This window comes from Euleptes europaea, chromosome 1 (genome assembly GCF_029931775.1).
Source record: "Euleptes europaea isolate rEulEur1 chromosome 1, rEulEur1.hap1, whole genome shotgun sequence".
Lineage (NCBI taxonomy): Eukaryota > Metazoa > Chordata > Lepidosauria > Squamata > Sphaerodactylidae > Euleptes > Euleptes europaea.
Window position 1 is genome coordinate 148345083 of NC_079312.1, and position 126304 is coordinate 148471386.

Below are 126304 nucleotides of genomic sequence, written 5' to 3' on the forward strand. Positions count from 1 at the left end.
TCTCTCATGAGCAATTTTCTTGGCTGGATTCTTCTCTGTTCCATTTTTCTGCCTTGGTTTTAACTTCTCTTGTTGAGGGTTCAAACCTGAAACCCATTTGTTTTATCTGCCCTAGGGGCTGACTCTAACAATCTAATAACCCATAGCTTTCTGAATTTTTATTTCAGTATGAGAAGTTCCCTTCATTCTTAGAACGAGCACTGGGCTCTTTCTGTCTAGATGAGGTTTGACCTCAGCATCTCTGGTATCCATTGGAATGGGAATTCTAGCCCAGAATGTGAATATTCAGTTTTGGAGGAATAAACACTAATGTGAGAAACTAACTCCTTTCTTACTACCCAGTTTGAGTCCAGGCCTCCAGACACCAAATGGCCCAAGAGGGACTGAAAGATACTGAAATTGCAACAGCATGGCACGTTGTGAGGATAAAATGAAATACATGAGATTTGTATTCCCCTCAGTAACTTGGAGGAACAGCAAGATCAAAATGTAGCAAGTATAACTTTCACATGTGCACATGATGAGTGGAAGAATGCACATCAGTTTTCTGGCAGCAAGTGAACTGCTGGGAAGACATATGTGAAAACACACTTAAGGCACATGATCAAAAATATTACTGGCTGAGGGGCTTTTTTTGGAACTAGGCTTAGTTGAAGTCAGCATGGCTTACTGAGGGGAAAACAGACTGAAACGAATGCAGATGAGTGATCATTTAGCACTCCTCAAAACTTGGACGTGGATTTTTCATCCCTTCAGTACTTGCCGGGATTATAACTCACACTGGCCCTTGTGAGAAGTAGCTGATTCTCCTTGTTCTGAATGTCCTTGATAGGTAGTGTTTGGAATAGATTTTTTTCTTGGGCAGAATTCTTCAACATGGATGCCTTGACACAGGAGAGGGAGCAGAGCCTGTTCTTTTCCCAAGGCTTTCCTACAACTACTGCTTTCCTCATTCTGAAGTGACCTTTCTAGACCTGCCCATCCCCCTGTGGCAATTCAATCTACCCATGTGGCAGGAGTAGCTGTGCCTTTTATTAGACACTCAGAATTGCTGGACACCCTGTGACCTTTTGATTCAGCCAGAAAAAAAGGTGGGAGGAGAAGCTACTTATTCCACAGTCAAGAGCAAGGAGGGATTCTCCCCCCCCCCCACACACACACCTAATTTCTGCTATGGGAATAGGGAGATCAGTTAATTGCTTACTACCATTCTTGTATGTTTAGAGAACTTTCTTCCAACTATCTCGACATTTTCCTTTTACTTCCCAGAAGAATATTTAGTTGCTTCTGGGAAAGTTCCATGCCCTCTGTGATCCACCTTTTTCTGCCCCCTTGATTCCATAAGCAGGTCTCTTTGCTCAAAGTTGCTCCTTCTGCAAGCCGCCTCAAGCACTGACAGATGCTTCAGGGGTCAGAATGTAGAACGAAGACTAGAGACATCTGTGTTCAATTCCCCTCACTCATGTCAGGGCCAGTCTCTCACTCTCAGCCTAACCTACCTCAGAGGATTGGTAGAATAAAAATGTGGGGGGAGAACCTTGTCTTTTACCCTGAACTCCTTGGGGAAAGGGGGGTATAGAAGATGGTTGTTAGCCATCCTTCTGTTATAAGAGAGTCCAAAGAAACTAGCCCAGCAGAATTTTTTTTTAAAGTGACTTAATTTTTGCCTGGCTGTCCTGTTGACCTTATCGAACTGTACATGAACACAAGTAGTGAACCACTAGGTGGCACCTTGCAACGAACAACTAGGGAGATTTAGACCATTTTCACAAATGATACCAGATTGAAAGGCTGAGAAGTCCTGGATTGGATTTCCTTATCATTTTAAAATTAGTAAATGGTGTGGGGGGGGGGGCGGCGTGGGTGGTGGTGGTGGATTCAGATCAGGGCTGTGGTACTGTGGAGGGGGTGTTTTCCTGACCTTGCATGCTCACCCCCCCCCCCTTCTGGCTGCTATTTGCCTTATTGGGAAAAAAATCTGCAAGTTTAAACACACAGTTTTTAGTTGCTTCCACTTGTAACAGTAGGAGGAAGAAAGCTATCATGATGCAGGCTCTGGCTGGCTGCGAAGCAGCATTTGCCCATAGGAAACAGTCTCCAAATCTGAAACTCTCCCAAGTCTCATTGACAATCTCCCTGCCCTTTGCAGCTGCTATAAAAAGCCTCCCCTTTGCCATTTGGAATTATATTCTGCTAACACAGCAGCAAGTTCAGGACTGTTCTCCGTCTTAAAATGGCGCAAGCCTACTATATAATAAACACAATCTTATCTTTGCTGGGGCAGAAAATGTTCTGATGTTAGGGTTGCCAACCTCCAGGTACTAGCTGGAGATCTCCTGCTATTACAACTGATCTCCAGGTGACAGAGATCAGTTCACCTGGAGAAAATGGCCGCTTTGGCAATTGGACTCTATGACATTGAGGTCCCTCCCCAAACCCCGCCCTCCTCAGGCTCTGCCCAAAAAACCTCCTGCCAGCAGCGAAGGGGGACCTGGCAATCCTATCTGACATTGCCCCTGCAGCTGTAGAAAGCTGCCATTTTGAGAGTGTTCTCTTCTGCAAGAAATATCTCTCCTCTGCTCTGAGGAACAGTCAGCCCTCTAATCATACCGGCTACTACAGTAGCAAGCAACTGCATATTCCTACTTCATGCAATAAGCAGGGCTACAAGGATACATTCGTTTGGCAAGCCAGTAATGACAAGAAGGAAATATTAGGTCTAGCCAGACTCCCTCTCTGTGCATAATTCTATAGCTAAGCTGTAGAACACATAATAACTCATCTAAGGAAAGCAAGAATGGTGCTTAGACTGCACAAATAGAACCTAACTAGATAGCAGGAGCAACTAATAATGCAGTTAGAAATTCCAGGACCACATGAAATCTGCTCTACAGTGTAGGCCAGGGGTGTCAAAGATGTGGCCCATGGGCTGGATGCGGCTCGCCAGGGGCTTTTTTTCCGGCCCACAGAGCCAAGGCAGCCAGCCACAGCTCCCCCTCCCTTTCTCGGCTTCCCGGGGCCACAGTGGCCCTGTTTTCCCCATTCAGCAACCCTCCCCCATCCCTTTCTGGGCTTCCCGAGGTTACAGCGGCTCGCAAGCCCAACCAGCAACCCTCCCCCATCCCTCTTCCTTTCTCTCCCTCATACCTTTCTCTCTTTCTCCCTTTATTTCTTTCTTTCTCTCCCTCTCTCTCTCTCTTTCTCCTTGTCTTTCTGGACTGGGGGAGGGCTGCGGGCTCACCAGCCAAGGCAGCCACCACTCCCCAATCCAGATCTGGGCTGGCGAGTCTGCAGCGGGATCATCATCCAAGGCAGTCACACCCACCCCAGTTTAAAACTTTTAAAAATTTAATGGCAGAGACCAGAGATACAAACTTTATAGAAGACACAGCAAAGCCAATCAATTATATTATTTTTTATTTTATTTTTTAGTTAAATTACAAACATGCTTAAAACAATAACACTCTTATAGTATTTTCTATTTAACAGTGTTATTGTCTTAAGCATGTTTGTATTTTAAGTAAACAATAATATCATTAATTGGCTTTCCCTGTGTCTTCTATATCTCTGGTACCTGGCATTAAATTTTATGGTACAAACTGCCCGGCCCAACCAAGTAACATTTATGCCATATCTGTCCTTCATAGCAAATGAGTTCAATACCCCTGGTGTAGGAGGGTCAATGTGTGTGTGTGTGTGGGGAGATTGTAATACAGGTGCACAAATCTAACCAAATCTGCTCCTATTAGTAAATGCAGCTCTCCAGTTTCCAGTTTTAGTTATAATCCTATGTACATTTGCCTTGGCATAAACTCCTTCAAAAATATTTGGATTTATGTCCAGATAAAACTTAACAGGATCAGGCTGCAATTCTTTACTCAGTTAATTGGAAGAGGACCTCAATGGAGTCAGTAGGATTTACTTTTAAGTAAACATACAATAAAGGAAGCCATAGCCCTCAATTTGCAAGACCTGAGCAAGGCTGTCAAAGATAGGACATTTTGGAGGACACTGATTCATAGGGTCGCCATGAGTCAGAAGCGACTTGATGGCACTTAACACACACACACAAACCTACAAAAGACAGGGCTGTGTGGCAACACCAGACTTGACTGGCTGAAGCAAGGCATGTGGGAGTCTTCTCTCTATCCCAAAATCTATTCCAACAGCCAGTCATTTTATGTGTCCTAGCCCAACCATGGAGTATGCTTGTGTCATTTGCCAGAGCCACCTTTTCCTTGGTTTATACATCTTCAGGCATATCAAGTAGCCCTGGGTTGGCAGGGTCAGCAGCTTTGAAAGGTAACTATAAATAGCAGACAGAGTTGGCAGTTCAGACTAGCACAGTATAACTCTTGCTCACCTTTGCTGTTTAAGTCACAGCACAGTTCCTCAACATCCCCCCTACACTCCAGTTCTTCTGGGGGGGATTCAGTGAGGAAATGCTGCTCTGTCTGCTTCCCTAGAATACTTGTGTAAGAAGGTAACATGGAAGTGAAGCTGTGTATGAGTGAGTGAGAGAGATATATTCTAGAATGCAATGCACAAAGAAACTCTGAACCCAGCTTTCCTTGGGCAAAGTTAAGAGAAGCAAAGAAATGCTTACTACTAAACCAGAATGGTAGAGGAGTTGATGAAACAGAAGGAAGGGCTCCTTTAGCTTGGCTCAGTTCAGTTTCTTTACAGTCATTTGACCAGCAAATATCAGTACAAAATTACAATTTTAAAACCCCAACTGTGGATCTCCGTATCTTACTGGCTACATAATAACAATAACAATAAATTTTATTTGCAGTTATATAGCCAGTTTTTTACCTGTTTTATCTGGCATACTAACAGAACTTTGCCACTGAATAAGAGATAAAAGCATCTTCTAATAAAGATTTAACTATCAAATCATCCGAATGGCCCTCTAGAATGGAAATTCTGGGAACTGCACCTCTCTCATGGTGCATTACAATATGATGAACAGCACCTGCCAAAAATCCCTCTTTTAGAAAATGTTGATTTCAGGAATACATATAAACATGCCACACAATCTAGATGTCATAAACCAAATTCCTATAAGTTTTTAAGAAAATCTGTGTGATCTCTCCTCTTCAAATATTTTGCAGTTAAAGTCAGCCTTTCTTCCTTCAAGTTCTTTGGTATAATGAGTTATTTTATTTTTAAAATTTGATTTGATTTCTATCCCTCCCTCCTCCCCCGCTGCAGCGGGGATTGGGGAGGCTAATAACATTTAACATATATGATTAAAATCCAATAAATATATAAATACATAAAATTAACATTAGATTAAAATAAATATAATATAATTCTAAAAACCTCAAGATGGCACATAATCATTTCCCCCTGGGTGGGGGGATACCCAGTCGATGCCAGCACTAGGCTGGTAATAGCATTGCCGGGCGGGGGGCGGGGGAGGTGACACATCCAGTGACTCTCAACAGCTTCCACAGGAGACCACAATCAATATCCCAGGAGGAACACAGGCAGGTGAATAGGATGGCCAGCTGATGTCATAACCTGTCATTGTAGTTGTCAATGGCATTTCATCTGAATGGAGAGAGGTGATGTCATAACCCGTCAATGTAGTTGACAATGGCATGTCATCTGAAAGGAGAGAGGTGTCCAGTGGGGTGCCACAGGGTTCAGCTGTAGGCCCAGTACTTTTCAATATTTTTATAAATGAACTGGATGAGGGTGTGGAGGGACTACTCATTAAATGTGCAGATGACACAAATTGGGAGGAGCAGTGAACGCACCAGAAGATATAGAATTCAACGAGATCTGAACACACTGGGAAAGTGGGCGGATGTGAACAGGGTGCAATTCAACAAAAAAAAATGCCGAGTTCTACATCTGGGTAACAGAAATGAGGGACATGCATACTGAATGGGGGATACACTTCTGGGCAGCAGTGTGTGTGAACAAGATCTTGGGGTACGGGTGGACCGTAAGTTGAATATGAGCAGCCAGTGTGATGCAGCGATTAAAAAAGCTAGTGCAATCTTGGGGTGCATCAACTGAGGCATAACATCCAAATCGCAAGATGTCATACTTCCGCTATATACTGCATTGGTCAGGCGGCACCTGGAGTATTGTGTACAGTTCTGGAGGTTTCACTTCAAAAAGGATGTGGACAGGATCAAGCGGGTGCAGAGGAGAGAGACAAGGATGATCAGGGGCCTGGAGACCAAGCCCTATGAGGAAAGGCTGAGGGACTTGGGAATGTTTAGTCTAGAGAACAGGAGGTTGAGGGGGGACATGATTGCTTTCTTAAAGTATTTGAAGGGCTGTCACTTAGAGGAGGGCAGGGAATAGTTCCTGTTGGCAGCAGAGGATAGGACTTGCAATAATGGGTTTAAATTGCAGATGGAAAGGTACCAGCTGGATATTAGGGGAAAATTTTTTTACAGTAAGAGTTGTTTGACAGTGGAATCAGCTGCCTAGGGAGGTGGTGAGCTCCCCCTCACTGGACAAGCACTTGTCAGGGATGCTGATCCTGCATTGAGCAGGGGGTTGGACTAGATGGCCTGTATGGCCTCTTCCAATTCTATGATTCTATACCCTCAACCATAGGCCTGGCAGAACATCTTGGTCTTACAGGCCCTGCAGAACTGAGCTAGGTCCTGTAGTGTCCCGGTCTATCTAAACAGAGAGTTCCACCAGGCCAGAGCCACAACCAAGAAGGCTCTGGCCCTGGTCGAGGACAGCTGGATACTCTTTGGGCCAGGGATTACCAGTTTGTTGTCACCTGTGGAACAGAGAGTTCTCTAGGAGGAATAGTGGGAGAGGCGGTCTCGTAAATACGAGGGTCCCAGACCCTATTCACTTGTCTGTGTTCCTTGTAAATATGAGGGTTGCAAGCTTTAAAGGTAAGCACCAGCACCTTGAACTTGATGCAGTACTCAATGTGGAGCCAATGCAGCTGATGGAGCACTGGTACAGCTGCTGCAGCTGCTGGACCTGTGCAGCTGTATTTTGACCAACTGTAATCTCTAGAGCAGTCTCAAGATTGTTTTATTGTTATTCACTGTTTAGGTATCAGGCTCCAACTCCCAAGGGACAGAGTCCATGGGTGCTGCACCCTCCAGCACACTTTCTCAGTAGGCTGCAGACAAAGCCTCAATCCTTGGGGGAGGAGGTGGATTTTGTCTCACCCTGGCCCCTCTCTTCTCTTCTGACCGAAAGAAAGGGAAGTAACAACAGTGATTTCCACAAGGAGAGGCACTTTCAGGCATCTACTGACATGCCCTCTGGCTTGTGAAAGCATATGCCACGATCCATTTGTTAGTCTTATACCATGAGACTCAGTTCTGTCTGCAGCAGACTGTCATGACTACCCCTTAGGACAGGATCTTTGGTTTCCTTGCCATACGACATATCCCTCTTAATAGAATTTCTGTCGTAAGAAAAGTCTTATATCTCAAGACAATCAAACAAAGTGGACAGATTCTTGTTATTGGTTCTGCAGTTGACTACAAGTCTGTAACTCACTGTTTCCGATAGGTAAGAATTCCTCAAGCGGGACGGTTGTAAGTCCACCGATAAATCAAATTTTGTTGGCAATCATTTATTTCTGAAGCCTTCTTTTTTAGAAGGTTGTATACGTTACAACGCTGTGAGGTAAGGTAAGCCAATACCATCGTCCAGCACAGGGGACTGAGGCTGAAAAGCACGAGATTGGACTTGGGAGTCCTTTGCTCACCAATCATGAGACATTGCAGCTTTCCGTGCATGACGATACAAACGCGACTCAAAAGTTCTTCAGCCGCACAGTGGCGCGCGCACGGCCGTTGGTGTTCTACACAAGCGAGAGCTCTAGTGGACCCGACCGTTTCTCTGTGAGGTTTTCAGCGCTGAGGCGGTGGCGCGAGCTCGGACTGTGTGTGGTGACCGAACGCCCCGCGCCCCTCCGGCTTGCGTCCCGCGGGGAATCCCTCCCACCGGCCCGCCCCAGGGGCCTGTCCTCCGGGCTTCCGAACGGATCCTCAGAGGAGACAGGATCGCTTTACAAACCACACGTCCCAAGATGCACTGCGGGCCCAGGCGATCGTCTTAACGGCCAACGGCAAAGGAGAAAACGAGAGGACTCGGCCTTGCGTCTCTATGACCGGAAGCACCGTTTCCCCAGCCCTTGGCGGCGCACGGGTGCCGGGTCACGTCAAGTGCGGGCAAGGCGCTGGGCGCGCTGTTTGTGGAAGGGCACCGGGCGGGGGGCGGGGCTACCCAGAATGCACTCTGAGAAGAAGCAAGACCCGGAAGGAAATTTGTCCGCTGTCTCTGCAGCTCGCGACCTGCCGAGAGAGGAAGCGGCGAAGGGTCTCACAGGCGCGGGGCAAGGTTGGCGCCGATAATTGTCAGGTGAGAGCTGGGACTGACTTATTATAAGGGACTTAAAGCGAGAGAGAGAGAGAGAGAGAGAGAGAGAAATCACGTTCCTGGAACCGCGCAATGCAATATACTTAAGAAAAATTAAAATAACAAGCTAGCAGCTGCAAAAATCAGTGGAACCCAATGTGTCGTCTTTGCAGAACAAGGCTAGATACCTCGCCCCCGGCATGCATGCTAGCAGCGGCACACCACAGGTATATCTCTTCTTAGGTGTAAATTGGGGGGGATGTACACTGAGGGAGGCGATCCCTTCCCCCAGGATTTGGCCCAGGCTTGCAAGACTCAAGACTGAGTTACCATGGCAGCTGAAGCACAGGGCTGCCCTACCTTCCTGTTGTATCATATTACAATTTCCATGATTCTTTGGGGCTTTGTTCCTGTTTGCTAGTATGTATTTGTGTGTTTATTAAGAATTTATACACTGCCTTAAAAGACCTGCGCCTATGGCCCACGCTAAGTAGCTTAGTCCTTAACCCTGGCTGGCTCCACCCACTTTCAGTGTAGTGCAACAGTCAAATTGCCTGGCCTCAGTTGGGCCCCACATACTTGCTTGGCTCCAATTTACATTTGGGGGAAAAGTGAGTCTCTATTGTTATTTTACTTTTCAGTTATATTATCATTACATTGTCTTTTGGAAATGGAACACTGGGGAAGTGTTTCCTTGTTGAAATAGCTTTGCTTGCTTGCTTGCTACTTCTGTTGCTTTTTGCTGGGTGTGGGATGGGTCTGTGTATCCTTGATTGAGAAGTTATTTTTGTCATGGTAGGGGGGGGGGCTCTTTCATCCATGCCTAAGCTCTTCTTTAATAGTTACCACCTCATCATTTAGAAATGAAATGAAAATTGAAAGAAGAGGACAATTCCTAAAATGGCAGCCTGGGTGCTGCCTCTCTGAAGCAATGAGAAAGCCCATCTGCAGGAACATATTAGCAAACAGGAACATGTGCATATTAGTGATTTGTAAACTGGGGGATATACACATAACAATCCAATTTTAAAAAAATCAAGTTATGAACGTATCTGATTGGATATGTACGTCAAATGAAAAGCAAAGCTCAAATTCTTATTTATATGTGTGTTTTCTCATAATGGAAGGGATAATCACATATCTGATATGGAACTAATAAGTAATGCAAGTGAAGAGGTGCCCCAGAGACCTTCATAGACAAGCATGAAATTAAGCTGAAATATATAACTGAAGAATCACATCCACAGCATATCATTCATCATTCTTGCGCTAAAATTAACATGAACGGTTTTCAGGGCCTTTGGGATTTTTTTCTTAAACAGCGTAAAATATATGATGTAAGTTACTGACTTTTGATCTTTTAAATATAATATTCCAATAAAAATAACTTCTACACAAGGCTTTGAATTTGTTTTACTAGAGCATTAGAACCACTTTTTAAATATGAGCTGTTTCAGTTCAAGTGCTTGTAGCTATGGTAGATAACATGGGGTATATTTAACACTGAAGATGTCAAAATAAATATGCTAAATCAGATCAAAGGGTGATAGAAAACTTTCCAATGCTCATTTTTCCAGCAAACCCGCATCAGTGATGGATGTTATACTGTCTGGATGATATCTGTACTTTATATTCATTGCTGGAAGCGTGTGCAGTTGTGTGTATAAAGTGCCGTAAAGTTGCAGCCAACTTATGGCGACACCATAAAGAGACTAACAGGTGGTTTGCCATTGGCTTCCTCTGCATAGTAACCCTGGAATTCGTTAGTGGTCTTCCATCCAAATATTAACCAGGGCTGACCCTGAACACAGAGCTGCCATCAGTTTCATTGGAATCAATAGAATTGATTTCCTGGTAAACACAGGATCAGTCAGTGTTTGCTTTTTATTGTGTTATTATTGCAAACATTTGCACTGCTATTAGCTGTCAAGGATTTTTCCACATAAAGCAATGGACTAGCATAAATTAAAAATGGGAAGTATTTCGAACTTAGTGGGAGAGCATTTGCATTTACTTAGACACTGCCTCTGATGTGGCAGTGCTATGCTTAATCAAGCTCAAAGTATGGTTAACAAAGCTTAAGGAAACAGAATTCCATAATAAATTACAGCAATAAATAAAGGTTCTCTGTTATTTAATCAGGGTTATTCATGGTTCTTGTGTCAAACAGCACTTCCAGAGATAAATTGTTTCCACACATGGAGTGTGATTTTTCTCACACCCTGCAGCTCAAAATGCCCTCTGAAATGCTGCTCCTGACCCCACAATCAACATTTTGGGCTGCAGTTTATTGTAATGCTTGTGGATGTGTAAAGAGGAAGGAATCGAGAACTGCCTGATGTAGCTCACTGTTTTTGTTGGATCATCTCTGCTAGTGCCCTGTACCTTTGGTTCATTCAGTAACCCTTCTGCTATGACCTTTCTGCAACAAAGCTCTCTAGGCTTTGTGTAAATAAAGTTTGTGTTGCTTGCTATCACCCACAAGTGTAATGACTTCCCCTTTGCTTTCTCCGCAGCAATAATGGTTTCTGCAAAACAGCTAGCAGACTTTGGCTATAAAGCTTTTTCCAGTTCAATGATTCTCCTTACGCTGTATGGTGGCTACCTCTGTAGCGTCAGAACATACCGTTATTTTCAGCGCAAGAGTCTCCTGAAGCAACTGGAACAGGAGCAGGGACATGCAGAAGCCATCAAGGACTGAATATTGTCTGTATGTGACTTGTTGGATTCTTATCAGATTGCTGTTGCAGACACTCCTATCAGGAAGCAAAACTGCAGGAATCTCTGCCACAAATGGGCATTCTAGGCTGTGATATGAAAAAAGATAAACACATCTATATGATGATGCATTCAAACATTGTGTGCACAGCTTCTCTCGTTTCTGTAAATAGATGCTGATTATAAAAGATGTGTTCACAGAATGGTTTCATCGGTACTTTCACAGCCTGTTGATTTGGAAGATGGAAGACTACAGTAGGAATAGTAATTATTCCTCCTGGATGCCTCTGGCAGTGGTCAGCAGTAGCTTTTCAGGGAAGCATTTATATCTCCTCTGCTGTAATATGCTTAATTCCTACCTGTTTTAAAATAGTAAATTTGAAACATGTTTCAAGGAAAAATGTACGTATGAGTTTTCATCTGTGCAGCTTCTACAGCATCCTTCTGGTACCTTTTTCAAGCTACATAAATACAGACAAATATCTTTCAAAAGCCAAACCAAATACTTTGAGAACATAAAGTTGCCTCATTTAGGTGGGTATAGTGGCTGGACATACCTCATAGACCTTTTAAATCCAGTTAATCAAACTATGCTCAGTAAAGATGACTACTCTTCCATTTTGAGTAAGCAATGGACAAAAAGATTTTGCAAGAAAAATATTAAAATTGTTTTTAGAGGGGGCCAGAATGATCTCATCACATCCTACTGTGTAGAAACTCTTTGAAGATCATATGACAGTTGAAGTGGATATCAGCTTGGCTCTGGGGAAGAATCACATATTGGCAAGGGGGCTCTACTAATTATCTCACCAAAAGGAGTGATACATCTTTCTGTTCACAAACAGAGGCTATGTAATTTATTTAAGGGAGTTCCCCATACAGCTAGGGCAATGAGAAACTACAAGACAATCCAAGCTGCTAGAGCAGGGGTGGGGAACGTCAGGCCCGGGGGGCGTTTTAAGGCCCGCGGAATCATTTGGTCTGGCCCTTCGTGGGTCCTGGCAGATCTCTCAGAAGGATCTAAGACTGGTGATCCACCCCCTCCCGTGGACAGAAATAGCCTCTGTTCAAGGCAGATGTGAGTTTGTTTTGCCGAGAAAAGGAACATTTTGCCCCCTTTGCAGAAGAGTCGTTAGCTATGGAGCTGCTAGGACCGCCCAAGAAACTAATTTTTAAGTTGATAATTTTGTATGGCCTGCGAATGATGTTATAAATATCTAAATGGCCCTTGGCAGAAAAAAGGTTCCCCACCCGTGCTAGAGTTGCCTCTTGAGTGAATGTCTATGGTATTTATTGCTCCTACTAAATCATTCCAGATTAAACCGCCTGGAATTGTTCATCTTTCGCTGCCACTCAAGCCTGAGCTGATGAATTGGCCAGAAATGTGATAATTACAATAATGGCCAACCATCAACAAACAAAGATTTCATAACCTTTAGCAGTTGTATAGAGGAATGCTGCCTTATAGCACTGTTACATGGCAAGCAGCATCTGGTAAAACTCCCTTTTTTACAGAATCAAAGGAACAATACACAATGCTGAAAGGTCAGACATCCAGTCCCATTTATAATGGCTTTGACTGGATGTTACTGCTTCTGTTTAAGTTTATGTTTTTGTTTGACATGACAAGATGCCACCTGCTAAGTGAGATGTTATGGTAAATGCATAGCCAATGCATATTTTTTCCTGCAATATGTAGAATTTGCCTTGTGTCATGATACAGTATTCCTAACCATCAGAGAGGTAATGAGATGCTCAAACATGTTATATAGTAGGCAAGAATGAGATATATGGTAAACACAGTTTTAGCATTCTGCTCCATTTGCCTCTAAGCCTTGTGAACATCCCTCTATAAGTATTACTATCTTTCTTTTAGAGGGCCATCAGTTTACTTTTAAACTTTAAAAGGGTGCTCTTATTACCCCTTAACCTCTGTAAAACTACTGACAATAAAGATATATTGTCGAAGGCTTTCAATAAAAAAAGAACCAATAAAGATATACATACATATCTTCAAGATGCAGGAACATAAGCTTTATTAAATGTAGCTCAAACAAGAAGCAAAAAGTATCTTGGGATATTTTCTACAAAAAAGAGAATGTCTTTTAAAAAATTTGCTTGTGCTATAGCTCTTGCAGAAATGGAAATGCAAGAAAAATACCCCAGTAGCCACTTGTGCTAAGTCAAAGTTATTGTATCTCCAGTTGTGTTTCCACTTGTAAGAACATAAGAAAAGCCATGCTGGATCAGACCAAGGCTCATCATATCCAGTAGTCTGTTCACACAGTGGCCAACCAGGTGCCTCGACCAAGCCCACAAACAAGATGACTGCAGCACCTAATATAATAGGCATGCTCCTTTGATACGATAGAGAATAGGTATGCATCATGACTAGTATTCATTTTGACTTGAAGCCATGGATAGCCTTATCCTCCATGAACATGTCCACTCCCCTCTTAAAGCCTTTCAAGTTGGCAGCCATCACCACATCCTGGGGCAGGGAGTTCCCCAATTTAACTATGCAAGGTATGCGCAATGTCTGGGTGCTATATGGAGAAAAAAGTGCTGTGTTGTTCAAGATCTTGCACCCATGGAACTGCTGTAAGTTAACTTCTGTTTGCACATAAATGTAAGCCACTATCTAGCTGTGTTATTTCCATCATAGGTTGTTTCTGTATCAAAACACCACAAACAGGAAAACGGACCAAGGGCCAAACTAGACGCGACAGCGGCCACAGAACCAACCTGTGGCCAATAATACCATTTTAGAGGAAAATGTAGCAATTTTAAAATTGCCCTGAGAACCTGCTTCTGATTGCCTGTTGCTGCTGCACTGTGGGCCAAATCTTGTTCCCCCCTCTGTGCTTGTTTTGGTATTTTAAAAGATGCAGAAGGAGAAACATGATCTCTTGCTGCTGCTGGCAGCCATTTTAAATGGCTAAATTTTCTTCTAAAATGGCATCTGTGGTCACAGATTGGCTCTGTGGCTGCCATCACATCTAGTTTGCCCCTAAACAAGACAATACATGAGGTTCAGAAAAGTGGAGCGCTGTAATCACCTCCTGAATAAGTTCAGAGATGTGCAGCTGTTTAAATTAGACTTAGACCCAGAATGATTTGATGGCACTGTAATAGTGCCATAAAAGAGTAGCAGGCATCTTTGAGCCCAATTTTTGAGTTTTAGTACTTTCTCTGAGTAAGATGAGAACACACCTAAATTGTGTTCATAAAAGATCTTAGAAAACATAAGCTGACTGCTAACTGTTGAATTATAGGCATAGGATAAAACTCTTAACGACATGTGATGGCAATTCTTATTTGATCTGAGGGAGTCACACAGAGAAGGATGAGGTTTAAGTCCTGGAGCTATTTGTGAGAACCAGCATCTTGTGTGTGTGTGTGTGTGTGTACACATGCACATTGTCCATGGTGGAATAAGACCTTAGCTGGGTCTAGCTCAGCAGTAGTGCCTTCTGAACCACCACCAACGTACTACTCACTCTGCAGAGTCCATATTGTAAGCCCATCATACATCACCACAATGGCAATGATAACCAGGTTAACAAAATACAGCTGAAAGTGCAGAATGCAGATGAGTTTGTAAAGTAACATTCCCAAAACATGTTCTTTAAGCATTTTTTTAATCATAGAGTAAACAGTAGTATAAAAGAATAACTCAAATTTTCAAAGTCCTGGTTACTATTGCTGTCTTCCATCTCCCCTGAAGTACCTTACAGTAAAAAAGGGAGCGGGACACACACAAAGCCCTCATGTACCAACCTCTCCATCCCAGCAGCATCTCACTGAAGCAGGTGCAGGACACAAATTTCAGAAATTATGTGTGATTTTACAATTTGTCTCTATGGAAAAGTCAAAAAAGGATTCCAGATCATCCATGCCTGCTACCCCAGCACACAGATCTATAAACTCTTTCTGTAGCTCCAATGTGCCTTCAAATCCATAGGATTTGTAGGGAAAGCTGGTGATTTTAGACAATGACAGGGAAGACTTTGTGGGTGCTACTTTTTTTAAAGTAACAACTGCAAACTTGGTCCAGTTCCTACCCCAAAACAAGCAGGCATAACTTTCTTAGCACATCACAGCCCAAAGATTATTAGTGACTTCTTGAGTTCATCTGGCTCTATCGCAACCACCTGCTTGCCATGTGTAGCTGCATAACAGCCTAGGCTTGACAGGGCAACTTTTGCGCCCATTGCTGGTAAATTAGACTAGATCACACTGTCAAAAGATTACAGAGTGCATTCAAGCAGCAGACAGAACCTGCTGGAGACCAAAGCCTTCATATGCCCACTCCAAACATATCCCCTCAAAACTTGAGTTGATCTAAAAAACAGAACAGCCTGTCATGCACACACATATGCACACTTCAACAAATAATATTTAAGGTGAGATACTATTAAATACAAAATGACTTATTTTCTTTAAAAAGGGAAACTGGAAATAAGTTTTGCACTAAAAATCAGTTTGATCCCTTCTGTGCAAAATTGGCTGTGCCTGTGCCAGTTTTAGGTTTGCTGGAAAAGTTGGGGATGAAGGGGCAGCTTGATTAAAGACTTCTTTTTAATGTACAGTTCAGAGTATCTAGGAATTTGAACACAAGTCTTTGTTTTCTGGAGGCTTCCCCTGCCCCCCAGCCTTATTCCTTGCCAGCCTATTGGCCACTAGTTATGTGACCATTAATCCGATTGGCGCCATTGCTTGAAGTGCTATGGATTCCTTTTCTACTGTTTGACGTTGCATCTTCCTCATCAGAGCTACTCTCCATGTCACTGCGATCATCTTTCGACACCTGAAAGAAAGAAGCAGAGTAAATTCAGAGCAAATATAATAATTAATTATCCCTTCAGTATCAGGCTCGGTTTGGCATATACTGTAATTTGTCATTCAATAGGATCACTTTTCACATCACATGTGAACCAAATACAAACTAGTACTTACAGTGAATTCTTAACACAGAGTAGCAGGAGGCAAGGCCAACCCAATTAGTATAATTATCTCCTGGGGGTGGGGGAAAGTCTGCTTTTGGGGGAGCTGGGAGGCTCTCACCTGGGATGTGGGTGCAATTTATTGACACCTTGATTTAAACCACCCCACTAAACTCAGGGTGAAAGGGAAGTTTGCTTTTATTATGCATTTCCTGTAGGAACAGTAAGTAAGTAAATGTATTTGTATGTGGCCATAGGCTTTTACAAAACATTGCAAACAAATATAACACATTATAATGCTGTAGGAATAGAAGGGCATCCATCTAGGTTTAATGTCAGGATTGAGCTTATGATCTGAAAGACTGTGGGAAGAGGGTAAGTGGCTGGTGGAATGGACTTGCCTATTAAATGACCTTCCAGCGAGTCCCTACAAAGCATGATCTTCACTGACTCCTCTCTTTCATCATCCTGCAAGTCTACTCTTTAGTGATGACAAGAGAACTACAAACGCCCTCTGCAAGTTATCTTAGATCCAGCGAATCACCACTGGGGCACACCTGCCTGTATCCTTTAAGGAGGAGGTCTGATGGGTTAGAACCATGGCACTGACCCTCTTTTCCTCCTCTTGGCTGCAGAATAAGGGGATCTCTTGCTTCTATGGACAAATTATGGTGGTTGAAACCTGGGTGCTACCAAGCCTCAACTAGCTGGGGCTGTTCTCTAGCTTGGTCAAATCTGATCTCCCTCTGCCCTAGGGAATTTAAGGTACAAAATGAACAGATAGCCCTGTCCCATCTATTCACTCCTTCCCCACTCCCTTTTTCATAATTAAGTACTGCCACACCAACTCTGCCCATTAGAAGACAGAAAGTACTGAGAACACATCCCCCTTCAATAAGAACACAGCTTTCCAAGAAAGAGGCAGATAGATTTAGAAAGCTATTCATTCTAATGAGTACCAACTTAAACAAATAAGTTTTTTCCTCTAGAAACAGCACATGATCATAGGAGGAACCTCTGATTTAAGTCCCTATAACTCAGCACATTTATATGGCCAGAATCAGCACCAAATCAAATCACCCCCTTCAGTTATATGTCAGCCATATTCACTAACTCCATGCAAGCACATATCAAAATAGAAATCATATTGTGACACAGAAAAGTATTTTGGCCACATTATAGTATTACATTACTATGGAACAGTTTCGGTTCCTAGGTGACATAATGAAAGGCAGGTCTTCAAATACCACTTCTAAAGCAAGATGGATGAAAACAGAGTTTCACTTACCTGTAACTGTTGTTCATCTGGTGGATCTTCTATGCAGTAACACATTGGGACTGTGCAGGCGCAGGCCAGCCACGGATAAGATTTGTCAGCTTCTAGCAAAATCGAAAGTGAGAGTGCTCCCCCTCCCCTTGGGGCATGCAGCCTTCCCGCCCAACGGTCACATGACCCAGGGGGAGGGAGCACTCTCCCCTCCAGTTCTCCAACCTGCTGCCACAGAACCAATAACCACATGATTGCAGAGAGGTCCCACAGCGGGGAAGGAGGGAGGGATGTGTTACTGCATAGAAGATCCACCAGATGAACAACAGTTACAGGTAAGTGAAACTCTGTTTTCATCTGCGTGGCTTCTATGCAGTCCCACACTGGGAGAGTAGCAAGCTCGGTTCCCCGGATGGTGGGTGTGGGACAGTCACCGAACCCATGACTGCAAGACGGCACGTCCCACTACTGCCTCTCTAGAAGAATCCACGTCGATGATGTCGCTGCTCAACAGATGTCTCGGAGGTCAATTTTAGACGAACAGGCGACGGAGGCAGCGTAAGCCCTTGTGGAGTGCGCCTTTATCATGTCTGGGCAGTCCACATGTGCTCTCTCATAAGACAGTCTAATGGCTGAGGCAATCCACCTGGACAGGGTGTGCTGGGAAGCTCGGTGCCCCCTACAGCGGTCACTACAGCAATAACATATTAATGTTTTCCCTGCAAACAAGGTTCTTTGTAATAGAGCCCCCTCCATATCGGAAGAAGGGGTCGGCAATGTCACGGGTAAGACGAGACCTTGTATGGGAAAGAAAGCTTGGGTTTCAACACCACTTGATCAGCGTGAAACTTAGTAAACAGTGAAAACGGCAAGAGCCGAGGTGGCCGAGGTGATTGTGACCAGACAGGCAGTCTCAAGGATAGCAAAGAGAGGCCCCCGGTGGCCAAAGGCTCAAACGGTGTTTCATGAGTTGGGACAACATGAAGGGAAAGCCCCACTGAGGAACAGGTGGAGATACCCGGGGATAGAGGTTGATTATGTCCCCGTACAAAAACGTCTGTGAGTCTGGGTGTGAAAAAACACAGAAAGAGAGTCCAACTCAGCGTGAAGGGCCGAACAGTATTCGAGGGATTGGACAGTCCAGCATCGTTAAACATACGAGGTAGTCAAAAATTGACGACAGGAGAGAAGCAGCTCTGGACAAACCATTGTCAGCAGCCCACAGGGAAAAACGTTTCGCTCGGCATCAAGAAAATTGCCGTTCCCTCAGGCAAAGGAGGCAAACTTTGTGGCAATAAGTCTTCACATTTTGGTGCCACAAGAATGACATTGATTGAAAAGCGGAGCCTTCTTAAGACTCCATTCAGTAATAACAGTAGAAGAGAAGCTATAGACACGTTCTCTCTCCGTGGGGGCAGAAAGAGAACTGGAGGGGAGAGTGCTCCCTCCCCCTGGGTCATGTGACTGCTGGACGGGAAGGCTGCATGCCCCGAGGGGAGGGGGAGCACTCTCACTTTCGATTTTGCTAGAAGCTGACAAATCTTATCCGTGGCTGGCCTGCGCAGTCCCAATGTGGGACTGCATAGAAGCCACGCAGATGAACAATATATATGGTGATATTTATTGAAATGCTGTTTTGCTGTACAGTGTATGCAAGGTTTTGGGTTGTACAGAACTCTAGTAAATCAAGAATAATTCTGTGTAACTGCAAATTTGTATGTACCTATAGCAACAAGATTTAATAAATGTCACTCTCCATTCTCCGTTCACAAGATTTACCACTAGGTGGCAATCTATTACTGCAGGTGTAAGAAAAGGAATCAAGTGTTACAGGCAAACCAGACTGGCATGCTCAAGTCTTAAAAGTGCTATCTACTGACATATCCCCTTAGTACATATGACACCTGCCAAGGGCAGGTCCTACACTTGTGAGCAAGCAACTAACAGAACTGCTTTACATAACTTACCTGCTATTTTCTCTGTTGCAAGCACGCGCAGGGTGTGCTCAGACTAACCTTACCCCTGATTACTCCTCACCAAGCATCTGGACTTTGAACAGCCCTAACATGGCACACAGAAAGAAGAGTAGGATAACTGCCAGTGGCAAGTTAATGATTGTTAGGGCCAACTGCAGTTGCCTTTCAGTATTGCAAAGATCCTGCTTTTGCCTGGGATTTTCTGGATTATATTCACTTTCAAGATCATAAAACCAAATGGGAGGAATTATGAATTAACAAACCATATTCTACTGTAAAACGATTTGTGATTACGCTTTCCCTAATACAGACACTAAGAATGCCTCTTGTAAACCTCCCAGGTTGCAAGGTATTTCAACTGGTAACTGGTGCTGGTTTTAATCTTCAACAGTCAATAGTCTAGATCCATCTCTCTCAGAGAATGCCCACAGACATCCTGTCAATCCTTTTACATCATCACAGCAGCCTTAGTTTCAGGCTTCTAATCTGTGTCAGGATTTGCAGCAGGATTCTTATTGGTGGCAATCGACCCGATGTAACACCCTCCCAAGAGAAACCTGCCAATGGCAAAGGCACTTTGATTTCAGCAAGTGTTGACATGACTGGGTTCTTAAATTATGTGCTGTTTTATTCGGCAGATTTTTGAAGCATTTTATGTATTCTGAAATGAACAGGAGTCTTGTGGCACCTTAAAAATGAAAACATCTTTATTCCAAAAAAAGCTTTCATGGACTAGGACCCTCTTTCTTCAGATATTAAGCTATTTAACACCTGTAATGGGTAGGGATAACCTTGTCAGATCTCGGAAGCTAAGCAGGGTCAACCCTGGCTTTGGCCGGGAAGAGTGGGGCAACAAATAGAAATAATAAATAAATATTTGGATGTGAGACCTACAAGGAATACCAAGGTCATAGTGCAGAGGCAGGAAATGGCAAATCACTTCTGTTAGTCTCTTGCCTTGAAAATCCTACGGGGTCGTCATAAATCAGCTGTGACTTGACAGCAACAAAATGAAAAATGGGTGGGGAGTTATACTAACTAATTATTTGGCATCCTCACTAATGACTATTCTCTACAATAATACATTATAATTTTACATAATTAAATTTCATTCTGTACTTCCTGATTCCCTTGACCCAATTTTTTAAATAAAATAACTGCCAAGAGAAGATTCAGCATCTGATGAAGTGGGTTCTAGTTAACAATGCTGGAATAAAATGTTATTTTATTTAATTATGTATTGGCCACCTTTCAACCTTGCGGAACTCATGATGGCTTACAATGTAAATAAAACAATTATATAATATAAAATTGTTTTATTTACATTGTCAATTTAGTCTTTAAGGTGCCACAAGGCTCCTGATTATTTTGGCTGCAAGACTAACACAATCTACCCCTCTGAAATTAGGTACTGTGAAGACCTTTGACTTTCTTGCAAGCAGCTTTCAGATTACAGGTTTCTTTATCAATTTTGCTGGCTAAAGAGTGGCTTGAGGCAAAACAGTTTTCAGAACTTCACCATTCAAGCTAAGATAGAAAGACACAGAGAGTCCCCCCCCCCAAAGCATCAACAGCGGAGACTGCACTTACATACAAAAAGTAGAAGAGATCCCGCTTCAATCTGGCAGAGAAAAGGGAGTGAGAGAATGGAGAATACAGAGAGTCCTTCCCTGACTAGGTCACCTGATTAAGACAGAAAAGCAAGAAGAGGAGAGATGCAGACCTCCTGCAAGACATCCCTACTTGAAAGTCTGCTACAAACATTCAGCAGACACAGGAATTAAAACACGAGTATTAATTAAATTACAAGTCTGAAACAAAGGACAGGAAAAGATACCCCAAATGCAAAGTAGGAAAGAAATTAGGATTACCTGAAAAAGCAGAAAAGTACCCATCTACTCCTCCCGAACAAGTGCTATGTTGAAAACTAAACATATGAAAAGTTGGATCCCATACAGGATTTCTGCTAATTGAAGGGAGGAGTGTCACCTAACCCCCAGGAGTAGCACTGGGGGGGGGGCACTTAAGTTGCAGCAGGAGGGCAAAGGCTAACTGTGGAGCTAAACTGACAGAAATCCTTTGGTGGTGGAAAGTGCTGTCAAGTCACAGCCAGCTTATGACAACCCTGTAGGGTTTCAAGGTGAGACATTCAGAGATAGTTTGCCAGTGCCTGCCTCTGCATAGCAATCCTGTATTTCCTTGGTGGACTCCCATCCAAATACTAACTAGGGCCTACCCTGTTTAGCTTCTGAGATCTGATGAGATCCTGGGCTATCCTGTGCTATACAGGTCAGGGAAGAAATCCTTTATCCAGTGGAAATGTTTGGTGGGTTCAAAACCAAAACTCCTACAGAACTGTTTGTGGAAACTTGTGTTTACAAAAAAATAATAAAAAAATCTTAATTATTTACATTTCGTTCTTTTTTTATAAACACATGTTTTCACAAACAGTGCTGCATGAACAGGTGACCCTTGCTTATTTCCTACATTAGACTTTCCTTCTCCTCCCACCAAACCTTCCACACAGAAAACAGCATGCTCCATGAGGCTAAGCAAACATTCTACTTTGAGGCTTGAAGACTTTTACTACTAACTAGGAATATTTTTTTCTTCATCCATTTCCCTTAGGGGTGGGGAACAAACAAAAAACAGCAGTCCAGTGCTCTTAATGGAGTAGGCTTCCAAAGTTTCTCAAGTGAGCAATTTCCATGTATGCAAAAACAGACTGCAAGATTTAACAATATCTAGGCTCAGTGGTACTGCAGAGACAGGCCAAAAACAATCAAAGCTAGGTTCTTTAGGTCTTTTGGTGCTTGGATAAAGAGTTCTAGCAGGAGCTAACCATTTCACCCAGATCAATTCAGTTTCTAGAGTTACATTTATAGTATTTAGCAGACTGAACTTCCCTAGAGTAGCAGACTGGAGAAAATTGCCTGCTCAAAGAACATATGCACGTCTTGTCTAATTAGATGATTACAACACAGCATCAATCTTCATTCCAGGATATCCTTGCCAAGAACCTGCAAACATTTGTTTTTAAAAATATGTACACTCCACCAATGTAGCATGGTGCTTCAGTTCCCATTAACCAGGACAATGTGTACTCTGCAACAATAGATTGTGGCAGTCTGAAAATCGCTCCTTTCCAATTTACTTCTGGCTGACCTTAAATCTATGGAAGAATCCATGGAAAGGTATCTCGAGTATAATTTCCAAGAAGAGAACAGGCTTCCAGTGCTTTCTGTAGTCTTACATAGCACTGCACACCTCCCATGGTTGGTAGAAGACGTTCTGAACAACTGATTTGGGTCATTTTTACTGGTGACATGCCTCTACCCTTTAGCACATAGTTTTGTTTTGGTAAGCATAGCTTCTTGGTAACTTGTTCACCCCAGCTTGTAGCCAGGAAATGGTTATCTGGTAGGCCTGTAAAGCTGTATACTGGTCCCATGTGCTGATTGGTCTTAGCTGTACATTCATGTTTCTGGCACTCAGGGCTGTGAGAAAGACATCTGGGCAGACTAGGTACATACAGAAAGCCTGGATCAGGTTCAAGAAGTAAAGTGGGAATGGACACAGCTTCTAGCAGTCAGTGGGTGGGCTTTCAATACTCTGAAGAGTCATATCACTCTCCTCATCGAGCCGGCAAGTTACTTCACTTCCTGTGCCTTTCATTTTCAACTTCCCTCCTATCCAAGTCTTTCCAAGAATGTCTAAATTACGAGTGGGGGATTTGCAAGGACTTGTGGGGGGCATCTCATTTTCCCCCATATCACTTTCCACACTATTTCCTCTTTCCTCTTGGCAGCCCCACACCCTGCTTTCTCCTCCATCCAGTTAACCTACCTTTTATTTGCCCCTGAATCTTCAGCTATATTTATTAACTTCATTTATGCCCCACCTTTCTCTCCAGTGGGGACCCAAAGCAATTTACATCATTTTCCTTTCCTCCATTTTATCCTCAGAACATCCCTGAAAGACAGGTTAGGCTGGGAGTGGGGGACTGGCCCCACATCCCTCAGTAAGCTTCCATGGTAGAATGGGGATTCAAACCTGGGTCTCCCAAATCCTAATCTAAATCTCTAACCACTACATCACAGTGTTTTGTGCAGTGGCCACTGCTGAATTGTAGTGAGCAGCCACACCTGCCAGTGGTTGCTGCAAGGCCTCAATCTGATGAGTCCTCCCTTGAAGACCAAAGCAAGCCTGGAAATGGCCCTGCCCTCTCCCTCTTGCTGACAGAAACCAAGACTTTAAGGCTGGCAATATTCTTATGATTGCCTAGCAACCCCCACAATGTCCACTGTAGATTAAGCTACAGGTGCTGCTTCTATTATTGGGGGGGGGGAGGAATTTTAACCCCAAATGGGTTGTTTGTTTTTAAAATTTTAGAATTTTCTACAAGTTTGTAGAAAGATTTGTTTTGTCTGTTCATAGCTTCAATCTCCAGACTTAAGTGTCCACAGATGGGGCTCCATTGAGAATTAGATATACTGATGTGAAATCCTTAATTTTGGAACCCAAATAAATTATGCACTTAACTTGATTTATGCAACTTACTGTCGGGGGTAGAACCTGATTTTTATTTGGTGTAAAAAAGGTACATAGCCATGACAAGGAAACTGTAATTAAAGTCACAAATCACTATCAGAAGCCCTCCCTTCTTCAGAACTAGTGGCATTAGTGAACCTATTCAGAAGATAAAAAGGCATGGCAGAGAGCCCTTAGTGATTAAGAAAAAAGCAAATTCTAACGAGCCAGTCATACCTTTCCTCGTGCCAGGGCCTTGTAGGCAACACGGAGGATGAAATAAGACCAGATGACATGTAGAACTTGTAAGATTACAAGAAGCCCATTGAACAGCCACCATGATGGGTAAGGGCCAATCAGCTCCCAGCTTTCAAACAGTGTTGTATTAAGTATCCTGCAAGACAAAGAAGGCAGCTTGTTACATTAACTGCTCTGGTTATCTCTCACAAGTCCCAGCTCTCACTGGGAACAAAACTGACTGTTAACATGGAAAGCATTTTAAGCTAGTCTTTCACAGCATGCTGATGTCTCCAATCTTAGAGATTCCAACATGTGAGCAGGCATTCCTGAAATGGCAGGGGCTTCTTACTAACACTGTCCCCTTCCCTCTACACAGTTTTTATATACCATGGTTGAGCCAAGGGATGGAATGCTCACCAATTCATCCTCTTTCTAAATTACATACAAATGGTACACCTTCTCTATTACACAGTCGCAAGTGCTGGAGAAGGGGTATTCCTTTTTTTAACCTTCCCCCATCATGCAGCCATCATTTGAACCAGGATTACACAAAGCTGCAATTTAACTTAAAAATAAAACTTCAGAAAGATCTGATCACAGACCTCCCAGCCTCCCATCCAGTTCATCCCTTCCTAATTCTATCCATATAGCCATGATTTCAGTGGATAGTTGGTAGAATCTGAAGTTATTCCACATGACCCACAGCTCATTCAAGTTGGCAACATATGATCTGTGGTCATTTCTCCAACAACGTGACATTTTAAAAGACTCCACTGTCTGTCCAAGTTCCAGTTTTGTTATAGGGTTACTGTATTTTCTGAGCAGTTTTGCTTTCAGTTGTTCTAAAGAGTTTCAATTCAGAGTTAATTTTAAAAGGACAATTTTAGATATGGGCAAGTTCATCAAGAAGCACCATTTATATAGGTTGGACTAAGAAATTTAAGGCTTGTAAAAATGTCAACAACAACAATAATTTTCAAGTCTTTGCTTTTTTCTGCCAGTAATTTAGTATTATCAGCACATCTCAAATTGTGAATGTTCCTCCCCGCAATTTTCACTCCACCTTCATCTAAATCTAATCCAGCTTTCCTTATGGTATTGTCTGCGTACAGATTGATGAGACAGGGAGATAAAATACATCTAACTTGTCTAACACCTTTGCCAATTGGAAACCATTCCGTTTTTCCATATTCTGTCCTAACAGTTGCTTCTTATCCAGAGTTCATGTTGTGCATCAAAACAATCTGATGTTGTTGAACACCCATTTGCTTTAACAGAAGCTACCACATCATAAAACTGGCTCCTGGAGCAATCATCAGAGCTTCGTTGTGGAGTGGTGCCTAGGGGCCTAAGAATCCAACACCAACTAGGAACACCTGTTTTTTTTCCCATTCTAACCTGAGATTTTTTAATAGCTATGTTGCAGGGAAGGCCCCAAGAAATGTAAGTTCTCCTTGTACAATGCAAATATCACAGCAGCAACAGCATGAATACCAAGGTAATATTAACTATGTTAACTATTTTTAGGGCGTTCTAACATGCCCACAGAAAGCCAGCGTTGTGTAGTGTTTAAGGTGTCAGACTTGGACATGGGAAACTCATGCCATGGAAGCTTGTTGGGTGACCTTGGACCAGTCACACACTCTCAGCCCTGACCCTGGCTACTATTGGGATGGGAGACCTCTAAGGAATGCCAGGGTGATGTGGAGGCAGGCAAACCATCTCTGAATGTCTCTTGCATTGAAAACCCTATGGGGTCGCCTTCAGTCAGCTATGACTTTATGGCAAAAAAAAAAAAAAAGCACACATGCAAACACTCCCCTGCTGATCTGTGGGATGCTGCTTGTCGTTTGGGCTCATGGTATATGCATCTTCAGTGAATCATGACATCCAAGACTGGGGACACAGAAACAGCAGAAAATGGTGCAGGCAGTAATAGTGACTGGGAAGAATGGAGAAAGAGACAAAACAGATGGGGGTGGGGAAGACCCAACCTAAAAACAAAGTTGGGTACCCAAAGGTTGGGCAGAAAAGAACTCAATTAAACTATGATCTGAAATATATTTATTATAAAGCACTATGCCTATATTAAAAACAAGCCCATATGGCAACAAATACAAGGTTGATAATAAAAAACCACATGCCAAACGTGTTTCGGCCACCAGACCTTCATCAGTGGTCTAGTAAAACATATTATGCACACATACACATAAATCAACAGATAAAATGATTTTGTAACAGCCCTGGTATGTATTTTGAGATGTCTCACAAAAAATCAAGAATAAAAATATATGTTAAAAACAGTTTGACTATACCAATTTTTTTCTTCAAAAAGAAGGATTTAAGGCTACTTACATTCCAAATGCACTCTGTGCCTATGATATCACATTGTTATTAAAATATGTATTGAACTGTAAAAGCACATATCCATGGAGTGCAGTCTAAATATTTCTTTCTGTAAAAAAAAAAAGCCAAATAGAACTATTGGAATAACAAAAGCCAATGCATATTAACAAACCAAGGCCTAATCATAGAAATTCCTTATAATCTACATACCAGGACTGGGCTGACCTTAAATTCAAAGTGTGCATAACATTATCAACCAAACAGACGGTACTATCTGATGATCCAAACCTCCTTTAAATAGTATAAGTGGAATAATGTAATCCCCATGACTCAGCAGGGTGCGAGGAGAGGCAAGGGGAAAAAAAAGAGATAAAGTGTGTTTGTGGGAGAAAGGAAAGCTCCTTTGTCCTTTAGCTGGAAAATTTTCAGATACAGCAATGCAACCAAACGTTACCAAATATAATACAGAAAACAAAAATTACTGCAGAAAAAGCCAATCAATTTCTTCATTCAGACCCTTTGGTGCAAGAGTTCCCAAAGTATAGATCCAAAATGTTTCTCTTTTCTTAAAAAGTCTCAGCTGTTGAGAAGACGAAGTTGGCACTTGTTCAAAAACCCAGAAGCAGAGGTCCTTGCCAGTATGAACAAAGGTGGTAAAGTGTTGTACTAGCGGTGTCATCAGCTTATTAGTTCTAATGCAGCCCCTATGTTCACAAATTCGCATCTTGACTGGTCTTGCGGACATACCTACATACATCAAATTGCATGAACATTGTACTACATATATTACATGAACATTGTACTACATATATTATACCACCGGAATTACAGTTGGCAAAACCATTGATATGAAAAGTTCTGTCACTAGTTGAATTATGAAAGGTCTTTCTTTCAATAGAAAGAGGACAAACAGAGCCTTAACATCCTTCTTTTTGAAGAAAAAAATGGTATAGTCAAAAACGGAGCCTTGGCTACTTACTGTGAGGGCTCCTTCTCTTCTGATGCGAAGAGCCGGAACTTAGTTCCAAACTTGTCTAGCTGGATGGACAGGAGTAACAACCATAACATTAAGAACAAACAGGGTAACCCCATGAACACTAACATTACTTGTATTTGAACCTGAATGGAACAGAGGATATCTGGGTTTTCCGGTTCTTCAGCATAGCTTCACTATGATATACTTGCGTCTGTCGATTTGCATGTAGGACCCATCTTCACCCGGGTGGGCAAGGTGCCCTTCGCCTCAGAAGAGAAGGAGCCCTCACGGTAAGTAGCCAAGGCTCCGTTCTCCTCTGAGGCAAGGGCACCTTGAGCTGTGGGACCTATAAGAGCTCCCATAAGGGTGGGTTATGCACTTTCGTTGACTACGTGCTGCAAGACCCTTCTGCCGAAGGCTGCTTGCACTGACGACCAGGAATTTATCTTGTAATGCCTGATAAATGTTGACACCTTTCCTTTTTCCTTTCCTTTCCTTTTATCCCTTAGAAGCTCCTTGATCAATTGATCTTGAGCAGCATATATCTAGTGTTGGAGGGATATAAGGACTGAAACAAATCTTGCCACTGACAATGTAGCCTTGGGGTCCCTATCACTTAGTAAAAAAGGCATTATGTCAGTCACAGAGGCATTGGATTTGTATATTAAAAGGGGGGAAATATAGTGCGATCGAAGTTCCTCGTAAAAGCGGCATTCCAAAAGGGCATGGGCTAATGAGTCAATAGAGCCAGAAGAGCAAGGGCAGATCCTGTCAGAGTATGGTATATTCAGAATTCTGCCCTGCATTACCATAGAAGGGTTAGCATTCAATCTAGCCAAGCAAAAAGTCCTACAGAGACGAGGAGTTGTTAAATAATATGTAAAGGCAGGCAGACCACGTGGAGGGGGTATTCCGAAGAACTGGGATGAACAGACACGACGAGCACGAAAAGTAGTGCTGTTATAATCAAGCTCTTTAATGCGCTTTTTAATTTTGGCAAAAGCTTCAGTTTTCCCAAGATCTGATAACATATCCTGCGAGAAGCCCAACAATGCCAGTTTCTCATCTAAGATTTTTTGCCATGAGGATTTAAAAGGGTCATGCTTCAGAGAAGCTAGGAACCTTTCAGTGCTAAAGCACAGTTTAAGGTGTAGTTTAAAGGCGGCCAACCATGCCCTAGCTTCAAGTGACATTTGGCCAAACTCGGAATGAAGAGTAACGCCAGCAACACATCGAGGGGCATTTAGAAGTTTTCGTAAGAACTGAAGCAGTGGACGATCTATAGATTCATTGATGACTGTAATCCAGATGGCAACACCAAAGAGGATAATTGGGGTAATTTTCAGGTTAAAAACCTGAATAGCCCCTGGAATATATTTGCCACCTTTGGTGTGAAAAAAATTGACAATAGCACCAACCCCAGGTTTAATTTTGTTGGACACTGCTTTTTGATGGGCATTCCAATTTAGGTTACGGGAAAAAAGAATGCCAAGGTAAACAAACTCCTTGACTTGGTCAACCTCAAAGCCATCTTTGAGGGCCATGTGTCTCTGACTCCCCTTCCCCTGTTTCGTATCCTCCCGTTTCGTATCCTCTATCTCTGTTCCTTTGAACTCGTAAAAGCAGTTCACACCTCCCATGCCTTCCTCGGCCCCGGCGCCTCATCTGCCTTTCCCAGGTGCCGCTCTTGCCCTCCCCTGCTGCGCTTCCTGCATGCACTCCCTCGGGCCGAATATGGCCTTGGGGATCTGATAGTCCTAACAGTCTCTCTGGGACCCGTTTGATGTTTTGTATTACACCAATCTATCTTGTAACTTCCCACGACAGAAGTGCCCTGTAGTAGATATATTCTGTAACCCCGATAAGCTAGCTCACTTGCAACTTTGAACCCGTGTCTGTCTTGTACTATCTGAAGCCTTCAATAAATCCTTTGTTTCTGCATCCAAGTCTGAGCAAGTGATTTTGCGAAGTTAGCACAGTTAGGTTGGGACTCTCACAACCCAGCAAAAAAGAGGCAATTTTCTCCTCTTAGTGAAGATCATAATCTTAGATTTATGATGGTTTATTTTAAGACCTTCCCTAGAGCAGTACTCAGAAAAAGTTTGCAAAGATCTTTTCAAACCAATTCTTGTGCGGGACAGGAGAACTGCATCGTCAGCATAGAGTAGAATCGGGGTGGGATGACTTGCAAGCTTTGGGGGGTGGCAAAACTCTGAGAAATTGGTTGCCATATCATTCAGGTATAGGTTAAACAAGAGAGGAGCAAGGAGGCAACCTTGTCTAACTCCCTTGACCAGTTCAAAGGGCTCGGTTAGTTCTCCTTGGTTGATAAATGTTGACACAGTTGACCAAATGGCGGCCCGACAGATCTCATCGACCGGGGCTTATTTGTCGAAGGCCGCTGTCGTGGAGGTGCTACGCAGTGAATGGGCTGTGATGCCTTCTGGTACTGGAACCTTGCATGCCTTGTAGGCCTCTGCTATGCTACGCTTTAAGGTGTAGCTGATGGACCCCGCAGACATTCAATGTCCCTTGTTAGGATTAGCGATGTTCACAAACAGGAAGTCCGTCTTTCTGAAGTCTGCTGTTCTGTTTATAAAGATTTGAATGGCCCTGCGCAAGTCCAGAGAATGCCAGGTTCTCTCCTTGGAACAGGAAGGATTGGGGCAGAAGGATGGTAAGATTATTTCTTGAGGCCAATGAAAGGCCGAATTAACCTTCGGGAGGAAGGTGGGATCAGGTCTCAGGATGACCTTGTCTTGATGAAAAATGCAGAGGCCTTTCCGGATGGATAAGGCCCTCAGCTCTGAGATCCAATGTGCCGAGGTGATAGCCACTAAAAACAGAACCTTAAATCTCAGCATCTTTAGTGATGTGGTTCTAAGAGGCTCAAAAGGATGCTCTGCAAGGGCGTTAAGTACCAAGTTGACATTCCATGTAGGGAACCTATGCATGGTAGGGGGTCTAATTTGGGTGACCCCCTTGAGGAAGGTGACGATGTGTCGATGTCTGGACGTGGTGACTCCTCCTGTAGTTGGAATGACTGTGGTAATCGCTGCAATCTGGCGTCTCACAGTGGAAGCTGAAAGATTTAGGCGCACGCCCTCCTGTAGGAACTCCAGGATGTTATTGACTCCCGGAGTTAAGGGGTCCACTTTCTTTCTGCGGGCCCATCTAACGAACGCCTTCCAAGACATGTTGTAGAGGCGGCGTGTTGCAGGTCTGCGTGCTTCCAAGATGGTGGTTACAACCTCCTTGGAATACCCCTGATCAAGGAGATTCAACCTTTCAAGTGCCACACGATCAAACAAAACCATTGAGGGTCTGGATGTACTAGTGGACCCTGTCGCAGGATGCCCCGAGCTGAAGGTACCCGCCAAGGGTCCTGGATCGCCATTTGACGGAGTGTTGTGAACCAAGGTCTTCGGGGCCAAAAGGGAGCCACGAGAACGTTGGCCCTCTCCTGCTGGATCTTGCAGAGGACCTTGGGGAGTACGGGTAGGGGCGGGAACACATAAAGTAACTCCTTCGGCCATGGACTTAGGAGAGAGTCTGTTGCCTCTGCCCTTTGGTGGAAGAAACTCAAAAAGAATCTTGGCAGTCTGTAGTTGTCGGCTGAGGCGAACAAATCTACTGCCGGAGTACCAAATCTTTGCACTATGAGCTGAAAGGAGTCTGGATCTAAGGACCACTCTCCTTCGTCCATGTACTGGTGGCTCAGCCAGTGTGCCTGCACGTTTAAGGAACCCTTTATGTGCTCTGCCCGAATGGATCTGAGGTTGGCTTGAGCCCATGTGAATATCTGAACAGATTCTCGATGGAGACCTGAGGACCTTGTGCCCCCCTGCTTGTTCAGATGGGCTTTTGTTGTTGTGTTGTCGGTCCTCACGAGGACGTGCTGTGAAGTGACGTGGAGAAATTGAGTAGCACAAGCCTCACCGCTCTACACGTCACTTCACAATCAGCACGTGACGGTGACCAGGATCTTCGTAAAGACCCGTGGGGCGGAAGCCAGGCCAAAGGGGAGGGCCCTGAATTGGTAATGGTCGTGGCCATATGCGAACCTGAGAAACTTCCTGTGTGTGGGATGGATGGGGACATGTAGGTAAGCTTCCGTGAGGTCCACTGCTGTCATGAATGTTGATGGTCAGAGGGACTCCACAATTGAGCATAACGTTTCCATGCAGAAATGCCTGCTCACCATCCTTCTGTTTACATGCTTTAAGTCGAGGATGGCCGTCCAGTCCCCGTTTCTTTTGGGGACCGTAAAGAATATTGAATAGATTCCCATTCTCCTTTTGGGAGTGGGAACCGGCTCTATGGCCCTGATGTATAATTGGTGTTGAATTGCCTTGATTGTCCTGGTGCGCTTCTCTGACTTGAGAGAAACTGGGGAGGAGAGGAAACGATCCTTTGGTGGGAAGGAAAACTCCAGGAGGTAACCCCTCGATATTATTTGGGACACCCAGTTGTCTAGATTGGAGAGGACCCATCTGGAATGGAACTGTTGTAGCCTTCCCCCCACCCCCAACGAGTTGGCGTCACTGGGAGTTATTCTTGGGGAACTTGTCACCTTTCTCTGGGCTGGGCTGTTGACCATGCCTGTGATACTTTCCCCCTTTACGAAAGGACCTGTTTTGACTCCAGGAACCCTTTTTGTAATCCATTCTGTACCTAGGAGAGACCCTGGAGGAGCAAAAGGAGGGGTAGGCTTGACGGTTGTCACTTCTAACCTGCCTTGGCATTATGTGCTTTTTATCCCTGGTTGCCACCAGAATCCTATACAATTTTTCTCCAAACAGTCTGTCTTCCCGAATGGGGTAGGCCGTGAGAATGGCTTTTGATCCGAAGTCAGCCTGCCAGGCCCTTAACCAAATGGCCCTTCTGATGGAGGTGATGGAGGCGATAGACCATGCTGCAAGGGCCATGGAATCTAATGAGGCATCTGCCATCAGCGTAATCACACTGAGTACCCTCTTGAGCCCCCCTGTCAGCCTGCGATTTTCAGGAGGGGCAAGCTGGATAAGCTTCTTCCAGAGATAGGAAGCCCTGGCAAATATAGATATGGTGGCACTGGATTGGATAGGCATGGCTGCAGACTCGTGAGCCTTCCTGGCCAAGGAGTCTGATTTCCTATCCAGTTGGTCACGGTGAGAACCCACCCCATCCTCAAGGACAAGACCCGGATTCTGGAGATCTGCTATAGGGGCATCTACTAGATGAATCTTTACCATGCTCATCGCGTGAGGGACCAGATTGTAATACTTCCTGACATTTGGAGTAATCTGTTTACTGGAAGAAGGATTTTCCCACTCTTCCTTGACTACCCTCATAAAGAATTCCGGAAAGGGCACCAGGTTATTTTGGACTTTCTTTCTAGGAAAGCATTCCTTAACCCCTTGATTATACTTAGGTTTTGGTTCCTCAGAGGATTATTGATCCTCATTTAAATCCAGACCTCTGGTCTTGGTGGAATTGAAGGATTGTGAGGCAGAGGTGGATGGGGACCCACAGGGACCCAACCATGGGAAGGGGGGCAGGCACATTTGGTAGGCTTGAAAGGCCTGCCATTGTCTCTGTAGGACTACATTAACAAGATCATTCGCCTGCTCACTGGTTAGAAAACGCCCACCCGCTGCTTCTAGAGGGGGGGTACGTTACCACCTCCCGGAGGGAGACCTTGAACCGCTGTTGGGAGTGGGAGCCATGATGTTGCTAGGGACCGCATCTGAGGTTGGCAGTGAGAGGCGGCGGATTTCCCCCCGGCTTTCGCTCCTGCGCTGCTCTTGAATCCGCTCGAGGCCTGAGGTGAAGAGGGGAGGTTTTCCCCCCAGCTTTCGAGCCTGCGTCGATCTTGGGGCTGCGCTTTTGTTTTCGGAGGCTGGCAAGAATTGGAGCAGCTTTTCGCGCCTTTTTGGTTTGGGGCTGCACCGCTGCCGCCGCTTCCTCGCCGCTCTGGTGGGAACCTGGTGAGGCTTCTTTCCCCAAGGATCCGACCCCGCAGTCGTTGGGGGAAATGTTGTCCCTCTGAGCGGATTGGACTAGCCCTGACCGAAAATCTTCCCCAGACAGAAGGTCATCCTCCCTCTCCAAAATGGTGTCCACCATGTTGCCTATACCCCCAAGCCCCGTAGGAAGAGGAACATAGGAGAAGGTATGGGTAGGAGACTAGGTGGACACAACCAGTCGGGAAGGGTACACGAACAGCCACAGGACGACAAAGACAAATAGGAAAGGAAGGAGAAAAAGATCTATTCTAGCCTAAGACACAGAGCTGTGTCTAAACACTGCTCTCCCCTCAGAGGCAGGACTAGAACTGAGTTCTGGTAGGCTGGTTTCCTGCCAAGGGAGACAAGAAGTTCAGATTGGTCCTGCCTCCCCAGGCGGAGCAAGGATAACCACCCACAGCTCAAAGTGCCCTTGCCTCAGAGGAGAACTGTTTTTAACGTATATTTTTATTCTTGATTTTTTTGAGACATCTGAAAATACATACCTGGGCTGTTACAAAATCATTTTATCTGTTGATTTATGTGTATACTGCACAATATGTTTTACTAGACCACTGATGAAGGCCTGGGGGCCGAAACGCATTTGGCATGTGGTTTTAGATTTTCAACCTTGTATTTGTTGCCACATGGGTCTTGTTTTTAATATAAGCATGAGCGCTTTATAATAAATATATTTCATAGTTTAATTTCTTTTCCACCCAACCTTTGGGTACCTAACTTTTTTTTTAGGTTGGGTCTTCCCTCCCCCTCTGTTTTGTCCAGTTGTTTTTAGGGGATTTCAGTTCTATTGCCATTATGGTACAAAGAGATGTTAATGTATTAATAAGACTGGAAAAAGAGCCAGACGTTCATAAGACTTTCTGGAGAGGCTGTGTAAGCATGAAGTGGCCCACCTGCTAAAGAAAAACTATCCAGAGGCCACTTTATGGTGTTTTCCCTTAGGACACTATCACCTACACATCAGAAGGAGGTATCAATGGCAACACTCCTCCAGTGAGAATGAACCGAGGCTGGGTATGGTTTTCAAAAACAAGAAAACAAAAAAGAACAGCAACAAATACCCATCCATCTGAACATTAGTTCCAGCAGGGCAAATAGGATCACCATCAGGAAAACATGTAGCCAACACGTAGCCAACAATTTATTCAAGAGAATGAATCTTGTATATGTGTGTAAGCTTTTCACATTAAAAAAACAGCGATGTCCACTGTAAACAAGAAGCAACTACTGCAATAAGATCCAAGCGCAATATACCCCAAATTCTGGGAAAGTAGGATTGACACCAAGAATGGAGATTAATGAGAATGCTGTACTTCTCTTTACATTTGATACAGGAAGGAGTTTGCACCTGATTGTTGAATCTGGAATTCCAAAATGAAACTGACCAGTCTACTATACTGCCATCTGCTTGCTAACTTCCCTAAAGCAAATAAAACACACACTGCAAGGGAAACATAGAAATAGCCTTACAGCCCCGTCTACCAGAGAGAAAGAATCAGTTGTGCAGTATCATTCACCATTATGAGTGCGGAGAAGCAGGAGACACCCCTTCCATAAAACACACATTACAATGGCACCGAATGACACTGAAGAGATCAGCCATCTAACTTAGGGTCAACTTCAGCTATTTTGTCACTGTACGCAAATTATGAACATGGCAACACCAGAGCATGGAGCTCTCAACATCTCCTCACTTGTACTACCATCCCTGACCCATTAATGGATGTCGACTTATCATGCTCCGCCAATGACTCCCATCACTGAGGACCTCTATGGAATGTAGCTACTAAATTATAGAAACTTCACTTCGGGCTCTGGACAAAATGGACTCCAGTAAGGAACTCTCTCACCCTCAGTAAGGAAACCTTCAGATACTTACCAGACAGGATAAATCCCCAAACGAGTAACAATAAAGATGGCGCTAAACAGTATGAAGGCAGAATCACATAGTCGCTGATACTTGGCATAATTGGCCAGTTTTGCTGCCTAGGAAAAGTGGGAAGCATTAGAAAAACTCCTGCTGTCAAGCAAAATAAATTCCATCACTTAGAAAACAGAATATTAAATGCAACATTATTCTTATATCTAGTGCATCTGTAATAACTATGAGTTATACAAAGAATGAACTAAAGAAAAGACACAAGACTTGCTCTCAAGTTCATGGTCTAAGTGACTTACAGTGCATTCCTAAGGAGAGTTACTCCATTCTAAGCCCATTCATTTCAATAGGCTTAGACTGGAGTAGCACTCCTTAGGAGTGCACTTTTAGACATGCAAAGCAAGGGGAATAGAGCACATAGAGGAAGGAAATCAGTATAAAAACGCCAGAGTGAAAGTGGTGTGTATGCTGAATACATATTTAAGCACATCATGAGAAGATGGGATCAGCAAGGAAAAAAGGATGTGGTTTTGTATACCAAGCCTGATTGGGAGGGGGGGGTTCTGGAAAATGAAGGCTGGGGGGGGATGTAAAATTGTTTATTTTATGATTAACAGCCAGCGTTACATGTGATTGTATTATTTGTCATAATTGTCTCTCAAGAAATAGTTTGAGCCTTGAACGTAATTAAGACTGAAGATACTTATTTAAATGAAACTACTCATCCGACTCAATGGCCTCAAGCAGTATCACACCAACAAAATTAAAAACAGCCCTAATAACCTGACTCGGACTCACTTATTTATTCATATTATTACATCTTGGGAGAAATTTGCAACACCCAAAGTGGCCTTGTGTTCAACACCTGCTAGGAACACTCTTGTTTCTCTCCAATAGGTATATTGCCTTCCCTTGAAGAAGCGGCAAAATCCATGATTTGCTTATATCAGAATAAAAAACACATTCTAAAAGACTATGTTCCAAGACTGAAGATACATGGTAGACAGGATTCTTTTATGTACAAAATACAAGGTCAAGTAAAACATTGGAAAAGGAAGGGACAGCATGGCATGTTTTAGGGTCCTCATGGGGAAAAAACCCTGAAGGACACACACAAAATGCTTGCAGAAATAAACAACTGCAGAGCAGAACTCGTTGCCAGGTAAGAGTTTGCACTTCTCCAAGCTAGTGACAATACCTCTACAGGAAGCCTGCCTGACACTTTAACAACCCATGTTACTTGGAGTGTTTGGAAAGAATCCTTTCTCAGTGTATGAGTGGAATCAGATTATTCTATAATACTTGAGTAGCATTCAAAATGTTTGTGTAGGGGAGGGGGGGAGGTCTACTGAAAGCAACAGCTCAAACCTGAGAACTTAGTTACTGTGATGGAGGCACCCATCTTTAACTCTATACACCATCATACCAACCCAAAGGCATTTGTTTTCTCTCTTACGAAGATTGCACAAAATGTACCAATGAAAGTTATTCGGATACAAATGAGAATAGTGATGAAAATTCATTAGAACGAATATGGCAGCAAAACCAAATGGAAGCAGACATACTCACTTCTAACCAGAAATCTGCTGCATCATGAAGGCACAGGACCAGGGTTCCTACCCGTACCATGTTGTTAATGTAAGAGAAGCTAATAAGTCCAATTGTAGCCACATGATGGACAAACATTATTAGGAAATCCTGAAAGAAGACACAGCAGCATGAGGAGGCTATGGAGACCAAGGTCATCATGTTACATACCACCCAGCATAATGTAGATTTCAGAAATATTTAGTAAGCACCTGTGAACCTTTTTCAGCATGAAGTTGGTAACTTTGAAACCATAAGAGTTTTTGTTACTGAATGGTGGCTAGGCCATCTCTTTACAGTGAATTAAAACTGATGCATCAATAACATTCCTGGGAACCTATGCTTTTTCTTCCTAATGGGAAAGTTTCTAATCCTCAACAGCAGAAGAGAAAGTGCTGACAATGTGGACACAAACTCTAATAAGTGTTCAGAGAGAAAAGGGAGAGGGGAGGTTGAATTGCCAAGAAATGGGAGGATAAATTTTGCAATTCACTCCTCTAGGTCCCAGTCCTTGCAATCCTATTTCAATGAGGTTATGTGGACATTAATCCCATTCTCTACTACTTCAATACCAAATAGAATAGAAAAATAAAAATCTTGAATTCTACACAAGAAAAGCTACAATCCCTACCCTTAATATGTAAACATAGGTTGCTTACACAGAGGTTTTCCAAATCACAGCAAGTTTTCCAAATAAAAGTGGGTTTTATTGGAGCACCCCCACAAAAATCATCCCCTAATCATTCACTTTCTGTGTTTCCCCCAACTTCCCTGCACTCTTTCTAAAACCTAGTTTGGTAAGGTAATTTTTGGAAAGATCACAAAGTGTGTTTATATGCCACATGGAGAGGAAGGTGCATATTTTGCATGCCCCTCCCACAATGGTATCATCCCCCCTTCTACATTTCCTTCTGAAACTGGAAGGTTTTTTCCAGGCTTTTAAAATAAACAACAAGTAACTGACATATTGCTATATAATGTTATAACTATTTGTTCCTCTGAATCACCTGTCATTTAAAAACTGAAAGTAATCTCTAGCCCCTTTTGTTGCAGACACATGTCTTCCTCCCCCTGATATCTGTGTATGTGTAAACTGCCATCAAGTAGCAGCTGATTTATGGCGACCCTGTACGGTTTTCAAGGCAAGAGATTAACAAAAGTGGTTTGCCATTGCCTTCCTCTGCATGGCGACCCTGGTATTGGTGGTCTCTCATCCAAATACTAACCAAGACCAACCCTGCTTGGCTTCTGAGATATGATGAGATCAGGCTAGCCTGGGCCATCCAGATTATGGCCCCTTATATCTACCATTTATTAAATCAGTTAGTTGTAATACTAATAGAAGGCCTTCTCTCCTTTTCCAAGGCATTCTATGGATAACAACATTTATCTACTCCTTCTGTGGCAGAGCCAGGAATCTTTCCTCCCTGCTTGGAAATTCAACCTCTAGATAATTTCTTCACTCTAATTTCCCACTGCCAACCTTCTATGAGGATTATAGCTTCTACCGCCTTTGAATGAATTGAGATAGTTGAACATGAGGATGCAGCATGAAGATACTGTTGTTTTAACATGTTACTTTCCATCTCTAAGCAATTCACGCTGTGATCTAGAATCTTTCTACATGAGACAACTGTGCAAGCAAGAAGGGAGACCTAGCTCATGCCATCCATTTGTTGCAAAAAAAAAGGGGGTGTTGATTGATTGAGTGGAGACTTGCCATACCAGCGTATGGGCATAGAGCTTGATGCATAATAAATATTGTATGCAAAGGAGGGTAAAGGCACAAGAACAAACCCCTTCCTGTGCCTTGCTGTCATAGAACAACAACTAGGAACAGAACCAGAGGTAGCTTTAAAGCAAGGGTGGGGAACGTCAGGCCCGTATAAGACACGTGAAATCATTTGGTCTGGCAGATCTCTAGCTCAGAAGGATGCTGCCCTGCCTGAATCTCTTGGGCCCAGCTGGGGACAGCAGAGCTCAAAAGCAAGTCGCTCTATGTGGCAGACACTCAAAGCCGTCTCCGGTCGGGCCTCTTGGCTAAATGTTTGACCAAATATAGCAGGCTAATTTTTAAGTTGATAATTTTGTATGGCCCGCGAATGCTGTTATAAATATCCAAATGGCCCTTGGCAGAAAAAAGGTTCCCCGCCCCTGCTTTAAAGGATGTACTGCAAGTCACTGAAGATTTTCAGTCACCTTCAACAAGTTTGACAAGTTTCGTAATTAAATTGATACAGCTCCACTATACTGCAAGAAAAGTTTTGACTAAATACATCTGATGATTATCAATATCCCATCCTGTCTTTTACTTTCCAAGAGCAGATGACTCTTCTGTCTGCCACAGAAAGAGCCAAACAGCCGCACAGGGCTTCAAAACTTTCTTGTCTTTCCTCATGGGTGGGGATTTTAATGCAATATTGGGTAGTAACAACAATAGGTTGGGTAAGGTTATGAATTGGAATGATGAGAACTTTATCCCGGCCCCTTTCTTGCTTTCAAGACAATCAAAAGATCAGATCATTAATAAGGCCAGGCAGTAGTTGGTGGACTTATGCTCTAGTCTTAACCTTAATATTTTAAATGGTTCTAGCCAATTTGACCCTCAAGGGGAATATACCTGTGTTTCCCCTCGTGGATGCAGTGTTGTGGATTGTATTATTATCTCAAAGGAGCTGAAGGATTTCATCATTAACTTTACAATAGGTGATTGAACAGAAAGTGACCACCTACCAATCCTACTGTTCTTTAAGCTCAGTTATGATCTAGAAAGTCCTTGTTCATCCCGTTTGGATAATCTGTACTATCACAACCTTAAAAGGATTAAACGGACATCAGACTGCCAGACTCAAATTAATCAATGGCTGTCCAGCAATAGTGCTTCCCAGCTAAATTTTAAGCTATCTGGCGCAAAGAGCATGACAGAGGCTAACTTATAATTCCATCATCACAAGTTTGGAGGCCTTCTCACAACCCTTTAGAGTTAACTTCAAGAAAGATAAGATGCCCCCTTGGTTTGATAAAGAATGCTTTAACGCAAAAAAGGAACTACGTTTATTGTTCTGCCAAATCCGCTCTGGATCATGTACCTGGCCCATCTCCAGATACTATGAACTGAGGAAGAAATGTCAAGTCCTTCTAACTCAAAAGAAACACACCTACTCCTCAGAGAAATGGTCCCAACTTCACGTTGCATTTAAAAGCAAAAACAATAAAGAGTTCCATGATATCCAGGCCAGATCATCAATTTAGTGGAAATTCCCATTTTTCAATATCAGCCCAGAAATGGGTGTCGCACTATACTACTCTTTTCAACGACCCTCTTTTCGTTGGCTTTGATAGAAAATCACTAGATTGCCTAGATATGCCTGATTGGCCACCTGTCTCCTCAAAAGAAATATGTGATCTCATAACTAGCCTTAAATTAAAAAAAAAAAGCCCCGGGCCCCAACGGTATACCTGCAAAACTTATCAAGAATAATATTGATTGGTGGGCGGATCCCCTTGCTCGACTATTCACGTTAATAGATAAACATGGGGTCCTCCCAGATTCTTGGTTAAATTCTATTAAAATTCCGATTTTTAAAAAAGGTAACCCGACAGTGCCTGAGAATTACCGACCAATAAGTTTACTCTCCATATTAGGGAAACTGTATTCTAAACATCTGCAATTAAAGCTATCTGAGTGGATGAGCACTCAAAATCTTCCAGGGAAAGAACAAATCGGATTTGGGGTGAATCGTGCGACCTTAGACCACTGTATCACACTGTCTTTCCTGGCTGAAAAATACCTTCACTTTTCCAAAGGGAAGCTATACGCCGCCTTCATAGATCTTCGGGGCGCTTTTGATTCTATCAATAGGCCTGCCCTTTGCGAGAAATTGCAAAAATTGCTTGTAGATCGATGCCTTTTATGGCTATTGTGTAAACTATATCTTTCAAACACCTGTCAGGTTAGAGTGGATAATAAAGGTTCACTGACTAAAAAGATTCCGGTGACTAAAGGAGTGAAGCAAGGCTGTATTTTAGCACCTGCCCTGTTTAATTTATTTCTCGCTGACCTCCCCTCTCGTATGTCTAGTCTGGAAAATCATGCTCTGAAACTGAATTCTTATCATGTTCCCATCCTGTTGTATGTGGATGATGCAGTGGTGCTTTCCTGTACTAGAGTAGGTATGAAATGTTCTTTGTTAGCTTTTGCATCTTACTGCGACAAAATTTTTTCTAAACATCAATTATACCAAAACTAAAATTTTAGTTTTTTCCTGATCATGGAAACGGGCGGTTTGGAGAATCGGACATAGGGAAATCGAACAAGTTAAATCATTTAGATATTTGGGGATGCTTTTTTCTCATAACCTGAACTGGTCTATCCATAAGGAATGTTCCCTTGTCTCAACCAAGAGCAAGTTGTCAGCTATTTTCCAGTTTTTCCACCAAAAAGGAAACCAATTTGTACCAGCGGCAATAAGAATTCTCCAGGCCACAATCATTCCACACTTATTGTATGGCATCCCTGTGTGGATCCAAGCTTTCAACAACGGGGTAGAACGGACAAATTTGACTTTTCTGCGGCGCATACTGGGTATACCCAACTCAGTTGGATACCTTACACTTTGCACAGAGTTGGCCCCCCACCTTATTGAATCCTGAGCCTGGATCTCTACCATTAAGTTCTGGCTGCGCCTACATTTTCGAGCTCCCCTAAACAGCCTCATAACCGGTTTGGTTGCGGACCCTTATGTATCCAAATGGTCCCAATTTATAGTAAAAATCAGATTTTTTGGTATTGATATAGAGGCATTGGCAAACTCCGGGGAAGCTTATATTCTTCGGATGATTACAGGGAGAATTTGGGACATGGAATTGCAGAAAATAAATGTTGGAGCGAATAAGATCTGCTCACCTATCTTTTTTGGCCTTTCTCCTCCTAAAAGAACAATGGCCGAATATTTCTCTAATTTAGTCCATCCCTCCCTACGCAGAGCCTTTATGTTGCCCAGATTAAATACATTTCCACCAGCCATAGTTTCTGGTAGATACAGGGGTATTCCTCAGAACAAAAGACTATGTAGCTGTCAGTTGAAAGAACCAGAATCAGTAGAACATATTCTCCTATATTGTCCCTTGTACTATAAACAACGCCTAGAACTAATTAACCCTCACCTTATGTCCTTAAAAGATTTAGCATATGATGGTACCAAATTTTTATTAGCGGATAGGATTCCTGCTGTTTCCGAACAGGTGGCAGAGTTTCTGGCGAGTGTTATTAAAAATAAGAGGGTAAGGGAATAAATAAACAATAAAACCAACTGAGGCAATACAGACACTGGGAAATAATACATAAAAGGGTATTGGTATTAGCTGTGCTGTGCGATAGGTCCTGGTTCTCATTTGTCATTTGGGAGAATGTATTATTACAGCATTTAAAACTGAAGAGTTTTAAATTGATGGTTAAGTTTTGGCCATATTGTTGTAAGTGTGACTCTTTTGAGCAAGTATGTTTTATGTATTCCTGTTACTATTATCACTATTATCATGCCAATAAAGGTGACTGAAACTATATGCCAGAGGATCTATTGCATGAAGACTAAGCCAGCATCAGCCAAGCATAGCTGGAAGACATTATCCCAAGACAAAGTGATTATTATCTCAAAGCCTTTTCCCTAGACTTAGCAGCAAGTGTTCCCCTGACTTGAGGGAAACATTGCTGCAGCTGACTCAACTGAGTCAGACTGACAGACAGGACTACTTAAGGGGCTGTAGTTTTATTTATTTATTTTTACTCAGCTCTATGAGCTAGATCAGGAACAACGTGGCATTTGCCAAAGGGTTTATCAGCATATATAATTTTCTTTGGGAAAAATGTGTTAATGCGTCAAACCAAAAATGCGTAAGTGGTGTTTGCGCTTTTGTATACCTCACCTACAGTGTAAAACAGAGCCAGTCTAGTGCTAGATTAGGGAGACCTAGGTTTAAATAAACCTCACGGGGTGACCCAGGGCCAGTCACTCGCTCAGCTTCAGAGTTATTGTGAAAATGAGAGGGGAGGAGATCCACTATGAACACTACCATTATGTCACCCTTCTGCCAAGGAGTTAAACAAAGATATCTGAACTGTTGCTTTGATCATCATAACCTGAAGATAAAAGTATAGCTTAACTACAAATATATTCATCGTGGAGTGTCACATAATGAAGTGGTTACACAGGTTATCCTAAAGTGAAAGAATGAACAAATCAGTGCTCCTCAACAAGACCATACAACAATGTGAATGAACTGGTTTTGCCTCACTGACTTGCTATACTCCTATTTTCAAGTAGATGAATTCTTACTAGCTTTTTTTTAACCAGAGGTGGGGGGGAAATCTGTTTATGGATTTCCTCCTTCTCTTCCTGTCCATAATGAATGTACATCCAGATAATAATGTAACACCTATGTGGGGTGGGTTTCACCCAATATATATCACCAGAAATACTGGTTGCTTCTGCAATCTCCCCACTTATTAGGATCCAAGACTACTTCTGAATATTCCTAGTGAGACCAAAGGAATTTTGAGCCAAACAGTTAGGAATGGGCAGAGCAATGCTGAAGGGGAGGAGGACCAGCTCAGGAGCCAGTGTGACCCCTGGGCCGGCGTAAGTGCCAGTTGTGCCAGCTGAACTAGCACTAACGCCGGTGGTAGGGTCACTTACACCAGCTCCGGGGAGCAGTGCAGCAGCAAAAGGCTTGGGCGTCACCACAGCATTTCCCTTGCACAAGTGCTCACGCAACCGCCGAAGGGAGCATCCCCTTTCACCCTGGAAACACCCCCTTTAGCCGGTGCGAACTTGTGCCAGCAAAAAGGAGGAGTTTCTATGGAGGAGTTTCACAGGGTTTTTCAAAGATAGCATTTTAACTTGTTTTTTCAGGTTGGCAAGCCGCTCAGAAGGGAGCACAGCTACGCCATCCCCTGGCCCAACCCAACAACCCCCCCTCAGAATTGCACTGAAAATCTCCCCCTCCTCTTTCTCAAAGGAAAAACAGATGCATACAAAATAAACTAAGGTTAATTCTTCAGTACAGAGTCACATCCTAGCTGTAGAAAGCAGGCTGAAAGCATCAACTCAGTGCTAGCACATAAGGTAATATTTTAAACTTAACATCCAAGATCCATTTCTGGGAGTCAGGAGTGCTTCCAGTGATTAGTCCTATCAAATAGGATGAAGTTAACTCCTCTGCTACAGCCTATCAGAAGGGTGGTTTGGTTGCAGAATGGATTTATGTTTGCTGAGTGTGCCACTGCTAAAGCCAGCCAGTTTAAAAATGACACAATTTTTGTGTCAGCCAGTTTAAAAATGACACAATGACACAACAAGACTCATATTGTTTTAGGAGAAATCTCTGTTCTCCAACTAAAACAAGGATCTCTTTTCTTCAGTGGCCTCTCTTGGGTGCGGAACTTGTCAAATGTAAATTTGTTTTGAAAAGCTTTTTACTCCGCTGCACTAATTACATTTTGGAAGACATGACAGCCTATAATATTTCAGAACTACATTAACTTACACATGTACACAGAATATCAATTTTTTCCTACCAGAATATGAGAACGAGCCTTGGATACTCACTGTGAAGGCTCCTTCTGCTCTGGAATACGGAGGTCATCTGTAAAGTGGGTGTTTCCGTTCCTCTTGCTTCTGGGAGGCAGGACTAAAAACTTTAACTTCCTGTCTCTGGGGAAACGCCCCCTCATTTCCAGTTTGAAACTTTCCGAGCTATAGGGCACAAGAACACTCAGATTCCGCCCCCTTATTTTTTTTTTTTTTTTTTTTGGAACAGGAAGGTGTAAATAGAAAGAACAACAGTAACTGTGAGAAGAAGCAACAAGTGTTAGTAACAGCAACTCAATTAAGAGCCGTGGCTCCGTTGTGGATAAGGCAGCATTTTGCTAGATCCCCAAACGAACTAGCTAATCCTGAACAAATGCTAAATTCCTGAGAGGTGGGCCAGATGACCTCCGTATTCCAGAGCAGAAGGAGCCTTCACAGTGAGTATCCAAGGCTTGTTCTCGCTCTGGAAGAGGAGGTCATCTGTAAAGTGGGACTTACAAGAGCTGTCCCTGGCCCGGGTGGGTTAAGAATTTTGCAGAACGCTCTGGAGGACTCTGCGGCCAAAGGCCGCATCCGCAGAAGCGAACAGATTCAATTTATAATGACGGACAAAGGTGGAGACGGAAGACCAGGTCGCCGCCTTGCAGATTTCCTCTAGGGAAGCCTGTCGGTGGAGGGCAGCTGTGGTAGCAGCACTCCTGACAGAATGGGCCATGATGCCTTGTGGCACGACCAACTTGCTGGAGCTATAGGCCTGGGAAATGCAAGATCTGATGGTGCGGCTTATTGCCATGCGAGACATGGGCTTGCCTTTATTCGGGGCTGACAAATTGATAAACAAGGCTTCAGAGGTCCTGATGCCCTTGGTGCGTGAGATGTAGATCTTGAGAGCCCTCCTGAGGTCTAAAGTGTGCCATTCTCTTTCCTTGGGATGCTGTGGGTTGGGGCAGAAGGAGGGGAGCACTAATTCCTGGTCCCTATGGAATTTGGTGTTAACCTTAGGGAGGGAGGACGGGTCTGGGTGGAGGACTACCTTATCCCTGTGAAAGGTACATAGCTCTGGTCTGACCGAAAGGGCCCCCAACTCTGAGACCCTTCGAGCCGAGGTAACGGCCGTTAGGAACAAAACCTTCATTCTCAGGTGTCTTAGGTCGGTAGAGCGTAAAGGTTCGAAAGATGCCTTGGTGAGGGCGGATAAAACTGTATGGAGACTCCATGTGGGGAATCTGTGGGCCACTGCTGGGGAGGAAAGACTGACCCCTCTAAGAAAGGCCTTTATATGAGGATGTTTAATTATCTGGAAGCCTGAGATCTTTGGGACCAAGGTGGATATTGCGGCAAGTTGTCAGCGAAGGGTGGCTGGCTTGAGACCCTTGAGTCGTCCATCCTGGAGAAAGGACAGCAGGTGAGAAACTCGAGGTTTTAACGGGTTCACGCGTCTATGTGGACGCCCAAGTGAAGCAGATGTTGGGAAGGGGAAAGATGACTCTTTTCCTTGTTTGTCAGGAAACCTTGGACTTCCAAAAGTTCCATGACTATCCTGGTGTGGTTGAGGCACAGATCCCTTGATGACGCACAGATCAGGATGTTGTCTAAGTAGGAGTGCAGTCGAATCCTTCTGCTGTGCCCGGGCTATCAAGGTAACAAGCACCTTGTGAAGACCCGGGGGGCAGATGACAGGCCGAAGGGGAGAGCCCGGAACTGGAAGTGTCTGTGTTGGAAGCGGAAACGGAGAAATTTTTGATGGAGGGGATGGATCATGACGTGCAGGTAGGCTTCCTTTAAGTCGATGGATGTGAGGAAGTCCTGTGGTCGTAGAGCCTCTGTGATTGAACGCAGTTTCCATCCTGAAGCGTCTTCTGAGGATGTGTCTGTTGAGGAACTTGAGATCGAGGATAGCCCTCCAATCTCTGTTTCTCTTTGGCACTGTAAAGAAATAGGAGTAGGCTCCCGATGAGTGCTCCTGTGGATTGACTGCTTCGATGGCTTGGATATCGAGTAGATGGCGGATGGCTTCTGCTGTTCTGAACTGCTTTTCTTTGTTTAAGGGGCGAGTTGATGCTACCAGACGGTCTGGGGGAGTGGAAACCAGTTCCAGCTGGTAGCCCTGATGGATGATGTTGAATACCCAGGCATCTGGATGGGAGGTTTTCCACCGGTGGTGGAATTGAGTCAGCCTGCCCCCCACAGGCTGGATGGGAGCGTCATTGTTTTGCTGGATGGAAGGATTTGTCGTTTCTTTCTCCCTGGAAGTTGGTAAAGCGAGAGGGTTTGGAAAAACGGCCCCCCCTCCGAAAGGAACCCCTGGAGGAGCTCCAATGACTTCTTCTTTGTTCTGGTCTGTACCGGGATAGGGTGTGGGAGGTGCAAAAGGAACCCTGGGAGGAAAAGCTTTTTTGTTCTTTACTGAAGACCTTGGGTAAGGCATTCTTCTTATCCTTGGTTTCAACCAATATCTCTTCCAGCTTTTCCCCGAAAAGCTTCTTTCCCTGAAAGGGGAACCCCATTAAAACTGTTTTGGATCTGTGCTGTACTTGCCAGGGGCGGATCCATAGCACTCTTCTGGCTGCCGCCGTGGTCGCCATGGCTCTAGCCGCGAAGGTCATCGTATCTAGGGAGGAGTCTGCTAGAAAGGACACGGCTTTTAGAATTCTAGAGGCCCCCTCCAAGGCGTTCCTGTCATCCTCTGGAATAAGTTGACCCAGTTTTCTGGTCCAGACTATTGCCGCACGAGCGACAAGGGCTGAAGTGATGGAAGCTTGGATAGCCCAGGCTGCTGCATCGTGGGACTTTTCGCAGGCCAAGTCGGCTTTGCGGTCAACGGGATCCCTAATGAGGCCCTGGCCCTCCTCTGTGACTAGGTCAGAGGTATGGAGAGCAGTGACTGCGGGTTCCACTAGGGGGACCTTGAATATATCAGCAGAGCTATTGGCTATGTTATAAAGCTTCTTAACTACTGCTGGAGGTTGGCGGGAAGCCAGGGGTTTATCCCACTCTGCGTTAATAAGGATTAAAAAATAATCAGGGACAGGGGCGACACGTGGGGTAGCGTGGTGCATATGGAAGAACTCTTTGGTCCCTAACTGCTTTTCTTGAGGCTGGGAGTCAGGGGCTGCATTTAAGTCAAGGGCTGCTAGGGTCTTGGAAAGTAGTGATTGATAGTCATCGGGACTAAATAACCGGAGTTGCTTTTTCTCTGGAGCGAGGTCCTCTCCTTCGGAGGAGAACTCGCCTTCTTCCCTCTCATCATCAGAGGAGGCACGGGAAAAGGTGACCGTGGTGATGACTGGCTTGGTCGGAGGGGCTTTAAGGGCTGCCTTGGTAGGCCACTGGCTCCCTCCCTCCCTTTGGGGTGGTTGGGAACTGGGGCCGTCCCCCGGGTCGCTAAGTTCTGAGGATTCATGGACTGAGGAGGTAGGGGAAGCGAGCTGCACCGCCCTGATGCCTTCTGCAAAGGCCTCCTTAATTAGTGCCGAGAGTTCCGCCTTAAGAGACAGCAGTCCCATCGCTTCTATGGCGGCTAGGGGAGGGGGCGCGTTACCCTCCGAGGATGGAGTCGGCGCCTTACCAGCTGGAGGGTTCTCCGAGGTTGTGGCTTGTGGCGCGGCTGTAGCCGTCTGGTTTTCTGTCCCCGTCGCCGCGGGCGGGAGCCTGCGCGGCGCGGCTGCGGCAAGAGAGTGGGGAACAGAAGTTGTGCGAGCCCTTTTGTTACCTTTAACATGGGCCGCGTCGGTTCCTTTCCTTTTAATGGAACCGTCTCCCCGCTTCTTCTTGCTCTTCCCCTTAGAACCACCGGAGTGGCTGCCAGGGGTTTTTAGTTGGGCTTGTGGGGCTGGAACAAGCAAGCCGGGGTCCAAATCTTCCTGCGCGATAAAGGCGTCAGGAGGGGCGTCCGCCATTTTGATTTGGCGGGAAAGCCAAAACCTGGCTAAAAAAGGCCTATACTGTGCAGCAGGAGGACAGAAAGAGAAATAGTATAGATTAGAAAATAGACCTGAGAGAAGAGAAAGCAAGAAATGTTACAAAACTAGCCTTCTAAGAAGAGTTAGTAGAGAGCTGCTGATAAAGCCTGCTCTCCCAAAGCGAGGCAGGAAAGAACTGGAAATGAGGGGGCGTTTCCCCAGAGACAGGAAGTTAAAGTTTTTAGTCCTGCCTCCCAGAAGCAAGAGGAACGGAAACACCCACTTTACAGATGACCTCCTCTTCCAGAGCGAGAAGTAACTGAGAGGACTGAAGAACAACTTCCAGGCCCAGGCTGGAATTTATTGGTCAGTTAGCAAACAGATGCAATCTATTAGTTCTTAAAGTAAAAACTAAATTTATTAACCTTAAGACTTGCCCTCCCTCATCATTCTGTTAATCTTAGGTGCCCACTACTGTTGCCAGCCTCCCCCCTTTCATGTGCACACTCCTCACTCCCAGCCTGAATGTATGTATGAATGCATGTACTGTGTGTTAACACCATAAACAAGTCCCATGAGGCAAGCACAGAGCATGGATAGCAATGTTTTGTGTCCCAAGATGGATCTTGTAGCAATTAACACAGCAAAGGACCTTGCAACAGCAACCACAGTAAATACTTCTAAGGAAGCCTTTTGGGGAGAAATCAGAGAATGCCAACAGGACAAAATCAATTAAGACATGTCAGGCTAAAAAACAAAGATGCCTCTGCCTGTATCATCTTTTACATGATATGCATTCGCTGACCATTAACGCAATTTGGACGTTATGCGCCCTGTGACAGCCTGGAACCCCTGATTCAAATCCTCTCATTGTCCTCAAAGTTCCTGTCAAATATATAACTCAGCTTCATATATCCAGTTTTGTAATCCTGAATTATAATTCAACCAAAAACTTCCATTCTTATTGTCGTTTAGTCAGTTCTATAGTTTTCTCCTAATAAGTTGCCCAACTCTCAAGAATTCCTTTATCGTAATCTTTCTTTTCCTGAAAAGAACCCATTTTTTCCTAAGGACCAAAAACAGTATAACTAGCCTGGCTTTAGAGCCAGTAACTGGAGTCTGATCCTGGCTACAAACTGAACTGCAACAGAGGCTCCAAGCACACACTGGATCCCTTCTTTTTAAAAAAATCTGATTTCTACGCAGACCGGAGCCTTGTTTACTCACCGTGACAGCTCCTTCTGTTCTGGGCTGAAGGGCATCTTGTCATTCGTAGGTATTACCATCATGTGCCCAGGGAGGCAGGACTAAAAAATGTTCTTCAGCTTCCTGTCTCCCTGGGCGGGAAACCCAGTTTTCGGACGCAACAAGCTAAAGGAGACAGGTAAGTGTACACAACCACAGGCAACAACAATGCGCTTATAGAAAAAACATGAACTCCTACGAACAATAACATATAAAGAATAACAGGTAAAGGATCCCAATTTGGGGCAGGAAAGATGGCGGACATACGGAGTAACCTCTACCACCTTTCCAATTTGCATCAACTCCCATCTCTAATCACTCTGCCTAATGTAGGCAGCTAAGTCTTGGATTTGAATGGGCGGGCAAGATGCCCTTCAGCCCAGAACAGAAGGAGCCGTCACGGTGAGTAAACAAGGCTCCGTTCTCGTTCTGGGTGAAGGGCATCTTGTCATTCGTGGGCTATCCAAGAGCTAGAATAAACGGGTGGGATCTAGGACTTATCCAAGACGTGCTGCAGAACCCTTCTACCGAAGGCTGCGTCAGCAGAGGCCATGGAGTTGATCTTATAATGTTTTATGAATGTAGAGGCTGTAGACCAAGTGGCCGCCCTACATATTTCGTCCAGAGAAGCTTGCCTATCAAAGGCCGCTGAAGTGACTGCACTGCGCACCGAGTGTGCGGTGATGCCCATTGGAGGTGGAATTTTGCTGGCCCTATACGCTTCAGTAATGCACTGTCTCACTGCGCAATTGATAGCGGAGCTAAACATTTTCTCTCCCTTGGATGGGTTAGCTAAGGAGATAAATAACGCGTCTGAGCGTCTAAAGGAAGCTGCAATTGAGACACACCTTTAGTAACCTTCTTAGATCTAAATGGTGCCACTCTTTTTCTTTGGGGTGAACCGAATTATGGCAGAATGAAGGTAAGTGTTCCTGTGAACAGTGAAAAATGGAATTCACTTTGGGAACGAAGGTGGGGTCTGGTCTAAGAACCACTTTGTCTCTGTGACCTTCACGCGCGGATAGGGCCCTAAGCTCGGTAACTCGACGGGCAGAGGTTACCGCCATGAGGAAGATGGTCTTCATCCTCAGTATCCGTAGGGGAATTTCCTTGATGGGTTCGAAAGGAGGTCGTGTCAATGCTATGAGTACCACATTGAGGCGCCATGTGGGAAAACGGTGAACTACTGGAGGTTTAGTTTGAACCACTCCCTTTAGGAAAGTTAGGATGTGAGGATGTCTGGACAGAGGTAGGCCATCGGTGAAGGACAACATGGTAGACATAGCCGTCACCTGTCTGCGAAGAGTGGAGGCCTTAAGACCTTGTTCCACTCCATCATGAAGGAACTCTAGAATTTTGGGGATCCCTGGAAAGAGTGGGTCAACGTGTTTACGCCTACACCACAGTACAAAGGCTCTCCATGAGGTGTTATAAATCCTTCTGGTTGAAGGTTTTCTGGCTTCTATCATGGTGTCCACCACCACTGAACTGTATCCCTCCTCTAAGAGAGACTTCCGCTCAATTTCCATGCGGTTAAGTGAAGCCATTGAGGATCTGGGTGAAACAGGGGACCCTGATGTAGTAGGTCTGGAATGACTGGGAGCTCCCAAGGTGTCTGCACTGATAACTCTCTTAGGCTGGGGAACCAGGGCCTCCTCGGCCACAGAGGAGCAATGAGAATGACGGTTGCTTCCTCCTTCCTGATCTTTCTTACCACTCTCGGGAGAATGGGAATGGGGGGGAATGCAAAGAGTACTTCTTTTAGCCATGGGGACATGAGGGCGTCCATGTCCTCTGCCTCTGGGTGGAAATATCACGTGAAGAATCGTGGGAGGAGGTGATTGTTCGCCGAAGCAAACAAGTCCACCTTGGGCTGACAGAACCTCTCCACGATCCGGTTGAAAACCGACCTGTTGAGGGACCATTCACCCTTATCTAGGACTTGCCGACTCAACCAGTCGGCTTGGAGATTGAGAACTCTGCTGACATGTTCCGCAGAGAGAGACAGCAGATTTGATTCCGCCCAGGATAGGATGATCTCCGCCTCCCGATGGAGCCTGGAGGACCTCGACCCCCCCTGCTTGTTGAGATAAGCTTTGGCTGATATATTGTCTGTGCGAATTAGAATGTGTTTGTGTCGAAGGTGTTTGAAGTGTTTTAGAGCCAATCGGATCGCTCTTAGTTCTAGGTGGTTTATATGAAACTTCTTTTCTCCTACAGACCAGAGTCCCTACGCTATGAGGTTCTGACAGGTTGCTCCCCACCCTTCTAGACTGGCATCTGTATAGACCTGTATCTGATCTTCTATGACAAAATGCATTCCCTTGTTGAGGTTGCTGCTCTTGCACCACCAAAGAGAGTGTCGGAAGGTTGGAGGAAGAGGGATAGATTTGTCCCTGCTCTGGGTGATGAGGGCCTGATACGGTTGTAACAGCCTCTGAAGTGGCCTCGAGTGGAACCTGGCCCATGGTACCGAGCTGAGGCAGGCTACCATTTTTCCCAGTAATTTGGCTAGGGACATGATTCTGTAGTTGTTGGAGTTGATCGTGGTTTGTACCATAGACTGTATTTTGGAAATCTTGTCTTGGGGAAGTATCACTAGATTCTTGTGAGCATCTAGGATAACTCCCAGGTGTTCCAATCTCTGGGAAGGTGTCAGGTTGCTCTTCTCCATATTCACGAGAAAGCCGTGGGTGGTGAGAATCTGAACTACTCTGTTGGTGTGTAAGAGGGCCTCCTCTCTGGACTTCGAGCAGATAAGAATGTCGTCCAGATAAGGAAATACCGTTATTCTCTCCTGGCGAAGCAGCGTCACCAGGATCTTGGTGAAGACGTGGGGAGAGGATGCCAGGCTGAAGGGGAGTGCCCTGAACTGGTAGTGCTTTTTGGCATAAAAAAACCTGAGAAATCTCCGGTGTGTGTGGTCTATGGGGACATGGAGGTATGCCTCCTTCAGATCTAAGGAAGTGAGGAACTGACCTATTCGCAGGGCTTCCAGAATGGACTGGATGTCAGATACCGACCTGTTGTTCAGCCTGGCCAGGTGGCTGGTCTCAAGGTCACGATGTTGCTCTCGGTTCCAATGTTTTGTATTACCAGTGTTTTATCTCTATGCCAATATTGTGTCTTACGCTAACCCTTCCCTATGAACGGGACCCTGGGAACCAGGAACAAGGGGGGGGGGGTTTGCCCTGGCAACCAAGAGCCTTCTGAAAGCTTGCTTTTAGTTATATTTCCTACACCCTCAGCATTTCCTCATTAGTGCCATTGCTTATTCCCAAGTCACTTTCTGCTTGCCACTGTGCCTATTTTCTCAATAAACAACTTTCTATGGAAAACCTGCCTAGGAGTTCATTTGTGGGATCTAGCTGGTGACCCAGAGCTGACACTGGAGAGTTTCCATGTGGAACTTTCTGTATCTGACCATCTTGTTTAAATGTTTCAGGTCTAAGATAGCCCTCCAGTCCCCATTTTTCTTGGGGACTGTAAAGAGATGGAATATACCCCGCTGCCTAGTTTGGATTGGGGAACTGGTTCTTTGGCCTGTATTTGATGCAGGTGTAATATGGCCTCTAGAGTTCGCTGGTGTTTTTCTTTGCGTATTGACCTTGGGGAATTTACAAACTTGTCTTTGGGGAGAGAGGTGAACTCTATGAGGTATCCTGAGGTTATGACCTGAGATACCCAGGCGTCTGTGAGGACCTTTCCCAAATTGGGTGAAATTGTAGAAGCCTGCCCCCCACCTCTGGTGACCTGGCGTCACTGTCTTGGGGCTTTGGAGATCTTGTCTCCCTTGTTGTTTGAGAACTGCTGTTGTCCCTGAGGGGGAAGAAAAAACCTGCTTCCTCCTCTACAAAAGGAACCCCTATTATTATTACTCCAGGCACCCCTACGGTGATCTGGTCTAAAAGGGGCAAGAGTGTGGGAGGATCTGAAGTTGGGGAAGGAAGATTCTGTTAAGTCCCTCTGAGACTTCACGGTTGTCCCCAGTGTAGAGTTGTATTATTTTCCTGAGCCACACTATAGAAGCTCTGGCCATGATAGAAGTTGCTGCAGAGGCTTGGATGGCCAAGGCAGAGGCCTCATTGACTTTTTTGGAAAGGATCTCCGCTTTCCTATCAAGCGGATCTCTGATTGACCCCATCCCATCCTCAAAAGGTAGGTCTGGGGAGTGAACTGCTGCTATAGGAGCGTCTATGAGGGGAAGTTGGAACAGAGACATGGCCTGGGGGGACCATAGTATAGAGGCTCTTTGTGTTAGAAGGGAATTGCCTATTGGCTAGAGGCTTATCTAACTCGGCTTGGACCTGGTTCTCAAAGAATTCTAGAAAGGGAATTTCCCAGATACGTGGTTTTGTACTTGGGAAAAATTCTTTGGCCCCCTTTTTTCTGGGTTTAGGTACAGACTCTGCCACGGGATCTGGGTCCTCGTTGAGGTCCAGGGCTATTAGAGCCTTGCTTAACAAACCCTGGAAGTCCTCGGCCGAGAATAGGCGGGGTGCATTTCCTCTAATAGGACTGGGTTGTCTTTGTCAGAATCAAACTCCCCTTCCTCTCTGCTTTTCGTCTCTGAAACTACGGATAAGCATTCTTCTAGAGTTTGAAGGAGTTGTGCTTCTAACGCTGCCTTAGTGCACCAATGGGAACCGGGGCATCCCTCCTGTTCCCCCTGTCCCTGTTGTGGAGGGGGGAGAGTAGCATGGGCAGAATTCGAATCAGTGCCCTGTATGAGAGGAGCGATGGAGTCTCTAAAGGCAGTCATCATCTGAGATTGCTTGTCTAACACCCAGTTAAATAAATCAAGCATTTCCCGCCGCATCACAGGAGCCTCAGGCTCCGTCCGCAATACATTACCCCCCAGTTGAGGATCAGTTTCGGTTGGGATGCCTTCCTTCAGGGGGCTCCTTGGGGCTGGAGAGTCTGTGGAGACCGCCTCACGCATTTCGCTGCGTTTCGGGCCATTTTGCAATGGCTCATTGAGCGCGCCTTTTTTGGTGCGGTTGGCCCCTCTGAGGCGAGGGCCGCGGAACCTCCGCTACGGCCGCTGGCATTGTCCTTGTGACGTCACCCTGTCGAGGCGACGAGGGCTAGGTCATGATCTTCCTCGGACAGGAGGTCCGAGTCAGAGTCTCTACTGCCGTCCGCCATCTTGCCCAGCGGGGCAAAGTGGGGGCAGAAAGTGAAAGTAAGGCGGAGAGAGTTTAGAGGAAAAGGGGAAAGACGTTTGCGGCCGAGGCCAGCAAACGGCAAAAGTGAAGGGGAAAAATAGACAGACATAAGTAAGGAGAAAGCCAAACATAAACGGAGCACACACGAGGAAAAAAATTTTCAATTAAGTTGGAGTTCTATAACGAAGCTGCCACCCTAACCAAGGCAGGACGGAAACTGGGCTTCCCGCCCAGGGAGACAGGAAGCTGAAGAAATTTTTTTAGTCCTGCCTCCCTGGGCACGTGATGGTAATACCCACGAATAACAAGATGCCCTTCACCCAGAACGAGAACAGGAGAGGAATACATCTGCTCTCCATCTTGATCTATCTCCCTTTAGAGCTGGAACTTGACTCCTCTCTGCTATTTAGGCCCTCACATCTGGAAAACTGGACACGTCTGTCCCCAAAGATTACACTTCTTTTTTGTACTATTCTCAATTTTCCAACATGAAGAAGACAAAGACGAAGAAGAGTTGGTTTTTATATGCTGACTTTTTCTACCACTAAAGGAAGACTCAAAACTGGCTTACAATCACCTTCCCTTTCCCTCCCTTCAACAGACACCCTGTGAGATAGGTGGGGCTGAGAGTGTGACTAGCCCATGGTCACCCATCTGGCTTAATGTGGAGGAGTGGGGAATCAAACCCGGCTCTCCAGATCAGAGTCCACCGCTCCAAACCTACTCCAAACTTACTCCTTTAGCTCAACAAGTAGCTCCTGCTCCAAACTGAAGTGGCTTGGATTTTTTCTTGTTGCTGTTATATTGTTAGGAGAAGGAATGCAGTATTTGTCTGTACTTTGATTTGCTATTTGCAATTATTTCCTTAGGATAAGCTCTCTCCTCCCCAGCTATTGTACCAATTCCTCAATAAACTCCATGTTACTTTTAAAATCAAGTCTCTGTCATCCTTTTCCTACTGAAAACCTGCTACCCTCAGCCACCTCTTTAGATAAAAGATCCCAGCACAAACACACAAGTTAATTCTGAACACATGTTCATGTAGATAATTCACAGTGGGTAGCCGTGTTAGTCTGTTTGCAGTAGTCAAAAAGGGCAAGAGTCCAGTAGCAACTTAAAGACTAACAAAAATATTTTCTGGTAGGGTATGAGCTTTCGTGAGCCACAGCTGTGGCTCACGAGCCACTGAAGAAGTGAGCTGTGGCTCACGAAAGCTCATACCCTACCAGAAAATATTTTTGTTAGTCTTTAAGGTGCTACTGGACTCTTGCCCTTTTTGACTACATGTTCATGTGTTTGTGGGGGTGTGGTAACACTACTAGTCCTTGAACTCTAGGAACTTTATCCTTGCCCTCTGAAGACCAAATGACAAGTGCAGTTCATATGTGGGGAGGGGGGACAACCAAAGGTTAACAAGACAGTGATGACAAGGTTGGCTTCTTCCCAAGACCAAACAGTACAATTTTATTCAAAGTTTTCCAAGTCTTATATACCTAGATATCTTCAAGTAGGCATGACCTCACTGGCTGCCAGTGATCAAGGGAGGAACAAGCAATTCTTCTTTTCTCAAAGTGAGAACTCTCTTAATATACAGCTATCACTCAGCAAGATCACACTATTGAGGCATCCAAATCACAATTTATTGAGTATCTCTGTTTGCTGAAGACTATCCAAACAGATACCTAAAGACGCTATCATAAAACATGTCAACTATCAGGATTAAGTATCAGACTCAAACACTAGCAGAACATACAGCAAAACTACACTGAAGATTGAACTACACAACTATGGAGCTTATCTGCTTCGACAGGATTTGGAGCTGATTCAACATATGGCCCTCACAATACAGCACTGTGCCAAATTCACATGCAGACTAGATCCATGACTACAATGAAATTCAAATGGAAGCAACAGCTGGTTCAGCACACCCTCAACATGAAATGTTCAGGCTCAGAGGAAATATCTTTTTTGGCAAAAGATAAAAACAAACCAAAAAAAACCAGGCTTCCAGTTAAGCCTCAACATGCCCAGCCAAGAAATCTACCACACACCCTTCCTTCCTTAGGGCCAAATTATACATTTTTCAAATTATTATTACTTACTTTCCCCACAGCTTTTTAAAAGGACTGCAGGGGACCAACAGAATTATGACTAGAGCAGGGGAGGAGGGGCTTCTGCCTCCACCATTTGCTGTTTCCCTAAGATAAAATAGTCTCCCACCAAGAGGATACACGCAAATGCATTTCAAGATCCACTCATTGACTGTGTGGCTTAAATAGATTTCCAAAAATGTGCAAATACTAATTCAAGATACAAATCAGTCATTTTATTGCTAAGCACCGATTGCTTCGTTGCACTGAAAAGCAAAGGGAATGAACACAAGGCTTCTGCTCTTACCTTTCGCCTAACATCCGTAAACTGCGAAAACATAAGTGACCAGTAAAAAGCCAACTGTATGATATAATAGTAATAAAGGCCAGAAGTTAGGGGCTGAAAAACAAGAAAAAACTTGATTAACAGGGTTATCCAGCTTCTCCAAGCAGTTCTAAGAAATTCTTTCTTCCCCCTTATAGAACAGAAAATTATGGATTTAATTTTTGAATACTGATATTTATATAAAAACAGTTCCCAACAATCATCAAGAGAAACAGAAACCAAGGCAAATCGAAACAGAAATGGGGATGTTGTCGAAGGCTTTCACAGTCAGAGTTCATCAGTTCTTGTAGGTTATCCGGGTTGTGTGACCGTGGTGTTGGTATTTTCTTTCCTGACGTTTCGCCCACAGCTGTGGCAGGCATCTTCAGACACTGAAGAGACACTGTCCTTCAGTGTTACTCCTCTGAAGATGCCTTCCACAGCTGTGGGCGAAACGTCAGGAAAGAAAATACCAAGACCACGGTCACACAACCCGGATAACCTACAAGAACCGAGAAAGGGGATGGTTTAGTTCCCAGTATGGGCAGGTGTCAGGAGCAAGCCAGGGGGATGCGGTAGTGCGATTGTGCTGCTCCCAGGTGCTGTTGTGATGTTCTGTTCAAGGCCAATCTGTGCCCTGTGTTTAGTCTTCACAAATTCCCATACTGTGGGAATTGCCAAGTGCTCCTTCCTGTCTCTGGGAGGGGGGTTGTCTAGGTTACCAGTTATCTCCTGTTGCTTTTCCATATATGCTCTGCAACTTGCCTTTGCCCCTTACTAGTGTCCTTTTGAATATGGCTTCTGAAACTTGTTGATTCTAACCAAATAAAACTGCTTTCGTGGACTTGCCGTCTGCTGGAATCTGTTTATGGTTTTGCCGCAGGGCTAGAGCTTTCATTAGGACACTAGTCCTCCTTACTTATTGGAGGGTTCGCCTGGACACTCGTCTCCTTGGCTTGGGGCGCAGGACGAGCTCCCCGAGGACCCCGGCTTACTGCATGCCGTCTTGGAGGAGACACTGCGAACTGACGCGGAGGCCACCCGGCTGCTTGGCCTGGTGATTGATCAGTGGCATCACCTGGCAGCGACGACCCCCTGGAGGACCCAGGACGCTGATCCACATGCCCGGGATGACCTTTTGGGACTGGATACTTTGCTGGAGACCCGGTTCGCGCAAGAGGACTTTACTCTGTTAACTCGGTTATTGGCTGAGCTTACGCTCCGCGGGGCGCAACAGGAGTCGGCGGCCCCAGTCCAGGGGCTCGGTTTCCCAATGGCGGGGGCTCGGGAGGGAGACGTTCCGCAAACTGTTCCGGATCCCACCTTATGCCACCGGGAAGCACAGAGCATTGCCGCCCGGACTGTTCTGACCCTCATGGACTTACCGCCAACCACGGCAACGGCAGCTGATGTCGAGAAGGTACTGAACCCTGAGTTTGGTCCTTCCTCTGCGGATCTTGCTCAACAGGTCCAACCGCTGTTGGACCAACACAAGGAGATCCTAATGCTCATGGAACAAGCGGCCAAACCAATTGTGAGGGCCGCCGCGGCCGCCAAACTTGAGGCTGACCGCACACTCACTGACCATAGGCGGGCGGAGAAACAACTGTTGGCAGATGCGGCCGCTGCTCGGGCGCTGGCGACGGCAGGACCGGGAGTGCGGTCGAAGGTTTGCGGGGGATTGGATTGGTCTCTCCCCTCATGGTTTTTAGGCTCCCTGGAACCTGGCCTGCCCCAGGAAGTAGTGTGCAGGCAGCGGCTCACCTTTGCTCCTGATGTCCCAGAATATGAGGAGGAGGACTTGTATGCAGAGGAGGGCGACTGGAATACTAATTACCGAGCCAGCCAAGCCCAACGGGACGGGGGGGGGGGGGCTGAGGAGGAGATCCATGCCTTAAGGTTTCAAAACCAAGAGCTTTTGGATCGTATGGCCCGTATGCAGGACCAAATCGACGTGTTGATGCGTGAATACGGTCCCTGGCAGAGAGCTCAAGTGGCACCTGCGCCGGCACCGGTCCCAGGCCAGCAACCCCCCACCAGCAGCCTCCAGCGCAGCCAGTGCCACAGCAACCTCCGGGACAAGCGCCGCTGGGGCAGCCAGGACAACAACCCCCCGGCCAGCAGCCTCCGCCACAGCCGGTTCCAGGACAGCCTCCGGCACCTCCACCAGTGGCACCGGTGGTGCAGTGAAAGCAACCCCGATTGCGTGCAACATTTGATGGCTCCGCGGATGCATTGCCCTGTTTTCTTCACCAAGTGGACAGTTACATGAGAGAACAAGGGCATACCTTTCCCACGAAAGACTGTCGAGTAAGGTTCGTTTCCTCACTTCTAGTTGGAAAGGCTGCAGAATGGATGGTGCTCCAGTTTGATACCCGGACCCACTCCATACGGTCGCTTAATGAATTCATGCAAGCTTTGAGAAGGCGTTTTGAGGACCCGTTTCAAGGGGAGAAGGCCAAAGCGGCCCTCCTACAACTCCGTCAAGGATCCTCCTCAGTCCGAGAGTTTGCGGATGAGTTCCAAAGACTCGCTAATAAAATAGTGGACTGGACTGAAGCCACCCGGGCGCAATACTTCAGAGCAGCGTTGCATCCTGAGATTCTAAACTGGGCATACATGCAGCGAGACCCAGCCACATTGGAAGAGTGGATTTTACTGGCGGAAGAAGTAGAAAGCCGCCGCCAGTTTATTTCTCTTGCCCGACGGCAAGCCAGGGAGGGGGAAAGCCAGAAAAACCCTCCCAAACCTGCCGCTCCTCAGGCCCCGCAGAGGCCGGCTCTACCTCCACCAGACCGAGCGTTACGGTTTCAAAGGGGAGCCTGCCTCATTTGCGGTGATTTACGTTTGTGTATTGACTTTCGAAAACTCAATGCTGCTACCCAAACAAATGCTTATCCCATCCCCCTCATTTCTGATCTCTTGGGACAGTTGAAGGAGGGACACATTTTCACCAAATTGGACTTAGTTGAAGCTTTATTACAGAGTCAGAATCCGGGAGGGGGATGAATCTCTGACTGCCTTTTCCAGTTGCTTTGGAATGTTCGAATTTATGGTGATGCTTTTGGATTAAAAGGGGTCCCGGGGGTCTTCATGCAACTCATTAATGAGATCCTCCATAATCTACTGTTCAAAGGAGTGGTGGTCTATTTAGATGATATTCTCATTTACTCTAAAACCATGGATGAGCAGAACTCAAAAGTAAGCTCCCCCCACCCCCGGGCAGAGTTTGGAGAATTCGGACGGGGAAAATGTGCATCTGGAGAGCTGCAAATCCAAGGCAAAACCTCCCGTGCAAAAATGGCCTTGCTTTTTACATGCCGACTTTCTCTACCACTAAAGGGAGACTCAAATTGCCTTATAATCCCCTTCCCATACCCTCCCACAACAGACGCCCTGTGAGGCAGGTGGGGCTGAGAGAGCTCTAACAGAGCTGTAACTTGCCCAAGGTCAGCCAGCTGGCTTCGTGTATAGGGGTGGGGAAACTAACCAGGTTCACCAGATTAGCCTCCGCTTCTCACATGGAGGAGTGGGGAATCAAACCCGGTTCTCTAGATCAGAGTCCCCGCTCCAACCGCCACTCTTAACCACTACATTTGTAAGGCGCAGGCACTTGCCGCGGACTCCAGCCTCTTTATTCCCCATTAACTCGCCTGTGCGTGCGGAGAGGGCAAGGGAGGCCGGGGCGTGGGCGAGGCTGCGTCTGCCGAGGGAAGGCCGAGCCCCAGCCGCAGAGTGAAGGGGGAAGGTCCGGGCTCGGGAGGAGGATGCTTTTCAGGAGAGCCCCCTCGCGCCGCCTCCTCCCCCGCACACGCGGGGAATTTGTTCATATTTTTTTCAAACTATAGTCCGGCCCCCAACAGTGTCTGAGGGACAGTGAACTGCCCCCCTGTTTAAAAAGTTTGAGGACCCCTGGTCTAGGGAATCATCCCATCCTATCATCCCTGCTGCTTTGGAAGCTTCCTTCATGGTAATGGATAGTACTGTACCTAAAATACCAATTTCAAAGTACTGGAAGCTTCTACACCATTAGATTCTAATCCAAAGACTTCCATCACCTCCCATCACAAAGTGACAAATCCATGGTAGGGGGACATGTTCAATAATGTGCCATTTGCTCTGAAAATTTCCTAGCCCTACAAATCTTTCTTTCAATATGGACACACAGCCATACTCCAACCAACATGTGGTTTCTGTACTTTATAAGTAGTGCAACATACACACAAGCACATTTACGTTCAGAATGCCCTATTTATTTTGATAGTGGTAGCTCCTCCATGGCCAGGGAGCTGTTCTCCATCAAGGTGAATCGGTAAGCCCTTAAAAATGTACCTCGTGTACTGCTTGGGCAAACTACTGTATTAGGACCAAAATTATTATGAAAAATCTGGAGGACTTCAGAAAACAGCACAATGCATTATATAGTATCCCCACCATTCATAACAAGGTGTCTTCATATAGCGCCACACAAGCATGTATCAGTAAACACAACACATACCTGAAAAGGGTAGTTGTGCCAGCACTGTCGTGTATCCCAAAACCAGGGTGACTACAGTGGGGAGGGAAACAAAGAATAATCTTTTGTTTGTGGTTCTTTCTGAGCACTCCATCTTTCCCTTCCTTAGTAGTGAGACTTCAAAGAGGATTCATTTTACTTTCTTGGTAAATGCCAATGTGGAAGATTCACAAAAATGAAAGTCTGCTTTCTCTCATCCACAGGGAGAAAGTGATTCAGCAAGGTATGTGCAGCATAATTTTTTTTAAAAAACAACAACACTATCCTAAGATAAGGATCAGTGGCTTTCCCAAGAAAGAGAGCTCTGTCCAGTTCAGGGATCAGAAAGAGTTTGACCTGAAGCATCTCCGTGAAGAAGCATGTTATAAAGGCTCCCTTTCTCCATGTAATCACATCCTTGCAGAACAGGAATTGGGAACCCAGTTATGAGTGTCAGAAAAGTACCAATGGGCCAAATGTTCTCTCATCTTAATCCAGCATATTCAATGAGATGAGCAATGAAAGTATACTCACCGACCAAAGAAATCTGAGTCCATAGGAAAATATAATAATATAAAATGTAAACCTCCACCTGAAAATGAAAAAAGACAAAAATAAATGAATCACATACAAATCTTGATGTGCAATACAGCAAAAGCTAACTCGAAACAGAACCTAATCTAGCACCCCCACATACAGAATTTCCACTCTGAGATCCACAGACCTTTGTGTACAGCATGCTACCCAACGGCATGCTCTTTGATTCAGTTTTCACTAAAATGAGTGCATTTCAGAGACTTCACACAATACCCCAGATCTATGAAGTATCCCTAAACAGTGGCTACAAAATATACAATCATGCTAGCCACAGGTTAGAGAAAAGGGCAAATGCATGCATCATGGCAACTCTGAAGACTAACAGACACATACAGGAATACGAAGTCTAGCAGATCGACATAAAAAGATACCCTACTGTACATCAACACAATCTAGAGCGGATGCAGGTCAAATGAGACTCCCACTCACCTAAGGAAAGTATCTTGGGGAAGAAGCCATTGGGGAAGAGAAGTAGAAGCCATAGAAGTAGCAGGCAGGAAGGCAAAGATTCTCAAATACTATAGTGATACAGGCCATGCATAAAAGGGTAAGAAAATAAATTTAAGTGGGACTGAAAAGGAACATGAGTTCAGGAAATATTTATGTAAGTGCTATAGAAAATAATTTCAAAAATAACTTTATAAATATTAAAGGCCTGCAAATAAATAAGACAGTTGCCCCAATAGCTCACTAGCACTGATGAGCAACTCAGGGTGGTAACAAATAGGAGAGGGCTTGGGACACAACCAGAAGAGCCGGGGAACACATCATGCCTCCTTACAAACTTTTCATTGTAGAATAAAACTATTGGGCTACACCACCATGGTTGAAGAGCTGTTCCAACAAAAACTAAACATCCTAATTGTTCTATTGAGAATAGAAATGAAATAAAATTTAATAATGGAACACAAAAAGTAATAAGAGCATGTTTTAATTAACCAATTTTATTCAAAAATTATTGTAACGTCTTTACCTAAAGATGCTTTCTTTGAAAATAAAGCATGAGAGAAACTATAAAAACCTAACTCCAAACAAACCTACATGCTCTCACAGAATTTCGTAAGGATGGATGGTTTATCTTCATTTCTCCGACGACGAAACCAGCGCTGGATTTTTCGGACATCCCAATCTAGCTGTTTTGACAAACCCTCTAACCTTCTTGCATCCGGACACTAGGAGGAGATCAAACAGATGTAAAGAAATCTCTTATATTCCCTAGCAACCTTCCAAAACATACTCTGCTAATTCCTACCCAGTTATCATAATCCTTTGAAATTCTACAGACAGCATCATGCTTGGAAACATAACACTGGCTAAACCTTCAGTTTAAGAAACAAAAAGCTTAGCACAAATCTACATAGAGTTCACACATATTCTTCCAAGACTTTTGTTCACGTATATCTATTTGAACACTCATACAGACCGAGGATATATCATCACCTTCTACTTCCTTTGTAGTTTTCCCAATAGAAATACAGGAGGATCCTCTTCAATAAGATTACTTACTGCTGTGGTCCCCCCAAAAGTAATTTATATAAATAAATAAAAAACTGCCTTGTACAGAATAAGACCATTGAGCTACCTAGCTCAGTAACACCTATTATGAGTGGCAGTGAGTCTCCAAGGCCCTAAACAAAGGTCTTTGCTAGCCCTACTATCTGATAAATTTTGACTTGACATGTGAGGGTGTGAAACTGGGCCTTCCTACATGCCAAGTTTATGACCAACACTGAATTATGGTTTTTCTACATTTATGTATTGGTAACAAACTCTGTAGTTTTTACAGTGCAACTCCCACAGCTGTGAAGGCATGTCACAATTCTGGTTTTAAAGTAGCTTGCCCATCCGCTGTGGGAGCTGAAGTAGTATGTAGGAAAATCCCAATGGGAGCCGATACTGCACTAGCAAAAGCAACTGTTTGGGATTGTTGCCAAATTCATTACACATAGGTTTAATACAAGGTAATATAATATAATATAATATAATATAATATAATATAATATAATATAATATAATATAATATAATATAATATAAAATATAATATGCACAACATTAGGAAAATTATTAGCCAAAACCAATAAAAGGCACTGAGGAGACCTGAGCCTCCAACTATAGGCCAGAATCTGGCAGCAATCCCAAATACAAAACTACTCTTTCAGTGCAACCCCTCCAGGACAGGCTGATTCCTCCAGCAGCTTCATCACTATCAGCACCTCAGCCTTGTCTTCACTTAATATTGGCCCTCACGCATCCCATTACATTCTCCAGGCATCTGTTAAGGACTTCCACAAACCCACCCACCTCAGCTGTAAAGGAGAAATAGACCTGGGTGTTATCCAGATATTGGAAAGCATCTCACTCAAAGCCCTGGATTATCTCTCTCAGCAGTTTTATGTACAAAATATTAAAAATATGAGGGACAAGACAAATCTCTGCAGGAGCAGCAGCCCCCACCCCTGGAATCAGGTAAAGTTAAGAACAGAACTACTGGAGCACAGCGCCTCTTACGCCCATCCTAGCCAGCCTCACCAGAAGGATGCTTTGGTTTTTGGTACTGAAAGCCACCAAGTACTGAATCAACAAGGACACATTCCCTTTCACCCTTCCTGTAAACATTAGTAGGGGCAACCAAAACCATCTCCATCTCAAGGCCAGGCCTGAATCCAGACTGAAATGGGTATGGGAAATGAGTCTTCACTACCCAACCAAGCACCAGCTGGTAGTTATTTAGGTGATTGGGATCCAGAAATGCCTCTTCAGAACACAACAATGAAAACAACAGAGAAGGTAACACACAGTAAGGCACACAAGGGAAAACAATGATGGTCTAAAAGGAATTCCACAGCAAAAAAAGAAGAAGAAGAAGAAGCCTAAAGGCAATCAGAGCGCCTCAAGTCCTGCACGTACAAAGGAGGCAGGAAAAGAACTGAAGAGGTACTTCTCTCTTCGGGGGCAGGAATAAAATGACCTCATATCTTGCCTACAGAGATTCTGGGAGAAAAAGTACCCAAACATCAGGATGTCCTCTCCTCAAATGAGAAGGCCCTTTTCTCAGGTTACAACTCACCTTTACAGTAAGAGTTGGTCAACACTGGAATCAGCTACCAAGGGAGGTGGTGAGCCCTCCCTCACTGGCAGTCTTTAAGCAGAGGCTGGACAAGCACTTGTCAGGGATAATCTAGGCCAGGGGTGTCAAACATAAGGCCCGAAGGCCAGATCTGGCCCCTTGAGAGCTCTTATCTAGCCCGTGAGCCAGCCACCACCACCCCGCCTCACTCTCAATCTGGGCTGGCAAGGCATGGCCCGGCCAAGTGACATTTATGTCATATATGGCCCTCGTAACAATTGAGTTCGACACCCCTGCTCCAGGCTGATGCTGCATGAAGCAGGGGATTGGACTAGATGGCCTATATGGCCCCTTCCAACTCTATGATTCTATCTCACCTTAGGAGACCGGGTACCCAAAGCAAGTCCTCCAAAATTATCCTTTGGGATGGGACTAGGCAGTTCTATCTTCAAAAGCTTTTACACTTATATAGACTCTTACTTAAGTACGAAACTGAATCAGAACAAGTTAAAACATGCATGATTAAATGGATGCAGAATTTTAAGAAAGAGATTACAATGCAACAATGGGAAAACCTCTGGACAAGATCAATAAAATTTATAGCCAGTAACAATTTGAGAGAGAACTGGTATAAACAGTTTTATAGTATATGACTCGAATGGACATAAAAAGGTGAACAAAAAGGCAGATAGTCATTGTTGGAAGTATAAAGAAATCGACAGGACTTATTTTCATATTTGGTGGTCTTGCAAAAAAGTTAAGAAATTTTGGATAGGAATCCATCAAGAAATACAGAAGGTGTTAAAATTTAGTTTTCCTCTAAACCCAGAGACTATGTTATTGGCTATTAGCACCTAAAGAACTGGACAAAAATTATAGAGACCCGTTTAGTCACAGTACAACAGCAGCCAGAATGGTTCTGGCTTCAATGTGGAAGCAAGAAGAAATCCCCGATATAGAATGATGGAGAGAGAAAATGGCTGAATATGCAGTGATGGCAAAGCTGATGCAGTTGCTGAGCAGAAGACCCGAGGGGGGAGTTTCAGAAGAAATGGAAATTACATTATGATTATGCTCTACTTTAATTTTTGATATTGTGCAGTAGGTTAATTTGAATGTAAACAATAGCTATTGGTAGAGTAGGTAATAATAACGAAGGGTAGACTATATAGGAGGTCTATAAGAAGCAGGAATTAGCAATGAGAAAGTTGATTAATTTTATATGTATTGTCAATGGCTATAAAATAATCAAAGATTCAATAACTAGTCATGCAAATATGTAAGCCTTCGGTTTAAAGGAAATGAATCTTTCATAACGGTGTTTTTCAAGAATATGTTATAGCTCAGTTTTTATTAAGGCGGTTAATATACGGTTCCCCTTGGAAGGCTTGATACACTGTATGTATGGGTTTGTAAGCATGTTGTGTTTTGAATCTTTTTTCTTTCAATAAAATTTTATGGGGGGAAAGCTTTTACATTCACAGCTAACAGGATCATAGGATTTAATTCACTTGTTTTGTTGTTGTGATATCCACAGTTAAGTTAAATTACACCATCTCAATAAGACTAAAGAAGAACTTCACTATTAGGTATTTTGCCTTGGAAACCTGCACATACTGCCCCACTTGTACATCAATTAATAGGCTTCTTCTGAGCCCTGTGAAACTTCTCCAATATGTGGGCGCTGCCTGTGATTGAACAGACTGGATCCCAACTGTTTTGTTTGAGTAATGAGCTGCTGGGATTAATGCCACAGTGAATTATGTACTGCAACAGAAGGCAAGGACAAAACCCCAGCTTCCTGCGAGTACCAGTGGGAGGCACCCCTTCCTCCTTCAGCAGTTCTTATATTGCTAGAGCACGAAACTACTGGTTAACAAGCCACAACAGAAAAGAACTCATAAAGATCTGGAACCAACTGAATTTCTCTCTCCAGACAGGAAGTGTAAACATTTGTTAAGCCATCAGCCAAAGCTTAACTATGTGCAAATCATTTGCAGAAAATACATCAAGGTCCTTAACTGAACAAGACACACCCAGCAGAGAATACTGCAGTGTTCCTTAATTAGCAGCCATAATACCATCCTTTAAATAGGGAGGGGAAAGAATGTCCTTCACATCTCTGGGCCGAAGGAATAATCACAAGTCAATGTTTCATTCTTACTTATGGAGAAGTGTGCATCCTTGACAAAAGACATGTCCAAGAACAGTATTCCCAACCAGGGAGGACTGACTGCCAATAAACAAGAGATATAGCACTGCTGCATCCTGACCTGGATAGCCCCAGACTAGCCTGATCTCCTCAGATTTCAGAAGCTAAGTAGGGTCAGCCCTGGCTACTATATGGAAGGGAGACTTCCAAGGAATACCAGGGTTTTTGATGCGGAGGCATGCAATGGCAAACCACCTCTGAAGCCTTGAAAACCCTATGGGGTTTGCCATAAGTCAGCTGTGACTTGATAGCAAAAAAGAAGAACAACACTGTTGCAGCATTATATGCCCAAATGGCACAACAGCCAAGGCTGTTAATTTTATAATGAGAGAGTTGAACTTACAACATCTGACAAACCACATATCTGCCTTACAGATGTCTTTGATAGAAGGGTTGTTGCTGGATGACACTGACATAGCTGTACTTCTGAATATATCAAAATGTTCACTGGAGCCTTTTCCCTCTGTGCTTCAAGAGGATACTTCAAGTGGGGACCTATGAAACTCGCAGGGGGGGGAATCTCATCCCTTGCTGAGCCCACTGAGGAAGCCACCCCCACAGGCCCGATCAGGTGGGCGGCCTGCCCCACACACACACACACACACACACACACACACACACACACACACACACCCGCCACAGGCTGGATCAGGCAATCCTGCCACAACCCCTCCCCACAAGCCAGATCAAGCAGGCCTGAGCAGCTGCCAGCATCCCTACCGGTCCAGAGCAACTGCCTCTGGGCCGGCAGGGTCGGAAGCAGCTGCCAAAGATAGGTGCATTCTCTGTGCATGCTCAGAGAATGCTCTACTTAATTGGGGGGGGGGATTTAAGCCCCTGCTTGTTTTTTACTTTTTGGATTTTTCTGCAGACCCTAGGGATCCCCACAGTCTTCAGAAAAACCTGTTGGGGGGGAGGGGGTCAGTGTGCCCTCATCTGCAGATTAAGGTATCCGCAGGCAGGGGGCACAATTGGGAATTAGGTATATAGATAATATGCCTTCCCAGAACTACCTGCTGAGGGATACCTCGGGAGATCTCCTTCTCACGTCTCAAATGGAGAATGTGACTTCCTGTAAATGGTAGTCCTATATATGCAGATGTGTAGGGCCCTATACAAGTAATAAAAGGTAAAGGTTCCCTGTGCAAGCACCGGGTCATTCCTGACCTATGGGGTGACGTCACATCTCAACGTTTACTAGGTAAACTGTTTATGGGGTGGTTTGCCAGTGCCTTCCCGTTATCTTCCCTTTACCCCCAGCAAGCTGGATACTCATTTTACTGACCTCGGAAGGATGGAAGGCTAAGGCAACCTTGAGCCGGCTACCTGAAACCAACTTCTGTTGAGATTGAGCTCAGGTCATGAGCAGAGCTTGGACTGCAGTACTGCAGCTTACCACTCTGCGCCACGGGGCTCCTCCTATACAAGTACCAGGACTTTTTTTTCCCTGACTGTTCCCTTGGAACAGGAGGAAAGATTGAGTTCTTGAAAGTACCATGTCCTTATAGATAGTACACAGGTCCTAATGAAAATAGTCTGCTAGACTGTCACCTAGCAGAGGTGACAGAGTCATGAGAAAGGTCCATATCTTAAAAGGAACCTCACACAGATACTTGAAGGCAGCTTGAAGAACAACACATTGCCTCCAGGAGGGGATGTGATATACCATGGGAAATTTTAACAAGGAAGAAACCAGTTTCACATCAGTGTGCAATGACAGAATATCAGGCTGATTACAATATGCATTGAACCTTTGCATCCTTTACAAGCATTCTTTACAGCAACCCTCCCACCTTCTCACTGCAATATAAGGACTCAGATCTCCATTTGTACTCGTGTCTGATGAAGGGAGTTTTGACTCTCAAAAGCTTATAACCTGAAAAGCTTGTTGGTCTCTAAGGTGCTACTGGACTTGAATCTAAATGTATCTACTGGCAGTGGAACCATCACCAAATCCACAGTTTGTGCAATTTGATCGGGCTACAGGTATGTGGTGGGGATCTTGCATAGAGAGCTTCACTAGGCCAAAGAACCATGGCCTCCTTGGCTACTGTGCAGACACACAGATTGGAACTTGTCTCCAAGCTCATCATCAGGATGACCTCAGAGATAAGAAGAACTAGTGGAAATGGCATATAGAAACCCAAGAAGCAAAGGGGCTGCCACAGCATCAATTTGCTCTACCTCTGAATACTCAAATTGATTAAAGAACCTTATCAGGTTCTGAGAGATGGCCAAAAGGTCCACTGGCAGCAGTTGAGTTGAGCTTCTTGGGCCACCACCTCTTAGAGCAGTGGTTCCCAACCTTTTTTTGACCAGGGACCACTAGGACTTTTTTGTTCGGTGCAGGGACCCCAAGGTTCAAAATAAACATTCCGAGAATTTGAAAATAAACTTTAATCATAACTGTTAGTTAAACATTAAACTTAGAATAATATTTGAATATATATATATATATTTATAATAGAGAACTTTTAATTGAAAATATTAATTTATTATGGGTTTAGAACTTTGTTTTGCGGACCTTAATTTAGTTCTCGTGGACCCCTGGGGGTCCATGGACCCCTGGTTGGGAACCAGTGTCTTAGAGTGACTGAGGGTGGGAAAGTGCAGATCTTTAGCTTACATTTTGTTGTGATGTCAAACTGTCATCATCAAGTCTTTATTGCAATAGCAAAAAAAAACCTATAGCAATAATACAGAATAAGGTGGAAATTCCACCAAAATAAAATCAATAACATTAAAAAAATAGTAACATAATTTAACATAGGTTAAAAAAATTAAACATTCCCCATAAAATATTAAAATGCAAATACAAATTCATAATTAAAATATAATTGGAAGGAAAGATCATACAATCCAGAGACAAATAAAAGATGACAAATGACCCAGAGTAGAGCAATTATGGGTCAGATATATTACAGTCAGCATGTCCCATCATCTTTTTATGCTTCATGATGGCAGCAGCAAATCTTGCCACTTGAGAAGTAATGTATTTGTCTCTGTCTTTCAATAATATGACTAATTTCTTTTGATCTGACCTTCCTGGGAAATGGGATATGGTCTGCAAAAATCGGTTACGCTCATCCTCATATCTTGGACATTGAAATGTGATGTGGGATAGATCCTCAATAGACTTTTGATCACAGGAGCATAATCTTTTCCTATATGGGATCCCACTGAAACGGCCTTCCAAGACTGCGAGTGGCAGAATATCTAAGCATGCTCTGGTGAAGGCCTTTCTATGCTTGCAGTTCCTTAAACTGGTGAAATACTCTGGAAGAATCAGAGGAGAGAGAGATAGCTGTCTATAAAGTACTGATGTTCTCAAATTGCCTACAAGACTTATATCAGTTTGAACACTCTGATCTAACAATCTTTTGTTTTATGAGTAGTTTGGCTGCATAGAATCCGAGGGTCCTCAAATATTCTACTGAGAAGCCACACCAATCTCAACACAGAACTACGCCATGAGTTGTTCTTCCTCTCTGCATACGCCAAGGTCAAAAGGCCTGGAGATGTACAAAAGATGATCTTCAGCCAGTAATTAATGGTTGTTTTATTAACTAGGGTTGTTATTGAGGGTAGAGTTAATTCTAATCTAGCCATAGCTGAAGGTGTTGAAGTTGGGACCACTAACAACCGGCATGCAAAATTGTTTTGAGAAGTTTCTAAAGATTGGAGATTTCCAAGATCCCAAACCGATGCTCCATATAGAAGTTGGGGCAGACATTTCATTTTATAAATTTCTGTAGTTGGAGAGATCAGACAGCCTCCTCTTCTATAAAATCTATGATCAAGGACAGCTTTTTCAAGGTTATGCTTAGCATAGTCAATGAGCTGTCCAAGAGCCTGAGTGATGAAACATCACCCCTAAATATTTAAAGCTAGACACCTGTTCTAAGGGTTTCTCATCTATTGTCCATTTATAATAATGCGGTCTTCTACCAAAAACCATAATCTTAGTTTCATCATAATTAACATGGAGTAGATTTTCTTTACAGTAGGAACTGAAATGTCTCAACAGCCTTCTAAGGCCAATTTGGGTATGGGAAATTAGCAGTGTGTCATCTGCATAGAGCAAAATTGAAATGGCATTCCCACCTACTTTGACTGGAAAGAAATGAGGACCTAACAGGAATTTTACCATATCATTTATGTATAGGTTAAAAAGCAGTGGGGCCAAAATACAGTACTGGCGGATCCCTTTTGTGGTTTTAACTGAGCCAGACAATTGGCCAAGGACACCTAGTCTGATCTTTAAACTGGTGTCTGTATAAAGAAGGCCTTTTACCGTATATACTCGCGTATAAGCCGAGTTTTTCAGCCCAAAAAAAGGGCTGAAAAAAGCCAACTCGGCTTATATGCGGGTCAATACGGTAGGGTAGGGGAGGAGGGAGGAGGGAAACTTACCATTGCAGCCATCCTTCGCTGCCGGCCCGCTCGCCTTCCCGCGGCCTGGGAGCGACCAGCGGGGCCTGCCTGAGAGCAGGCAGGCCTCGCAGCCGCCCCCCCACACACCCCCGCCCCCCCCGCCGCCGGCCCACTCGCCTGGGAGCGGCCAGCAGGGCCTGCCTGAGAGCAGGCAGGCCTCGCCGCCGCCCCCGCCGCCTCCCCGCTCGCCTTCCTGCGGCCTGGGAGCGGCCAGCGGGTCCTGCCTGGGAGCAGGCAGGCCTCGCCGCCGCCCCCGCCGCCGGCCCGCTCGCCTGGGAGCGGCCTGGGAGCGGCCAGCGGGGCCTGCCTGCTCCCAGGCAGGCCTCGCCGCCGCCCCCCCCCCCGCCGCCGGCGGCCCGCTCGCCTGGGAGCAGCCAGGGTTGTAACTTTCTCGGGGATGGGCCGCAGCACCCCATGTCCCACGATATAGCCTAGATATTTGAGTTCTCGGAAACCCAGGTGACTTTTCGAGGGGTTGGCCCGAAGGCCAGCAGCGTGGAGGGCACGGCAAACCGTATCTAGGTGGTGGAGGTGTGACTCCCAGTCAGGGCTGAAAACGATGATATCGTCAATATAAGCCATCGCAAAGCCCTGGCACTGGGCTAGGGCTTGGTCCACCACCCGCTGGAACGTCGCGGCTGCTCCGTGCAATCCAAAGGGCATCATTGTAAACTGGTAGAGTCCCGAGGAGGTGGCAAACGCAGTTTTCTCCTTGTCTTCAGTTCTCATGGGGATCTGCCAGTATCCTTTTGTGAGGTCCAAGGCCGACAGGTATTGAGCCGCCCCTAGCTGATCAATCAGAAGGTCTGCTCGAGGCATGGGATAGGCATCAAAAGCGGCTATTTGGTTTAGCGCCCTATAATCCACACAAAAGCGGACACTCCCGTCCGGTTTTGGTACTAAGACTATTGGGCTGCGCCAGGCGCTCTTAGAGGGTTCGATCACGCCCAGTTGTAACATCTTGGTTACTTCTCGTTCTACTTCCTCCCACCGCCGCCTGGGGACTGGTCGCCACACAGACCGAGCCACAGCGTCAGGTGGGGTCCGAACAGCGTGTGAGACCCCTTCAATTCGCCCCGGCGTCGAGGAGAACGTTGGGGGTAGTCGTTGCAACATCTGTTGTAATTGTTGCCTCTGACAGGGGTCTAAGGATGCGTCCATCTGGGGTTCTTCCGATCCCTTCACGGCCTTGCCCCACGGGAGGTCACCGTCGGCCAGATCCAACGGTTCTTCCCCTAACTGACAGTCGCCCCGTCCGGGCACCGGGGTTATCCATTCCTTCAGGTCATTAATATGGAGCCGCTTCCGTTGTCGGGAGCGAGTGCCACATTGGATCTCGTACGAGCAGGGGCCCAAGACCCGTCTCACTTTGTAGGGACCCTTCCATAGCTCTTTCTCCCCCGGACCAAATGCACGCCCCCTTACCAATACTTGGGCCCCCATTTCTAACTGCCGACGTTGGGTACCCTGGTCATATTGCTCCTTCTGACGTGCCTGGGCCAGGGCCATATTCTGTGAGGCTATGGCTTGGGCGGTCTCCATCCTTTCCCTTAACTGCCGGACATATTCTTGAGTCCCTAGCCCCTGAGACTCCTCTAGGTCCCTCCCAGTGACCTGCCCTTCTACTACCTGCAGGATGCCCCGGGGTTTGCGACCGTATAGCAGCTCAAAAGGGGCGTACCCTGTCGAGGCTTGGGGGGTCTCTCTAATGGCGAACAGTACTGGGTCGATGTATAAATCCCACTGGTGGGGTCGGTCTCCGGCCAACTTACGGAGTATGTTCTTTATTGTTTGATTCAGGCGCTCTACGAGCCCGTCGGTTTGGGGATGCGCAATGGCTGCAAATATTTGGCGGATGCCTAACGTTTTACATAAGGCCTTAGTGATAGAGGCGGTAAAAGACGAGCCTCTATCGGATACGATCTCTCGGGGTAGCCCTACGTGGGCGAATAAATGGATCAAGGCCCGGCAGACCCCTGGGGCCTGTAAAGTGCGCAACGGAATTGCTTCCGGGTACCGGGTGGCGTAGTCAATTATGACCAACAAGTAGCGGAACCCCCTGGGTGTGCGTGGGAGAGGCCCCACAAAATCCATGGCGATCCGATCAAAAGGTGCCTGGATGATGGCCAACGGTTGGAGGGGGCCCCGAGGTGGGGGCCGTCCATCCCATTTTTGACATCGTAAGCAAGTCCGACAGAGTTGCTTTACATCTTTTGAAATTGCTGGCCAGAAACACCTCTGTTGTAAGCGCGCTAGGGTGTTTTTCACCCCTTGGTGTCCTGCCCAGGAGTGGTCATGACTCAACTCCAAGAACTGTTGCCTATACCTTTGGGGAATCAAGAGTTGGAGGACCTCCGAACTCCCGTTCCGAGGAACGCGGTACCACAGACCCCGTATTTGCTGTATCTGGGGCCACCTATTGGCTCGTCTCTCATCTACCACCCGTCCGTCACTTACCGCCACCATGTCTCGCAGCTTGGCCAAGGAGGGGTCCGTTACTTGAGCCTGCTGGAACTCGGGGTCGAGTTCCCACTCCGCCGCAGTATCCTGTCTGTTGGGTTCCCCGGCCGGTGCCATCGCGGGGTCCGTGGTCGTAGATGTTCCGGGTTGTTCCCCGTCATCCGCTTCGATCACCCATCCTTCCTCCGTGGTGAATCTCCGGCGAATCTCCCCCAACAGGGCCCCGAAGAACGGGGCATCCCGTCCGATAAGCATGGGGTACGGTAGGTGGTCTACCTTGGCGACATCCATCTCGTAGGACTGGCCGTTCCACGTTACCTGGATGCGGACGACGTCGTATTGCTCCACATGCTGATGGAAACATGACACAGTTGCTGTCCGGATCCTTGGCAGTCGTGTTGGTGCTAGTGCGGTCTTGATCATGGAGACCGACGACCCGCTATCGACCAGGGCCCGGAGTCGGCGTCCTCCCAGCTGAAGAGATACTAGTAGGGCCGCAGGGCGCGTTTGGGGTGCTTCGGCATGCATTGCCTCTTCCCACCCCAAATCGCACTCCATCATTGGGCAGTCTCGACGGTAATGACCCCACTGTCCACACGTGAAGCAGGGCCCCATTGCCCTGCTCTCTGGGCTTTTACCCTCTTCCTTGGGTTGTGGCCGACTTCCTTCTGCGTTGGGATGTCCCAGGGTTGGTAGTGGGACTGGAGGATTCCATCGGGGCCTTGTCCTGACCAAGGAAGGGATTCGAGGCGTCAGTCGGGCCCTTCCACCCCTCGGGTGATTCTCAGGACCCCTGCTTCACCACCCCGTCTTACTATTCTCGCGAGGGGGTTCTCGGTACTCCACGGCCAACACATTTTCAAGTAAAGCCATGGCTGTTTGCAAGGTCTCGGGTTTGTTGCAAAGCAGCCACTCCCGGGCCTTAGGCGGCACGACGGCCAGCAACTGCTCTAACACTACCTGATCCGCTACTTCCTCGCTCTCAGTCGTTTTGGGTCGTAACCATCGATAGGCCGTATCTTTCAGCGAGGTCACGAAGGCCCGTGGGGGTTCCCCCTTTTTCCACCGCATCGTACAGAATCGGTGACGATATGTCTCGGGTGAGATCGCGTACCATTCCAAAATGGCTGCCTTTAAGCGATCATACCGCTTACTGTCTTCCTTGGGAAGTGCTTTGAGGGCGGCTTGGGCGGGCCCTGTGAGGTATGGCCCTATGAAGATGGACCACTTCTCCTTCGGCCAACCGGAGGCTTCGGCGGTTCGCTCAAAGGCCTCGAGGTATCCGTCAACATCGTCATCAGGCCCCAGCTTCGTCAACTGTACCAAAGGACCCTTGGCTGCCCCGGCCCCTGTGTCGGTACCTGTGGTTGAGTTGGCGCTCCCTGTGGTTTCCAAGGCTTGGCGCATCTCCCGGAACATAGCTGCTTGGGACTCCTGATGCTGCAGTGTCATTTCTCTGACCAATCGTTGTTGGGCCTCTTGCTGGCGCTGTAGGAGGTCTTGCATCATGCGCCCATGATGTTCCGTCAACCAGCGGCCTAACGAGGGGAGATCCCCCATGGTCCCTGGAGCTCCTTCGGCGGGCTCCATGGTGACCTCTCCCGTACTGCCAGTTGCCACCGTTAACACGGGTGGCCGGAGAATTGGGTTAGGCGGGCGCCAGCCGGGGGCTGTTGGCAAGCGGGGTGGGGGCTTGGCTAGGTCCGCCCCCCTGCCCGCATTCTCCACCACGTTGTCACGCCTCCCTGGCGCCGCCGTCGCCTTCGGGGTCTCTGCCCTGGAGGGGGGTCTGACCGGAGGAGCCTCCTCGGCCTCAGACCAGTCCGAGGGGGAATCAGAACTTGTCTCCCCCTCGGAAGCAGCCAGGTTGCTCCAGGTCAGCTCAGCCCTTGCCACCTATAGCTGCTGCTCCTCCCTGGCCCAGGCTCCTCTCTGGCCTTATATCCCCTCCAGGCCAGAGAGGCCCCGCCCCTCCCTCCCTCAAGGCCCGCCCCCGAATTCCCAAATAAGGGCTGACACCGGGCCACGTGGCCGGCCTTAACGCGGGGAGCCGGTGTGCGCTTTCCGGCCCTGCCCGCGCCCTCCCGCGGCTCAGCTGTTGAGCGGGCCGGGCTGTAGGTGCGCGGGCCGGCGCCGCCGCGGCCGGGCAGCTCGGGCCGTCCTTTCCCGTGGGCCCCAGGGAGGCAGCCAGGGCGGAGGTCCGGCCGTCGGCGGGGCGGGCCGCTTTGCCTGCGGGTCTCCCCCCACCCCCGGTGAGTGTGAACTCTTCTCCCGGGGGGGGAGACCTGGAACGGCCCGGGCGATGCTGGGAGGGGCTCGCCCCGGGACAACCTATGATCTATATTTATATTACTTAATTTTCTCCATAAATGATATCTTGAGATGGAATTGAATGTGACATTAAGATCGATGAATGCCACATATAATTGCTTAATGATCCATTTAAGTATTTATTAATAAGATGTTGTAGCAGAAGACAGTGATCCAGGGTAGAATGTCCCTGCCTAAAACCAATTTGCTCTTGTGCTAACAAGTTATTTTCAAATACCCATGTCTCCAGTTTCAATAGGAGTCTTGCATAGTGCTTTCCTATCACATCTACAAGGCTTATTGGTCTATAGTTCGCTGGGTTGGTACGCTCCTTATAAATTGGGACCACAATAGAAGAGGTCCATTCTTGAGGGAACCTACCAGACCTGTCTATATGAGTGAACAGGGTGGCTAAAACAGGTACCCACCAATCCTGAAAAGCCTTAAGCAAATCAGGGGGGATGAAGTTTTCACCTGGGGCTTTATTACTTTTCATCCTAGAAATTAGGGATTTTATTTCACTAACAGATACAGGGGGCCACTCAGGTGAGTTGTTTAATGGGCATCACAGGGCATTTAACTACACTATCCTCACAGGTTTTTATCATTAAATAATTTAGAAAAGTGTTCTTCCCATTGGTCTTTAGATATGTAGGAATCTAACTCATGGTGCACCCTCCCTTCTGAAACTGCAAGTATGCGCCAGAACCTTGTCATATCTTTCTGAGTTAAAGCCAAGGCAAGCTCTTGGCAAGATTCTTGTATTGAGGCAAGTTTTTTCTCTCTGAGTAGACGTTTATATTTATTACAGAGCTCAAAAAAAGATTTGGGTAAGCCGTTTGTTTGTTTTTGCTTATATACCCTAATTTAACGTCTGAGCCGTTTTTTTCATATTTGAGCATTCTTTATCAAACCAGTTGTTCTTAAATTGCCCTCCTCCATTTGATATTCTACCGCTCTTAATCAGGAAAGGTCTAAGTGATTCAACTAACTCTCCATACAGTGTCAGGGCAGTCTCTATATCTTTTGCTACAAGCAATTTTTCCCTTATCTCAAAGAGTGGCCCATTGTCCAGCACCTGTTGTAATTCATTTTGAAGAATATACATCCATCTCAAACGGGTATTACCTGTAATTTCAATATGAGGTATTGTTGCCCACAATTCCACAGAGCTTCAGATACAGAAATACAAAATATAAGTGGTTGGTGATCGCTTTCTGGAAGCAACCCTACTTCAAAGTGTAATATATTATTACAAAGAGATGGTGATACTAATATATAATCGATCACACTTGCACCCTTATGGTTGTAATAAGTGCATTCTCCAAGTTTATCTCCTTCAAAGTTGCCATTTAATATTGCAAAGCCAAGCTTGTAGATCATTTGGCTGAAGATTATCCCATGTTTATTAACTAAGGAGTCTTTTGTATTCCTCCTGCCATTATAAAGATCATCATCACAGATATTTCCCCATACCTTTAAGTTACCTTTCCCAATGTGAACATTAAAGTCTCCTAACAATATTATTTGTGCCATGGGATACTTCAAGTTCTAGATGTAATTTTCCAAGTCAGGGCAACAGTTTTCACAGCAAAAGGATGAGGAATGGGGAGGACATTCACTATCAAAATGACCTGATCTTTGAAAGTCAAAAGACAAGCCATTGCTAAAGATTATAAGGAGGGAAGCAATTCTACCCCCACACTTCACTGACGTGGAGATCAAACATGCCAGCCCCCCACTAGGGCGTCCTTTAGTAGTTGGGGGGGGGGATGTTATACAGTAATGGTAACAGCAACCACTGCAGTGCTCTTGAATGTATCCCAACACAGTATTTACCTAGGAGATTGTTTCTTGTAAGTGTGTGAGGAACTTCAAGCCAGCTGTATTGAAGAACTTTCTGGTCTGATGACAGGGACTCTCCTCATGAGGATTTATGAAGACTCGGGGGTTGAATACATTGAGACAATGTCAATATATATCTCTTTCAGCTGAACATGTAACTATATTCATCCATATAAATGAACTGGCTGCAAAATCTTAATAGCTTATCCCTAGATGAAAGGATTTCAGAAGGGGGCCATCCAGTACATTGGCATTACCACTGCAACCTTCAACTGGGCACAGACCAAGACTATGTGAAAACCCGGAACAGGAAGCACTTCAGCTAGAAAAAGAACCTGAGGAATTTCGAACTGTACAATCAGAATGTGAAAGGAAGCTTCTGTCAAGTCATCCCTGGTGATGCGGGGAAAGGCAAGTTCCGGTCACAGCAGCAATGAAGGAACTCTAAGAAGTAACCCACAAATATAGTGTCCAAACCCCAGCAGATCACAAACACATACAGCCAAGCACATCAAACACAACTGTAGCCACCATGTGACATCAGTTCCGCAGATAACAACCTCCAGCTCTACAGGCCACTCTGGAAAAATATCTGGTAGCTTAGGAATGATTGAGAACAAGCTTATCATCTTTTGGGACCACTACACCAGAGGGCAGTATGGCCACTGGGATATCTACTAACATAACTTGAATCAAAACCACTACTAGGACACTACCACTCTTTCAGCATTCAAAATTTGAGAAGCAGGGGCGGGGAGGGTACCATTCTTTCTTGATCTCCTACACAACATAATCTGGACAGGAAAACATTTGATTGCAATCTTTTTCCTCTACAGAATATCTTCCTAGCCTCTGTACTTACTTATGTTTAAAATTTGTATGCCACCCTTTCTACCCAATTAGGGCCACCAAAGTGGCATACATTTATAAGCTTCACAGAGGAGCTCCTTGAGGAGTTATCTGTGTCCTAGTTTGAGGGTTCTTCTCTGGGGGATCCAAGAGTTGATGCACTCTCATAGTCTTGGTAATTAATTAAATGGAGAACAGCTTCTTAAGGAAACAGACACTGCACAGGTCTTGGTTTGGATTCACTGGAGAGTTTCTGTGGAACAAAGGATTTCCATTTGCAGAGCGCTTTCCTTACCTTCCCCTCTTCTTGGATGCCCAAAACACCCCCCGAAATGCTGCTACTTTTCCCTGCCTGAGAAAAAACATCCTGAACCTCCAATTCAGCTGCCTTGGTGAGCCAGGATGATTTTGCTGCCAGTAACCAGGTAATGTGGTTACTGGTGTAAGTGACTCTGCCTCATCTGCTGTATCAAAGCTGGGAAGTACTCAAGCCTTCCCTCTCCCCCACAGGAAGGACCTCAGGTTGTGATGGGAGTGGGTTCAAGCTCACCCTGCTCCTCCTCCTCTCATCAGCTGGCTCCATGGAAAGAAGACACAACGATGACATCCTCCTCCTCTGGGATGAGGGGGCTTAAATAACTCCCTGCAGCCCCCCAAACCTGGTCCTGAGGCATGGGTCAGTCTTGTCAGAACTCCTTCATGGAAGCCACAGGTTTCCACCTTGTTGCAGGATTCCCCATTCTCAATGAAATGGTGAAAGGCTCTTCTACTCTCGCTGCTCATTCTTCCGATGCTGCCTTGGTGGGCCACAGCATGGCTCAGCCACCATCATTCCAGGGGGGTGAGAGGTCCCACTGAACAGTTGAGCAGCCACCCAGTCAAGGCCAAAGGCACCCACCAGCTATGCCTCTGGTCACTGTCCATGCTAGCCATGTATGGACTGTGCAACCACCATTCTTGAATTGCATAGGCTCCTTAAAGATTAGAAAGGGCTGCGTCTAAAGCAAATTGCCCTCTGGAGTGTGAAGCCTGGTCTTCTGGTGCTCTAGAGACCAACTATGAAATGCTACAACCACTCCTTGACCCCAGGGGGCCTGAAAGGACCGTTTCTTTGCCCTATGATGGGGTAGTCACATTTGGGGGAGACACAAATTAACTTATTGTTTTGTGATAGTGGTGACTACCTTGCACTAGCTTGAGCTGGTTGTTCCCCTCCTCCCTGGTCACTCTGACTCTACTGTTGGTTTCACATAAAAACTGGCTGCTGCAGTGCCTTGGGAGAGCTCTTCAACCTTGGAGCCAATAGTAAATATTGCAGGTTATTAAGGTCCCACTCTGGGATTCCACTGCTTTTCTGACACCAACCATCTGGGTGTACATAGCACTCCTGTGAAAGCTTCTTCACTGAGAAATTTAAACGTTTTGTAAGAATACAGCCTCACAGCCATCACCTCAACCAAGACACAAATGTAAAAAAGGGTTATATTTTAAACTCCGTATGAAGAAAAGGAGGAAGAGGAGAAGGCCAGTAGAAAAAGGCAGAAAAATGGCAGGGATACATCCTTAGGAAAAGCATGAGGAAGAAAACGGAGGTAAAAAGCTGGTTTAGGAGCATCATGCAGCATCATTTCCCCATTTTTTCTGGACAAAAACCATGATTTTGAGAAAAACTGAAATATATGCAATACTTACTTTCTCATCAAACCTAATCTCATTTTTCTGATTTAGCATATAACATTTTATTAATTGGCATATTTATGGAATTTAAAATAAATGCCTTCATTTTCTATAAGCACATATATGTAATATTCAACTGAGAGACAGCAGCAAACTGCTGTGCCCTATGCACATTTTACTTATTCCATAAGGAAAACAAATGTTTCATTCAAGTTTTTTTCAGTGCTCCACAAAATTTCCATGGGGGAAAAGTCTTCAGGCTTTCATTATATCCCTTTTTTCTTGAACAAAACTTTATCTTAAACAGCTCTACATTCATTCACAGAAAAAATATTTCATAAGAATTTTTTTCCAGTGCTCTCCAAAGTTTCCCGATTTTCCCATCTGAAAATATGAAAAAGTCCTCCAAGGGAAAAAAAAGTTTCCCAGGCATTCACATCTCTAAAATCTGATTAAAGATCTCTTTTTGATTACCTGCAACTGTGCCAGGAAAACCTGATTTGATGTTAGGCTCCAAGAACACTAGGTTTCCCTGAAGATACTTCCAGAACTACTCCTGCACTTGCAAATTGAATATCAATCCTTTATCTCCCAAAGCAAATTGGGTCAACAAAGTGAAACAGGAATACTATTTTGATGCAGTCTCTGACCGACATACTAAAATTAATAATAAGGGGCGATGAGTATACAAAAGAACTAACAATGTAGCCCCTATAGACAGGACCTATCCAGTCAATATTAAAAACAAAAACAAATTAATTTTCTTGCATGTACGCCAGCTTCTGCTTAGTCTAGAAAAAAAAATACTGCCAAAGCCCAGTTGCCAGTTTTGCTGCAGGCTGTTTTTATGTTAAATGTTTGCACTTGTTACATTCTATAGTAGTGTTCTGAAGAGCTTAGAGTTAAATCAGCCCAGCAACAACAGCAAACAAATGGCTTAAGCGAGTTTTAAAAAATTTCAGGGGGGAAAAGGGGGGGGGAATGGAAGACAGAAGAAAGTGACACTATCAGTGATTCCCAACAGAACCGTTTCCTGGATTCAGGCATTTCTCCTGTGTAAGCCCTAGAGAGGATTACAATCAAATCAAGGGAACATGAATACATACAATTAAAAGACGCTATTTTTACCCAGAGTAATAAGCTCATTTCTCCTGGACTATAGAGGACCAATGCCCTGACCCGGATAGCCCTGGTTAGCTAGATCTAATCAGATCATGGAAGCTAAGCAGGGTCAGCGCTGATTAGTATTTGGATGGGAGACCACCAAGGAATACCATGGTCACTATGCAGAGGCAGGCAATGGCAAACCACCTCTGAACATCTCCTGGCATGAAAGCCCTACAGGGTTGCCATCAGTTAGCTGCTACTTGTTGGCTAATAATATAATAAAATAAAACAAAGGACCAATGGGAAGGAGGGAGGACTGACTTTCAAAGAAAATCTGAAGCATTACTTACCTTTGTGATAGACGTAAATACCTTTTCTAGAATTGCATTGGGTTGAGCTCTGCGAGGCTCGTTGTCTTGAACACCCAAATGAATGGCACATGGTTTGGCAATAAATCTGGTAAACAACAAACATCAAAGAAAGCATAAAAATCTAGAACATAAAAGTGTACCATATCTTGAACACACACAAGATGAGGAGTCTGGGACCTTTTAATTTAGAAAAAAATGGCTTGGGAGGGACACGCTAGAAGTTTACAAAATTATGTATGGAGCGGATAGAGGCAGCTGGAAGCAGAAGCATGTTTGAGTTCTCATTAATAGGTGGAATTTCTTTTAAACTTTTAATGGAAGCTTCGAGGGCAGGAAGTAAAACAGAGTTGCACTTACCTATAACTGCTGTTCATCGAGTGGTCTTCTATTCAGGCACACATGGGAACTGAGCTTGCGCAGGCCAGCCGCGGAAATTTTTTAGCAAGCTTCTAGCGAGGTATAGATCTTTTAGATCGCTTATCCCCCCTCCCCTCGCTCCGTGTCCGAGCCTAACTCTTGGGCTCTTCCCGCCCAAATGGACCCATGATGAGGGGGAGGGGAGCGCTTCTCCTCTTGCCACTGTGGAAAAGTCTGATTAGGAGAATCTAACAGCCCACAGTGGGGATAGGAGGGAAGGATGTGTGCCTGAACAGAAGGCCACTCGATGAACAGCAGTTACAGGTAAGTGCAATTCTGTTTTCATCTTTGTGGCTTCTGTGCAGTCCCACATGGGAAGAATAGCAAGCTCACTTACCAAGGTGGTGGGTGTAAGGCTGGTCAAGGCACTGCTAACAGCAACACCACTCTTACCACAGATGACTCGGCTGCTGTCTCCACGTCCATTGTCTGACGATCGTAGATGCATTTGACCAGGTGGCAGCTCTACAGACCTCTCTGATGTCATCATGGGCTCCAAAAGCTGCAGAGGATGCCTGAGCTCTGGTGGAGTGTGCCCCGACTGAGAGTGGACAATCCCTTCCAGTGGCCAAATAAGCCATTTTTATGGCATTTACCACCCACCTGGACAGTCACTGAGTTGACACACCGTACCCTGATTTACTCCCCTAAAACAAATAAAGAGATTCCTATATTTTCTAAAGTCTTTAATTCTATTTAAATAAAAAAGGAGGGCTCTCTTAACATCCAATGTGTGCCAAGCCCTTTCCTCGCCCGATTGAGGAGTGGGGGGAAACACCGGCAGGATGAGGTCTTGTCGCAAGTGAAATTTCAAGACCACCTTTGGAAGAAACTCCATGCTATGTCTTAAAACTACCCTGTTTTCATGAAAACAGAGGAATGGCAGGTCGTGCCTCAGTGCCCTGAGTTCACTAACCCTGCAAGATGAGGTTATAGTCACTATGAAAGCTGTTTTGGCTGAGAGAGTAGCCAGACTGCAGGATGCCATGGGCTCAAAGGGTCTACCCATCAGGCCTCTCAGAACCACATGTAGGGTCCACTGCGGGACAGGGGGCCTGACCGGGGGATATAGGTTGTTCAACCCCTTCAGGAATTTTTTACAGTGTGTACGGGGAAAAAAGGGAAACATGACCTATTCCCCTGTGAAAAGCTGAGATGGCAGCCATGTGGACTTTCACAGAAGAATTAGCTTGCCCTTCCTGCTTCAGGAATAACAAATACTGAAAAAGATCTGGGAGTGGAGAAAGCTCAGGACACAAGTTCCTTCCCTTCGCCAACCGGGTAAACCTGTTTAATTTGGAGTTATAAGACTTTCTTGTGCAGGGTTTGCAAGAGGCCAAAAGGACCTCTGCTACTTCCCAAGGCCACTGGTCTAAGGGCTCACTAACCACACTGTCAGATGCAGTGCTTGCACATCGTGATTAATGTGACCTATCGAAAGCAGGTCTGCTTGGCAGGAGAGGTGGATGAACCACCCCCTCGCCAATGCCCATAGTACTGGGAACCAAGGTCTGACTGGCCAATACGGGACTATGAGTATAGCTGAAGCACCTTCTCCCTTTAATTTCCCCACCACCTTGTTGAGGAGGGGGAAAGGAGGGAAGGCATATATCCTGAGGCCCTGCCAGCACAGCTGAAATGTGTCCATGAGAGAATACTCATCTCTTCCTGCCCGAGAGCAGAAAGCCTAGCATTTCCTGTTGTGTGAGGTAGAAAAAAGGTCAATCTGTCGCCAACCCCAAGTTTGGAATACTGGCCGAAGGTACTCCTCGAGGGACCATTCGTGCTGCCTTGAAAATTCCCTACTAAGGCGTTCACCTCTACATTGGTGCTTCCCGCGATATGTATGGCTCTGAGGGAGACTTTGTGTCCGATCACCCATTCCCATATGGCTGTAGATTCCTGGCAGAGGGCTGAAGACCCCATGCCCCTTGCTTGTTTATATAAAACTTTGCGGATGTGTTGTCAGTGGCCACCAATATCTTCTTCCCCGACACGAGCCCTGCAAAAGAGGCAAGGGCATATTTGATGGCACGGAACTCTAAGAGGTTAATATGCAGAGTCGCCTCATGTGCAGACCAAAAACTATTAACCATCTCCCCCACACAATGCGCCCCCCACTCTGTGAGGGACGTATCTGAAAAAGTTGAATATCATGAGTTTGGACACTGAAAGGGATGCCCTCCCTGAGGTTGGCTTCTACACCCCACCAAGCCAAGGAACGAAGGACCTCCCTTGGCATGGAGAGTCTTTTGTACTGGGGGTCCACGTTAAGAGTAAACTTTCACAGAAACCAAGTTTGCAGAGGTCTCATGCGAAGCGTAGCATGAGCCACCACTGATATTGTTGAGGCCATCAAACCCAGCAGCTTTTGGATCCTAAATGCCTGCTGGTGCCTACATCTAGAGAAAGAGTCCACCAACAGCCTAATGGAGGTGTGTCTGAATACTGGGAGGAAGGCTCTTCCTACCGAGGCATCTAACTCCGCCCCAATAAAATAAATCCTTTGAGTGGGCTCTAAATCTAGATTTTTGGTGGTTAATGACTAGCCCCAGGGATGTCAAGGTGTGCACCACTTTCCCCACTGCATCTGTAAGGGACTGAGGGAAATCCCCTACCAGAAGCCAATCATCCAGATATGGGAATATAGTGCAGCCCTGCTCAGCTAAGTATGCCACGACCACTGTCATGCACTTAGTGAAGACCCTTGGTGCTGTGGCTAATCCAAATGGGAGTACTGTGTACTGGTAAAACTTCCCATCCCATTGAAACCTCAGGTTCTTCCTGCAAGCCAGCTGGATGGCTACGAGGAAGTAAGCGTCTTTCAGATTAAGCACCCAAAACCAGATTCCCCAATTAAGCAGGGGCAGTATCTCTTGCAGTGACAGCATACGAAAAGAGCGTACTCTGAGATGCTTGTTGAGTTGCCTCAGATCAAGAATTGGTCTTTTTCCTCCATCTTTTTTGTCTATCAGGAAATACCTAGAGTAAAACCCTGAAGTGAGATAGATGGGAGAAGCTCAGTAACTGCCCCCTTCTCCAATAGCTGGCGGACCTCCTGGCAAAGGAGGCTATGACTAGGGGGTGACAACCTGGTTGGAGGGCCACAGGGCGGGAATGAACGAAACTCCAGATAATATCCAAACTTTATTAACTACAACACCCAAGAATCCGAAGTAACAGAACACCAGTTTCCCTAAAAAAAACAGACAATCTGTCAAGAAACTGTAACACAGGAACCTGGGTACCTGAACTAATAAGGAGGCAGGCTTTTTCCCCATGGACATGTCAGGGCGAGACTGAGCCCCCTTCCTACCTCTGGACTTATTCTGGAATCATTTATCTAGGGTAAAAAGGCCTAGATTGGCCTTGTTGCTGATAGTTATAGGGCTGGTACCTAGACTGTCTACCCGAGTAGGGTGGTAGTCCTTGTCTAGGGTAGTACCTCTGTTTGAAGCCTGGTTGGAACCCCTGCTGGGTGACTCCAAGGTACCTGGCATTGACCCTATTCTTTCTCATTTTATCCAAGGTCTCATCTGTCTGCTCATGAAAGAGACCTTGTTTGTCAAATGGCATGTCTTCAACCTTGGCCTTAGCATCTGGTGCCAAGTTCGAAGAACGCAACCAAGAATGGTGCCTTAGTGCAATGGCAGAGGTGATGGATCTACTCGCCACGTCCGCTACATGTCAAGCGGCATTAAGCTGGTGTCTCCCCAGCTTGTAGCCTTCACCTTGTAAGGCCTTTCCTACAGACTTTTTTCCTCGAGGAGGAGGTCAATTAACTGTTGAAAACCTTCCCATAAAAACATCTGATATCTGCCCATCATGGCAGAAAAGCTGGCCACTCTTAGGGCTAAAGCCCCTGAAGAGTATAGCTTTCTTCCTAGGGTATCAAGTTTCCTCCCCTCCTTGTCAGAAGGGGAGGACTGAGAACTAGACTTGTTTTTGGAGGCACATGCCTCTGTGACCAAAAGATTTGCCGGGGGTGGTGATACAAAATCTCTGCCCCCGGCTGTTTTACCCGATACAAATTTTCAATGTTCTTTATGCCGAAGCCAGCATAGCCCAGATAGTCTGGACGATATCCAGTAACCCTTTCACCATGGGAAGATGAACTGGGGAAGATTCAGCAGCAGGCAGCATAGAGGACATCCATAATCGGGTCAACAAGTTTAGGCTCCGCCACCCCCACTTCAACCCCCAGAGATCTCGCTATGTGGATCATCTGGTCATTATACAATTTAAGATCTTCCATGGGGGAAACTGGGGAGGGGTCCCCAACAGTGTCATCAGGAGAGGGCATCAAGGTAAATTCAGAGTCTCTGAGTCCATGTCCTTCTCACCCTCACCCTCCCAATCAGATGGGTACTCTGTGCAGCTGAGGTAGAAGGTCTGGGCAAAGCCTCACGAGTCCCATAATGGTGCGAGGCTTTGGCTGAAGGAGACCACTGCCCCCAATCATAGCCGGTTCAAGGTTGTTGGGGCAACAGGACCAATAATGATGGTGGTGGCCCCACTGGCCATAAGGCATGATACTCGACTGGTCACCCGATCCTGGATCCACGTCCCGCACCGGGATGTCAAGATCTCCATCCTCCAATGAAGAAAAACAGATCATCTCCATCTGCTGCCACTGATCATGCTTCGGTGGTGATCTAGATAGCGCTCGGCTCCAGTGCGGAGGAGAGGCAGGTACCACAACTTTAGCAGTGTCGCCTCCATGGCTCGAGGGCAGCTTTTCGCCTTTATCGTTCTTCGGCGCTGACTTATCCTTCGGCGGCGATAATGTTTGGTGTTTTTCTTGGCTTTTTTGCCAGATGGCCAGACGTTGCCCATTTATTGGAGGGCTTGTCTTGAGACGGGTCCAGCTGTTGCAGCTGAATTAAAGCCACCAACGGAGCCCTCAATTTAGTAGGTTGGACAGATTTATCCAACACCTTTAGGGTCTTTTCCCATAAGGAAGCTTTAAGAGGGCAGCTTGTTCCTGCCGGGCTTTGGGCGTGAATAGGCCGCATTCCTTGAGGCGGAAATGTGGCCTTTGCCAAGGCAAAAAAGGCAGTTCTCATGCTCATTGCTCTGAGCCATCTGAGCAAACGAAGCATTTCTTGAGAAGGACCATGATCGCCCAAAAGCTCTCTTAAAAGGTTGTTTTGAAGAAATAATTCACCTCACCAAATTCCCTCACGGAGAATTCACGAAGCTCACCAATCCAAATCCTTACTCCATGGCGGCAGAGAAAGAACTGAGGGAGGAGCGCTCCCCTTCCCCATGTGTCCATTTGGACGGGAAGAGCCATTAGGCTCAGACACAAAGTGAGGGGAGGGCGGATAAGCACTCTTAAAGATATATACCTCGCTAGAAACTTGCTAAAAAAATCTCTGCGGCCGGCCTGCACAAGCGCAGTTCCCATACGGGACTGCACAGAAGCCATGAACATAAACAATTTTGTTTCAGGATTCATTTTTAATTACTGCACGTGTAAGTCTTCCTGTACAGACAAGTACATCTGAGCAGAATTTTTGGCATTTGCAGAATGAATTTGAGCTGGATCCGATTTTTTAAAATCTACTTTCTCATCCACAGCACTATGAGAAGGAATTTACAAGTGTTGATTTCAGCAAATTTCATAATCTCTCACTTCCAATAAAAAGTTTCAATTGAACTATTCAAAACCCATCATGTAATCCTTAGACAGCAATGTTACAGGCTGTCTGGTAATATTCCCTCCCACTATATATGAGACACTTGGAAAGTATATGCGTATCATTTCAATAAGCTTACTGATGTAGGTCAACTTTTTAGAACTACAGTGTTGCATACTCTCTCCTTCCACTAAACAGTACCTCTGTGTGTGCAACAGAGGAAGAAAAAATACATCTTTGAAAATAATCCTATTGCCCAGTGCAAGAGTTCAAAGCACAGTTCTTCAGGAAATGGAGTTAGAGCCAATTCCCAGTAAATGATTTTATGAGAAGAACCTGAAGGCTAGTTCAAATTTTGCTTTTCTCCCTTTCTTTGCCCACAGATTCATCATTGCTTGGGGAAAAAAACAAGCCAACATTTAGATAGCATATGTCCTGTAAGTTCCATGAACACAGATCAGGAGTTTACAGAGTTTCATGCAAGACATGACCCATGTTAAAATGCAGGTAATCATGCATATTGGCCCATTCCTGTGCAGCATTCACCCGGGCTAGTGTTAGTGCTATGTGTGAATGAGCCAATGCATATGGTAAATGCAATTAGACATGACAGAATAAAGTGCACAAAACTTTTACATGGGGTAAACACTTTACAGGAAGAAAACTGATTCACATGAAATATGGTATTGGAGTTTTACAGATACCATGGACTGCCAAAAAGACAAATAAGAGGGTTCTAGATCAAGCCTGAATTCTCCCTAGAATCTAAAATGACTAAAGTGAGGCTATCATACTTTGATCACATCATGAGAAGACAAGACTCACTGGAAATGACAATAATGCTAGAAAAGGTTTAAGGCAATAAAAAAAGAGGAAGACCAACTCAAGATGGATTGACTCAATGAAGGAAGCTACGGCCTGCAGTTACAAGACCTGAGTAAGGCTGTTAATGATAGTATGTTTTGGAGATCTTCAGTTCATAGGGTTGCCATAAATCAGATGCAACCTAATGGCATATAACACACACACTTTGCCTGCAGCTTGTATCACATCTCTTTTGGCCCTAAGGATTCAGGCTCCATAATTAAATTCCATGTCAGAAAGATAACTAACGAGGTAGCCCAAAGCAAGCATACGAGTCTTGCAGGAGTTGCATCCCAACATTCTACACAATGACTGGAACATGTCCTCCTTCAATCACCCAGTGCAGCATACATAACAATTTGCTTTTCTATCAGAGTTACCTCACTTTGGGATGAAAAACTCGCCTTATACGCGAGTTCAGGGGCTCTTCCCTCTCCCCCCCTAGATGGCACTGGGGTCGGGGTGGGTCGGGAGGGCCCAGGAAGCCGGTGGGAGGGCGACCTGGGGCAGGGGCAAGACCATCCCTGCGCTCTAAAATGGCGACCGCCATTTTAGAGCGCAGCATTGCCGGTAAAGGGAATTTCTTATTGACCCTCGGCTTATACGCGGGTCAATAAGACATTCCCTTTTCTGGTCTCAAATTTGGGGGGTTGGCTTATACCCGAGTATATACGGTATATCAAAAATTGCTGATTTGTTTATACTATTAGAAACATATAGACAGATAATTATGAAATTATTGTGAGGAAGAGGAACGTCATTAAAATATTCCCAAAATGGGTCTCTTTTATGGCCTGCTGCCATTATAGGTTTTCTCCTCCAGGAAGAGAATATTGTGATAAACGGAGCCTTGGCTTACCTGTGAGGGCTCCTTCTTTCTCTGAGGGAAGAGGACATCTGATCAGCGGGTGTTTCCTTTTCCTATGCTCAGGGAGAGGCAGGATATTAAACCTTTTGCTGCCTGCCCTCTGCTGGAAACGCCCTGAACTGTCAATTCGAGGACTTCCATAGCAGTGAAGAGACAGGAAGCACATAACACATAATACAATAACATAACGCGTAATGCAGAAAAAACATGCAAGAATAATTGGTTGTAAATACGTAACAGTAGGTAACGTAACATGAAAAAACAGTGATTGTTAGAACCGTGGGTAATAACACCCGGGACAGAGTGGATGGTTACTGCACTTTGAAGTTAGCACATCGTGATCCTTTTCTTAATTTTCTTCACCCTGGGTGGGCAAGATGTCCTCTTCCCTCAGAGAAAGAAGGAGCCCTCACAGGTAAGCCAAGGCTCCGTTCTCTTCTCTGAGGATCAGAGGACATCTGATCAGCGGGATTTTCAAAAGCTGTGACATCTGGGTGGGATTAAGGATCCTTCGCTACTTGCTGCAGGACTTTTCTCCCGAAGGCCACATCCGCAGAGGCATAGGTGTTGATTTTGTAATGCCTGACAAATGTGGAGGGGCTTGACCAAGTGGCTGCTCTGCAGATTTCTTCCACTGATGCTTGCGCATCAAAGGCCGCTGAAGTCACTGCACTACGCACCGAGTGCGCTGTAATCCCCTGCGGAGAGGACATCCCAGAATGTTTGTAGGAGAGCTGAATGCATTGTTAGAGACACTTGCTAATGGTTGGGTTAGACATCTTGGATCCCTTGTTGGGTGGAGAAATTGACACAAAAAGGGCCTCCGAGCGTCTGAAGGGCTTAGTACGTTTAAGATAAATTCGGAGTGCCCTCCTCAGATCCAAGGTGTGCCAGTTCTTTTCTCTTGGATGAGTCGGATTGGGGCAAAAAGATGGCAGGATTAGCTCTTGTTGCCTGTGAAAACCGGAGTTCACCTTCGGTATGAAAGTTGGGTCCGGCCTAAGGACCACTTTGTCTGCGTGGAATACGCAAAGGCTGTCCCTGGAAGAAAGGGCACCCAACTCCGAAACTCGTCTCGCTGAGGTGACTGCGATGAGAAAAAGAACCTTCATACGCAGGAAGGTTAAGGCGACCTCTCTTAAAGGTTCGAACGGTGGTTTAGTCAGGGCGTTTAGAACTAAGTTCAGACGCCAGGTAGGGAACCTGTGTACAGTAGGCGGAGATATGTAGGAAACCCCTTTTAGGAAGGTGGTGACGTGAGGGTGTCGAGTCGTGGGGTAGCCATCTAGATGGGTGATTACAGTGGCTATGGCCGCGACCTGTCTGCGAAGAGTGGACGCCTTTTGTTTAAGGTCCAAACTATCTTGTAGAAAGCGAAGAAGGTCTGCTGTTGATATGGTTAGGGGATCCATTCGCTTTCTAGCACACCAGCGGACAAACATCTTCCAGGTAAAGTTGTATATGCGTTTTGTTGACAATTTTCTGGCTTCTAACATGGTGGTCACTACCTGTTCTGAGTATCCCCAGCTCAGCATCCGCTGCCTTTCAAGTCCCAAGTGGTCAGTTTTAACCACGCCGGGTCCGGGTGCAAAATGGGGCCTTGTTGAAGAAGATCCCTGGGTACTGGGAACCAAGGGCGGCGAGGCCAGTGAGGCGCAATCAGGATGACGTGGGCCTGCTCTGTTCGAATCTTCCGGATAACCTTGGGGAGTATCGGGAGGGGCGGGAAGGCATATAGTGTCTCCCTTGGCCAAGGAGTTTCTAAGGCATCAACGCCCTCCGCCTCTGGGTGATTGTACCTGGAGAAGAATCTCTGTAGTTGTCGGTTCTTCGATGAGGCTAACAGATCCACTGACGGACGACCGAACCTCGCATGGATGAGGTGAAAGATTTCCCTTTTTATAGTCCATTCTCCTTCGTCCACCGTCTGTCTGCTCAGCCAGTCTGCTTGCAAGTTTAGGACACCTTTTATGTGTTCCACCCTTATTGAGGCGAGATGTTTTTCCGCCCAGTTGAGGATGAGTAGGGCCTCTGCGTGGAGGGAGGAGGAACGAGACCCTCCTTGCCTGTTTATATACGCCTTCGCAGACACGTTGTCCGTCCTGATGAGGATGTGTCTGTTCTCTATCATTGGCTGGAACTGAAGAAGATCTTTGTGGATGGCCCTCAACTCTAGTTTGTTGATATGGAGACGAGTCTCCGACGTTGTCCACTGACCCTGCGCTATGTGATGCTGTATAGTTGCTCCCCAGCCTTCTAAGCTCGCGTCCGTAAAAATCTGAATCGCAGAGTCTTGTATGTACGAGAGTCCCTTGGTCAGGTTTTCCCGGCGTATCCACCACTTGAGGCTGCTCCTGACTTGTTGGGACAGAACAATGCGAGGGTTTCTCTTTTGGGAGATCTGTATCTGGTAAGGTTTCAGGAACCATTGAAGAGACCTCATGTGTAGATGAGTCCATGGTACCAGACCTATGCAGGACACCATAAGTCCTTGAAGACTTACTAGAGAAGAGAGACCTGTCGTTCTCGCCATCATGGTGGTTTTGGCTAGGGTTATCAGTTTGGAGATCTTGTCCTGAGGAAGGAACAGTTTGTTCTGCGAAGTGTTGATGATGGCTCCCAGATGGTGTATTGATTGAACAGGCGTAGTTAGACTCTTTGACATGTTCACCAAGAAGCCGTGGTGGATCAAGGTCTGAACAACTTGGTCTGTGTGGAGGCGGGAAAGTTGTTCCGAAGGGGCGCTTACTAAGATGTCGTCTAAGTAGGGGAAAATATGAATTCCCTGCTCTCTTAGGATTGCCACGATGGATACCAGGACTTTGGTGAAGACCCTTGGCGCAGATGTAAGGCCGAAGGGGAGGGCCCTGAACTGAAGGTGTAGTTGACCATAGGTAAAGCGTAGGTATCTGTGATGGGATGGGTGTATCGGGATGTGAAGATACTCCTCCGCCAGGTCGATAGATGTGAGGTACGCCCGAGGTTGTAGAGCCTCCACAATGGAGCGGAGTGTCTCCATCCGGAAGTGTTTTTTGCAGACAAAGCGGTTGACATACTTCAGATCCAGTATTGCCCTCCAATCTCCATTTCTTTTGGGCACTGTAAAGAAAAAGGAGTACACCCCTTCTCGCCGCTCTGAGGTTGGGACGTGTTCTATTGCCTGAATCTCTAAGAGGTGTTGGATGGCTGCCTGGGTCCGAAGGGCTTTGTCTGGTCTTCGAGAGATTGGAGATATAACGTAACGATTTGGAGGGGGTCTTAGAAATTCGATGCTGTAGCCTTGGCGAATTAGTTGTTGCACCCAGGCATCTGTGTGAGGAGAGGCCCAGATGTTTGCAAAATAAATAAGCCTGCCCCCTACTGGAACTGCTGAAGAGTCATTGCTTGTTTTGTTTGTCACCGAATCGGGGTGACTTCTCTGCACCTTGGTTTTGGAAGTTAGATCCCTTTCCGAATCTTGAATTTCTCCTGAAGGATCCTCGGCCTGAACTCCAGCCGCCTCTTCGTCCATCAGATCTGGGGCGGGCCAAGAAGTGGGAGGACCGAAAGGGCCGAAAGGAATGTGAAAATGATGGTTTTCCATCTTTCTTGAGGTACTTAGGTAATGCCTTCTTTTTGTCTTTTGTCTCTATGAGGATGTCATCTAGTTTGGGTCCGAAGAGACGACCTCCCTCAAAGGGGTATCCCAGAAGTATGGATTTTGACCCTGCGTCAGCCGACCAGGATCTAATCCAGGCTGCCCTTTGCCGCCGAGGATACTGCCAAAGATTTTGCTATGAAGGACATAGAGTCCAGGGTAGCATCGGCCATGAAGTTGGAGGCTTTTAGGAGCCTGTTTAGGCCATCCAGCACTCTCTTGTTTTCCTGTGGAAGCAAGTCAATAATCTTCCTAATCCACATTATACTAGCTCTTGCCACCAGGGCTGCTGTGGCTGATGCCTGGATAGACAGAGCTGCAGTCTCATGCGCCTTTTTTGTGGCATAATCAATTTTCCTGTCCAGGGGGTCTTTTATGCTACCTGCCCCGTCCTCTGATATTAAGCCCGAGGACTGTCACGGGGGCTTCTGTCTGTCACGGGGGCTTCTACCAGGGGTACTTGTAATAAGGTCATGGCTCTGGGTTCCAGGGTGTACAACTTTTTTATTGAAGCTGGCACCTGCTTAGTTGACATGGGTTTTTGCCACTCTGCCTTAATTAAGTCCTCAAAATAATCAGGGAAAGGAACTGAAAGTGGTTTAGACTGTAATCTGGCAAAAAATTCCTTAGAGCCCCTGAATTTAGTCTTGCTCTTAATAATTTCAGTGTCCTCATCTTCATGGAGGTCAAGGGCTGCCATGACTTTACATAAGAAGGACTGGTAGTCTTCCCCCTTGAATAAACGTGGGTGGAGATCTTGGCCCTGGGCCCCCCCTTCCTGCTCCTCCTCTGAGGAGAACTGCCCTTCTTCTCTCTCCTCATCCTCGGAAGAGAGATGCTGTTGAGCTGTCTTGGAAATGTGGGGTGGGGCTGCCTTTTTGGCTGCCTTCGTTGGCCAGGCAGAGCTGGAACCTTGGGCTGTTTGGGCTGAAGGCTCTGAACGCACAGAGCCTCTAGATGGGGAGGATGCCCTTGAACTTGATGGCCCTCTGGAAGACGATTCCCCAAGAAGAGCAAATTCCTCTCTTAAAGCCCTTCTCATTGACTCCAGCATCCCCTGTTCACTGCCCCCCCCCCGCCATTAAAAGGGGAAGGGAGGTTTGTACATTACCGCCTGCACTGCACGTAGCCGATTCTCCCTTGGAGCTGGCAATACGGGCGGCCTCTGCACTCTCACCCTCGTCACCCATCAGGGACGAACGGGGAGGCTCTGCGGTTGTTTTCTCGGCGCGCGTCTTTTTCGCGCCTTTTTCTCCGTCGTCCTCAGCCGGCTTCCTCTTTGATCTGGCCGCCGCGGCGGAAGTCTCCTGGCGCCGCTTGACCTTCCCTCCGCAGCTTTCTGCTGGCTTGTGCCGGCAGGAGGGAAGGAGCTGCCTCGTCTCCTGAGAGGAGTTCCTCCCCAGACTGCTCTGGTGACGCCGCCATTTTCCTCCGAGAGGGAAAATATGGAGGCGCAGGAGGGAGGGGGGAAACGGAGCACAAAAGGACAAAGGGCGGCCACGGGAGGAAGGGAACACGACAAACGGAGGGAGACAGTTGTTAGGAGACAGAATATAGGAAGGTAAGGTTGGAAAGAGTAGATTAAAGGAGTAATTTGCCAAGCCTAGCTACGGAGCTCGCTCCAACGCTGCTTCTCCCTCTGAGGCAGGAGGAGAATTGACAGTTCAGGGCGTTTCCAGCAGAGGGCAGGCAGCAAAAGGTTTAATATCCTGCCTCTCCCTGAGCATAGGAAAAGGAAACACCCGCTGATCAGATGTCCTCTGATCCTCAGAGAAGAGAACATCAGCCTATACACACGAATTTCAAAGGGGCTATATATCCTAGCCCTGGCTCTGGAGAGGCTGGCCTTCCTTTTACCAGAAGGAAGGAGGGAGGAGGAGAGATGCAGTTGGTGGGCCTAGGCTGGAGCAGGTGGCAGGAAAAACAGGTCAAGGAGGAGAAACAGGCTGGTGGAAAGCTGGAAAAGGGGAACCAAGGACTGGAGCACAGAACTTCAGGGATTCCTGCTGCAGGACTGAAGTTCCAGGTAGACTTTGTTTGGACAGTGTCAGGCGAGCCCTGGGAAGAAGGGCCTGGAACCAGTGAACTCTTATTGATTCCTTACAGGGGTCTCGCCCTGAGAGAATATAAAGCCAGTGCTCCACCAACTGCACTGGCTCCAGCAGGAGTACTGGATCAGGTTCAAGGTACTGGTTTTGACCTTTAAAGCCTTACATGGCCTGGGACCTTTGAAGCCTTACATGGCCTGGGACTTTTGTATCTTCGGAACCACCTCTCCTGGTATACTCCCAAAGATCTCTCCAATCATCTGATCACAATCTACTGGTGGTCCCTGGCTCTAAGAGTGTGCAGCTGTCCTCTACGAGAGCCAGGCCTGGCGCCAGTCTGGTGGAATGCTCTGTCTGGTGACATCAGGATCTTAAAGAGTTTCACAAGACCTGCAGGACAGAGCTATCCACCAGGTCTATGGTTAAGGACTGCTGTGAATGTCATCTTGCTGGCCTCCCTATCCCCCCTCCTTTTATGTTATACTAGCTGAGAGGTAACCTGCCGCCTATCTCTGGCAACATGAGGATAATTTAGGTGCCATCTACAGTTTTAAGTTTTAACTGGGTTCTTATTGTTTTTAAATGTAGAATTTATGGTTAATTTTATTTTCAGTTACATTGATGTATTTTAAATAAGCCTGGCTTCTGCCGGGTTATAAATTGCAAAAATAAATAAACTTCAGCTGCACCATCTCTAAATAAGGCCTATCTTGTCTTCAATATGTACTGCATCCACTTCTTTTTTTCAATGCTCCATAATTGGTTTGATGAGTTTTATAATTTTATTACAATGTAATCATGTGATTCTAAGTCATAATCTCGGAGACATGATAGCACAACTAGTGGGAGCCATGCAGCTGGAGTCAGCTCCAACCAAATCACATATTTTACAGAACGGCAATGCCGAGAACAGACTTTCTGAATCTGGAAACATGAAAGACAGCCTAGTCTGAAAAATTCAATACTGGGACATGCCTTAGTACTTTTTTTGCTGCTTTCCAAATTAGGGGACACAAATGAATGAGATAAGGCATGTGAACCATGAAAAAAAATCTGTATTTTTTGGACCTGGATATCAGGGAGCCGAAAAATATCAGTATTCCAGGTTATTCAACTCCCAAATACCAGTTTGGTATTCAGATCCTCTTCCCCCCCCCCACCCCAGTATTCTGATATGATTCAGCTTCATTGTTCCCTATAGGCAATCTTTCTGGGGGGCTGGAGGCGTTGTTTAAGCAAATGGCACAAACAGAGCAGCTTTTGGAGCCCGACCACTAATTAACCCCAACTTTCAAGTGAATTGGGCCAAGAGGTCCAATTTTAAGGGCCCCTGAACAAGGTGTCCCCAGCCATCCTCCACTGTTTCCTGGGAGGGGGAGAGAATTCCATGTTTTCTCCAAAGCAAAAAAATTGGCAGAAAGTAAAGCAGCCACCATCCAAAAGCCTCCCAACAGAACCAATGCAGAACCAGATGATCTCAGTAGAACCACGGGGAAATGCAGCAAGTCTAACACAAAGTTAAACTAGGGAATCCAAGCCAAACTTAAAGTAGAGAATGAAAGCCAAGCTGATTTAACAAGGAGGGATGAATGACAGGATTGCCCATTAGGATCAATAGGAGATGCTGGAATGTGCGCTGGATATAATGGGAGCCAGGAATACCAACTGACTTGGATGAGCTCCATTGAACTAAATTATCATGTTTTTTTGCCACCAAGTCACAGCCAACTAATGGCAACCCCGTAAGGTTTTCAAGTCATGAAACACTCAGAGGTGGTTTGCCTCTGCATAGCAACCCTGGTATTCCTTAGTGGTCTACCATCCAAAGAGTGTCCAGGGCTGACCCTGCTTAGATTCCGAGATAGGGGTAGCCTGAGTTACCCAGATCAGGGCTGAAATACATTACATGTCAGGGGCAAGCCAGGAGGATGGTATGCGGTAGTGTGATTGTGCTGCTCCCAAGTGCTGTTGTGCTGTTCTGTCCAAGGCCAGTCCGTGCCCCGTGTTTAGTCTTCATAGATTCCCATACTGTGGGAATTGCCAAGTGCTCCTTCCTGCCTCTGGGAGGGGGGTTGCCTAGGTGCACTACTTCACTACTTCAGAGCAGCATTGCATCCTGAGATTCTAAACTGGGCATACATGCAGCGAGACACAGCCACATTGGAAGAGTGGATTTTAATGGTGGAAGAAGTGGAAAGCCGCCGCCAGTTTATTTCTCTTGCCCGACGGCAGGCCAGGGAGGGGGGAAGTCAGAAAAACCCTCCCAAACCTGCCACTCCTCAAGCCCCGCGGAAGCCGGCTCTACCTCCACCAGACCTAGCATTGCGGTTTCAAAGGGCAGCCTGCCTCGTTTGTGGGGCCATGGGTCACTTCACTGCCACTTGTCCGTCATGTCCCGGGGCTGCCGAGTCCCACTCCCCAGCCAGATGGGACTCCTCACAGGAGAGGACGCGCCCGGGGGAGAGGCACCGCAGCCGAACAGAGCATCCCTCCAAGACGAAAAGCGCCCCCAGCTCTACACGCCGGAGAAGTGACGGTGGACCTTTCGCCAGCGGACCCGTCAGGGTCCAGGATTACAATTGCTACTCCTGGGGAGAGTAGCCCTGCATCTTCAGAGGAGAGCGACCATTGGAACTCCCCAGCCCTTAACTTGGAGTCTCCTCTCGACCAGCCAAAAAATGGACTGAGTCTGCCGTAGAGGGAGCGATACCGCAGACCTCCGCAGGTGTTCCTGCGAAATCCAAGGCTCCTGTCATGGTGAGTGAAGTAGAAGAGACTGTGTATGTAGATGTGATATTACGACATTATAGAAAAGGCCCTCAATTACATGTTAAAGCCTTAATAGACTCAGGGTGTGCCCGCTCGTTAATTAACGAAACCACCTTTAAGGCGCTCCAAGGGAAGTCAGTCCCTTTACCGACACCTGTTCACTTTGCTCAAATGGATGGCAGTGATTTGGGGGGGGGCGAGTCGATCGTCTCACTCACGGAGTGGCAATGGGAATTGGCCACCATTGGGAACAAATCAACTCAAAACATTGCATTTGCTACGGAGACAGTTTTGGTGGGCGGGCATGCGATCAGATGTGGACTCCTTCATCCGCAGCTGCCCCATATGTGCAGCGGCCAAACGATCACAGGGCAAATCGCCCGGACTTTTACAGCCGTTAGAGACTCCTTCGAAACCGTGGGAAGTGACTGCAATGGACTTCATGACGGACCTACCCCCTAGTGGGGAAAAGACAGTTCTTTGGGTAATTACTGATCTGTTTTCGAAACAGGTGCATCTTGTACCCTGCGCAGATATCCCTTCCCCCCCGAAATGGCCCGTCTCTTGGTGTCACATGTCTTCCGTCTACATTCCTTCCCGCGCAAGATAGTGATGGACAGGGGGTCAACTTTCGTGGCCAAATTCTGGAAGGCTTTTCTCAAACTGGTTGGAGTAGAACAAGGACTGTCTAGTGCCTTCCATCCCCAAACGGACGGTCAGACTGAAATGGTAAATGCGATGTTGGAATGCTATTTATGCTGTTACGTTAATTACCATCAAGATGATTGGGTAGACCTGTTGCCTTTTGCTGAATATGCTTATAACTATGCGGTTCACCAGTCCACAGGATTCAGCCCTTTCCAGGTTGTCCATGGTAAAGAGTTTGGCCCCGCCGGTCATATTGATGTTTCTGAGGAGGGGGTGGGAGCGGATGTGGCCGGATGGGTGCGTTCTATTCAAACAACCTGGCCATGGCTGGTTAAAAATCTAGAGCGGGCCAAACGGCATTACAAGGTTCAGGCTGACAAACATCGCTCCCCCAGTATGGAATGCAAAGTGGGGGATCTTGTCTATTTGTCCACCAAGAACCTACGATCCACCCGCCCATGTGATAAGCTCAGTGCCAAGTATGTAGGTCCGTTCCCCATTTCCCGGATTATTAATCCAGTGGCTGTGGAACTCTCCTTGCCCATGTCCCTACGAAGAATCCATCCTGTGTTCCATGTCAGTCTTTTAAAACCGTTTGTTCCTTCCCAAAAATGGCATCCTGAACCACAACCTAAAGTGCCTGAAATGGGGGGGGGGGAGAGAGGAGCATTTTGAAGTGGCTAAAATACTGGATTCTCGCATTTGCTACGGTGCCCTTGAGTACCTGATCCGATGGAAGCATTTTGGTCCCGCCCAGGATGAATGGGTGCACGCCAGTGATGTCTCCGCCCCCCGCTTAGTACAAGAATTTAATGCAGCCTACCCTCACAAACCCACGGTGGGAGGATGAGGGGGGGTCTTTAGGGGGGCAGAATGTCAGGAGCAACCCAGGAGGATGGTATGCGGTAGTGCGATTGTGCTGCTCCCAGGTGCTGTTGTGCTGTTCTGTCCAAGGCCAGTCTGTGCCCCGTGTTTAGTCTTCATAGATTCCCATACTGTGGGAATCGCCAAGTGCTCCTTCCTGCCTCTGGGAGGGGGGTTGCCTAGGTTACCAGTTATCTCCTTTTGCTTTTCCATATATGCTGTGCACCTTGCCTTTGCCCCGTACTAGTGTCCTTTTGAATATGGCTTCTGAAACCTGTCAATTCTAACCAATAAAACTGCTTTCGTGGATTTGCCGTCTGCTGAAATCTGTTTATGGGTTCGCCACAGGGCTAGAGCTTACATTACATCACTCAAAAAGTTGAAATGAAAATGTACAATGCATTTACAGTGAGGGTGTCTGGGCCCAGACAGACTGCTCTGGGACTGGAGTAATAGCTCCAATAGCGGAATGATGGCCCTGAGAGTAGGAGACATTTTCTGCGACTAGAATGACTGGCCCCAGAGTGGAATGACGGTCCCTGGAACCAAATAATCTGCTCTGGACATTCCAATCCTAGAGCAGTTTATCGGGTTCCAGGGACCATCATTCCATTCTGAGGGCCGTCCTTCCAGTCCCAGAAAAATTCTGCTACTTTCAGAGCCACCAGGAAAAAGAGTCAGAAACTAACTTCAGAGAACAACTGTTTGAAACTTAACAATTGCTGATCTTAATGAGAAAAAAACTGGCTTCATATATGACTAAAGCAGTATTGTAAATGAATATTGTTATTGAATATTTAATATATTCATAGCAATAGCATGAGTACTCTAGGTGCTTGTGGGTATATTTATAATTACAAATCTCCAGTGAAACGTGGTTTCCTAGGTTCTCAATAATTAGGTCAGTGCACAGATAAAGTGTTCTTTGCCCCCAGCTTTCAAATACTCAATAGGAAAGCCTCTCCTTAACAAGGGATGAGCAGAGTGTGGTCCTGGTTTAGCAGATGTGAGCTCTGACCTGCCAGCTCAGACTGCACACTATCTCTACCATCTTAATAAAGTGAAGCTGTATTAATCTGGTAGCCAAGAAATTGAAGGGATGGGGTGGGACAAAGACAATCTCTACAACCTCTGCATGGCAGTGTTATTTACTAACCCTGAGCTGCCTTGAGGACCCATTTTGAGTTAGAAATGCATGATACTCATCTGAGAAAAATAAACAGCTTCCATTTCCTAATTGGAGAGACAAGTAGAATTTCATCAGTCTTATAGTCACAAGCTTGCTGGGGGTAAAGGGAAGATGACTGGGGAAGGCACTGGCAAACCACCCCATAAACAAAGTCTGCCTAGGAAACGTCGGGATGCGACATCACCCCATGGGTCAGGAATGACCCGGTGCTTGCACAGGGGACCTTTACCTTTTTTTATATTCACAAACAAAAATAATAAAATATTTCTAAAAAATTCAACAAGACTTAAGTTTAAGCAAGCCTTTCTTGATCAGGACTGAGCATGGCTCTTTCAAGATAAAAGCTGATCTCACCAGTCTCTCAAAGTTTCAAAGTAACAATGGCAAAACTGAAAGTGAGAACCCTACAAAAAATACCCACTGCCATCTTCCCAGATTCAAAGAACTAAAGTTAATTACCTGTCTGAAATCTATACATTGAATATTTGTTCTCCAGATACACATATACATAAATGAAATTAGCATGCTACATTAATAAGTCAGAAATATACCCACTTCCTCATAAAGTAAGACAGCAAATGGGAATAGATCATAGATCGGGAAGAAAGGAAAAACAATAACAGCTGTAGAAACATATACAACTGTAGAACTATATGGCTCAAATTCTTAGTCATCACTCCCAGGGCTAAGTTACAGCACAGAACTCAGGCCGCGTTCCTTCCCAAGGATTAGTGCAAGGAAAGAGGTAATTGAGAGGTTTTAGTACACAAATATGAATGTTTATGCATGAAAATCAAAGAAGCCAAGAGACTTCTAAACAGGAAAAAGTTGCCTCTCTCTCCCAAATGCATAAGGAGAATTTCACAACTGAGATGCCAAAGTATCCTTCCTAGCAGTTTGATGACAAAATACAAAAACAGAAAACAATGTGTAGAGTTGACTCACTACAAGTGTGGAAGCAAGTAAGAATGCAGAAATCTGTTTTAAAATTAAAATCAGATGTATTACTGGTTTCTGCTAAAAGCTGCAGTATACCAAGTCAGACCATTGGTCCAGCCAGCCCAGCAGTCTACTCTGAACAGCAATAGGCCTGAAGATCTTATCCACCAATCATTCTGTGTGCTCCTACCAAGGATCCTTTGATCTACAGTTGTCAGCCCCTAGACTTGGGAGCCTTTGGCATGTAAAACATGTGTTCTGCCACTAAATTATACCTTACTCCTTAATATGGAAAAATTGTTACCTGAAAAAGTGAATACACGTGCGTAAAATCACACTAGTCCTTTTAACAGCAAATACATACCAACAACAATAAGCTCAAATCCTATGTTATGAACTGACCCAAATTTGTTCACATTTTGTGGAAGAAATTTCCATCACCAGAAAATGTACATGATGTACAGTATTTCAGATTGTATAAAAATGATTTATTTACTGATAAAAACTGGTTAAAGTTACAAAATTAGGAGTCATTTTCTGTATTCAATAACTTAAGTAAGAGTGACGCTAACAGCACTAAAGATAAGTTTAATTCTTTCCAGTTGAAAGAATCATTTTCTTTTTAATAACCCTGTTCATATAAGATAAGGGTGGGGAACCTTTTTTCCGCCAAGGGCCATTTGGATATTTATAACATCATTCACAGGCCATACAAAATTATCAACTTAAAAATCAGCCGACCAAGCCCCAAGAAGGCAGCTGCCCCAGATGACCCCCCAGCGCAGGCAGGCAGGCATCCAACCAGTGGTGGGTTCGCCAACCTAGTGGCCCAGGATGGTCTGTTGCACCAGCTGGGTGTAGCCGTCCAGCCGCACGCATGAGTTGCTCCTGCTCCACATGGTCGGGGCAGGATTCTACAGCCGGCTCCTGCTATCTCCACCTGAAGGAATGAAATGAGGACACACTGGCTAAGAAGCCCCCCCCCCCATGCATTCTGGCCCTACCCCCTTTAACCCCTCCATTGTTGCCACTTCCGCTCCCAGCCCTCTTGTAGTACAGAGGGAATACGTTTCTCCGTGACCCGGGTAGGAAAGGGTTAACAGTTTCTTGGGCGGTTCTAGCAGCTCCATAGCTAATGACTCTTCTGCAAGGGGGGAAAAGGTTCCTTTTCTCGGCAAAACAAACTCATATCTGCCTTGAATAGAGGCTATTCCTGTCCGCAAGAGGGGGCGGATCACCAGTCTTAGATCCTTCTGAGCTAGCGATCTGCCAGGACCCACGAAGGGCCAGACCAAATGATTTCGCGGGCCTTAAATGGCCCCCAGGCCTGACGCTCCCCACCCCTGATATAAGGTCTTGTAAGCAAAGGAATTACCTTATCCTGGTGGGACTGGACTTTGCAGCTGATCCTGACCTGCATAGCCCAGGCTAGCCTAATCTTGTCAGTTCAGACGCTAAACAGGTTCAACCCTGACAAGAATTTGGAAGGGAGACCTCTCAGGAATTCCGGAGTCGTCACACAGAGGCAGGCAATGGCAAATCACCTCTGAAAGTCTCACCATGTCAGATGGGACATGACACCGGTTGTTGTTGTTTTTTAAAGTAGAAAACAGAAGGTGGCTACCAGGCTCGACTGCTATTTGTGGATACCGGGTAATGCTATATGCAGTAAATTACAGCATCAATAAATAAACAGTTTCAGAAGAGTGGTTTAAAAACTACTTGGGAACATCTTGGGAACAAAGATGAAACCCACTTTCACCAAACCACTACAAATACTTGTTTATATAGCAGTTTTGAAGAGGTCAGATACAAACATATAAAGCTACTTGTACTGAGGCAGACCACCAGTTCTCATAGCTCAGTATGGATTACTGATAGGCGGCAAAAGGTTTTTCCCAGCATGAAGTCCGCACTAACTGAAGGACTAGTGAGAACTGCAGTTTTTGCAAGAAGTTTAACAATAGTGGTACCATAAAGAAGGTAACTTCTCTCTCTAAGGACCCCCTGCATCACCCTCCTGCACTTACATCTTTGCACTACCAGTTTTCAATGATACCCCAATGTAACTCCTCACTGGCAAAAAAAAACTCCTCCTAAATTAAAAACTTACTGCATCAAAGGAAAAAGACTTAACCCAGCATTTGCCAATGCTGCACTAGTTTTCTACTTGCAGGGAGATTTTTCTTAAGCACCGAAGGAACGTGAGAAAATGCAATTGCACCACCTGCAGTCTAAAACAGTAAAGTCCATTTCCCAGCATGTATGAACTGTATCGTAAAAGACGGGGCTGCACATTAATTAATCCAGATCAAGCGCCATTATATAAAAAAAGTAATTTAGGGTCTTTTCCTTGCATTTCGTTCTGCTGTGGATCGCCTATGAACTTAAAACATGATACATGCTTCCAGAAAACCAAGCCCCACTGGCTTCGAAGACAACCTGATCGAGCTAAGCGGGACTCCCTCCCAAAAGCAAGAGCGCAGAGGATGGCAGTCCAGGGAGCGAATCCGAAGAGTTAGGATTCCATAATACCAATACCAAACCTCAAGCAAAAGCCACCCAGATTGGCCTCCTGCAGGGCCAGCGGGGATGGCCAATGGCAAAGCTGCTCTCTGCCGAGCGGCTGGGGCTGACTTGAAAGCCGTGGCGCCAGGCCCAGCACTTGCCCGGGAGTAAAAGCCCTGCGGGACTCAGGAGACCCGAGCAGGCCAGGATCGCAGCCACCTCCGGCGGAGGGTGAAACCAGCACTCCCCGCGCGTGGACCCCACCCCACCCCACCCCACCCACCGCGTCAGGCGGAAGTGCGCTTTGAACACCCCCCCCTTCCGCCGTAACCTGGCGGGGCGAGGTCCGCCCGGCCGCAGTCGCGCCCCTCAGTACCTCTCCAAGACCTGCCGCAAGGCCAGCAGGCCGAGCGCCCACGGGATGGCGCCCAGAACGTGGCCGGCGCGGGGGTGCCCTTCTCCGTCGCCGGCACCGTCCCGCTCCAGATCGGCCCAAGTCACGTTGGCGGGGAGCCAGAACCGCTCGTTCCAGATCCAGCCCCAAAGCAGAGCGCCCGCCGTGACGGCCGCCGCCGCCGCCATCTTCCGACCTCCCCCCGCGCCCGACCGGGCCGCCGCTCTCTCCGGCCTCCACACCAGAGGCTAAGTAGCAGCCGCCGCTGCCGCCGGGAAAAGGGGGCGGGGAAAGCTGGCGGGAGGGCGAGGCCTAGCTAGGCCACGCCCGTCGGTGCGGAGAGGACACGCCCACGAACCTTTGCTTCTTGGTTTCTTCGGGAACCGTTAGGAGCCGTACGCATGCGCTCTCCCGGCGGCGGCTGGTTTCCCATCTCTCCAGAAGAGCGTGGCTACGTCACGGGCCCGTGGAGGAGGCGGGGGAGAAAGGTGCGCAGCAGGAGGTTGAAAGTGCGGGTTGCGCGAGCAGGAGGCGGCGAGGGGAAAAGGGTGGCAGCCCTCGCGGGGGCGGGCCCCAGTCCTCCTGCAGCCTGATCGGAACCTCTGCTCTCCTGCATGCAGGCAGTTTCAGCACTGCAAGATGCCAGTCAGGAATGCTCATCTTCTGCAGTCGGCCGTGGTCTGGTCCTTTCTAAGACGCACAGACGGGAGCAACTTTAAGTTGCGCGGTAATAGCAGGTCTAACACACTTCGTAACAGGAATTGGGGATGTGCCTCCCCCTTTGCAGTCCCCCCTATTTCAGCCCTAACCAACGGGGGTGGGGGGAATCTGCCACTGCTATGTGGAGATACGTCTGTGACATAAGAAGGTCAGCAAGCACCAAGCAGCTTTTGGGGGCTGTAGGCGTCACCATGAAGTGCTCAAGTACAATGCAGAAATGGAGCAACAGCCAGCCACCAGCAGAAAAAGAGAGAGAAAGGACTGGTTAAAAGAATGGTTAAAAAAAAAAAAGCCGACAAGAGGGCCATGTGAATGTGCTCCTCTGATGGCATACTAGTGAGCCAGCATGGTGGTTTAGAGCAGGGGAATCTCATCTGGAGAACCGGGTTCAATTCCCCTTCACGCGAAGGCTTCTGAGTGACCTTGGTCGGTCACAGTTCTCTCAGAACTCTCTCAGCTCGCACAGAGAAAGGCAATGGCAAAACACCTCAAAACGTCTCTTGCCTTGAAAACCCTACGGGGTTGCCAGAAGTCAGCTATGACTTGGCAGCACTAGGAGAGGACAGAAGAGAAACCAGCATTTACAAGCTTCAGGACAGGAAAGTTTTTTCCCCAAGGGGGGCAGGATTTCCAAACTGTTTCCTGCTGCTATAATTCTTCAGGGATCCCTACCTAATAGTAAATAGAGAACCACCACAGAAAAGTTCAGTAGGTAACTAGATGCTCAGGCCTGAATCTCCACTTGTGGAGTAAATGTCTACCATTATGTTTCTCAAAGACAGTAAGAGTGCTAGTCTTTGTTTAAGTTGTCAACTTCATGTGATTCTTTCTGTTCTGTTTCCTATGTAAATCCATGCTGATTTAACTGCACCTGCAGAAAATTCTACAAAGCATGGTCAAGGAACCACAAGTGAGGAATCTGGGAAACTTTTTCCCCAACTCTAGAACAGACACCCAGGAGGGTGACGCGGAAGCCAAGCGGATTAGCAGTCTTGTCCAGGATACCGATCAGAAAGTCCACGGCCACATAGAAAAGTGTAGTTTATTTGTACAGTGCAGAAATATATACAGATACTCCTTTCACACTCTCCGCTCATAACATCCCGCATAGAACTGCGGTTTCACTTCATTATATACACCTGGTGGTTACCGCCACCAATCACAGTAGATATCCAATTATCCTGGCATTGCTACTGCATTGCATCAGCCACCTGGCTCTAACTGGATCAGGCCAGCTTTCTCTAGCTCCCCAGGTACTTTCCAGGCTGATTACATCATCCTTAGATCTCACTGATCTATCCTGCACCTGTCAAACTAACTGACAGACTTGTAATCTTGACACTCCTTCTCAAGGATTTCAGATTAGTTTGATTAGTTTCATGAATCTATTGCAATCCACAATTTTAGTAAATAGATCTGCCACATTACCAGCACTGGCACACTTTACAATACATACCAAGCCTTTGTTCACAGATTCAATTACATTGACATATCTTATTCTTATATGCTTACTTCTGCCTTTAAAGTTTTGCTCAGTCGCAAGTTGTAGCGCTGATTGACTGTCAGTATACACCTTTACCGGTAATTGTCCAGACACATTGAGTTCCTTCATGAGATAGACAAACCATTCCACCTGGTTTATACATTCACTCACAGCACTATATTCTGCTTCACATGAACTCATGGCTACAAATGACTGTTTTACAGATTTCCAATGTATGGGTGCTTTACCAAAATACAACACATACCCGGTCGTTGATTTCGCGTTCCCCTGATCTGACCATGATGCATCTGCATACGCAGTCAGTTCCCCATTACATGCATTCAAGCATAACTGGTTGTTCACAGATCCCTTCAGGTATCTGAGTACACGCTTAGCTGCTTTCCAGTCACTCTGCTTTGGTGACATATTTTTCCTGCTCAGGCAATGTACCGCCTGATATATGTCTGGGCGAGTCCAACAAGCAAGATATAACAAACTTCCTATCAGGGACTGATACAGAGATTTGTCACACTCTTCTTGTTCCTGAGACTCTTCACATAAATAACCTGTGACCATTGGGGTTTCAGCTGCATTAGCATCAAGCATGCTAAACCTTTCCAGCAACTGTTTTATTTTTTCTGTTTGAGACAAGTAAAAAACACCTTTACTGTCTCTGTTTATTTTTACCCCAAGATAATTTCTTATCTCTCCCAAACATTTCAGTTTAAAGCGTTCTCCAAGCTGTTTCTGAAATTGTTCCTGGTCACTCTCATTATTGGTTATTACACACAAATCATCCACGTAAATCAGCACGTATGACTCCTTCTGACCTGTGCACCTTGAAAACAAACAAGGATCAGCAACACTGTGTGAAGCCTAACTTTTTAACAGCCTCAATTAAACATTTGTGCCACTCTCTGGCCGATTGATGCAAACCATACAAAGCTCTGTTCAGCTTTAGTACTTTGCCTTCTTCCTTTAATTCAAACCCTGGAATTTGAGTCATGTATACTTCTTCTACCAAAGGTGCATTTAGATAAGCTGTCTGAATGTCATAATGGAAAACCTTCAGACCTTTCAACCCTGCAACTGCCAGGGCTGTTTTAATGGTTTCACAACGAACTGTGGGTGAAAAAGTTTCATCAAAGTTAACAAATCTCCTTTGAGCAAACCCTTTACAAACTAGTCTGGCTTTTCTTTGTACAGTACCATCAGCCAACTGCTTGAGTTTGTAAACCCACCTGCAACCTATTACAGGTTGTCCCTTTGGTAAATGCATTGGTGTAACTACCTTGTGCTCCTTCAAAGCATTCATTTCCACACCCATGGCTTGCAGCCATAAATCTCTCTATCACCAAGAGAAAGCACCTGCTTGTAACTTTCAGGTTCCATTACAGACACGTGGTTGATTAAGTCACATTCTTCAAAACCATATCTTGATGGAGGTACTCCTTTATTACTTCTGTCTGACCGTCTGACTACCGTGCCACTAGACTCCCCTCCTTCTGGAGTCTCAACCTTTACTGTTTCCCTGCTTGCAACAACTTCAGGAAAAACACTTTCATCTGCCTCTGGCTGTCCATTAGCCGGCAATAAAACTTCTTCAGAAACCTTCTCATTTCCATGTAAGCGTGGCCAATTAAAAGATTCTCCGAAGTTCGCTGATTTGCTAAAAGACACCTGGTTCTGATCATTAGCAAAGCGATAAGATTTTGCTGCATTCTGATATCCCAGAAAAATCAGCGGTTTGGATTTCTTGCCACCTGCTCTGCGGTTCTTTAAAGGTATATTCACCCAAGCCTTAGTACCAAACACTCTTAAATGCTTTAAAGAGGGATTTCTATTGTACAATGCCTTGTAGGGAATATTGTTAATGCTGGAGGTCCAAAGTCTATTAATCAAATAACAAGCCACCTTGATGCCTTCCCCCCAGAACTTGGGTTTTAGATTAGCATCCTCTATCAAAGCTTGCAACATTGACTTTAGATAACCAATCCTCCTCTCAGCCACACCGTTCACCTGAGGAACACAGGGATTAGCCAATCTGTGCTCAATTCCCTTGCTTTCTAACCACTGGGTAAATGCACTAGAGACAAACTCACCGCCTCTGTCAGATTGTATACTGGATACCTTGAGGTCTAGCTGCCTTTCCACCCTTTTAATCCAATACTTGATGGTTTGACATGCCTCACTTTTCTGCTTCAGCAGATACACCCAGCCATAACGAGAGAAATCATCCACAATGCATAAAGCGTACCGGTTCTTAGACACACTCTCAGGAAATGGACCACAGAGATCTAAATGAGCAATTTGCAGAGGTCTGCTTGCCACCCTTTGGCTTACCTTAGCCACTGGACTACGTCTGCTTTTAACAGATTTGCAGACAGTGCAATCTAGGAAAGAATTACACCCATTCAACTTAATGTCATCCTTCCCTAACACACTCAGGGTTTTCTTTAGAATGGAAAAGGAGGCGTGGCCAAAACGCCTATGTAGAAGGTGTATGCACTCATTATGTGGATTTTTATTCACAGACTCCACTACCTTAGAAGTTTCTCCTGTCCTTCTATGCACCACATAGACATCCTTTTGCAAGTGCCCTTCTAACATTACAACCTCCCCCTGGCTTATCTGGCAGGTGTTTCCTTCAAACTGCACCTTAAAACCAGTCTTAGCCAGCACAGAAACACTTAGCAAACTATGCTGTAACTCAGGCACACAAAGTACATTTTGAAACTTATGCTTTAACTCTGGGAAAAACACCTCCCCTTCAGAGTGTACCTTTAAGTGTCTCCCATCTGCTAGACTTACATTAGTCTTAGCAGACTGCTTTTGGTTAACCAACATGGAAGCTTTGTTAACAAAACATGTACTTGCCCCACTGTCCAAGAGCCAAATGTTCTCTTTGTCTCCAGCCTCTGCCAGCACAACAGCAGTGTAAGTTCCATTCACTGACTGTCTCTTTGGTTGCTTATTCCTGGCCAACTGGGGACAATTTTTTTTCAAATGTTGTGAGGACCCACAGAGAAAACACTTTCTGACAAACATCACGCATTCCTCATCTTGCTTGTAGCTCCTACTCTGCCTTCCGTCGCCTCCCCTCTGCTGCTGCCACTGGCTCTGCGCTGAGTAGACCTCTTGCCCGTCTCGGGGTTGTCTAAACAGCTCGGCTGCAGTCCTCGGAGTAGACTCTATCCAGTCTCTCTGCCTGGGATGAAAAACGCGCTGGGGGGCTGAGGTCTCGGCAGATGGGCAATTCGTTGATTTAACCTCGGGGGTGTATCTCAGCTGGGCTGCTGTCTTCTGCTTACGTCCTTCCTCCTGTCGTTCCTCTTCTTCCAGAATTCGTCCAGTCAAGTATTCATAGGTTAATTGCCCTGCTGCCAGGCTCTCCAGCGAGGTTACTAAAACATCAAAGCTCGCATCCAGAGAACTCAAAAGCAAATACACCCGGTCCTCCGCAGATATAACTTTTCCCCTCAACTCCAGCTGTCTGAACAACTCTGCTAGGGTCTTCAAGTGGGCTGCGGCCGGCGTGTGCAGTGATTTATGGCATCTATAAAGCCGCCTCATTAGTGCTAGCAGCGTGCCAGCTGAGTCCCGGAGATACACTGCTCGCAGACTATCCCATGCCAACTTTGCATGCTCTTTGCCAACAACAAAAATAAGCTGGTCATCTCCCACCGTCAAGGTGATATTGGCAAGGGCTTTTATGTCCTTGGCAATCTCGGCTGCTATAGTAGGGAGTCTTTCCACAGCATCCCATAAATCTTCCCTTTTCAGATACTGCTCCAACCTCACAGACCAAACGTGGTAATTCTCTGAGGTGAGTGTATCCACTGGGATAAAAGATTGTTGTGCCATTACTCACACAGCTGTCACTCTTCTAGTAGCTTCTGAAAATCCTGGACTCTGCGTATCTACCACCACACATAAAACCTGCGCAGTGTAGCAGAAACACTCCTGTAACGTAGAGGAGCTGGGCCCATAACCCTGACGCGGAAGCCAAGCGGATTAGCAGTCTTGTCCAGGATACCGATCAGAAAGTCCACGGCCACATAGAAAAGTGTAGTTTATTTGTACAGTGCAGAAATATATACAGATACTCCTTTCACACTCTCCGCTCATAACATCCCGCATAGAACTGCGGTTTCACTTCATTATATACACCTGGTGGTTACCGCCACCAATCACAGTAGATATCCAATTATCCTGGCATTGCTACTGCATTGCATCAGCCACCTGGCTCTAACTGGATCAGGCCAGCTTTCTCTAGCTCCCCAGGTACTTTCCAGGCTGATTACATCATCCTTAGATCTCACTGATCTATCCTGCACCTGTCAAACTAACTGACAGACTTGTAATCTTGACAGAGGGCAGACACACACCTGCAACAAAAGGAAATGCATGCTTAGTGAGTCACAGCCCTGTTACATCTTGAACAAAAAGGGCTCAATCCCAAGGTAAAATGACACTGTTTAGCGACAGTGTTGGTAGAACACTCTGAGCTTCATATCACTCACACTTTTAAAAAAAGCAGGTCTTTAAACGCTTGGTTTCAGTCTGTGGCTAAGTGAAAGTATTCACATCTGTGCTATGGAAGCTTTCCACCTGTTGGGCAGCTGGGAGAAGGCAACGCTACTTAAGCAAGAGACATAAATGGTTAAACAGTAGCTTAATGTGCTTCGTTTATGCAAAAAAAAAAAATCCAAAACACAGTAATGTGATATATCTTTAAAAGCTTAAGAAATGTTTAAGATCTTAAAAACTTAAACTGGACCAACCAAAGTAAAAAAATAATGAGAAAGTATTTGAGTACTGCCAAACTAGAATTCCTGTTTCTGTAAGATTTGTATCAACCAGGAGATATACCTCCAATTTTACTTGCACAAATGCAACATGTATTCCCTACCACCACTGCCTAGGCACAGTGTTCCCACTTTACATGAATTTTCTTCTTAACACAAGATTACATTGCAAAGATTACATTGCAAATATTTAACAGTCCTCCAAATGCCTGCTTCTCTGCTCTCAACAGCTGCTGGTAAACAGGTGCCTGGCAACATAAGATCCTTCAGTTTTGCTCCAAACACCTGGATCTGAACAAGAGTTCCATGTATCCCCATAGTAAAGCTTCTTCAGCAGGAGTTACTGGCCAAGTAAACAAGTCACTCACAACTTGTTGCATTTGTCATTAAGGAGACAAACCTATGCACTTTCATTTGTATTCGCCAAGTCTGCTTGTGAAGCCAGTCCCCCTGTCCCCACTGACCTATGATCATTTCAGATAACAGAATAGAAAGCAGTATGAACTTTGCTTCCATGAGTCCTCTCTGCCACTATCCACAGCAACTAACACAAAAAAGTAAAGCAGGATGCACTTTCAGTATTTCCTTCTCTCCACTTCTCAAGCAAATTTTGGTTTATACTTCAGAAAAATCATGCTGTTGGATTTTGTGCTGCAATATCCAATGAGATCTGAACACACTAGAAAAGTGGGTGGATGTGAACAAGATGCAATTCAACAAGTATAAGTACCGAGTTCTACATCTAGGTAACAAAAATGAGGAACACGCATACTGGATGGGGATACACTTCTGGGTGGCAGTGTATGTGAACGAGATCTTGGGGTACAGGTGGACAATAAGCTAAATATGAGCAGTCAGTATGATGCAACAACCAAAAAGGCCAATGTAATCTTGGGGTGTATCAACAGAGGCATAACATCCAAATCGCAAGATGTCATAGTTCTACTGTACACCGCATTGGTCAGGCCGCAGCTGGAGTATTGTGTGCATTTCTGGAGGCCTCACTTCAAAAAGGATGCAGACAGACTGGAGCAGGTGCAGAGGATAGTGAAGAGGATGATTAGGGGCCTGGATACCAAGCCCTATGAGGAAAGGCTGAGGGACTTGGGAATGTTTAGTCTGGAGAAGAGGAGGTTGAGGGGGGACATGATTGCGCTCTTTAAGTATTTGAAGGGCTGCCACTTAGAGGAGGGCAGGGAGCTGTTCCTGTTGACAGCAGAGGATAGGACTCACAATAATGGGTTTAAATTACGGGTGGAAAGGTACCAGCTGGATATTAGGAAAAACTTTTTTACAGTAAGAGTCATTCAACAGTGGAATCAGCTTCCTAGGGAGGTGGTGAGCTCCCCCTCACCGGCAGTCTTTAAACAGAGACTGGACAAACAGTTGTCAGGAATGCTCTAAGCTGATCCTACATTAAGCAGGGGGTTGGACCCTGTATGGCCCCTTCCAACACTGATCTAGTTCTACTACCCTAATCCTATTGCATTGTTTGTTGAATACCTCATCCTGTCGATTATATTGATTCACTGCGTGTAATCCGTCTTGAGTCCAAGTGGGAAAGATGGACTATAAGTGACGTGAATAAATAAATAATGAATTTAAAATTTGCCTATACTTAAGGTTACCCTTTGCCTGGCAACCCATGGGAAACTGGATGTGTATGTGGAGACTTACCAGAATAGCATCTCATGACATTGCAATGTCACTTCCAGTTAGGCAGCTGGAAGTGACATTGCGGTGTCACAGGATGCCGTTTCACATGAAAACGATAGTGTTTCTGGTGAATCCACAACACAGTAACATCACTTCCAGTTACACAGCCAGAAGTGTAATCGCCGCAATTCAGGATATCATTGCAGGAGGTTGCCTGTCAAAGCAGGAAACCTGGCCACCCCCCCTACACCTGATGTAGTGTCCTGTGGCTGGCTCTCCAGCAATCTACTTGTTGAACACCATCATCTGCTTATGAGCAAGCCTTGCAGCCCCTCAGTAAAAGCTTCAAGGTTGAGGGGTAGGAAATTATTTCATTTAGAGTATTTCTCTCATTTCAGATCTGTTCACAAGTTACAGTGAACACTGTGACTTATATATTAAAATGCAGACAAATTGCCAAAAGTTTACCCTCCACTAAAATGCCCTGCAGATTATGTCTTATATGTCTTCCTGTATGCAGCAAGTGAAGATGCCTTCAACACCCATTCTGGTAGGCCATTCCAGAGGAGTGGACCTACCACACACACACACACACAAAACCCCAATGCCCTTATGCATGAAGAGAGCCAGTGTGGTGTAGTGGTTGAGAGTGGTGGTTTGGAACGGTGGACTCTAATCTGGAGAACTGGGTTTGATTCCCCACTCCTCCACATGAGCAGCGGAGGCTAATCGGGTGAATTGGGTTGGTTTCCCCACTCCTACACATGACACCAGCTGGGCGACCTTGGGCTAGTCACAGCTCTCTTAGAGCTCTCTCAGCCCCACCTACCTCACAGGGTATCTGTTGTGGGGAGGGGAAGGGAAGGTGATTGGAAGCTAGTTTGATTCTTCCTTAAGTGGTAGAGAAAGTGAGCATATAAAACCAAGTTATTACTATTATTGTTGCCATACAAGTAATTCCAGGAGAGGGTGTCACCAGGACAAGGCTGTCTTGAGGAGTGTAATTGGTGCATGGGAGTATGCTGGAAGATGGAGTTTGAAAAGTATAAGGGCCACAGAGCATGAATAGCCTTTAACAACTATAAGGGAATTTCAGCCATACTCTAGCTCCCTCTTAGATGCCTTCAAAGCCTGAAATATTGGTGTGGCTGTCACAAAATTGCCTTGCCATCAGGAGCCTAGTGATAAATGTTTTGTTGTTGTTTAAAGCAGAGTTATTATGCATCTGTAATAACCACCAGGAATTGTACAAACAAACCTAAAATCTATACATAATGCCTTGCCAGGAAGCTGACAGTTAAATTAGTTGAGGAAACACAAAATTTGGCCAGCTTGTGTCTTGGTTTATCACTCCATTTTGTCACATGGTTTAGAAAATGAGGGTGCTATTTAGGGGAGGATCTTAGATGGTTTTGTTTATTTTTGTCCAGGGTTCCCATTGGTGCTGAGTTATCTATTTGCTGTCTCAACTGTGGGTTGCCTCAGGGTGCACTGTTGAGACCAATGCTCTTTAATATTTATGTGAAGCTGCTGAATGAGATCTTCCAGAGCTTTGGTGTTAGGTGTCACCAATTGTCAGACATGGTCTGAGAAGGAATGTTGTGGTTTTTCCAGGTGCTGGGCTTAGCCAGTTCTGGGTCATGTAAACTGTGTTTAGACTACTCTCTGTGGGAAGACTCCTAGCACCCTGACAGCTCCCGGGAGGGGGGTTGCCATGGTATCCAGATCCACCCCGATTTGCCCTTTGCTCTTCTATATATGCCCTGTACTGTTCCCATAGTTTTCACTAGTGTCCATTTGACTCTTGGCTTCTGTTAACCTGCGGATTTCCCAATAAATCAACTCTTTTTAGACTGCCTGTCTGCTGATGTCTGTTTATGGGGTTATCACAGGACTAGTGCCTACATTTGAACACTAGTCCGATCCTATACTTTAATCCCTGGCTGGAGCCCTGGAGGGTTCGCCAGGAGCTCGGGTAAGAGCTTTGGACATTCTCCCTGAGGAGTCTGACCTTCTGCTTGCTATCCTTGCAGAGGCACAGCGGACTCAAGCCGAGTCCAACCGGCTGACTGGGTTGGTCGTGGCTCAGTGGCATCGGCTGGCGGCAGCGGCCCCCTGGGAGACGCGGGGTGCTGATCTCCGTGCCCATAACGAACTTTGGTGGTTGGACGTCTTGCTGAAGGAGACCCGGTTGGTGCAAGAGGACGCAACTCTCTTAACCCAGCTGTTTGACGAGGTTGCGGTTCGCGGGGCGCAGCAGGAACCGGGGGTCACAATCCGAGGGCCCGTTTCCCCATTCCCAATGGTGGGAGCTGGGAGTGGAACTATTCCGGACCTCAAACAGGGCAGCCGGGACGTGCATAATGTAGCTGCCAGGACAATGTTGTCCCTTATGGATTTACCGCCAAACACGGCAACGGAGGACGATGTGGTTAAGGTGCTACACCCAGAGTTTGGTTCTTCCTCCATGGAGCTTGCCTGCAAGGTTTTACCTTTACTGGACAATCATAAGGAAATCCAGCTGGTACTGGAGCAAGCAGTGGCTCGGGCCACCGCTTTGGAAGCGGCTCAGGCTGCTCAACAATGGGCGGCGGAGCAACTTTTGGCTGAGGCAGTTGCTTTGGCATGTTTGAGTTTCTAGTGATGCCTTTTGGATTGAAAGGGGCTCCGGGGGTCTTCATGCAACTCATTAATGAGATCCTACACGACTTGCTGTTCAAGGAGGTGGTAGTCTACTTAGATGACATTATAATTTATTCAAAGACCATGGATGAACATGTCGCCCTGGTTAGGAAGTGTTGCAATGTCTCAGAGACAATCAGCTCTATGCTAAGGTGTCCAAGTGCAAGTACCACCAAAAACAGTTGACTTTTCTGGGCTATATAATATCGCACCAAGGACTTACGATGGACCCAGAAAAGGTGCAAGCCGTGATCAATTGGGAACCACCCTCCACACGTAAGCCGGTTCAAAGATTTCTCGGGCTCGCAAATTTCTACAGAGGGTACCTCCCCAACTTCACCCAGATTGTGTTGCCCATCACAGACCTCCTTATAACTAAAGGAAAGGGAAGCGCGGCCACCTTGCCTACGGCCAGAGTAAATTGGACCCCCCAATGTCAAACTGCTTTTGACAGCTTCAAACAACTGTTTACCTCCGAACTGGTTTTACAACACCCCGATGGTGAAAAAATGTTTGTAGTCCAAGTAGACGCGTCTGAGGTAGCCATGGGAGGTGCACTGCTGCAGCGAGGGGGGGGGATGGTCAACTGCACCCGTGCGCTTACTTCTCTAAAAAGTTAACGCAATCTCAGCTCAATTGGCCGATCTGAAAAAAGGAAGCTGCCACAGTTAAATGTGCCCTCATGGTGTGGAGACAGTTTTTTAGAAGGATCTAAAGTCCCGTTTGAAGTGATCATAAAAACTTGGAGGCGTTAACGGGAGCTCGCAAACTGTCCATGAAACAGGTACGATGGGCGGACTTCTTTGCCCAATTCCACTTCGTATTGAAACATGTGCCAGGGAAGCAAAACTTACTGGCCAATGCTTTGTCTAGGCTTCCCCAATATCCTACCAAGATCGAGTGTCCCACAGAATCTCTCTTCACCCCTGCCCAAAGAGGTTTATTGCCCACCCTGGCAGTTCAGACCCAGTCGCAGACCCGGCTCCCAATGCTGCCGCCTTCGGAGAGGGAGGAAGCCCAACGCCCGCCCACGTCAGTCGAGCCGTCCACTCCGCTCCCCTCGCCGGCACTGACTCCTCCACCCATGCAGCCTACCGGTGCGAGTCCCGGGTTGCGGGGACCCGAACACCCGATCGAACCATCCACCCTGCTCCCCTCAACGGCGCCGGCCCCTCTTCCCTCCGAGACGCCTGCCAGCCCGGTTCCTAGAGTGCAGGAGGTGGAGGGGCTTAGTGATTCCTTCAAGGAAACTCTCCGTCACAGTTGCCAAGCAGAGCTCTCCGCCCAAACCCTATTTGTTAGTCCATTTGACTCTTGGCTTCTGTTAACCTGTGGATTTTCCAATAAATCAACTCTTTTTAGACTGCCTGTCTGCTGATGTCTGTTTATGGGATTATCACGGGACTAGAGCTTACACCAATATACTGATGACACCCAGCTCTATATTTCTGTACCTAAGTCCTTCAAGAAGCTGCTGTTTTGGTTCTGAGGCTTTAGTCAAGTGGCTGAGAGAGAACAACCTGAAGTTTAATTCAGACTAGAGGGAGATGATGTTTTTTGGTAAGGTTGATGGTCTGGAGGGGGGAGTGACCAGCTTACCTTGGATAGGACAGGAATGTTATTTGCAGTGCGTGTTAAAAAAATGGGGTGCTTCTTATGCTCCGCACAGGCAAGAATACAGTGTGGAGTTGTGGCTGTGGCATTATCAGGTGGCAGCAGCAATCAGAGAAGCGAGGCAGGCCAGAGGAAAATAAAATTCCACTGGCACCTACAGTGACTGGGAGAGCAATGGAGTGTAGAGTTGTGGCCCTGTGGCAAACAAGCAGGGAGGCAAAGACAAACCATTTACAAACCATCTTTCCCAGAATCATCACCATATTTTATTATTTTAACTTTAAAAATTTTATTCAGAGCCGATCTTGTATTGAAATCAAGATTTGATTTGATTTGACAGGGAGAGACCCAATGCCACAGTGACAGCCCTTGGATTTTGTTGCCCCTCCATTTTTTGCCATCTGTTCCAATCTGCTGTCTGTGCAGCCAGCCAGCCATCCTTGTAGCTGTGCCTGTGCAAACATGGGGAAGACAGCATGTACTCACTTTCCCACACTGCAGCCAGTGCAGCAGGCAGCCATATTTGACTCCTGGGTGGTCATCAGCATGACTGACGCATGAGGCTCACCTATGAGCACTGTCTGCTCACTGTGTAGGGCTGCAAATCCAAGTTGAGACATTTCTGGAGATTTGGGGGTACAGCCTGGTAAGGGGAGGGTTTGGGGAGGGACCTCAGCAGGGTATAATGCTGTAGATTCCTCCCTCCAGAGCAGCCAACTTCTCCAGGGGAACTGATCTCTGCTGTCCAGAGATCAGGTGTAATTCTGAGAGGTCTCTAGGCCCCACTGGAAGTTGGCAACCCTATTGCTGTGCTGGAAGTCAGCATCCTGCCTGCTCATTTGACCACTGTCCTGGGAGGCCAGTGAGCTCCCCACCTGCCCACCTCCTCATTGTGCCGGTGGCAGGTGCCTCACCACACCAAAGAGGGCCCCAATCACCCCTTGTTTTGTAAGGAGAGGGCAGTGGCAGTGTGTCTAAGGCCCCATCCTGGACTTTTGCCCAGGGCCCCAGAATCCCTAGTATCTCCCTCTGGTCCTCCTGGACCCAACCTTATTGAAGCTCCAGTTTGCACTGTTGCTCACAGTGCCTTTTATCAACCACATCTTGTTCAGCTGAGACTAGAAGAGAGGTGATCTGATGGTTTGGCCATGCTTATCCATGCCGCCATAACTTCAAAGCTGGGTTATTGTAATGCACTTGTTTTGGGACTGCAAAATGCAACTGCCCAGTTGTTGTCTTGGGTTAGCTGATAAGAACCCATGACAGTGTTGAAGAACTACCTCTCTTTATATGAACCTGTTGCACCAGTTGCTTTAGTTAAACCAGCTACTACTTGCAATCCTTTTGGGGTTGTTTACATAGGCGTAAACTATGGCGGGGCTGAGGACTCGAGCCCACCCACCCGGGCAACCAGTGCCCACATGAGGGGCTCAGTTACAATGGCAGCTGAAGCACAGTCGAGTCCTATCTTCCTGTTGTAATATATTACAGTTTCCATGATTCTTTGGGCTTTTGCTCCTGTTTGCTAGTATGTATTTGTGTGTTTATTAAGAATTTATTTACTGCCTTAAAAGACCTGTTCCTATGGCCCAGACAAAGGATCTTGCCACTGAATTCTGCAGGTTTGTTCTCACCCACAACTACTTCAGGTTTGGTGAGGAGTTATACCTTCAAATCAGTGGCACAGCCATGGGCACCCGCATGGCTCCACAGTTTGCCAACATTTTCATGGTGGATCTAGAACAGCGTTTTCAGAACTCCTACCCATCGGCACCTCTTCTTTACTTGAGATTCATTGATGACATTTTCTTTGGCTGGACTCATGGCAAAGAACCCCCAAATGATTTCACCAGGCTTTCAACAACTTCCACCCCACCATCAATCTAACTATAAATTTATCTGAATAATAAATAAACTTAATGGACACCACAGTACGGATACTTGAGGGATGCACAAGCACCACTTGAAACCGACAGATCAGCAAACATATCTACATGCTGGATCAGACCAAGACCAATCAAGTCCAGTAGTCTGTTCACACAGTGGCCAACCAGGTGCCTCTAGGAAGCCCACAAACAAAACAACTGCAGTAGCATCCATGCCTGTGTTCCGCAGCACCTAATATAATAGGCATGCTCTTCTGGTACTGGAGAGAATAAGTGTGCATCATGACTAGGATTCATTTTGACTAATAGCCATGGATAGCCCTATCCTCCATGAACATGTCCACTCCCCTCTTAAAGCCTTCCAAGTTGGCAGCCATCACCACATCCTGGGGCAGGGAGTTCCATAATATAACTATGCGTTGTGTGAAGAAATACTTCCTTTTATCTGTTTTGAATGTCTCACCCTTCAGTTTCAGCAGATGACACCGTGTTCTAGTATTATGAGGGAGAAAAGCTTCTCCCTGCCTACTTTCTCCATACCATGCATAATTTTATATACCTCTACCATGTTTTCCCTTAATTGCCTTCTTTCTAAGCTAAACAACCCTAAGTGTTTTAACCGCTCCTCATAGGACAGTTGCTCTAGCCCCCTGATCATTTTGGTTGCTCATTTTAGCACCTTCTCAAGTTCTGCAATATCCTTTTTTAGGTGTGGTGACCAGAACTGTACACAGTATTCTAGGTGTGATCTCACCATAGATTTGTACAAGTGCGGAATGGTAGCAGCAGCTTTATTCTCTATTCCTTGCCTAATTATGGCCAGCATGGAATCTTCTGAGGAGAGAGGAGATCCTGGGGCAAAAGCAGATGGATATGCACAAAGCTTGTGGAGATTTGTTACTTACTTCATGCTACAGTTACTGCTGCTTGTGTTTGGTCCCTGTCAAAGCTCTTCTAGTATTCAGGGCCTTTTAATGATGGTTTTAATATCATTAGTGTTGGGAAGTAGACTGCAAGTTTTGTCTATGTCAGGACTACAAAAATGATTAAATGTTTATGTTTGTTTACATGGTCTCAGGGGACAGTGCTAGCCACTTGGCCAGTGTTAATTGTTCAGTTAAGCTGGTATTGGTCATGTGATGTTCAGGAGCATTCCGAGAAACTGGAGTTAAACTGCCATTTTGAAAAAGAGAGCAATTGCTGTGCTTAAATGCTTCTTCAAGTTATGAGCCACGTGACAGCAAGAGTTAAGAAAAATGAGTTGTAGTTAGGAGTTGTTATTTTATCTCCCAAGTTTTAAAAGGCAAAGGTCCCCTGTGCAAGCACCAGGTCATTCCTGACCTTTGGGGTGATGTCACATCCCGACGTTTTCTAGGCAGACTTTGTTTATGGGGTGGTTTGCCAGTGCCTTCCCCAGTCATCTTCCCTTTACCCCCAGCAAGCTGGGTATTCATTTTACCGATCTCGGAAGGATGGAAGGCTGAGTCAACCTTGAGCTGGCTACCTGAAATTGACTTCTGTTGGGATCGAACTCAGGTCGTGAGCAGAGCTTGGACTGCAGTACTGCAGCTTATCACTATGCCACGGGGCTGCAGCTTATCACTCTGCGCCAAGTTTACTCTCCCTTTAATATAGTAAACATGTTTTGTTAAGGAAAGCAATGTGTTTTGAGTTTTTGTGTGCGTGTTTGATCCATGATCCACAAGATCATGATCTTTTAGCATTCAATCTCAACAATTAGTATCTTTAAGAGTAATAGTAATGTCAGAGGGTCTACATTTTTATGCATATTTGACGTTTGGGGTATTGTGTGTGATACAGTAGGTTGTATTTTAATACTGATTTTGTTGTAAGTGAAGTGGGTCCTCTTGGGAAAAGGCAAGGTATACATTTTTTAAATAAATGCAAAAAGTACTTGATGACTCTTGCATTTTGTAAGCATCACAATTTGTGTGGTCACATGAAGCTGCCTTATACTGAATCAGAGCCTTGGTCCATCAAAGTCAGTATTGTCTACTTAGACTGGCAGCAGCTCTCTAGGGTTTCAAGCAGAGGTCTTTCACATCACCTACTTGTCAAGTCCCTTTAACTGGAGATGCCGGGGATTAAACCTGGGACTTTCTGCATGCCAAGCAGAAGCTCTACAACTGAGCCACAGCCCCTCCCCAGGACATGTGAGACACATGTCGTAAAGCATGAAATGTCTGTTTCTGCATCCATGCGGATGTTAAGGAATTAACTGTGGCCATGCCTATCTGTGTAGGTAGTGGTATAGCAAGCATTAAGTCGACCAAATTTCTAGCACTGTAATTCATGATTTAATGCTAATCATTTCTCAGGATTTTATAGAAGCCTTTAGTAACCAGGGTGGGATTTGGAATACATAGGGCAGACAGAACAACTCCCACATCGTTATTCCTTAGAGGACTTAACTTGTTGATCTCTGGAGTATTGCAATTTCTAGGTAGTCAGCTGGCTCAGCACACTGGGTATTACAAATGCTCCACTTCTCATTCAGTGGGTTGGATTCTATGATTGCACGAGCATTTGTAGCAGTGGATCTTCCCCCTCCTCAAAACAACCCTATGGGACTCCCCCCGCCCCCCAAAAAAAGCATTACCAGGTCACTGGATTTATGTTGACAGAAAAGCTCCCAGGCACAGGAGGCTGCTGTGAAAAGGGGGAAGTGGACATAATCTAGGTCTTGCTTGAGGCAAAATATATGGCAGTTTATAGCTTTGTAGTGGGCTAGGATGCCAATAGCCACATGCCCATAGAACATGCCCATAGAATCCCATATAAATCTCAAATGTCTAAATAATGCCATGCTGTGATGTGCTATTCAAGGCTATTCAATACTTGTTCTCAGTACTCTGAGATAGGCACGGTGCAGCTGCAAGGTTATGAGCTGTATAAGGTAATATAGTTGCCTGCCATATGGATATGAGGGGATATCAGCACTACTTATCAGAGGCAAAGGGATTATCTTCCTCTAGTTAAGCTAGTGCAATTCAGTTCACTAACTAGAAGGTCTTTCTTGTTTAGGAGCGAGAAGGTCAGATAAGATAAGTGTGCAATAAAGCTTCCCTGTGAAAGTGCTGACTGTGAACTGTATGATGTAATAGTGTAATGGGTTCCTACAGCCTTTCCTCCAGCTGCTGACCTAGAGGAATAAACTTGACAAGGATGCAGTGCTAAAGTATTGTCAAGGACAAGGACTGCACTCCATTATAACCCTCCATTCCACAGGTGCAGAAGACAAGCACTCCAAGGCAGCTGGTGCTTTATGCTGTGCTCCAGAGGTGCAGAAGCATCTCAACTTAGATCAGATAACCACTGATCTGGATAGAATATAAGGCAGAGCTGAACAGGCAGAAGGCAGAGGGTTGACAGAGGACGGCTTCGGCTGTCTGACCTCACTCTCTCCACATCTCCAAGATGTAAAACCTAGGAGTGTTAGTGGAGGACAACATTGGTTGTCTGGCCATTAGCTTTCCTCATCTCTTGCGTGATATGTGACTCTGACATTTCACAAAGCTTCTTGTGAGATTGGAAAAGACTCCTTTTTGGAGGAGATTCATTTCAAGATGACTTGCTAAGGCTGGATGTCTGAAATGGATGGTTGCAGACTACTCCTTCCTATGAATAGGATGGAGACTCTTAGAATTCCTACTAACCTTAATGTGGGTCTAAGAGTAATGGGATCTTTCCATATTTGGAATACTGACATCTCATTAATTCCAGCAAGGATTAATGAGTTCTCACAAAGATCTATATAGTCTGACTTGGCTTTCCAAGATACACGTCCTTCACAGAGTTGAAGAGACTAGGAAATATGTTCTTTGAGACACTCTTAGAGATTCCTCTAAACAACCAGAGATATCTCTCAGGGTATGAGCCAGAGGTTTCCCCAACGGGCAGGGGGCGCTTCTGCACTCAGTGATAAAGATAGTACATACACAGTATAGTATATACATGGATTAAGGTCCATGGAGCTGTTGAGCTCTTGCACTGAACTAGAGGTTCACACAAAAGTTCTCTCTAAAGATTGGCATAACCAGAGAGACCACAAAACAGAGTAGTAAGTAAGAACTCTTGAATATTAAAGCTACACATAGCTACAAGTTCCTGACTGATTGATGGTCTTGCAGAGTACTGACTTCAGATTGGCAAGAAGCAGCTTTTTCTGATACAGAACAAGGTAGTTCTATCTTTTCATGAACCTAAACTAGCATGAAATACTTAAAGAGCTTTTGGACTTCAGCTCTTATATGAACTAGGAACCAGAGATTCTCTGACCTTTGCATATACCAAACATAATGCAAGAACATAGAAATATGGGAAAGATTCTATGTCCTTACAGAAAAGGTTTGAATATCCTAAACATGAGTTAGGACCTTTACAAATCTCCCTAAGCTAAGCATATGAGCTGGAGAGATTTAGAAATAATATAAGGTTGTACTTGGTTTAATGCAATTTATGTTTTATATTCTAGGTACTCTGAATTAAGATGCTTTTAACTATAACAGGTCTTTTTCCATTGTACTAATATTTTACAAGATTTCTGTAACTGTTATATTCCTGAATGAAATGAAGTTACAAGTTCAAGGTTTGAACTCTCATATAGAGAAATATAAAGAAACATATAAAATGCTTAAGGTTGTTTAAGATTGCTTGTATAAACGAACATGTAAAGAATCATAATATTTATACTTTATGACATGTTTTTAAGAGTGTGTATTCACATACAGATATATTTTATGTGAAATAAATGGTAAAATGAAACCCACTGTTTATAAATTTATTTGGCACACTTCAAGAAAAATACTTGCTTCTTACAAGAAGTAAATCATTGATTCTTGCTTTGGTGACTGGCTGAATAAGATATACCATTTCTCAGGAAATGGTCTTTTCTAAGAGCCTAGACACATCAACAGCATGAACCGTGACAGCTTGACAGAGGAAGTGCATCATCTTCCTTGCCTCATAGCAGCCCCCTGCCCTAAATTAATGGTTTTTCCTTTAATAAAGTCTTCTGACCTCCAGTAATGCCTTTCCAGCGGTCACAAATGGCTGCTGTGGGAAAGGGATAAAGGGGAAAGACCCATCACCAGAAGCACCTTTCATTTATGCAACCACAGGTTCCAATCTACTCTTTCACCATTTTCTACTATCTGGCTCACTGGAGAAAAAGAGGCCAAATATTTTTAAATGCAACTATTTTTTTAAATCACTTAAGATATCTCAGCTAATCTCCCTATACATTCACTGAACTGCTATTGAGATCGAGAGTCCAGAGTGAGTGAAGTATTGTATGTAGAATACTTGGCAATTCAAATAACATTTCCCATTTAATTCCTTTTTACAACATCTGGAGAAAGTGCCTCTCCCTAATTCATTTGAAACCGCTGCAGTTAACATAGGGGGCGGCATGTGTGAAGCTGTGTGCTTATGGTTGGCATTATATATCCATTTTGAACTTCAACAAAGTTCCATCAGAAAGACTTAAAGTGAAATAGAATTTTTTTAAAAAATAGCACTGCAAAAGGCAAACTTGTATTTTAAAATATCCAGCAAAAACAACAGAAGCCAAGGACATTTATAAATGATTAGGATGAAGGAATGCTTATTAAATTTGCAGATGACACTAAATTGGGAGGGGCAGTAAATATGGTACAAGCCAGAGCCAGGATACTGGATTATCTTGATAGGCTGGAGAACTGGGCTAAAATGAATAAAATGAATTTCAACAGAGATAAATGTAAAGGTCTGCATTTAGGTAGGAAAAAGCAAATGCATAATTATAGGATGGGGAGACCTGTCTTGGCAGTAGTGTGTCTGAAAAGGATCTTGGGGTCTTAGTAGACCATACGCTGAACATGAGTCAGCAGTGTGATGCAGTAGCTAAAAAGACAAATGCGATCTTGGGCTGTATCAACAGAAGTATAGCATCTAGATCCTATGAAGTGATGGTATTGTTTTACTCTACTCTGGTTAGACCTCACCCAGAGTACTGCATTCAGTTTTGGGCACCAGAATTCAAGGAGGATGTAGACAAGCTGGAACGTGTCCAGAGGAGGGCAATGA

The 126304-nt window shown here is 45.6% G+C and overlaps 2 protein-coding genes across 3 annotated transcripts; one reads left to right on the plus strand and one right to left on the minus strand.

Moving 5' to 3' along the window:
• Positions 1–10871: 10871 nt before the first annotated feature.
• On the plus strand, positions 10872–11065 carry LOC130493382 (cytochrome c oxidase assembly protein COX14). The gene has a single exon (XM_056867102.1). It carries the CDS (start codon positions 10886–10888, stop codon positions 11063–11065), a length of 180 nt encoding a protein of 59 aa, XP_056723080.1. The 5' UTR covers positions 10872–10885.
• A 4673-nt stretch (positions 11066–15738) lies between these two features.
• Positions 15739–105556, minus strand: CERS5 (ceramide synthase 5). Of its 2 annotated transcripts, XM_056859555.1 has the most exons (10): positions 105351–105556; positions 82561–82666; positions 63290–63420; positions 62186–62243; positions 61655–61705; positions 57139–57231; positions 36820–36948; positions 35251–35357; positions 24039–24195; positions 15739–15892 (listed from the first exon to the last, which is right to left on the minus strand). In XM_056859555.1, exons 1-10 carry the CDS (start codon positions 105554–105556, stop codon positions 15755–15757), a joined length of 1176 nt encoding a protein of 391 aa, XP_056715533.1. In that variant the 3' UTR covers positions 15739–15754. The 2 variants fall into 2 exon arrangements, with proteins under 2 accessions (XP_056715533.1, XP_056715541.1); XM_056859563.1 differs by lacking the exons at positions 82561–82666; positions 105351–105556 and adding an exon at positions 62678–62766 and having other exon boundaries at positions 63290–63417.
• Positions 105557–126304: the final 20748 nt, after the last annotated feature.

Coding starts and splice junctions, on each gene's coding strand:
- LOC130493382 (XM_056867102.1), top strand. CDS start 10,886: ATGGTTTCTGCAAAACAGCTAGCAGACTTTGGCTATAAAGCTTTTTCC.
- CERS5 (XM_056859555.1), bottom strand. CDS start 105,556: ATGGCGGCGGCGGCGGCCGTCACGGCGGGCGCTCTGCTTTGGGGCTGG. Junction 63,421..82,560: donor TATTTACGTCTATCACAAAG/GTAAGTAATGCT, acceptor ATCTCCTCCTAG/TGTCCGGATGCAAGAAGGTT. Junction 62,244..63,289: donor ACGAAATTCTGTGAGAGCAT/GTAGGTTTGTTT, acceptor TTTCATTTTCAG/GTGGAGGTTTACATTTTATA.